Source organism: Salmo salar, chromosome 02 (genome assembly GCF_965601325.2).
Source record: "Salmo salar chromosome 02, fSalSal1, whole genome shotgun sequence".
NCBI lineage: Eukaryota > Metazoa > Chordata > Actinopteri > Salmoniformes > Salmonidae > Salmo > Salmo salar.
The window spans coordinates 27,119,004-27,262,514 of NC_138292.1; the positions used below are offsets into that span (position 1 = coordinate 27,119,004).

Below are 143,511 nucleotides of genomic sequence, written 5' to 3' on the forward strand. Positions count from 1 at the left end.
AGGTTTTTGCCTGCCATATGAGTTCTGTTATACTCACAGACACCATTCAAACAGTTTTAGAAACTTTGGAGTGTTTTCTATCCAAAGCCAATAATTATATGCATATTCTAGTTACTGGGCAGGAGTAGTAACCAGATTAAATTGGGTACATTTTTTATCCAGCCGTGAAAATACTGCCCCCTAGCCATAACAGGTTAACAATGTTAACCATGTTTCCCTGGGAGGCGGAGCCTGGTACTGTCCCAGCTGTCGACGACTGGTTTCGGCGTAGTGATCAGATATGGGAGACCGCTCACCGGCATCTGCAGGAAGCCTCTAATACCCAGAAGCGCTTTGTCGACAGACGCCGCCGACCTACGCCAATCTTTCACCACGGACAGCGTGTGGCTCTCTACCAGAGATATCCGGCTCCGTCTCCCGTGCAAAAAGTTCTGTCCTCGCTTCATTGGACCTTTCAAGAGAACCCATCGCATCAACCCTGTCACGTACCGCCTCCAGTTACCCCGTAAGTATAAAATCTTCTCATCCTTTCATGTGTCTCTGTTAAAACCGGTCACCTGCAGTCCTCTTCATCCTCCAGTCTCAACCTGCGGTGCGCCCCCACCATTGGACATCGGAGGGGAACCTGCCTACGCCATTCTGGCCATCCTTGATTCCAAATGCCTAAGAGGTCGCATATAGTGGACTGGGAAGGTTATGGGCCTGAAGACTGTTCCTGGGTCCCCGACTAGGACATCCTCGACCCAGAGATGATTCAGGCATTTCACAATAACCGTCCGGATCGTCCCGCTCACCGACCTCGGGGTCGACCCCCGAACAGACCCATTGAACATCAGCCTCGACACAAAACGTCAGGTCAGTCCACGACCTTGTCGAACCAGCCTGCCGGACCTCGCCCCCAAGGTAGACAGCCGCCTCTGCTCCCCCGCCCGCCCGCTCCACCCTCCGGTGCCATTGGGCCGACAGGAGCTTCCCTTGGGGGGTGTACTGTAAGGTTCTGTATTTATTTTCTTAGTCAACCTTGTGTTCTGTTTCTTTGTGTTCATGAACGTAGCCGTCTTTCATTTTTGTTCATTGATTTCACCTATGTAAGTTTCTCAACTGGTCTCATCAGCTCCTTATTTAGTTCAGTTCATTCTGTTTGTGCCTTTGTGAGGTATTGTTCGTTTTTGACTCTACCCTTTTCCTAGCTCGATTGTGAGAACCATTTTTAGCCTTCAGTCCTAGTTTTGATTCACCTGCCTGTTTGCCTACCTGTGTATGACAATTGCCTGCCTGTGACCACGATTCCTGCCTTCTGCAAAGGCGTAATAAACACCTGCCGCACTCTGCAAGTGAATCTACACCTTTTTCTCCTTGAGTATTCATTACACAGCAGTGCTACCAACCATCCACTACCTAGGATTCTCTCCAAGCTACTATGTGAACCTAACAATTTAGAAAAGTTATTGTTGCATGTAAACAGTCTTACAATATACAGACAACATAAAACAAATAGTGTATGCATTTGTCTATGGAACAATATAAACAGTCCCCTTCTATTCTTGTCCTATCCCATAGTCCATCACGTCAGGCCTCCATACCGCTTTTTTTCTTTAAGAGATTTCTGGCTCACAAGGGGGACTCTTTCCTTCCTCTCAAATGTATAAATATCTTACTATCTGAATATAACTTACAGTATTCGCATGAACCAAGCCAAGAATGAAGACAAAGGACTGTGAAATGTTCCTTTGTGAGTGTTACTTGTAGATTGCTGATGTGACAGAGGATGAAAGCTGTTTGCTCTATCAAGATACATTTTTAGAAATTACCTAAATTTTCCCAGTGGCAAGTCAAAGTAAGTGTAATAGTCTAGTCCAGAGAGTCTGAGAGAATACATTTCTATATGTCACTCACCCACACAAATGGCATCTAAGAATCAAGAGGAATTACGTTTTTCTTGAATTCAACAGAACAGGATTTAATTACCTTGTCTATTGTTAACAGGATTCTGGTTGGAGTTGCCAAAGCCTGTGGTCGGTCTCAGGGTTCAATCCAGTTTAGTGTTATGATGCTTGGGCTATGAAGTCATTTTCTGATGGAAAACCTTTTATACATGTTCATTCATTAACCTCGGTATTAGAGCTGTCCCTACTCGTTACATATTTCATTCTATTAGGTTCTAATTACCAGAGTAAATAACTCACGGACACTAGAGAAGCTTAACCAAGTTTAATTCTTCCCAAAGGGTCTATACAGCTGTAATTCAGACACAGACATGGCTTCCCCTGTGGTAGTATTCATACCCCACTTTGGGTGGAGTCTCCTCCTTATCGCTAAACATTGCATCATTATTGCTAAGCACGGGGCTAAGTGACATGAGCCTTCAACGGTTTCTCCCCTTATAAGTACTGCCACATGCGATCGTGTTCCCTGCACTCAGCCCCTCCCAAGCTTCATTATGGCACCCCTCATGTCTCTTTTGTAACTAATGTTCCCATACTTCTGAGTATGACAATGTTCAAAGTTTCACCCAGAATCCAACAATGCCCATGTAGGACTGTAACATACACCCTACCCTCAGCTCACCCTTTCCCCCCTGTGAATGCAAGTCAAGACACGTTATGCTACACATTTCTATAATTTTATCTGGGCGAAAGGGATCCAACAGGGCAAAACCAACGCCCTATAGCCTCCTTGGATCCTTTCAAAAATTTATTTTACATTGAAACTGTAATAGAAATCATTTCAGAGTGTATTCACAGGCTGATAGACAAGTGAGGGCAAGCAACAAGGGGGAAAAAAGAAAACTAACAGCTGTTATGTTTCTCCAGACTCTCCCAAGTTCCTTAACCCTGACTCAACTTTGTAGTTACAGAATTGTTCATAAGCAGAATTATGACTCTACATGGGAGATATCTTCCACCCCAGCCTCCAACCCCCAATCCAGTCCAGCCATCTACAAGGCAACAGGAGGGTGTGTGGCAGAAGAGGCTGGTTGGAGGAGCTATAGGAAGACAGGCTCATTTTAATGGCTGGAATGGAGTCAATGGAACAGAGTCAAACGTGGTTTCCAAATATTTAATGTGTTTGATAACGTTAAATGTATTCCATTCGAGCATTACAATGAGCCCGTCCTCCAATAGTTCCTCCCACCAGCCTCCTCTGGTGTGTAGCCCTTAAATGTCACGAGAGCCCTTTGGCGTCTGTCCCAATTTCCTGCAGTGTCTCCTCACATCTGGGGTTTCTGTTAAGAATGTGTGTGTGTGCACAGTGTACAGTATGTGGTGGTATTTGTGTTTTTATTATCTAAACCAGCGTTGCAATTCTGGCACCAAAACAACACCCCATTGTTCATCTGGCCATTGTTTGTTTACCAGTATGAGAGGAGGACAAAGAAGGGAACGGTGGCTGGTCTACACTTTGGGGACTGGCGTCATGTGGCATCCCAAAAACATGAGGGTGTGGGGTCCTTGTTTTGGGGAGTGTGCCTTGACTAGCCATTGTCACCTGAGACTGATGGTATTTGACTTATTCATCAACAAAGATCTGGACCCAAGATAATTCAGCTAAACATATTTATATATATTTGTCTTCTCAGTCAGCGCTAGTTCATATTCCTTTTCACCTAAAAGGATAGTGGTTTTGGTAGCTAGCTGCATTGCCAAACGTCCCTGTACTTCTCTGAATCAAGGGATGAACATGACAAAAAGGAGGAGTGAGAAAAGAAGAGAGGGGAGGAGGGAACAAAGATAATCACAGCTGGGACTGCCACTTTTTCCCCTTTGTGTGCCAACTTTCATAAAGAGCACGCTCCCCTATAATGAGAGGCTGTTGATAATCGCTGTGATAGGCGGCCCTGATGGAAGGGCTGTGTCTCCAATGGCTGAGTGGACCACGGTCCGGAGCCTGCGATTGATTCACTATCAGCGTCGAGGTGCTGGGAAGGGCTGGCTGGCACTGGGGCCCCATGGCTGATATGATGATATGGCTTCAGAGGTGTGGCGGCCTGGTTGAGAACACAAGTGATACTGAGCTCCTACTGGGTGGCTGGCCAGATAAAAGGAGGGTGATGATGCTGTGTATGTGTGTGTGTGTGTGTGTGTGTGTGTGTGTGTGTGTGTGTGTGTGTGTGTGTGTGTGTGTGTGTGTGTGTGTGTGTGTGTGTGTGTGTGTGTGTGTGTGTGTGTGTGTGTGTGTGTGTGTGTGTGTGTGCATGGATAACTATACTTGTGGGGACCAGATGTCCCCACAAGAATAGTAAACAAACAACAATTTGACAAAGTGGGGACATTTTGTTAGTCCTCACAAGGTCAAATGCCTACCTAGGGGGTTTGGGGTTAAGGTTAGAATTAGTGTTAGGGTTAGAATTAGGTTTAGGAGATAATGTTAGGTTTAGGAGTTAATGTTAGGCTTTCGGGTTAAGGGGTTAGGGAAAATATGAATTTAAATTGGACTGAATTGTGTGTCCCCACAAGGTTAATAGTACAAGACTGTGTGTGTGTGGTGTGTGTGCGTGCGTGCGTGCGTGCATGTGCCTGCGTGTTGCTCAGATATTGGTTGCTAAACTGTGATTACATCACCTACCACATTTTTTTTAGATAGCTTTCATGCCAGAGTGACAGGCCAATGCTTTAACCTATATGAGTATGTGAGTGTGCACCTTAAATAGACAAGTCTTGTGCCAAGATGAAAAGTATGTAGGTTTCCGGATTGGCTTGAAACTGAACTGTGTTTACATAAGATTCTGTGGAAAAATACTTAATTTGTGTCCCAAATGACCTTCATGCTCATTTTACGATAAACACCATGCCCTAGTTTCCAGGATGTTCACAATCAAAGGGGCAGATGCGGTGCCGGAGTTCGCAGATTGTTAATTTGATTGCAAGATTTATACTGAAATGTGTGTACATAATCTCCTCTTAATAACTCTACATTTGAAGTGAGGGATCCCACTGGGCACAGACGTCAGTTCAAAGTCTAGTTTTGATTTACATTTGGTTGAGTTGTCAACTAACGTGAATTCAATGTGAAATCAACAAAACATGCCACCATGTCATTGGATTTTGGTTAAAAGTTTGGTGAAAAAAAGATGAAATGCCCTCACGTTGATTACTTTTTATTTGGAAATTTAGTTGGTTTTTAACTAATTAAAAACATATTTTGCTTTTTTTACTTCATCATGAGTAAAGAAAATATATTATTGTAATGTTTCTGTATTGAAGGATGGGCACTATCAATTGTTTGACATTCCATCAATTGTTTAACTCAGCTGTTCTGGCAGAGGACCTGGTTAACGAAGCACAATATCTAATTGACTGGGTATGCCCCCGAAGAATATACCCTGATGAAGACAGGTTGTCTGTCGAAACGTTGGATATTAGGTTATTCAATTATTGCATCTGAGCTCATAGAGTGTGCGGCTCTCCTTTAATTTTTCATATGTCACCGGGGAAACCTTATTGTTGCGCACCATAAAAATAGTATAAAATATTGCCTATGGTCGATTTATCACGTCTCATACTGCATCTCTCAGCTATGTCAGAATTACTGTAGTGTGAAACGAATCTATACCTTGTGCAGCGCACAAGTAGCAGTTTCCTTTGGAGTTGGATAATTAAAATAAGTGCTCTCCATAAAATAAGTGCAACTATGTACAATCCCTGCATCTTGAATATTTTTATTCTGAGACTTTATTTTTCCATTTATGGCAGACTGTAATTTCGGCTACTTTGATTGTATTGTTTTCTCATTTTTTAACCTAGTGTTATTTATGCTGAGAACATAAATTATCAACATTTTACATGAGCTTTCCAGAGAAATCGGACACAAAGTGTGACATTTTCTACAAACAGAAATGATGGGAACAGAAAAATGTAGTCAAGAAACGAAGGCTTTACTAAATCAAGAATACATGTTTTATTTGCATAGCTTAATTTCATCACATTTTGAATTCAGATGAACTTGCTCTTTAACTAAAACTGATGGAGTCGAGTGATAAAAATATCTTCTTCCATCTCATCCCTGGGGGAGTGGGGAGTGCAGAGTTCCTTTTATCCGGTGTTTTGGAGCGGAGGCAGGGGCCTGCGGTGGCGCCTGATAGGGTAGGGAAGGCAACTTTCCAGCATTATTTTTCCCCGGTGCATGATCTGAACCGAAAATGTTAAGGGGTGTGGATTTTAGCAGGGGAGGGCGGCGTGCAGAGATTTTAGAGATTGTGGGGTCCCTGTCTGTCTCCCTGGTTCTCACCTCTTGCCTATAAAAGCATGAAACACATGTTTCCACCACTGTTGTATTTCGCGCGCAATTGCATGCAGCAGGTGTCAAGGACTACATCGATCCATTCATTGAGCATAGTGGCAACGTTGAGGTAGAAATGGCTGAATCGATGCTCATCTTGAGAATGTGTTCCATAATGCTGGTCCTTGGTTTTTCAGGTGAGAATACAAAATCCTAAACACTTCAAGGTTTGAATATTTCTGTAAATAATCAGATTAATTAGGCCTACTTTTATATTTGTTGGGAGTGGGACTATTTTTTGTTTTTAATTGTATTTATTCGATTATTTATTTGTTTAATTGTTCATTATTTGTCAATATGCATTTGCCTATAGTTTAAATAATATAGACATGTATAGACAAAAAAATGTCACTGTTGGAGTTCATTTCTTTGAATATGTGGTATGATTCAGTGTAATGACTTTCTTCATTAAAACCCTTGAAATCAGTATATCAGAGCTGGTGTAGCCTATATCTGGTGATCATATCACTGCTACAGATGTAGGATCTTAATTTGATCAACCTGTTGCAGGATAACTTTCCTGTGATGTAGGACATTTAAAACTTTGTGTGTTTAAAAAGCTTTCTGAAGTTTGTAATTTCCACTTTGACATTTCAGACTTGATTTTCCCTTAAGATACATTTATCAACCCCTACAAAAATGTAAATTCATTATAATCCACATAATAATGCACATTTCCTGTTGCTGCAGGATTATTTTTCCCTACATGTACAATATATAGCACTTTCAACACATTCCCCAAGTACATGAAAATGGTGCTACAGCTTTACAGCATCCCAAATGCAAGGACATAGGAGAGAATACTGAGTTTGGTCATCTCTTATGTTAAAAAATATATTTTCTTTATTCTATCTCTACTGAGTTCCATCAGTGTGAGGTGTACCCAGAGCAATGTCCAAGCTCATCTGTTCCTGAGGCTGAATTGTAATAGGAGATAAATGCTTTCTGAATCCACCCCAGCCCATAATTTGGCAGTGATCTTTAAAATGCCAAAAAAAAGATGCCAACTAACTACTCTTATTCTAATTCCACCACATCTAAACTCATCCTAATTAACCCAGCCGTGATTGTTAAGGCTATATCTTCCCTCTGCTGTAATTTGGTTTAGGCTCCAAGAGCCCCCTGACCTTGTTTTACAACCAAATTGATGATAGGGGAAAGGAAAGCAAAAGGTTGGAAATCTATCCAACCATTTCACCTTTCAGTGGCCAACAAAGACAAAGACAGAAAGAAAGTAAGTTATGAGGCGAAGGAGATGTGGCCATATAATAGAATTGGGACGCAGACATAGAGCCGGTCTCATCCACAGCCATAGAGCCTGTCTGAGCCGCAGCCATACAGCCATTCTCAGCCACAGCCATGCAGCCTGTCTCAGCCTCAGTACAGGAAGGAATAGTGTGCTGCTCAGGAAGTCCACCACTGCCAAGGTCCCTGCTTGTTTTTTCCTGGCCGCCTGTCAGCATGCTGCAATTAGTCCCTAGGAGCCTATTTGTAGGCCTAACTTACTATCTCCAGATTGATGGCAATCTGCAGGGCTTCAGCGTTGACAGGAGCAATTGAGACCTCTCTCCTTCTGCAGGTGTCCCAGGTCAAATCAATCAACTGATCTCTCTTGGAAATGTATAGTGTTGATGAGTGCATCGTTACAGTCTGTTGTAGAGATACAGTGTAGAAAATACATGACAGGTGTGGTTTGGTGGTATTTGATTAATCACACTAATGTATTCTTAGTCAAGTCGATAGACAGGCCCAAATGTTTGGCTCTAGGTTCTCCATTTCAATAGTTATTCCAGAATATAGAAGTTTCAAGTGGTGTTACTGTTAGGTGTCTGAAAGGTTGTTATAATATTGCTCTTCTTCCTCACTGTGTCAGAGGCCAAAATGGAAATCATCACCAGCAAGCCAGATGTGTTGCTGGGTGAGAATGTTATGCTCCTCTGCAAAGGTTGGTACAATGTTCTGGCATTTCCATAAGAGCAACATCTTACCATGGTTGAACAAATACAATATAAAGCAAAAAAATGTAAAGGGTAGAGTGTCTTCTGCATATTCTAGTACACTGGCATATGCAGTTGTATGAATTTATATATATATATATACACACACACACATGGATACAGTTGAAGTCGGAAGTTCAAATACACTTAGGTTGGAGTCATTAAAACTCATTTTTCAACCACTCCACAAATGTCTTGTTAACAAACTATAGTTTTGGCAAGTCGGTTAGGACGTCTACTTTGTGCATGACACAAGTAATTTTTCCAACAATTGTTTACAGACAGGTTATTTCACTTATAATTCACTGTATCACAATTCCAGTGGGTCAGAAGATTACATACACAGTTGACTGTGCCTTTAAACAGCTTGGAAAATTCCAGAAAATTATGTCATGGCTTTAGAAGCTTCTGATACACTAATTGACATCATTTGAGTCAGTTGGAGGTGTACCTGTGGATGTATTTCAAGGACTACCTTCAAACTCAGTGCCTCTTTGCTTGACATCTTGGGAAAAATCAAAAGAAATTAGCCAAGACCTCACACAAAAAAAAATGGTAGACCTCCACAAGTCTGGTTCATCCTTGGGAGCAATTTCCAAATGCCTGAAGGTACCACGTTCATCTGTACAAACAATAGTACGCAAGTATAACCACCATGGGACCACGCAGCCGTCATACCGCTCAGGAAGGAGACGCGTTCTGTCTCCTAAAAATGAACGTTCTTTGGTGTGAAAAGTGCAAATCAATCCCAGAACAACAGCAAAGGACCTTGTGAATATGCTGGCGGAAACAGGTAAAACGAGTCCTATATCGACATAACCTGAAAGGCCGTCCAGCAAGGAAGAAGCCACTGCTCCAAAACCACCATAAAAAAAGCAATTCCATAGAAAATTTGTGGGCAGAACTGAAAGAGCGTGTGCAAGCAAGGAGGCCTATATACCTGACTCAGTTACACCAGCTCTGTCAGGAGGAATGGGCCAAAATTCACCCAACTTATTGTGGGAAGCTTGTGGAAGGCTACCCGAAACGTTTTACTCAAGTTAAACAATTTAATGGCAATGCTACCAAAAACGAATTGAGTGTATGTAAACTTCTGACCCACTGGGAATGTGATGAAAGAAATAAAATCTGAAATAAATCATTCTCTCTACTATTATTCTGACATTACACATTCTTAAAATAAAGTGGTGATCCTAACTGACCTAAGACAGGCAATTCTTACTAGGATTAAATGTCAGGAATTGTGAAATACTGAGTTTAAATGTATTTGGCTAAGGTGTATGTAAACGTCCAACTTCAATTGTGTATATATATATATATAAATATACATCCTTAACTCATTTTTCAAATATGATACATATAATCACACATAACCCCTCTTAGCTGGTGGGGAAGGAGACATCACCTGGCAGAAAGATGGAGAGGATGCTGAAGATTACCAGGTTGAGAAAGTGGATGAGACATCGTCAAAACTGTTCATCAGAAATGCCAAGATGGAGGACGCAGGACAGTACAAATGCTTATGTGAATTTGAATCCGGTCACAGAGATGATAAATTGTATACCATCTTTGTCTACGGTAAGATGTTTAAAGTAAAACTTTTCACCTGGCTAATATGACCAAGAGTCAGTGTTGAAGGGTTTTTCTCTTATTGTTTGAGTATTGAGCTAATTAGTGTTGTCTTGCAAGATCAGATGCCACATAGCTCATATCTCTGTCACACACACACACACGTTTGTTTTAGTATCCTTGTGGGGACCAAAACATTTATTCCCATTCAAAATCCTATTTTCCCTCATCCCTAACCCTAACCTTAACCCCAAACCCCCAACTTTCTAACCCTAAACCCTAATTCGAACCCTAACCCGAAACCTAACCCCTAAGCCTAAAATAGCCTTTTTTCCTTGTGGGGAAGAGTAAAATGTTCCTTAATCCTAACCTTAGCCCCAAACCTCAAACCCCCAACCCAACTCCTAACCCTAATTCTAACCCTAAACCCTTAGCCTGAAATATCCTTTTTCCTTGTTGGGACCGGTGAAATTTTCCTTGAGGATAGTAAAACCAAAAACACACACACACACACACACACACACACACACACACACACACAATGACCCTTTCACTCTCTCCATCCCTCTCAACTTACCCAGAGCGGCCATCCTTCGGGGAAACACCGGCCTACCATGAGTTCCTGGAGGGTCAAGATGGGCTCATCACCTGCATGGTCACTGGCAAGCCGGCGGTGGAAGTCAACTGGGAGAGGGACCATGAGAAACTGCACTCTGAAGGTAGGAGGGGTACCCTGGGTTCTGATTGTTCATGTGGTATGGGGGTCTCTTAGCTTCCTAGCTCCTCGCACTAGCTGCTGCCTGCCTGCCTGCCTGCGACCGATGGAGAGGTGGCAATGGTGGACAGGCTGTTGAGGGGCAGAAGTGGTCACGTAGCTCATAGGCTAATCCGATTTGCCGTAAAAATCGAGGGATGTTTTCCGGACTCTTCCCCAAGAAACATCTGATTCAATCTGTCTTCTTTTTCCAGAGGGACAAAACACACTGAAAATAACCGTCAGACAAGCCCTGACCCTGTTTCATGTGAATGTCACCATTGACAACCTTAAAGAGAGAGCGTGATTGCTATTTGAAGCTTGGTTATATTGATGATTAAGCAGACAGAACGTGTTCCTCATGCTGAGATGGGGCTGATCTTTCTTTTCCCTGTTGCCATCTTTTGCTCCCAGCAGGTCGGATCAGAAGACTAAAAGACAACTCTCTACAGATCAACAACATCACCAGGAAGGATCACGGAACATATACCTGTGAGGCTAAAATCAAGGACCGGCCCATTTTCGAAAAGCTCAACATCTCCATCTCTGTCAACGGTGGGGTTACTGAAAGTGCAGGAGGGAATAAGGGATATTTTAGGATCTTTATTTCGTACAAACTCTGTATAGACCAGAGGATTAGGAGCGTTGTTGTTGACTATAATAAATCATGTCTCCTCTGACCCTCCTGCTGTAGTTCCTCCCACAGCGAAGCTCCATGAGGAGGTGAAGAAAGCCACGGCCGGACCAGAGACCAATGTCTCCCTCAGCTGCCTGGTCGAGGGAGTCCCCCAACCGAAAATCAACTGGACAGTGTGAGTGTGTGTGTGTGTTTCTTCACACTGATGTGCATGTGTGTAAAGCCAGAGTATCCTGCTCAAAACAGTTTGCAATAACACACAGAGAGAGAGAGAGAAAAACTAGTGTGTATTGGAAAGTGTATGTTTGGGTGAAGGCCTCCAGTGTGTCTATATTTATGTGGTCATTTATGTCTCAGTACACCACTAATGTGGCGTGCCATCCTGTCTGTGTGGTTGACTGTGTGTCTCACTTCCTGTCAACTTCCTTATCAGCAGCGTGCTAATGTTCTGTAGCACCAGGCCTCACGTCTGTCTGTCTGTCTGTCTGTCTGTCGGCGCTTCCCTCCTCAGCCCAGACTCTTCAGATAAGTCCCGCTACAAGTACAACTCAGACAAGAGTGAGCTGATTATCTCGTCCGTAGTCAGGAGCGACCACGGAGAGTACATCTGCACGGCCAAGAATAAAATCTCAGAGAGCAGTGCCATGATCATGCTGGATGTCTCAGGTGTGGTTTGTTAGAGAACATCAGGAAACACACTCCCCCTGGAAACAAACCGCTTTAGCTTCTTAAGACTAAGCTTTCTCCAAAATAACAGATAAAAAATGGCTTGTTATTTGAATACTTCCTTCCAGATGTTTACGTTCCTGATATACAGAGATATCATGGAGAATTTGATTCTATGTAAGCAACCATTTTCTGTCAGACAGTCTAGTGAGCCTGAGCCAACAGAAGCTGTTTCAGAAAACAAACCATTTGATCCCATTCAAACCCATTACCCGTGTAACATTTTCAACCAGGAAAAAGTAGCAGTGTGTGTCTCTCATCAGGGAATATATATATATATTTTTATCTTCAGGTGTTTTCAGAAAGATTGATGGAAAGAATGGGCACCTTTGAGGAAAATGGGGAAGGTTCATGCTTTTTCAATTTCTGTCAAGTTCTAGGTTTAGTGTTTTTTTTTCAAATCTAGTTCTGGGGAGGGTCATGTAATTTGTAATTGATGAAATTCCAATATTTCTTAGTGTTTTAAAATGAGTTGCTTATAAGGCTATATATCGATGTGTGCCCGATGCCGCCCCTCATCTCTGATTCTCCACTGGTCAAACAATAGGCTATTTAGTGTGGTCTCAATCAAATGATCCATAGCCTATAGGCTATAGGCTATGAAATGCATGCTTGCAGAAGCACAGAGCAAAGTTATATTTCTACGATAGAAGCTGATTAAACAGCATGATCATTAAACAGGTGCACCTTGTGCTGGGACCATAAAAGACCACTCTAAAATGTGCAGTTTTGTCACACAACACAATGCCACAGATGTCTCAAGTTTTGAGGGAGTGTACAATTGGCATGCTGACTGCAGGAATGTCCAACAGAGCTTTTGCTAGAGAATTGAATGTTAATTTCTCTACCATAAGCCGTCGTTTTAGAGAATTTGGCAGTACATCCAACCGGCCTCACAACCGCACACCATGTGTAACCACGCTAGCCCAGGACCTCCACATCCGGCTTCTTCACCTGCGAGATAGTCTGAGGAGGGGAAGGGTTGGTGCTGAGTATTTCTGTCTTTAATAAAGCCATTTTGTGGGGAAAAACTCATTCTGATTTTCTGGGTCTAGCTCCCCAGTGGGTGGACCTGGCTCCCAAGTGGGTGGGCCTATGCCCTCCCAGGCCCACCCATGGCTGCTCCCCTGCCCAGTCATGTGAAATACATAGATTAGGGCCTAATTAATTTATTTCAATTAACTGATTTCCTTCTATGAAGTATAACTTACTAAAATCTTTGAAATTGTTGCATGTTGAGTTTATATTTTTGTTCGTATAATTCTATCACTATCGATTGATTCATCTATTCATGTTCTGTGCAACAGAAGATGTTTAAACACAGACAGCTTTTAGGGAAACACTTGTGACCTTCTCTCGTTGGGTTAAGCCATTGAAGAAGAGTAGCCAGCAGTTAAAACTTACTGTTAGGGGTGTGTACAGAGGCGATGTCAGGTGCAGGAGATCAGAGTGTAGTAAACAGGCGCACTTTAATTCCGGTCCAAAAACGACAGCACATAAAAACTTAAACGTGCCAAAAACACAGAACATAACAAAAGTATAGCGCCTGAATAATATCCACATAACAATAAACAATTACACACAAAGACATGGAGGGGAAACAGAGGACTAAATACATGCAGTTGATTATTGAATAAAAACCAGGTGTGTATGGAACAAGAAAAAACTAATGGATATATGAAAAATGGAGCGGCGATGTCTAGAAAGCCGGTGACGTCGATCGCCGAACACCGCCCGAACAAGGAGAGGAGCCGACTTCGGCGGAAGTCGTGACACTTACATTTTTTCGGAGTCGGTAGTCCTACTCTGTCTGGGGTGGAAAGGTAGGCAGGCCTAACTTCAAGATTCCTCATGATGTCAGAGATATAATTATTTGCTATCTTGGACAGTTTCATTTAAAACAAGACATTTGGCATTAGAGAAATATGATAAGATGAACAAATAGGGACAACTCTCTGTCCATTCTTGGCCTGTAATTTTGGTAGTTTGTGTGTTATTAACACATATTCTGCTAATATGTAAAATGACGTAGAATTGCATAAAAGGCCATTTTTTTCTCGGACCTGCAAATACGATGATAGATTTATGCAATGCTTTTACTATAAAGGAAATCTTTCCACCCATACTCTTGTCCACGGGGGTCTGTGAACCCACAACCTTCTGGCCCCGGCCGCAGCCCTGTGCGCAATAAAAATTCCTGTGCTGTCATGTAATGCTTACAAGACAGAACAGTTTCTAAAACTTCATATCTAAGGCTCTGGTCTGTCCAAGAAGTGAGGGTAAATGGTAGACATGCTCTCTGTTATCCACTTGATGTTTGAATTATTATTTTGGGTATAGGGGACGGTCACTTTTTTCTTTCAAGCGTTCAGGCAGGGTTTAGGCCAAATATATTTTGCTGAAGGGAGGCCCATCCATTTTCATTTCAGAGAGGTCAGTTTTTCTCCATGTAACCCTTATTATAAATAACTTTCACTCCCTAACCAGATACAATACCAATATCTTTCTGGTCTTCGAAGCCATCTGAACACACAACAAAATCATTTTTCCTATTTAACAGAAGATGCACATATATTGTTAATAATTTACACATATTCTTATCTATTGTAATTTGTTTGTTATTGTCACACAAAGCACTCAGTTTGTCCTGTCTCTTGCTCTGTGCGTGTTTACAGAGCATCCTGAAGCAGTGCTGAGCCAGGAGAAGATGGAGGTGGAGCCAGGCCAGAGTATCTCAGTGTCCTGTAACGTCTCAGGACACCCTATGCCCGCGCTGCAGTGGGTCAGGAAGACCAACAATGACCACCTGCTAACAGTGGTAAGACAGACGATACATTCACACAGTGGCATTAATTACAACAAATATTGGGGGAGAATCAGGCAGAGAATACATTTTTTGTTATATTTCTCTCCTCTGAGTTCCTGTCTGGTTGTGTTTGTGTGGACACAGGATGCTGGAGGAGGTCGAGTGAGAATGGAGGATGGCTATGTCCTGGTCATTGACAATGTGACGCCCTCAGATGGAGGGCTGTACAGCTGCATGGCTATCAGTCCTGCTGGCAACGCCTCCACAGACTTCAGCCTGCAGAGTAAGGCCACTCTTGACCTTCCTACTCTGTTATGATAATACTTAGCACTAACACAACATTCCACTGGACAGAGACGTCAGTTCAATGTTAATTCAACGTGAAATCAACAAAAAATGTCACCAAGTCATTGGATTTAGGTGAAAAAAATATGAAATTCCCTTACGTTGATTACTTTTTTCAAATACAATCAGTTTTCCACGTTGATTCAACGTCCACTTTGATTCAATCAGTTTTTACCTTTCAATAAAGGGACAAGCAGCCACAAACCACTATAAAATTCTAAAATAACTGGAAACAGTGGGAGATTTTAGCTAAAGTGTAGGTACTCTAAACTCAGCAAAAAAAGAAATGTCCCTTTTTCAGGACCCTGTCTTTCAAAGGTAATTCGTAAATATCCAAATAACTTCACACATCTTCATTGTAAAGGGTTTTAACACTGTTTCCCATGCTGTTCAATGAACCATAAACAATTAATAAACATGCACCTGTGGAACGGTCGTTAAGACACTAACAGCTTACAGAAGGTAGGCAATTAAGGTCACAGTTATGAAAACTTAGGACACTAAAGAGGTCTTTCTACTGGCTCTGAAAAACACCAAAAGAAGATGCCCAGGATCCCTGCTCATCGGCATGAACTTGCCTTAGGCATGCTGCAAGGAGGCATGAGGACTGCAGATGTGGCCAGGGCAATAAATTGCAATGTCCGTACCGTGAGACGCCTAAGACAGCACTACAGGGAGACAGGACGGACAGCTGATCGTCCTCACAGTGGGAGACCACGTGTAACAACATCTGCACAGGATCGGTACATCCGAAAATCACACCTGCGGGACAGGTACAGAATGGCAACAACAACTGCCCGAGTTACACCAGGAACGCACAATCCCTCCATCAGTGCTCAGACTGTCCGCAATAGACTGAGAGAGGCTGGACTGAGGGCTTGTAGGCCTGTTGTAAGGCAGGTCCTCACCAGACATCACCGGCAACAACGTCGCCTATGGGCACAAACCCACCGTCGCTGGACCAGACAGACTGGAAAAAAGTGCCCATCACTGACGAGTCGCGGTTTTGTCTCACCAGGGGTGATGGTCGGATTCGCGTTTATCGTCGAAGGAACGAGTGTTACACCGAGGCCTGTACTCTGGAGCGGGATCGATTTGGAGGTGGAGGGTCCGTCATGGTCTGGGGCGGTGTGTCACAGCATCATCGGACTGAGCTTGTTGTCATTGCAGGCAATATCAACGCTGTGCGTTACAGGGAAGACATCCCCCTCCCTCATGTGGTACCCTTCCTGCAGGCTCATCCTGACATGACCCTCCAGCATGACAATGCCACCAGCCATACTGCTCATTCTGTGCGTGATTTCCTGCAAGACAGGAATGTCAGTGTTCTGCCATGGCCAGCGAAGAGCCCGGATCTCAATCCCATTGAGCACATCTGGGACAAGTTGAATCGGAGGGTGAGGGCTGGGCCATTCCTCCCAGAAATATCCGGGAACTTGCAGGTGCCTTGGTGGAAGAGTGGGGTAACATCTCACAGCAAGAACTGGCAAATCTGGTGCAGTCCATGAGGAGGAGATGCACTGCAGTACTTAATGCAGCTGGGGGCCACACCAGATACTGACTGTTACTTTTGACCCCCTCTTTGTTAGGGACACATTATTCCATTTCTGTTAGTCACATGTCTGTGGAACTTGTTCAGTTTATGTCTCAGTTGTTGAATCTTGTTATGTTCATACAAATATTTACACATGTTAAGTTTGCTGAAAATAAACGCAGTTGACAGTTTCTTTTTTTGGTGAGTTTATTTACATTTGCGGTGTTCACCGTTTTTTATTTCTAATGACAATGTTCTTATTATTTCATCTCTGACATGCTCATTCCCTCTTCACCTCTCTGTCTTTGAACTGCTCTGCACCTCCCTACTTTCTCCCTATTTCCCCCTCCTTCAATCCTCTCGTTCTCCATGTTTCTCTCATCTCTCCTCCCCCAGCCTGGCCAGGTAAAGCATCCCAGGTAAGTGGCACCCCAGGGCCCACATCGGTCCACTTCACCCTGGGGGCTTCCCTGGTGGACGGGGGCTCTCCCATCACCCACTTCACCCTCCAGTGGAAGACAGGACGTGAGAACAATTGGCAGGAGAAAGTCATCCAGTCCACAGGTAAACACCTGACTCTCAGTGCCCAATCTATTTCATGAAATACTGTAGATGATGTTTGAGACATTTAAGATGAAGCCAATGAATACGCTGAGGACTAGAAGTTGTATCTGAACACTGATTTCCCTAAACCAGGGGAGGCCTCTGATGACCATTTTAGTGATATGACTTGTTATGAGTAGTTTGATTAGTTTGAGTGTATACATATATAAAAGTAATATCTGTTTGTTCATGCACTCTGTTATTTGTGTGCAGACCCCCTGGTTATCACAGATCTGAACCCCTACACCACCTACTCTGTCCGGTTTGCCCCAAAGACCCACCTGGGTCAGGGAGGCTTCTCCGAAGAGCTCACCGTCCGCACACAGGGCATACGTGAGTGTCACCCTCCTCTTCCTCCTCTCTCTCTCCTCACTCCCAACCACATCATATCTAGGCAAATGCAGTATAATTATTACTAATTGTCACCAACTATCATTGTTCAAACTGCATTACTTGTGTCAAGCTACAGTATATCCATATTGCCTACTGTTTTGAGTGTCTATCTACAGTTGGAGTTTACATACACTTAGGTTGGAGTCATTAAAACTCATTTTTCAACCACTCCACAAATTTCTTGTGAACAAACTAGAGTTTGGCAAGTCGGTTAGGCCATCTACTTTGTGCATGACACAAGTAATTGTTCCAACAATTGTTTACAGACAGATTATTTCACTTATAATTCACTGTATCACAAAAGTATCTATATCCACAGTCAAACGAGTCCTATATCAACATAACCTAAAAGGCCGCTCAGCAAGGAAGAACCCACTGCTCCAAAACCGTCATAAAAAAAGCCAGCCTACGGTTTGCAACTGCACATGGGGACAAAGATCGTACTTTTCAGAGAAATGTCCTCTGGTCTGATGAAACAAAAATAGAACTGTTTGGTGATAATGACCATCGTTATGTTTGGAGGGAAAAGGGCGAGGCTTGCAAGCCGAAGAACACCATCCCAAGCGTGAAGCACGGGGGTGGCAGCATCATGTTGTGGGGGTGCTTTGCTGCAGGAGGGACTGGTGCACTTCACAAAATAGATGGATTCATAAGGAAGGAAAATTATGTGGATATATTGAAGCAACATCTCAAGACACCGGTTAGGAAGTTAAAGCTTGGTCGCAAATGGGTCTTCCACCCCAAGCATACTTCCAAAGTTGTGGTAAAATGGCTTAAGGACAACAAAGTCAAAGAGTGGCCATCACAAAGCCCTGACTTCAATCCTATAGAAAATTTGTGGGCAGAACTGAAAAAGCGTGTGCGAGCAAGGAGGCCTACAAACCTGACTCAGTTACAATACCTCTGTCAGGAGGAATGGGCCAAAATTCACCCAACTTATTGTGGGAAGCTTGTGGAAGGCTACCCGAAACGTTTGACTCAAGTTTAACAATTTAATGACAATGCTACCAAATACTAATTGAGTGTATGTAAACGTCTGACCCACTGGGAATGTGATAACAGAAATAAAAGCTGGAATGAATCATTCTCTCTACTATTATTCTGACATTTCACATTCTTAAAAGAAAGTGGTGATCCTAACTGAACTAAAACAGAGAATGTTTACTAGATTTAAATGTATTTGGCTAAGGTGTATGTAAACTTCCGACTTCAGCTGTATATTGGCTGGAAGAAATATGAATCTGCCATAATTCACTCATTCCGCTGTCACATGATCATCCACATGACATCATCACCTACTCGCTGATGGCTATTCATGCTCCATTATTGCCCCTCTCCTGATGACATCATCCCATTCCATCGGCATTCGGCCCCGCAGGAGGTAAAGTACTGATACGTGTCGAAAAACTCTGAAATGTCAATTTTTCATGGATAACCAACCTCCCTAACATGACAGTAGATTTTACTACAACATTTTCTCACACTGTGTGTAAGCTGTCTGATGCATGAACACCCCTGACCTCTGTACCTATTGTACCAACACACTGCCTCTACCTCCCTCCCACCCCAGGGGAACCAGACAGCCCGGTCCTGGTGGCCAGCGAGGGGAAGGTTGAGGGCAATATGTTCTCAATCCCTTTAATGCAGTTGGACAATGGAGACTCCCCCATTATCCACTACACTGTCCGCTACAGATTGGTGAGTATGCATGCGTTTTTGTTTTTCAGTGAAGACAAAAGATCTAGACATTACAGTGTGCAAGACCTTACACCCCCCCCCCTCTCTCTCTTAGAATAAGGTGGATGAGGACTGGAGGGAGAAGGACCTGCCATCCAACTCGACAGTGATCAACCTCCATGACCTGCAGTATAAATCAGACTACCACATGGAGGTGCTAGCCGTCAACTCCTACGGCTCCTCCAGCTCCGCCAAGCTGAACTTCAGCGTCCCACAGCCTGGTAAGCTGCTATGGCATACTGTAGTAGTGAAATAAAGCTTCAGACCTTTCGAGAGGTGGGACAAATACTGGATTGAGCAGAGTAACGCAGTGCTGCCACCACCTTCCAATAAACCGGTATGTAAGAGTGAAGGACACACCAGAACTCAAATCAAATCAAATGTATTTATATAGCCCTTCTTACATCAGCTGATATCTCAAAGTGCTGTACAAACAGCAAGCAATGCAGGTGTAGAAGCACGGTGGCTAGGAAAAACTCCCTAGAAAGGCCAAAACTTAGGAAGAAACCTAGAGAGGAACCAGGCTATGAGGGGTGGCCAGTCCTCTTCTGGCTGTGCCGGGTGGAGATTATAACAGAACATGGCCAAGATGTTCAAATGTTCATAAATGACCAGCATGGTCAAATAATAATAATCACAGTAGTTGTCGAGGGTGCAACAAGTCAGCACCTCAAGAGTAAATGTCAGTTGGCTTTCATAGCCGATCATTGAGAGTATCTCTACCGCTCCTGTTGTCTCTAGAGAGTTGAAAACAGCAGGTCTGGGACAGGTAGCACGTCCGGTGAACAGGTCAGGGTTCCATAGCCGCATGGCAGAACAGTTGAAACTGGAGCAGAAGCACGGCCAGGTGGACTGGGGACAGCAAGGAGTCATCATGACAGGTAGTCCTGAGGCATGGTCCTAGGGCTCAGGTCCTCCGAGAGAAAGAAAGAAAGAAAGAAAGAGAGAAAGAAAGAAAGAAAGAAAGAAAGAAAGAAAGAAAGAAAGAAAGAAAGAAAAAAAGAAAGAAAGAAAGAAAGAAAGAAAGAGAGAGAGAGAATTAGAGAGAGCATACTTAAATTCCCACAGGACACCGGATAAGAAAGGAGAAAAACTCCAGATATAACAGACTGACCCTAGCCCCCCGACACATAAACTACTGCAGCATAAATACTGGAGGCTGAGACAGGAGGGGTCAGGAGACACTGTGGCCCCATCTGATGATACCCCCGGACAGGGCCAAACAGGAAGGATATAACCCCACCCACTTTGCCAAAGCACAGCCCCCAGTCCACTAGAGGGATATCTTCAACCACCAACTTACCATCCTGAGACAAGGCCGAGTATAGCCCACAAAGATCTCCGCCACGGCACAACCCAAGCTGTGACTTCACAGCAGACAGGTGCTTGGACCAATTCAAACAGTCAAAAGACCCACACAATAGTGATGAAGGCACATATAGGACCCAGCCCTACAATAACTGTTCTGTCCTCCCTTCATAACCCAAACTGTAATTTAAAAAGGTACTCCTAAAAACTAAACACATTTAACAGGACTCAGCCAACAGAATAGGACACAGACATGACACTAAAAACATTTAAAACATTTAAAAACATTTAGCTTGTCTAGCTGACGAGACGCTCCCGTGGGGTCTGAGCATGTGCACCCTTGCTGAGCTGGCAGGCATGGCAAGTTGCAGGCCGACGGTAGGTACGTATCTAAGGTGCACTGAGTAGCCTTAGCCTTAAGCAACAACCCCCCAAAAAATATTTCTTATCTGGTTGCCGTCGGCAGCCCTACACAGCAGCGAATAACACCCTCCCCCCATTATAGGGTGAGTGCAATATAATTGCAAGGGCTACAGAGCCTCACGTTCATCGAAGGACCAGCTCCTCCGCTACCACCTTTCTGCGCTCTCACCTTAAAAATAGTCTTTCCAGAGTCCTGGGCAGAGCTGGCAAACAGCCACAGGTGCCAGCAATTAGTTCATTATTTGGTGATGTCATTCCTTATGAGCTGTTTCACAGCTTTACCACAGTCACATACTGGAAAACAGACTATTGCCCAAGAGAGAGGAAAATACCTCTGATATAAAACAGTTACAGAACAGAATGCCATTTCAGGATAAAATGTTTTACTGGGTTTAAATATGATTATCTCTCCCTCTCTGTGTCTTTCTCCTTCTCTCTGTCCCTTTCATCCCCTCCCTCACTCCTTCCCTCCCTTCTTCCCTTTCAGTAGCCAAGATGAATAAGGGTGGGATGGGGAAAGGGGCTGTGGCAGGCATTGTCATAGTCATCTTCTTGGTGCTACTGATCGCTGTGGACGCCACCTGTTGCTATACCAACCACTGTGGCATGCTGATGTTCCTGGCTGTCAAGCTGTTTGGGCAGAAGGTTCCTGGGATGAAGACTGTGGAGGAGGGTGACGGCACCTCTAATGGGTAACACTGTTCTCTAGCCTACTGTCTGCCTGTTCCTCAATGTAACATATTCAGAGGGTTGTAGTGTGGTTATGTGTGTTTCTCTGTATGAACCCTCCTGAGCCTCAGTTTATGTGTGTCCTTCAATGCAGAGACTTGAAGTTGAATGGGCTAGGAATACCGAGGGATAGCATCCCAAAACTGCAGACACAAAATGGGGAAAAGAATGGGTTGGAGGCGGAGGTCACGTGCGACAAAGCGCCCCTCACCAAATTCGAGTAGGTGGCCCATGATGATGTCAGAGGGTTGGACACAGCCCACCCTCACCCTAAACGGGCTGTGATCCATAAAAAATGGCAGAAAGCGGCACCTCCACACTTATAAGTCAGCAAGTGTGTTTGATCACTGACTAAATAAATTATAACTACTATACCCATGTGCAAATTGAAACTCTTAGCCATTTTTTGATACCCATGTTAATTGTTTGGTAGCCACCACCCACTTGCCACTGCTAGAGTCTTTGATAACTTGAGCTGATGAACACAGGAATGCCCTCTCAGAATTAGTAGGCACACAGTCTTATTTTCCTGTATTTGCATGTGCATATTTAGTTACTGAGCTAATGACTCATTAAATATTTGCATGGCTAGTTGTATTGAGTTGTATTTTATTTCTAACCTGACCTATCATTTCCTATCAGGAAGACGTCCCCCAATGGAGATCCTGCCACAGAGGCCTGAGTTACTGAACAGGAAGTGACATCCTAGTATCTGAAGAATGGAACCTGTAAATGTCAAAGTAGAAGGGAGGAAGTATTGTGAGTTGAGGGGTCTTAGTTAAATGTTTTTGGAGAGTTCCCAGGACAGTCCATGTTGAGAAAGGATAAGGATTAGGAAAGTCATCTGTGAACTGTAATGTCTAACATTAACAGATTGTTGTAATTTCATCCAGCCCTGTGTAATCTCATGTTAAGTGTTACATTTCCTTGCTTTTTTGTTTCAGTACATTCATGTTATATTTCAGTACATTCATGTTCTATTTCAGTACATTAAGGCTGCTCTAAATTGTCAGGGAGACCTTCGTAGTTCATTAATTGAATCATAACTCATTATTTATTGAAGTCTATATTCACTTTAATCTGCAATATAATCTGTAAGCGACATATCATTATTTAATAAGGACATTTTATCCTAACATATTAACAATATACAGCAGGACTGCCCAACCCTCTTACTGGAGATCTACTGTCCTGTAGGTTTTCAGTCCAACCCTAATTTAGCATATCTTATTCAGCTAGTTAAGGTCTTGTTGAGCAGCTAATTAGTAGAATCAGGTGTGTTAAATTAGGGTTGGACTGAAAACCCACAGGACGGTAGATCTCCAGGAAGAGGGTGGGCAGCCCTGATATACAGTATACAGCATAATCACATTAACAAATAACAACGTGTCAAAATTACATCTCTTCAAGTGTTGTAGTCATGAGGAATATACAGAGCTCATATATGACAGAGCTATATGATGTGCTTATTTTTTAATAATCTGTTGTTAAATTGTAAATTGCTCATATAATCATTTTATGTTTGTATTTGTTTAATTATCCACTTTTTTACTGTTTATTTTGTACATTGTACACTGTATATTGTTTGTACATACACATACAGTATAACAGCTATGCATTTTGCTATTTAAAAAATGTGACTTAAAAACATGCTGTTTTTCATTCACTTTTCTTGAATTTACCATACTGTAGGCCTTGTGGTCTAGATATCAAAGTTCTCTGACCACCTCAGTGTGATTGTAGTTGGCTGTAGTTAACTGCATCGTCATCCTCTGCCTTGTTATTCCGCTGCCTCCTTTTAAGGGGAACAGATTTTAGTGCAGATCTATATTTGTATTTACCTAGTAGTTATTACTATATTACAGATACTACGTAATGTAAGCCTGTTGTTGCATTGTTGGGTACATGTTTTTTTGCAAGTTATTATGCAACTGTTTTGATACACATTATTTTACTTGTGGAATTTACTGTGAGTGTCTCACTCACTCTGTGGTTATTTAACTGGGTGAAGGAGCAGGGCTGATATTGAGCTCTGCGTAGTTCATGTCATCAGGATCAGTGATCGGCTTGGCTGACCGTCTCATGTTTTGTGATATATATATATATATATAAGATTAAGAAATAAAAGTAACAAATAATTAAAGAGCAGCAGTAAGATAACAATTGCAATAGCGAGGATATATACAGGGGGCACCGGTGCAGAGTCAATGTGCGGGTGCACCGGTTAGTTGAGGTAATTGAGGTAATATGTACATGTAGATAGAGTTATTAAAGTGACTATGCATAGATAATAACAGAGAGTAGCAGCATCGTAAAATATGGGGGGGGGGCAATGCAAATAGTCTGGGTAGCCATTTGATTAGACGTTCAGGAGTCTTATGGCTTCGGGGTAGAAGCTGTTTAGAATCTTCTTGAAGTAGATTTGGCGCTCCGGTATCACTTGCCGTGCAATAGCAGAGAGCTTGGTCACAGTGATATACTGGGCCGTACGCAATACCCTCTGTAGTGCCTTGCAGTCAGAAGCCGAGCAGTTACCATACCAGGGTGGTCATGCAACCAGTCAGGATGCTCTCGATGGTGCAACTGTAGAAACCTTTGAGGATCTGAGGACCCTTGCCAAATCCTTTCACTATCCTGCGGGGGAATAGGTTTTGTTGTGCCCTCTTCACGTCTGTCTTGGTGTGCTTGAACCATGTTAGTTTGTTGGTGATGTGGACACCAAGGAACTTGAAGCTCTCAACCTGCTCCACTACAGCACCGTCGATGAGAATGGGGGCGTGCTCGGTCCTCCTTTTCCTGTAGACCACAATCATCTCCTTTGTCTTGATCACGTTGAGGGAGAGGTTGTTGTACTGGCACCACACGGCCAGGTCTCTGTCCTCCTCCGTAGTTGCTGTCTCATTGTTGTTGGTGATCAGGCCCACCACTGTTGTGTCATCGGCAAACTTAATAATTGTGTTGGACTCGTGCCTGGCCGTGCAGTTATGAGTGAACAGGGAGTACAGGAGGGGACTGAGCATGCACCCCTGAGGGGCTGCCCGTCAGGAAGTCTAGGATCCAGTTGCAGAGGGAGGTGTTTAGTCCCAGGGTCCTTAGCTTATTAATGAGCTTTGAGGTAACTATGGTGTTGAACGCTGAGCTGTACTCAATGAATGTAATTCTCACATAGGCGTTCATTTTGTCCAGTTGGGACAAGGCATTGTGGAGTTCAATAGAGATTGCATCATCTGTGGATCTGTTGGGGTGGTATGGAAATTGGAGTGGGTCTAGGGTTTCTGGGATAATGGTGTTGATGTGAGCCATGACCAGCCTTTCAAAGCACTTCATGGCTACAGACGTGAGTGCTACGAGTCAGTAGTCATTTAGGCAGGTTACCTTAGTGTTCTTGGGCACTGGGACTATGGTGGTCTGCTTGAAACATGTTGGTCTTACAGACTCAGACAGGGAGAGGTTGAAAATGTCAGGGAAGATACTTGCCAGTTGGTCAGCGCGTACTCGGAGTACACATCCTGTTAATCCGTCTGGCTCTGCGGCCTTGTGCATGTTGACCTGTTTAAAGGTCTTACTCACATCGGCTGCGGAGAGTGTGATCACACAGTTGTCCAGAACAACTGATGCTCTCATGCATGTTTCAGTGTTACTTGCCTTGAAGCGAGCATAGAAGTAATTTAACTCATCTGGTAGGCTTGTGTCACTGATCAGCTCTCAGCTGTGCTTCCCTTTGTAGTCTGTAATAGTTTTCAAGCCCTGCCACATCCGACGAGCGTCGGAGCCAGTGTAGTATGATTTAATCTTAGTCCTGTATTGATGCTTTGCCTGTTTGATGGTTTGTCGGAGGGCATAGCGGGATTTCTTATAAGCTTCCGGGTTAGAGTCCCGCTGCTTGAAAGCGGCAGCTCTAACCTTTATCTCAGTGTGGATGTTGCCTGTAATTCATGGCTTCTGGTTGGGGTATGTACGTACAGTCACTGTGGGGACGACGTCATCGATGCTCTTATTGATGAAGCCAGTGACTGATGTTGTGTACTCCTCAATGCCATCAGAAGATTCCTGGAACATTTTACAGTCTGTGCAAGAATAACAGTCCTGTAGCTTAGCAACTCTTTCATCTGACCACTTTTTATTGACCGAGTCACTGGTTCTTCCTGCTTACATTTTTTTTGTAAGCAGGAATCAGGAGGATAGATTTATGGTCAGATTTGCCAAATGGAGGGCGAGGGAGAGCTTTGTTCGTGTCTCTGTGTGTGGAGTAAAGGTGGACTTGAGTTTTTTTTCCCTCTGGTTGCACATTTAACATGCCTGTAGAAATTTGGTACAACGGATTTAAAAAGTCTCCGGCCACTAGGAGCGCCACCTCTGGATGAGCATTTTCCTGTTTACTTATGGTGGTATACATATGCGGTCTTCGTGCCAGCATTGTTCTGTGGTGGTATGTAGACAGCTATGAAAAATACAGATGAAAACTCTCTAGGTAGATAGTGTATTCTACAGCGTATCATGAGAAACTCTACCTCAGGCAAGCAAAACCTCGAGACTTCCTTAGATATCATGCACCAGCTGTTGTTTACAAATATACAAAGACCCCCACCCCTTGTCTTGCCAGTGGCTGCTGTTCTGTCCTGCCGATACAGTGTATAGCCTGCCAGCTGTGTTATTCATCTCGTCGTTCAGCCATGACTCGGTGAAACATAAGATATTACAGTTTTTAATGTCCCGTAGTTTATTAATCTTGCTCGTAGGTCATCAATTTTATTTTCCAATGATTGCACGTTGACCAGTAGAACGGATAGAAGTGGAGGTTTACTCGCTCGCCTACCAATTCTCAGATGGCAGCCTGACCTCCGCCCCCTTTTTCTCCATCTTTGCTTCACGCAAATGACAGGGATTTGGGCCTGTTCCTGGGAAAGCAGTATATCCTTCACATCGGACTCGATAAAGGAAAAAGCTTCTTCCATTTCGTGGTGAGTAAATGCTGTTCTGATGTCCAGAAGTTATTTTCGGTAATAAGAGGCAGTAGCAGCTACATTATGTACAAAATAATTTTAAAAATAAGTTACAAACAACACAAGAAAAAAAAGAAGTAACACAGTTGTTTAGGAGCATGTAAAACATTAGCCATCCTCTCCGGCTCCATTCAAGACATTACAGAGTTTGCATGTCCTTATCCCCCCTCTTTGTCTCTCTCTAAGAATAAGGCGGACGAGGACTAGAGGTAGAAGGACCTGCCGTCAAACTCGACAGTGATCAACCTCCATGACCTGCAGTATAAATCAGACTACCACATGGAGGTGCTAGCCGTCAACTCCTACGGCTCCTCCAGCCCTGCCAAGCTGAACTTCAACGTCCCACAGCCTGGTAAGCTGCTATGGCATACTGTAGTAGTGAAATAAAGCTTGAGACCTTCCAAGAGGTGGGACAAATACTGGATTGAGCAGAGTAACGTAGTGCTGCCACCACCTTAAGAATAACCGGTATGTCAGAGTGAAGGACACACCATAACTCAACAACAATATAACAAAGAATTATATACTTTATTAAAAACATTTAATTTCATAAGACAGCCTATCTCAGATAGGCGCCCTACTATATTTCTGCTGTCTATGCCACTGAGCCTGAGTAGGAAGAAGAAAACTGTGGTGTAAGGCACATGGTGGGAGGGTGTTATTCGCTGCTGTGTAAGGCTGCTGACGACAACCAGATAAGAAAGCTTTTTTGCGAGGTTGTTGATTAAGGCTAAGGCTACTCAGTGCACCTTAGATATGTACCTACCGTCGGCCTGCAACTTGCCATGCCTGCCAGCTCAGCAAGGGTGCACATGCTCAGACCCCACGGGAGCGTCTCGTCAGCTAGACAAGCTCAATGTTTTTACATTTTTTAAATGTTTTTAGTGTCATGTCTGTGTCCTATTCTGTTGGCTGAGTCCTGTTAAATGTGTTTAGTTTTTAGAAATTACAGTTTGGGTTATGAAGGGAGGACAGAACTGTAATTGTAGTGCTGGGTCCTATATGTGCCTTCATCACTATCGTGTGGGTCTTTTGACTGTATGAATTGGTCCAAGCACCTGTCTGCAATGAAGTCACATGCTTTAAGAGTATTTGATGTCCAGTTTTCTGTGTAACCACATGTTCCCACCTTTGTGTGCAATGTCACCTCCTAGTGTGTAATTAAGCTCATAGCCTATGTGTGATTATAGGGTGAGTGCAATATAATTGCAAGGGTTACAGAGCCTCACGTTCATCGAAGGACCAGCTCCCCCGTTAACACCTTTCTGCACTTTCCCCTTATAATAGGTTTTCCAGAGTCCCGGGCTAAGCTGGCAAACAGGCACAGGTGCCAGCAATTAGTTCATGATTTGGTGACGTCACATACTGGAAAACGGACTATTGTCCAATAGAGCGGAAAATATCTCTGAAATAAAAACAGTTACAGAACAGAATGCCAGGGCAGGATAAAATGTTTTGCTGATGTTATGATCAGCAAAATGTTATGATTATCTCTCCCTCTCTGTGTCTCTCTCTCCTTCTCTCCCACCCTTTCATACCCTCCCTCACTCCTTCCCTCCCTTCTTCCCTTTCAGTAGCCAAGATGAATATGGGTGTGATGGGGAAAGGGGCTGTGGCAGGCATTGTCATAGTCATCTTCTTGGTGCTACTGATCGCTGTGGACGCCACCTGTTGCTATACCAACCGCTGTGGCATGCTGATGTTCCTGGCTGTCAAGCTGTTTGGGCAGAAGGTTCCTGGGATGAAGACTGTGGAGGAGGGTGACGGCACCTCTAATGGGTAACACTGTTCTCTAGCCTACTGTCTGCCTGTTCCTCAATGTAACATATTCAGAGGGTTGTAGTGTGGTTATGTGTGTTTCTCTGTATGAACCCTCCTGAGCCTCAGTTTATGTGTGTCCTTCAATGCAGAGACTTGAAGTTGAATAGGCTTGGCATAGCAAGGGATAGCATCCCAAAATTGCAGACACAAAATGGAGCAAATAATGGGTTGCAGGCGGAGGTCATGTACGACAAAGCACCCCTCACCAAATTTTGAGTAGGCTGCCCATGATGATGTCAGAGGGGTGGACACAGCCCACCCTCGCCCTAAACGGGCTGTGATCCTTAAAAAAGGGCAAAAAGAGGCACCTCCGCACTTATAAGTCAGCAAGTGTGTTTGATCACTGACTAATTAAATTATAACTACTATACCCATGTGCAAATTGAAAATCTTAGCCATTTTTTTGATACCCATGTTAATTGTTTGGTAGCCACCACCCACTTGCCACTGCTAGAGTCTTTGATGACTTGAGCTGATGAACACGGGAATGCCCTCTCAGAATTAGTAGGCACACAGTCTTTTTTTCCTGTATTTGCATGTGCATATTGAGTTACTGAGCCAATGACTCATTAAATATTTGCATGGCTAGTTGTATTGAGTTGTATTTTATTTCTAACCTGACCTATCATTTCCTATCAGGAAAACGTCCCCCAGTGGAGATCCTGCCACAGAGGCCTGAGTTACTGAACAGGAAGTGACATCATAGTATCTGAAGAATGGAACCTATAAATGCCAAAGTAAGGAGGAAGTATTGTGAGTTGGGGGTCTTAGTTAAATGTTTTTGGAGAGTTCCCAGGACAGTCCATGTTGAGAAATGATAAGAATTAGGAAAGTTATCTGTGAACTGTAATGTCTAACATCAACAGATGGTTGTAATTTCATCCAGCCCTGTGTAATCTCATGTTAAGTGTTACATTTCCTTGCTTTTATATTTCAGTACATTCATGTTATATTTCAGTACATTAAGGCTGCTGTAAATTGTCAGGGAGACCTTCGTAGTTCATGAATTTAATCATAACTCATTATTTATTGAAGTTTATATTCACTTTAATCTGAAAAAAATCTGAAAGTGACATACCATTATTTAATAAGGACATTTTATCCTAACATATTAACATATTTCCACATTGAATGTACAGTATACAGCATAATCTCATTAACAAATAACGACGTGTCAAAATTACATGTCTTCAAGTGTTGTAATCATGAGAAATATACAGATCTCTTATATAGCACAGAGCAATATGAAATGCACATTTCTTTATAACCTGTTGTTAAATGGCATACCCTGTGTTCTCATGTAATCATTTTATGTTTGTATTTGTTTAATTATCCACTTTTTTACTGTTTATTTTGTACATTGTACACTGTACATTGTTTGTACTTACTCTGACCACCTCAGTGTGATTGTAGTTGGCTGTAGTTAACTGCATTGTCATCCTCTGCCTTGTTATTCCGCTGCCTCCTTTTAAGGGGAACAGATTTTAGTGCAGATCTATATTTGTATTTACCTAGTAGTTATTACTATATTACAGATACTACGTAATGTAAGCCTGTTGTTGCATTGTTGGGTACATGTTTTTTTGCAAGTTATTATGCAACTGTTTTGATACACATTATTTTACTTGTGGAATTTACTGTGAGTGTCTCACTCACTCTGTGGTTATTTACATGGGTGAAGGAGCAGGGCTGATATTGAGCTCTGCGTAGTTCATGTCATCAGGATCAGTGATCGGCTTGACTGACCGTCTCATGTTTTCATAGATGTCCTCTGGTGTAGACAATGTTGATTTTTGTATCTAACAGTCAGAATACAGTCAAAATACTGAGCACTGGCCCCAGACATAGAATGACTCTCTTTCTACTCTTTGGTATAGTTTAACTAACTCAAAGTTCAATGGGATTGATTTACACATTTACCATTCACTTTCATACGAGCCGGTTTTTATTATCTAAGAAAAATAGAACAATAAATTACATGTGTAAGGTTTGTTTTGCAATGACAACATAGTCCATTGCATCACTTTGAAGTGACTCTCCACAGTTACCGATTTAGTAATTTCCCTTCAGACAACAGGGCCTGGTGATCAGACTGACTGTGTTGGTGAAGGGGTAGAAGCAGACAACCACAGTAAGGCTACTGTTAGTACATTACTTTCCTCTGAACACCTACCTGGGGGACTTGTTTGGTCGGAAGCTTCTTCTCAGCCCTGTTCCAATTCTGTGGATGATAAAACAAAGAGGGAATTCAGCCATAAAGGCCAACTAAATAGCCTGTTATCCTCTCTAGGGTAGGGGGCAGTATTTGCACGGCCGGATAAAAAACGTACCCAATTTAATCTGGTTATTACTACTGCCCAGAAACTAGAATATGCATATAATTGTTTGATTTTGATAGAAAACACCCTGAGGTTTCTAAAACTGTTTGAATGGTGTCTGTGAGTATAACAGAACTCATATGGCAGGCAAAAACCTGAGAAGATTCCTTACAGGAAGTGCCCTCTCTGACCATTTCTTGGCCTTCTACACTCTCTTTATTGAAAACGGAGGATCTCTGCTGTAACGTGACACTTCCTACGGCTCCCATAGGCTCTCAGAAGGCGGCAGAACGTTGAATGATGACTTTGCAGGCCATGGCTGAAAAACAGTAGCGCATTTGGTAAGTGGTCGATCTGAGAACAATGAGACTGGGGCGCGCGTGCACGAGAAGAGTCCATTTTAGATTTTTAGTCTTTGAACGAAAACAGGGTTACCCGGTCGGAATATTATCGAAAAATCGCATAAAAAATGATTTTAAACAGCGTTTGACATGCTTCGAAGTACGGTAATGGAATATTTAGATTTTTTTTTGTCACGATACGCGCCGGAGCGTCACCCTTCGTTACCCTTCGGATAGTGTCTTGAACGCACGAACAAAACAGAGGATATTTGAACATAACTATGGATTATTTTGAACCAAACCAACATTTGTTATTGAAGTAGAAGTCCTGGGAGTGCATTCTGACGAAGAACAGCAAAGGTAATCCAATTTTTCTTATAGTAAATCTGAGTTTGGTGAGTGCCAAACTTGGTGGGTGTCAAAATAGCTAGCCCGTGATGGCGAGCTATCTACTCAGAATATTGCAAAATGTGCTTTTGCCGAAAAGCTATTTTAAAATCGGACATAGGGATTGCATAAAGGAGTTCTGTATCTATAATTCTTAAAATAATTGTTATGTTTTTTGTGAACGTTTATTGTGAGTAATTTAGTAAATTCACCGGAAGTTTGCGGTGGGTATGCTAGTTCTGAACGTCACATGCTAATGTAAAAACCTGGTTTTTGATATAAATATGAACTTGATTGAACAAAACATGCATGTATTGTATAACATAATGTCCTAGGAGTGTCATCTGATGAAGATCATCAAAGGTTAGTGCTGCATTTAGCTGTGGTTTGGGTTTATGTGACATTATATGCTAGCTTGAAAAATGGGTGTCTGATTATTTCTGGCTGGGTACTCTGCTGACATAATCTAATGTTTTGCTTTCGTTGTAAAGCCTTTTTGAAATCGGACAGTGTGGTTAGATTAACGAGAGTCTTGTCTTTAAAATGGTGTAAAATAGTCATATGTTTGAGAAATTGAAGTAATAGCATTTCTAAGGTATTTGAATATTGCGCCACGGGATTCCACTGGCTGTTGAGTAGGTGGGACGATTTCGTCCCACATACCCTAGAGAGGTTATGCTTTTTAGTAACTTTCCACTGTTGGCCAACCAAACCAACAGTTGGTGGTTGTCGATGCCAGTTTGGTATCTCTTTTGAAAGAACATTTGGAAAGAAAGAAGAAAGAAGAAGTCTCAGTTGTGACATGATTACAACATCAAGCCTGTAGACAGTGTATTTTCATTTGTATACACAGCTAAAGAGGGAGGGAAATGGAATTATGTACATTTCTAAAGAAGATAGGGGAGAGAGGGCCCTTCAGTGCACTATAATATATGTTTAGTTCTTTATTACGCATTTTCAAACCACTCACCTTTTTATGTAAATGTTGAGCACCACAATCACTGCTGTGACAAGGAAAAGAGCCCCAAATGCTGCCAGGACCATCATTAAATGGGCTGATTCTGAAAATACACTATTAGAACCGATCAGACCATGGTTTTGTATATAAAATATTTCCTCCAAGATATTCCACAGATGACATGCAACATCATATACTGTAACTTCATATCCCTGTCTGCATGCCATTGTTTTGTTGAGATACACAGGACAGATATCACAACAGCGTGACATACAAGAAGTGCAGAAGTGTTGCACAACCTTTAACTTTCACCTCCAGGTCTGTAGAGTTCTGTGATCCAAGGGCATTCTGGGCCATACAGAAGTACAGTCCACTGTCATCAGAATCTATTTCTTTGAAGGTGTGTTCTTTCCCCATCCCTAATCTTAGTGAAGTTAGCGGTCCTGACCTCTGAAACCAGATGTAGGTCTGTGCTGCAGGGTTGGCGTTATTGCTGCAGGTCATAGTCAGACGACTGCCGTTCACTACCTCGGGGCTCGGGCTGACCTTAACAGAAACGTCCCTTGGAGCATCTGGAAACAGACGTACATTGTTCTTTGTGTATTAGCTTGACTGTATGTTAATAGTACTGCGTTTATACATAAATACAGACAATGAATCAACCAAGCCAACTGAAATTTACATTGGCCACTGCGAAGAGAACGCAACAACTTGAAGATAGCTGACTACTGAAAAAATCGCTTCAAACCAACATTTATTGCTGACTTACATCTCACATCCAGCAGTATTGGTGTAGATATGCCTTGCCCCAGAGCACAGGAGTAGCACCCAGTGTCATTAGGGGAAAGTGGACCTAGAGGATACTGCCCACCAGGGACACCAGAGAGTGGGCGGCCATCTTTAAACCAGAGGAACTCCATTTGAGGAAGTTTACAGGTGGAGGTGCAGGCCAGGATGACATTATCTCTCTTCTTAACAGGGCCATTTTCATTTAACTTTAGGGATAAGACTGACATGAGGAAGAAGAAACATGTATAACAAATATAGGACATGTTGAAGGGTTAATAACTGGCCACTCTACTGTACATTAGGTAATACCTTAATTGTTTAGTATGATGACATGTACAGTTGAAGTCAGAAGTTTACATACAACTTAGCCAAATATATTTAAACTCAGTTTTTCACAATTCCTGACATTTAATCCTAGTAACAATTCTCTGTTTTAGGTCAGTAGGATCACCACTTTATTTTAAGAATGTGAAATGTCAGAATAACAGTATAGAGAGCGATTTATTTCAGCTTTAATTTCTTTCATCACATTCCCAGTGGGTCAGAAGTTTACATACACTCAATTAGTATTTGGTAGTGTTGCCTTTTAATTGTTTAACTTGGGTCAAACATTGACTTTGTTGTCCTTAAGCCATTTTGCCACAACTTTGGAAGTATGCTTGGGGTCATTGTTCACTTGGAAGACCCATTTGCGACCAATCTTTAACTTCCTGACTGATGTCTTGAGATGTTGCTTCAATATATCCACATAACTTTCCTGCCTCATGATGCCATCTATTTTGTGAAGTGCACCAGTCCCTCCTGCAGCAAAGCACTCCCGCAACATGATGCTGCCACCCCCGTGCTTCATGGTTGGGATGGTGTTCTTCGGCTTGCAAGCCTCCCCCTTTTTCCTCCAAACATAATGATGGTCATTATGGCCAAACAGTTCTATTTTTGTTTCATCAGACCAGAGGATATTTCTCCAAAAAGTACAATCTTTGTCCCCATGTGCAGTTGCAAACCGTAGTCTGCCTTTTTTTATGGCGGTTTTTGAGCAGTGGCTTTTTTCTTGCTGAGTGGCCATTCAGGTTATGTCGATATAGGACTCATTTTACTGTGGAAATAGATACTTTTGTACCTGTTTCCTCCAGCGTCTTCACAAGGTCCTTTGCTGTTGTTCTGGGATTGATTTGCACTTTACACACCAAATTAAGTTAATCTCTAGGAGACAGAACGTGTCTCCTTCCTGAGCGGTATGACGGCTATGTGGTCCCATGGTGTTTATACTTGTGTACTATTGTTTGTGTAGATGAACGTGGTACCATCAGGCATTTGGAAATTGCTCCCAAGGATGAACCAGACTTGTGGAGGTCTACAATTGTTTTTCTGAGGTCTTGGCTGATTTCTTCTGATTTTCCCATGATGTCAAGCAAAGAGGCAGTGAGTTTGAAGGTAGGCCTTGAAATACATCCACATGTACACCTCCAATTGACTCAAATGATGTCAATTAGCCTAACAGAAGCTTCTAAAGCCATGACATTTTCTGGATTTTTCCAAGATGTTTAAAGGCACAGTCAACTTCGTGTATGTAAACTTCTGACCCACTGGAATTGTGATACAGTGAATTATAAGTGAAATAATCTGTCTGTAAACAATTGTTGGAAAAATCACTTGTGTCATGCACAAAGTAGATGTCCTAAACGACTTGCCAAAACTATAGTTTGTTAACCTGACATTTGTGGAGTGGTTGAAAAACGAGTTTTAATGACTCCAACCTAGTGTATGTAAACTTCCGACTTCAACTGTACATAAGTCTAGATTTACCTGATATTTTCAGGTCCACACCCAATGATCCTGTAAATCCCTGAGGGGCGTCATTACTTGTATTTGATTAAAATCGGAAGAAAAATCGACCACTGTCATCTTCAGTCACATTGTTGAGTTTCAGTGTGCAGTTATTGTCTTGGTCATAAAACTCTGTTCTTATACTGTATCTTGTCTTAATCAGTCCAGATGTGTTAAACACTCCATCTCCTTGCTGTGAGCCGTCTAGTCTCTCGGAGTGAACCATATCCTTCTTCTAACTATCTGGGTAGCTGGGTAGCTGTATGTACAGTCAAATACCACTGATGAGCCTTTTGATGCACAGATAACGATAGTCCTGTCCCTGTCCCTGTCCCTGTACCAAACTGACCAGTTCTGGGCCAGTGTGCCTGAAAACCGCGATTTAAAACATCATTGCCCTTGTGATGAGAAAAACCACTGATAGATATAATTAACCGAAACAAAGATAAAACGTACCTTGCAGGGAGATTAGAGTTAGCAGAGATATCTGTAGAATGTATTGACAGTGCATAACAGCTTTAGCCCTGTAGGAAGGAGAGTTGTATTCCAGAAAATATGTAATTAATACAATCTTTGATCCAAGAACGTAGTACCAACAGCTCTGCTGTGTGTTATCTGACCAGCAGTGGCTGGGCAAATTATTCTTATTGAGGACTGGAGGGTTGTGTAGGAGTACTGATGTCAAAATAAAACATTGATTTCACTGAAATTACTGTCAAACTTCTGCTTTTTGGAGAGAAAAAAATTCCAACAGCCACAACAATTCCACAGCCAAACCACCAAACTGATTTGTGTTATTTTGCAATAACACCCACTGGACAAAAACTGGTTGAATCAACATTGTTTCCATGTCATTTCAACCCCCAGAAATCTATATTATGACATGAAACGTGAAAACTAATTGGATTTGCAAAAAGGCATCAATGTAAGGGGATTGTCTTTTTTTCAGTGAGCAGAGGCAGTATACAATATGGCATGACATATACTTCAAGATTAATATACTCAACAGTTTTGTTTGAATGAATTACTTGAGAGGGTATGAGTTATTACAGTTACCAAAACTGTAGTAATTCCACCATTACTACTAAATGCTGGATAAACAGATGACACAGACTCATTTTGCTGCTATATGTTTATTATTTGGCTTTTGAAAGTTGTAAAGGATAGACACAGATACATGCGTACAGAGATGATCTGAGTTTTAGTAATACACAACTCTGGGATTATATTTCAATTTGAATGAATATAGAGTTCAATAACAATTCCATGCATGAATACTCATAATCCCTCACAACATTATATGGTTCGGAATATGTTATCACATACAGAAGGTCATTTTAAGAGAATTTTTCGATTTTATGTTGAAATGCTTTAGCCTACAACCAGGACATGAAAGGGACACTTTTTAAGGATATTTTAGAGCCATGAGATCTTATTTTAAAATGTAAATGTTCTAGCCTCCAAACTTGACATGTACAGGTTTGACATATTTGTTAAGGAGTTTTTCAATCCATGACTGGTTGTTTGAATCTGGGCTACTGATAATGTAACAGCCCCTGACCCCCTTCACCACCGCACACGTGGTCTTCGGACCGCAGGGCGCCACCTCACAGGCCATCTCGCCGGAGTTACAGCTGCAGCGGTGGTGGCAGTTCTCCTCCTTATAGAAGACCTCGCCGGACACAAAGTAGCGACCCTTGTGGTGACAGCCACAGTTCTTCACATGAACACACTTGTCATCGCTCTGCAGGAAACCAGGTTTGCATTGACAGCCCTCCCCTGGAGGAGTGGTGCATCCTGGGGCGGAGGTCATGGAATAGCATGTGGCCGGGCACCCGGAGGCCGAGAGGCTGTAGACACTGTTCTCTGGACAGGGGAGGTCTGAAAACACACAGGGAGAAAGAGAGGTCTGTGGAATCAGTTATAATTTTAAAGTTTCAGGATTTCATTTAAAATGTAGGGTTTAGAATTTGCAGTCTTATTTTACTCAGATTCCTGTTTTAAAGAATTTATGAATTGCGACTCATCATAAACCTGAACATTTGTGATACAAAACCAGAGGACTTACGGCAGAAGTCTTTACTCCTCCAGGCCTCAATTTTCCCTCCCTTCTCCTGACACTCTTCTACATAGTTGGTGATGATGTCACAGGCTGCCGTCAGTAGGCCGTTGTTGAGTATCATGTCATAGATGCAGTCTTCTTTGTACTCATTAGACTCCACTCTACCAATGCAGTCTCTGAGGGGACCACTCTTATCCACAATGACATCACAGGCGCTGACATATTTGGGCTTTATAAGGGGGATGTCTACAACGGAACAATCTTTGCACTCGTGGGAGCAGCCCGGTACGTCAGCTACCCAGTAACTGTTTCCAAACTCCTTGGGACTCATGGGCTTTTTCCCGTTGGGCAGAAGCAGGTCGTCATCAGGGTTGTCATTGAGGTTGCCACAGAGACCACAGATGGCGTTGTGGTAGGTGCTCGGGACCTTCACCCTCACCTCGCTGGACCAGTCAAAGGAGACCTTGAGACCGAAATGAGTCTCCAGAACAGCAAAACGTCTGTTTCTGTAGATCTGAACCTCAGTGTTGTTGGAGTAGTATGGCAGAGATGTCAGGACATTGTTCACCTAAAATACAGTCCAGTGAAAAAAGAGAGTGGAATTCCATAAGAGTGATTTCTTTTTTCAAAACAATATATTATACAAAATAGTTAATATCAACAACTAGTGAAGGACCTGTATTACTCACCAGGACTTTGCCGTGATAATCACCTGTGAAGGTGTAACTACTTCCCAACACAATGACAGTCACCACCTTGGCGTAGGAGACTCTGGTGCTGCCTCTGTTGTTGTTCTCCAGAGTCACCTCAAAGTTCTCCAGATCAGGATCTTTGGAGCAGACGCCCGCCAGCTTGTAGATACAGTTTCCCTGGAAGTCGAAGCGCTTCCCATCAAAGGTGCGGAAGTGGGGGTCCCCCTGTGCTGAGCAGGTCTTGAAGCTGAGGGGGTAGCAGTCCTGAACCCCATTGACCACTGCACAGTGCTCACTAGCCTTGCACTTCCTGGGCATACACACCACCTTCTGTGTGGCTCCGTCACACACACACTTACTCTGACATGTGTTGCCCTCCCAGAAGGTTTCTTCGGGCAGGTAGTAGTGGTCATTGTGTGTACAGCCACACCCTGTCTCCTTGACGACACAGTGTTCACCGCTGAGCACGTAACCCTTGTCGCACTGGCAGCCCTCCACACAGACTTTGGAACAGATCTCTGGGACATTGAGATCGGCACAGGTAGCAGGGCAGGCAGTGCCACATAGCTCATAGTGGCTGTGGTATGGGCAAGCCAGGGCTGTTCGAGTTGAGAAAAAACAAACATCACAAATGTAGTCCTAATACATTCTGCAAATGCAGAATTTGGTCTATCGTGTCATTATACACATTTGAGGAGATCTGAGTTCCTAAATGTGATGTTTTGTTATAGCTGAGTACTTACGGCAGTTGGAGGCCTTTCTCCACAGTGGTGAGACTACAGCCCCAGCCTGCTGACATTCGGCCACGTAGTTAGCCAAGGCCTCACACAACACCTCCTGTCGACCCTCATTCAGACACACATCATAGAGGCAGTCTAAGGCAAACTCCTTCACCGGCACTTTCTTATGACACTGTTCAAATGGGCCCCCGCCGTCTGTCATCAAACCACAGTACTGTGGTCCAGTGTAAAGTGCCCGGTCTGCATCTGAGCACATGGGGCAGTTGCTGTTACAGACGTGCCAGCAGAATGGGTCACCGTCGGCAACACTCCAGGATGCCACCCACGCCGTGGTATTTGCTGAAAGCACACCTGTGGGAGTGGTGAAGTCATCTTCTTTGTTACCATTGTAGTTGCCACAGATGCCACCGAGGTTGTTGTAGTAACTGCTGGTGATGGTCACCATGAAGAGGCTGGTCCAGTCAAAAGTGATCTCCAGGCCAACATCTGTCTGGATTGTCCCTCGAATACCAGACTCTGTGATTCTGATGCTGCCAGACTCCAAACTCACAGGGAGGTCAGACCTAATGCCATCAATCTGAGACGATAGAGAGATGAGGATTTAAAGAGGACTTAAAGCGGATGGAGAGCATTGAGGATTCTTACATTCAATTATAACATGGAAAATCTGTATCAAGTATAACTGGAAGCCACCCACCTCCACTGTCCCTCTTTGGCCACTGAGAATGGTGATCCTGTGACCACTCAGGTCTATGATGGCTGATTTGACGAAGGAGCCCTCGGAGTTGCCGCGCAGCTCGTTCTTGGTCAGGATGCTGAACTGAGGCAGGGAGGGATCTTTGCCCGTCGTATTCACCAGAATGTAGGAGCAGGTGCCCATGAAGGAGAAGGGCTGGCCATCGAATGTGGAGTAATGAGGGTCACCGAACGCCCAGCAGTAGGCCTTGAACTGGGCCACACACACCGCCTTATTGTTCATCACCACACAGTTCTCTTTCTCACGGCACACAGAGTCCTCACAGGGGTCTGACAGAATGTGAATTAGAGATGTTAACATATCTTGCTCAAAGTAATATCAAAATAAGAACATCAACAAAGTCCATAATTCCACATCTAAATGTACTAACACAAAGCCATATCTGTTGGGTTGCATTATTATTAATGTTTTTTTACCTGTGCTGTAACAGTCCATGACTCCATTCTTCAACCCACATTTCTGACCCTCTTTGCACTGTGAGTTCTTGCAGGTGAACACTCCTGCTGCACAGCTGCAGGTCTCAGAACAGTTGCCAAGCATCACAGACTGGCCAGACTGAAAACCAGCAAAACATATCAGTGATATCATTGAGTGTTTATACTATGGTGGAAACCATAGGATGATTGTAAACAATAAATATTTACCAAGGATAGAGATTGATTATATATATTTGCATTTAGCGTAGAACAGATATAGGCCTATAATTGTAAAAATGACTTTAGGATATTATTGCATTTTTGGGATATGAAATGGCAATTTATTGTCAATAAATCAGTAATCACCTTGTAATAGTGTCCATCAACCACACAGCCACAGTTCTCCAGTTGGACACACTTGCCACCATCAAACACAAAGCCGTCGTCACACTGGCAGCCCTCCTGGCATAGTGGGCATTTGGGAGACTCACTGAGAGAGTCACAGGTGGAAGAACAGGTGTCGGCACACAACTCATAGTGACTGTTAGCTGGACACGTCAGAGCTAGAGGACAGATGGAAATGGGAGGAGATGCATGTTATCAAAAAACTTAAATCAGCTTCAGCTTCAATTGTTTTTCAGCAGAGCATTAGGTCAGAAAAATATTGCACACTAAGATAAACCAGGATAAGGTCAATTAACTTTCAATATCAAAATTCACTCACGACAAAACTGGTCAGATCTCCAGCTGCTGACAAGGCCACCGGATGCCTGACAGAAAGTCACATAGGTCTGTAAGTGGCGGCACAGGGCATCTCCACCCTCTCCCTCCTTCATGCACTCCTCAAAGTGCTCTTGTGGTGGCACAACAGCATGGCATTGGGCAAATGGACCCTTGGTTGACTTTATGATGCTACAAGCCGGCGGGGGTCCACTGGTGGGAGGACACTTCAAGCCACCGTCACATCCTGTCTGACATTTGACCCCTTCCTGAACCACTAACCACCCCGCTGCAAACTGCTCCACAGACGACTCCTGCAGCCCACTGGGCAGCAGGAAGTCATCCTCCTTCTTGTCATTATAGTTGCCACAGAGACCACCGGTAACACCTTTGTAAGTGGATGGAAGCTGTATGATGGCGCCCGCAACGGTGTCGTAGGTCACCATCAAGCCAAAGTCTGTTACCACGATGATGTTAATGCCGTTCTGGTAGGCCCTGACCTTTCCATCTCCGAGTGACAGTGGGAGATTTGTTGCAACGTCATCCACCTGTGAAAGGAGGAAAGATTGAAAACATCCGTTTTTCGAATCAAGTGTTGCTTTTTAATACTGAAATGAGTAGATCAAGACAGAAAACTACCGTTATTTCCCATATAACTCTGGGAGACATAGATATCTTGTATTTGTAGGCCTGTATTTCAACCCTCCTGGTGACCATTGCATCATCCATCTTGGTCAACTGCTGCACTGACACAACAAATGGAGCCATCGATCCGTCTTTCTCCACAACCTCCGACATTTTGTACACACAGTCCCCATGTAGGCTGAAGCAGTTGCCATCGAACGAGTGGAATCTCCTGGCCCCGCTCACATGGCAGGTGCCCGTGCTCATGGGTATACAAGCCTGCACCCCGTCTTGGACCTGGCACTTCTCATTGGGACCGCAGGCAAACTTCACATTACACTCCATGTGTCCATCCTTTTTACACACACAGCGCTCTTTGCACTGGCCGTTGGGGAAGAACACCTGGCCCATCTGGTAGTATTGGCCTTGGTGAACGCAGCCACATTCAGCCAGTGGCACACACTCACTGTCGCTCAGTATGAAGCCGTCGTCACAGACACAGCCCTCGGTGCACAGGGAGTTCTCACAGCTCTCAGGCTCATTGAGGCTGCTGCAGGTCTGGGGGCAGCCTGAGGCACACACCTCATAGTGGCTGTTGGCCTTGCAGGAAGATGCTACAACACATTAGGTCAAACATGATAGAATTTAATAATGTCGGAACCAGGAGCTGTTAGCTAGACAAGCCACTTCTGACTTATTGTAATGACCATAATTGTTACAGTTGTTGTTAGAAATACACATCTGATGAGGTGTGTCTGTGCACTACTTACGACAGAAGCTGTCCGACCTCCACTGTTCCACCTTGGCAGGGGCATCCTGGCAGGCAGTGGTGTAGGTGCTGAGGGCGTTACAGAGGGCAGAGGCATGGCCACGGTACAGACACATATCAAACACACAGTCCTCATAGTACTCTGTGGGGTCCACCTTGGCGTGGCAGTGCTTGAACGGACCGTTTTTGTCTGTGATCCTGCCGCAGTACTTCCCTGTTTGGTAATCAAGCATCAGGCTGTGGTCACAGGTGGGGCACTTCTTGCCGTTGCAGTCGCTGGAGCAGCCAGGGTCGTTCCCCACTTTCCAGCTGTCCCCAAATACTGTTGAGGAGTTGGCAGGGCTCTTGTCTGGTTTGAGGAGGTCGTCGTTCCGTTGGCCGTTCCAGTTTCCGCAGAGCCCTCCGATGAGGTCTGAGTAGGAGCTGGGGAGGGTTAGGGAGACGTGGCTGTTCCAGTTGAACTTCAGTGTCAGGCCAAATTTGGTCTTCACCACCCCGAAATACCCACTGCGGAAGATGGACAGTTGGCCATCTTCTACATCAAATGGCAAGTTCACATACTGGTTGTTGACCTGGGAAGAGAGAAAGAAACGTTAATGAAACACGAAGGACGATACTGTCCTGATATTTCCTCTTTCATTAAGTAGTATAATCATAAAAGCTCATTGACCAAGTAAACCCGGAATGCAATTGTGTCATTCATTTGGAATGGATAACATTTTAAGGTAGCTTACCAATACTTTGCCAGGGTTGTCCCTACTCATGGTGATGATGTTTTTGAAGACAATGACGGTGACTGTCTTTGTGTAAGACACTGCCGTGTTCCTCCCCCTATTCTGATTCTTTACAAGCACCTCAAAAGGCGCCAGAGACTTGTCATCTTTGCTGACCAATTTGGAGAGAACGTAAGTACACGTTCCCTGGAAGTCGAACCTCTTGCCATCAAACGTGCGGTAGTGGGGGTCGCCTGAACCTTGGCAAGTGGCATAAGATGTTGGGTAGCAATCTCTCTTACCACTCTGCTGGCCACACATCTCTGACTTCTTGCATGCTGTTGCTTTGCATTCAACCTTGGCTGTTCCTGGATTGCATTCACACTGCTTTGTGCATTTGTCATCTTCCCAGAACTTCATTCCAGACGGGTAGTATCGTCCTTCATAAGAGCAGCCACAGCTCTCCTTGGAGACGCATTTGTCTCCACTGAGGACAAAGCCCTTGTTGCATTGACAGGTCTCCACACAGGGTTCCTTGCACTTTGCTTCGGCATCTAGATCTGAACAAGAAGCAGGGCAAGCTGTGCCACATGCCTCGTAGTAGCTGTTTGACGGACATTCCAGTGCTGCAAATGTGAAATGAGAAAATAGATTTAAATAATAGTGAAAAGTGCAATCTAAAAATCTGCATGAAATGTCTGGAAAGAGGAAAACTCACAGCATCCAGTGATTGTCCTCCACTCAGGGCTAATTTTGACCCCCTCGGCCAAGCAGGCATCATTGTAGCTTTTCATGTTCTCACAGAGGAACTGATAGATGCCTTTATTGATGCAGATGTCATAGACACAGTTGTCCATGAACATGCCTGGGTCCAGGACCTTGTGGCAGCTGGCGAATGGGCCATCTTTTTTGGCCAAGAGACCACATAACTTCTCTTCCTTGTATTTCTGTTGGAGAGCCGGAGTGCAGCTAGGACATTCCCCTTGGCAGTCATCATGACAGAACAAGTCGCCGTCTTCAGTTCTCCAGCTCTGGGCAAACTTCATCACTGTGGGTTCCTTGTTACCTTTGGGGTTAGTGAACTCGTCATTGCGATCCCCGTTGTAGTTCCCACAGAGCCCACCCAGGGTGCGGAAGTAGCTGCTGGGGACAGTGACGTAGAACTTCATGTTCCAGTCGTACATAACCTTCAGGCCAAAGTTTGTCTTCAGAACAGCATAGCTGCCACTATACACCACCGTTAGGTTCCCCCTGGCTAGGGTCACAGGCAGGTAGACATTCTCACCATTCACCTAAGAAAAGATCAATAAGCATATGGAAAAACCACTCAGTTCACCTCCTGGATTGACCAAATTTACCATGGAACCAACCCCAATCCTGATCATTTCCCTCTGGTCTCTTGTTACTTACCTCAACCTTCCCTTTATGCGTGCTGATCACAACAGTCAGCCCATAGACCGTGACTGAGACTTTCCTTACGAAAGACACCCTGTTGTTCCCTCTGTGGTTGTTCTTGGTCAGGACAGTGAACGGGATGAGGCCAGGTTCAGATTTAACAACCGTGGCCATGACATAAGAGCAGGTGCCCTGGAAGTCAAATCGCTCCCCATCAAAGGTGAGGTAGTGGGGGTCGCCCACAGCCCTGCAGGTGGCCTTGGACTGGGCCACACATACCGCCTTATTGTTCTTCACCACACAGTTTTCCTTCTCACGGCACTCAGTGTCCTCACAGGGGTCTGACAAAATGGGTATTAGAGATGTTAACATAGCTTGCTCATTGCAATATCAAAATAGAAACATCAATAAAGTCCAAAATTCCACATCCAAATGTACTAACACAAAGCCATATCTGTTGGGTTGCATTATTATTAATGTTTTTTTACCTGTGCTGTAACAGTCCATGACTCCATTCTTCAACCCACATTTCTGACCCTCTTTGCACTGTGAGTTCTTGCAGGTGAACACTCCTGCTGCACAGCTGCAGGTCTCAGAACAGTTGCCAAGCATCACAGACTGGCCAGACTGAAAACCAGCAAAACATATCAGTGATATCATTGAGTGTTTATACTATGGTGGAAACCATAGGATGATTGTAAACAATAAATATTTACCAAGGATAGAGATTGATTATATATATTTGCATTTAGCGTAGAACAGATATAGGCCTATAATTGTAAAAATGACTTTAGGATATTATTGCATTTTTGGGATATGAAATGGCAATTTATTGTCAATAAATCAGTAATCACCTTGTAATAGTGTCCATCAACCACACAGCCACAGTTCTCCAGTTGGACACACTTGCCACCATCAAACACAAAGCCGTCGTCACACTGGCAGCCCTCCTGGCATAGTGGGCATTTGGGAGACTCACTGAGAGAGTCACAGGTGGAAGAACAGGTGTCGGCACACAACTCATAGTGACTGTTAGCTGGACACGTCAGAGCTAGAGGACAGATGGAAATGGGAGGAGATGCATGTTATCAAAAAACTTAAATCAGCTTCAGCTTCAATTGTTTTTCAGCAGAGCATTAGGTCAGAAAAATATTGCACACTAAGATAAACCAGGATAAGGTCAATTAACTTTCAATATCAAAATTCACTCACGACAAAACTGGTCAGATCTCCAGCTGCTGACAAGGCCACCGGATGCCTGACAGAAAGTCACATAGGTCTGTAAGTGGCGGCACAGGGCATCTCCACCCTCTCCCTCCTTCATGCACTCCTCAAAGTGCTCTTGTGGTGGCACAACAGCATGGCATTGGGCAAATGGACCCTTGGTTGACTTTATGATGCTACAAGCCGGCGGGGGTCCACTGGTGGGAGGACACTTCAAGCCACCGTCACATCCTGTCTGACATTTGACCCCTTCCTGAACCACTAACCACCCCGCTGCAAACTGCTCCACAGACGACTCCTGCAGCCCACTGGGCAGCAGGAAGTCATCCTCCTTCTTGTCATTATAGTTGCCACAGAGACCACCGGTAACACCTTTGTAAGTGGATGGAAGCTGTATGATGGCGCCCGCAACGGTGTCGTAGGTCACCATCAAGCCAAAGTCTGTTACCACGATGATGTTAATGCCGTTCTGGTAGGCCCTGACCTTTCCATCTCCGAGTGACAGTGGGAGATTTGTTGCAACGTCATCCACCTGTGAAAGGAGGAAAGATTGAAAACATCCGTTTTTCGAATCAAGTGTTGCTTTTTAATACTGAAATGAGTAGATCAAGACAGAAAACTACCGTTATTTCCCATATAACTCTGGGAGACATAGATATCTTGTATTTGTAGGCCTGTATTTCAACCCTCCTGGTGACCATTGCATCATCCATCTTGGTCAACTGCTGCACTGACACAACAAATGGAGCCATCGATCCGTCTTTCTCCACAACCTCCGACATTTTGTACACACAGTCCCCGTGTAGGCTGAAGCAGTTGCCATCGAACGAGTGGAATCTCCTGGCCCCGCTCACATGGCAGGTGCCCGTGCTCATGGGTATACAAGCCTGCACCCCGTCTTGGACCTGGCACTTCTCATTGGGACCGCAGGCAAACTTCACATTACACTCCATGTGTCCATCCTTTTTACACACACAGCGCTCTTTGCACTGGCCGTTGGGGAAGAACACCTGGCCCATCTGGTAGTATTGGCCTTGGTGAACGCAGCCACATTCAGCCAGTGGCACACACTCACTGTCGCTCAGTATGAAGCCGTCGTCACAGACACAGCCCTCGGTGCACAGGGAGTTCTCACAGCTCTCAGGCTCATTGAGGCTGCTGCAGGTCTGGGGGCAGCCTGAGGCACACACCTCATAGTGGCTGTTGGCCTTGCAGGAAGATGCTACAACACATTAGGTCAAACATGATAGAATTTAATAATGTCGGAACCAGGAGCTGTTAGCTAGACAAGCCACTTCTGACTTATTGTAATGACCATAATTGTTACAGTTGTTGTTAGAAATACACATCTGATGAGGTGTGTCTGTGCACTACTTACGACAGAAGCTGTCCGACCTCCACTGTTCCACCTTGGCAGGGGCATCCTGGCAGGCAGTGGTGTAGGTGCTGAGGGCGTTACAGAGGGCAGAGGCATGGCCACGGTACAGACACATATCAAACACACAGTCCTCATAGTACTCTGTGGGGTCCACCTTGGCGTGGCAGTGCTTGAACGGACCGTTTTTGTCTGTGATCCTGCCGCAGTACTTCCCTGTTTGGTAATCAAGCATCAGGCTGTGGTCACAGGTGGGGCACTTCTTGCCGTTGCAGTCGCTGGAGCAGCCAGGGTCGTTCCCCACTTTCCAGCTGTCCCCAAATACTGTTGAGGAGTTGGCAGGGCTCTTGTCTGGTTTGAGGAGGTCGTCGTTCCGTTGGCCGTTCCAGTTTCCGCAGAGCCCTCCGATGAGGTCTGAGTAGGAGCTGGGGAGGGTTAGGGAGACGTGGCTGTTCCAGTTGAACTTCAGTGTCAGGCCAAATTTGGTCTTCACCACCCCGAAATACCCACTGCGGAAGATGGACAGTTGGCCATCTTCTACATCAAATGGCAAGTTCACATACTGGTTGTTGACCTGGGAAGAGAGAAAGAAACGTTAATGAAACACGAAGGACGATACTGTCCTGATATTTCCTCTTTCATTAAGTAGTATAATCATAAAAGCTCATTGACCAAGTAAACCCGGAATGCAATTGTGTCATTCATTTGGAATGGATAACATTTTAAGGTAGCTTACCAATACTTTGCCAGGGTTGTCCCTACTCATGGTGATGATGTTTTTGAAGACAATGACGGTGACTGTCTTTGTGTAAGACACTGCCGTGTTCCTCCCCCTATTCTGATTCTTTACAAGCACCTCAAAAGGCGCCAGAGACTTGTCATCTTTGCTGACCAATTTGGAGAGAACGTAAGTACACGTTCCCTGGAAGTCGAACCTCTTGCCATCAAACGTGCGGTAGTGGGGGTCGCCTGAACCTTGGCAAGTGGCATAAGATGTTGGGTAGCAATCTCTCTTACCACTCTGCTGGCCACACATCTCTGACTTCTTGCATGCTGTTGCTTTGCATTCAACCTTGGCTGTTCCTGGATTGCATTCACACTGCTTTGTGCATTTGTCATCTTCCCAGAACTTCATTCCAGACGGGTAGTATCGTCCTTCATAAGAGCAGCCACAGCTCTCCTTGGAGACGCATTTGTCTCCACTGAGGACAAAGCCCTTGTTGCATTGACAGGTCTCCACACAGGGTTCCTTGCACTTTGCTTCGGCATCTAGATCTGAACAAGAGGCAGGGCAAGCTGTGCCACATGCCTCGTAGTAGCTGTTTGACGGACATTCCAGTGCTGCAAATGTGAAATGAGAAAATAGATTTAAATAATAGTGAAAAGTGCAATCTAAAAATCTGCATGAAATGTCTGGAAAGAGGAAAACTCACAGCATCCAGTGATTGTCCTCCACTCAGGGCTAATTTTGACCCCCTCGGCCAAGCAGGCATCATTGTAGCTTTTCATGTTCTCACAGAGGAACTGATAGATGCCTTTATTGATGCAGATGTCATAGACACAGTTGTCCATGAACATGCCTGGGTCCAGGACCTTGTGGCAGCTGGCGAATGGGCCATCTTTTTTGGCCAAGAGACCACATAACTTCTCTTCCTTGTATTTCTGTTGGAGAGCCGGAGTGCAGCTAGGACATTCCCCTTGGCAGTCATCATGACAGAACAAGTCGCCGTCTTCAGTTCTCCAGCTCTGGGCAAACTTCACCACTGTGGGTTCCTTGTTACCTTTGGGGTTAGTGAACTCGTCATTGCGATCCCCGTTGTAGTTCCCACAGAGCCCACCCAGGGTGCGGAAGTAGCTGCTGGGGACAGTGACGTAGAACTTCATGTTCCAGTCGTACATAACCTTCAGGCCAAAGTTTGTCTTCAGAACAGCATAGCTGCCACTATACACCACCGTTAGGTTCCCCCTGGCTAGGGTCACAGGCAGGTAGACATTCTCACCATTCACCTAAGAAAAGATCAATAAGCATATGGAAAAACCACTCAGTTCACCTCCTGGATTGACCAAATTTACCATGGAACCAACCCCAATCCTGATCATTTCCCTCTGGTCTCTTGTTACTTACCTCAACCTTCCCTTTATGCGTGCTGATCACAACAGTCAGCCCATAGACCGTGACTGAGACTTTCCTTACGAAAGACACCCTGTTGTTCCCTCTGTGGTTGTTCTTGGTCAGGACAGTGAACGGGATGAGGCCAGGTTCAGATTTAACAACCGTGGCCATGACATAAGAGCAGGTGCCCTGGAAGTCAAATCGCTCCCCATCAAAGGTGAGGTAGTGGGGGTCGCCCACAGCCCTGCAGGTGGCCTTGGACTGGGCCACACATACCGCCTTATTGTTCTTCACCACACAGTTTTCCTTCTCACGGCACTCAGTGTCCTCACAGGGGTCTGACAAAATGGGTATTAGAGATGTTAACATAGCTTGCTCATTGCAATATCAAAATAGAAACATCAACAAAGTCCAAAATTCCACATCCAAATGTACTAACACAAAGCCATATCTGTTGGGTTGCATTATTATTAATGTTTTTTTACCTGTGCTGTAACAGTCCATGACTCCATTCTTCAACCCACATTTCTGACCCTCTTTGCACTGTGAGTTCTTGCAGGTGAACACTCCTGCTGCACAGCTGCAGGTCTCAGAACAGTTGCCAAGCATCACAGACTGGCCAGACTGAAAACCAGCAAAACATATCAGTGATATCATTGAGTGTTTATACTATGGTGGAAACCATAGGATGATTGTAAACAATAAATATTTACCAAGGATAGAGATTGATTATATATATTTGCATTTAGCGTAGAACAGATATAGGCCTATAATTGTAAAAATGACTTTAGGATATTATTGCATTTTTGGGATATGAAATGGCAATTTATTGTCAATAAATCAGTAATCACCTTGTAATAGTGTCCATCAACCACACAGCCACAGTTCTCCAGTTGGACACACTTGCCACCATCAAACACAAAGCCGTCGTCACACTGGCAGCCCTCCTGGCATAGTGGGCATTTGGGAGACTCACTGAGAGAGTCACAGGTGGAAGAACAGGTGTCGGCACACAACTCATAGTGACTGTTAGCTGGACACGTCAGAGCTAGAGGACAGATGGAAATGGGAGGAGATGCATGTTATCAAAAAACTTAAATCAGCTTCAGCTTCAATTGTTTTTCAGCAGAGCATTAGGTCAGAAAAATATTGCACACTAAAATAAACCAGGATAAGGTCAATTAACTTTCAATATCAAAATTCACTCACGACAAAACTGGTCAGATCTCCAGCTGCTGACAAGGCCACCGGATGCCTGACAGAAAGTCACATAGGTCTGTAAGTGGCGGCACAGGGCATCTCCACCCTCTCCCTCCTTCATGCACTCCTCAAAGTGCTCTTGTGGTGGCACAACAGCATGGCATTGGGCAAATGGACCCTTGGTTGACTTTATGATGCTACAAGCCGGCGGGGGTCCACTGGTGGGAGGACACTTCAAGCCACCGTCACATCCTGTCTGACATTTGACCCCTTCCTGAACCACTAACCACCCCGCTGCAAACTTCTCCACAGACGACTCCTGCAGCCCACTGGGCAGCAGGAAGTCATCCTCCTTCTTGTCATTATAGTTGCCACAGAGACCACCGGTAACACCTTTGTAAGTGGATGGAAGCTGTATGATGGCGCCAGCAACGGTGTCGTAGGTCACCATCAAGCCAAAGTCTGTTACCACGATGATGTTAATGCCGTTCTGGTAGGCCCTGACCTTTCCATCTCCGAGTGACAGTGGGAGATTTGTTGCAACGTCATCCACCTGTGAAAGGAGGAAAGATTGAAAACATCCGTTTTTCGAATCAAGTGTTGCTTTTTAATACTGAAATGAGTAAATCAAGACAGAAAACTACCGTTATTTCCCATATAACTCTGGGAGACATAGATATCTTGTATTTGTAGGCCTGTATTTCAACCCTCCTGGTGACCATTGCATCATCCATCTTGGTCAACTGCTGCACTGACACAACAAATGGAGCCATCGATCCGTCTTTCTCCACAACCTCCGACATTTTGTACACACAGTCCCCATGTAGGCTGAAGCAGTTGCCATCGAACGAGTGGAATCTCCTGGCCCCGCTCACATGGCAAGTGCCCGTGCTCATGGGTATACAAGCCTGCACCCCGTCTTGGACCTGGCACTTCTCATTGGGACCGCAGGCAAACTTCACATTACACTCCATGTGTCCATCCTTTTTACACACACAGCGCTCTTTGCACTGGCCGTTGGGGAAGAACACCTGGCCCATCTGGTAGTATTGGCCTTGGTGAACGCAGCCACATTCAGCCAGTGGCACACACTCACTGTCGCTCAGTATGAAGCCGTCGTCACAGACACAGCCCTCGGTGCACAGGGAGTTCTCACAGCTCTCAGGCTCATCGAGGCTGCTGCAGGTCTGGGGGCAGCCTGAGGCACACACCTCATAGTGGCTGTTGGCCTTGCAGGAAGATGCTACAACACATTAGGTCAAACATGATAGAATTTAATAATGTCGGAACCAGGAGCTGTTAGCTAGACAAGCCACTTCTGACTTATTGTAATGACCATAATTGTTACAGTTGTTGTTAGAAATACACATCTGATGAGGTGTGTCTGTGCACTACTTACGACAGAAGCTGTCCGACCTCCACTGTTCCACCTTGGCAGGGGCATCCTGGCAGGCAGTGGTGTAGGTGCTGAGGGCGTTACAGAGGGCAGAGGCATGGCCACGGTACAGACACATATCAAACACACAGTCCTCATAGTACTCTGTGGGGTCCACCTTGGCGTGGCAGTGCTTGAACGGACCGTTTTTGTCTGTGATCCTGCCGCAGTACTTCCCTGTTTGGTAATCAAGCATCAGGCTGTGGTCACAGGTGGGGCACTTCTTGCCGTTGCAGTCGCTGGAGCAGCCAGGGTCGTTCCCCACTTTCCAGCTGTCCCCAAATACTGTTGAGGAGTTGGCAGGGCTCTTGTCTGGTTTGAGGAGGTCGTCGTTCCGTTGGCCGTTCCAGTTTCCGCAGAGCCCTCCGATGAGGTCTGAGTAGGAGCTGGGGAGGGTTAGGGAGACGTGGCTGTTCCAGTTGAACTTCAGTGTCAGGCCAAATTTGGTCTTCACCACCCCGAAATACCCACTGCGGAAGATGGACAGTTGGCCATCTTCTACATCAAATGGCAAGTTCACATACTGGTTGTTGACCTGGGAAGAGAGAAAGAAACGTTAATGAAACACGAAGGACGATACTGTCCTGATATTTCCTCTTTCATTAAGTAGTATAATCATAAAAGCTCATTGACCAAGTAAACCCGGAATGCAATTGTGTCATTCATTTGGAATGGATAACATTTTAAGGTAGCTTACCAATACTTTGCCAGGGTTGTCCCTACTCATGGTGATGATGTTTTTGAAGACAATGACGGTGACTGTCTTTGTGTAAGACACTGCCGTGTTCCTCCCCCTATTCTGATTCTTTACAAGCACCTCAAAAGGCGCCAGAGACTTGTCATCTTTGCTGACCAATTTGGAGAGAACGTAAGTACACGTTCCCTGGAAGTCGAACCTCTTGCCATCAAACGTGCGGTAGTGGGGGTCGCCTGAACCTTGGCAAGTGGCATAAGATGTTGGGTAGCAATCTCTCTTACCACTCTGCTGGCCACACATCTCTGACTTCTTGCATGCTGTTGCTTTGCATTCAACCTTGGCTGTTCCTGGATTGCATTCACACTGCTTTGTGCATTTGTCATCTTCCCAGAACTTCATTCCAGACGGGTAGTATCGTCCTTCATAAGAGCAGCCACAGCTCTCCTTGGAGACGCATTTGTCTCCACTGAGGACAAAGCCCTTGTTGCATTGACAGGTCTCCACACAGGGTTCCTTGCACTTTGCTTCGGCATCTAGATCTGAACAAGAGGCAGGGCAAGCTGTGCCACATGCCTCGTAGTAGCTGTTTGACGGACATTCCAGTGCTGCAAATGTGAAATGAGAAAATAGATTTAAATAATAGTGAAAAGTGCAATCTAAAAATCTGCATGAAATGTCTGGAAAGAGGAAAACTCACAGCATCCAGTGATTGTCCTCCACTCAGGGCTAATTTTGACCCCCTCGGCCAAGCAGGCATCATTGTAGCTTTTCATGTTCTCACAGAGGAACTGATAGATGCCTTTATTGATGCAGATGTCATAGACACAGTTGTCCATGAACATGCCTGGGTCCAGGACCTTGTGGCAGCTGGCGAATGGGCCATCTTTTTTGGCCAAGAGACCACATAACTTCTCTTCCTTGTATTTCTGTTGGAGAGCCGGAGTGCAGCTAGGACATTCCCCTTGGCAGTCATCATGACAGAACAAGTCGCCGTCTTCAGTTCTCCAGCTCTGGGCAAACTTCACCACTGTGGGTTCCTTGTTACCTTTGGGGTTAGTGAACTCGTCATTGCGATCCCCGTTGTAGTTCCCACAGAGCCCACCCAGGGTGCGGAAGTAGCTGCTGGGGACAGTGACGTAGAACTTCATGTTCCAGTCGTACATAACCTTCAGGCCAAAGTTTGTCTTCAGAACAGCATAGCTGCCACTATACACCACCGTTAGGTTCCCCCTGGCTAGGGTCACAGGCAGGTAGACATTCTCACCATTCACCTAAGAAAAGATCAATAAGCATATGGAAAAACCACTCAGTTCACCTCCTGGATTGACCAAATTTACCATGGAACCAACCCCAATCCTGATCATTTCCCTCTGGTCTCTTGTTACTTACCTCAACCTTCCCTTTATGCGTGCTGATCACAACAGTCAGCCCATAGACCGTGACTGAGACTTTCCTTACGAAAGACACCCTGTTGTTCCCTCTGTGGTTGTTCTTGGTCAGGACAGTGAACGGGATGAGGCCAGGTTCAGATTTAACAACCGTGGCCATGACATAAGAGCAGGTGCCCTGGAAGTCAAATCGCTCCCCATCAAAGGTGAGGTAGTGGGGGTCGCCCACAGCCCTGCAGGTGGCCTTGGACTGGGCCACACATACCGCCTTATTGTTCTTCACCACACAGTTTTCCTTCTCACGGCACTCAGTGTCCTCACAGGGGTCTGACAAAATGGGTATTAGAGATGTTAACATAGCTTGCTCATTGCAATATCAAAATAGAAACATCAACAAAGTCCAAAATTCCACATCCAAATGTACTAACACAAAGCCATATCTGTTGGGTTGCATTATTATTAATGTTTTTTTACCTGTGCTGTAACAGTCCATGACTCCATTCTTCAACCCACATTTCTGACCCTCTTTGCACTGTGAGTTCTTGCAGGTGAACACTCCTGCTGCACAGCTGCAGGTCTCAGAACAGTTGCCAAGCATCACAGACTGGCCAGACTGAAAACCAGCAAAACATATCAGTGATATCATTGAGTGTTTATACTATGGTGGAAACCATAGGATGATTGTAAACAATAAATATTTACCAAGGATAGAGATTGATTATATATATTTGCATTTAGCGTAGAACAGATATAGGCCTATAATTGTAAAAATGACTTTAGGATATTATTGCATTTTTGGGATATGAAATGGCAATTTATTGTCAATAAATCAGTAATCACCTTGTAATAGTGTCCATCAACCACACAGCCACAGTTCTCCAGTTGGACACACTTGCCACCATCAAACACAAAGCCGTCGTCACACTGGCAGCCCTCCTGGCATAGTGGGCATTTGGGAGACTCACTGAGAGAGTCACAGGTGGAAGAACAGGTGTCGGCACACAACTCATAGTGACTGTTAGCTGGACACGTCAGAGCTAGAGGACAGATGGAAATGGGAGGAGATGCATGTTATCAAAAAACTTAAATCAGCTTCAGCTTCAATTGTTTTTCAGCAGAGCATTAGGTCAGAAAAATATTGCACACTAAAATAAACCAGGATAAGGTCAATTAACTTTCAATATCAAAATTCACTCACGACAAAACTGGTCAGATCTCCAGCTGCTGACAAGGCCACCGGATGCCTGACAGAAAGTCACATAGGTCTGTAAGTGGCGGCACAGGGCATCTCCACCCTCTCCCTCCTTCATGCACTCCTCAAAGTGCTCTTGTGGTGGCACAACAGCATGGCATTGGGCAAATGGACCCTTGGTTGACTTTATGATGCTACAAGCCGGCGGGGGTCCACTGGTGGGAGGACACTTCAAGCCACCGTCACATCCTGTCTGACATTTGACCCCTTCCTGAACCACTAACCACCCCGCTGCAAACTTCTCCACAGACGACTCCTGCAGCCCACTGGGCAGCAGGAAGTCATCCTCCTTCTTGTCATTATAGTTGCCACAGAGACCACCGGTAACACCTTTGTAAGTGGATGGAAGCTGTATGATGGCGCCAGCAACGGTGTCGTAGGTCACCATCAAGCCAAAGTCTGTTACCACGATGATGTTAATGCCGTTCTGGTAGGCCCTGACCTTTCCATCTCCGAGTGACAGTGGGAGATTTGTTGCAACGTCATCCACCTGTGAAAGGAGGAAAGATTGAAAACATCCGTTTTTCGAATCAAGTGTTGCTTTTTAATACTGAAATGAGTAAATCAAGACAGAAAACTACCGTTATTTCCCATATAACTCTGGGAGACATAGATATCTTGTATTTGTAGGCCTGTATTTCAACCCTCCTGGTGACCATTGCATCATCCATCTTGGTCAACTGCTGCACTGACACAACAAATGGAGCCATCGATCCGTCTTTCTCCACAACCTCCGACATTTTGTACACACAGTCCCCATGTAGGCTGAAGCAGTTGCCATCGAACGAGTGGAATCTCCTGGCCCCGCTCACATGGCAAGTGCCCGTGCTCATGGGTATACAAGCCTGCACCCCGTCTTGGACCTGGCACTTCTCATTGGGACCGCAGGCAAACTTCACATTACACTCCATGTGTCCATCCTTTTTACACACACAGCGCTCTTTGCACTGGCCGTTGGGGAAGAACACCTGGCCCATCTGGTAGTATTGGCCTTGGTGAACGCAGCCACATTCAGCCAGTGGCACACACTCACTGTCGCTCAGTATGAAGCCGTCGTCACAGACACAGCCCTCGGTGCACAGGGAGTTCTCACAGCTCTCAGGCTCATCGAGGCTGCTGCAGGTCTGGGGGCAGCCTGAGGCACACACCTCATAGTGGCTGTTGGCCTTGCAGGAAGATGCTACAACACATTAGGTCAAACATGATAGAATTTAATAATGTCGGAACCAGGAGCTGTTAGCTAGACAAGCCACTTCTGACTTATTGTAATGACCATAATTGTTACAGTTGTTGTTAGAAATACACATCTGATGAGGTGTGTCTGTGCACTACTTACGACAGAAGCTGTCCGACCTCCACTGTTCCACCTTGGCAGGGGCATCCTGGCAGGCAGTGGTGTAGGTGCTGAGGGCGTTACAGAGGGCAGAGGCATGGCCACGGTACAGACACATATCAAACACACAGTCCTCATAGTACTCTGTGGGGTCCACCTTGGCGTGGCAGTGCTTGAACGGACCGTTTTTGTCTGTGATCCTGCCGCAGTACTTCCCTGTTTGGTAATCAAGCATCAGGCTGTGGTCACAGGTGGGGCACTTCTTGCCGTTGCAGTCGCTGGAGCAGCCAGGGTCGTTCCCCACTTTCCAGCTGTCCCCAAATACTGTTGAGGAGTTGGCAGGGCTCTTGTCTGGTTTGAGGAGGTCGTCGTTCCGTTGGCCGTTCCAGTTTCCGCAGAGCCCTCCGATGAGGTCTGAGTAGGAGCTGGGGAGGGTTAGGGAGACGTGGCTGTTCCAGTTGAACTTCAGTGTCAGGCCAAATTTGGTCTTCACCACCCCGAAATACCCACTGCGGAAGATGGACAGTTGGCCATCTTCTACATCAAATGGCAAGTTCACATACTGGTTGTTGACCTGGGAAGAGAGAAAGAAACGTTAATGAAACACGAAGGACGATACTGTCCTGATATTTCCTCTTTCATTAAGTAGTATAATCATAAAAGCTCATTGACCAAGTAAACCCGGAATGCAATTGTGTCATTCATTTGGAATGGATAACATTTTAAGGTAGCTTACCAATACTTTGCCAGGGTTGTCCCTACTCATGGTGATGATTTTTTTGAAGACAATGACGGTGACTGTCTTTGTGTAAGACACTGCCGTGTTCCTCCCCCTATTCTGATTCTTTACAAGCACCTCAAAAGGCGCCAGAGACTTGTCATCTTTGCTGACCAATTTGGAGAGAACGTAAGTACACGTTCCCTGGAAGTCGAACCTCTTGCCATCAAACGTGCGGTAGTGGGGGTCGCCTGAACCTTGGCAAGTGGCATAAGATGTTGGGTAGCAATCTCTCTTACCACTCTGCTGGCCACACATCTCTGACTTCTTGCATGCTGTTGCTTTGCATTCAACCTTGGCTGTTCCTGGATTGCATTCACACTGCTTTGTGCATTTGTCATCTTCCCAGAACTTCATTCCAGACGGGTAGTATCGTCCTTCATAAGAGCAGCCACAGCTCTCCTTGGAGACGCATTTGTCTCCACTGAGGACAAAGCCCTTGTTGCATTGACAGGTCTCCACACAGGGTTCCTTGCACTTTGCTTCGGCATCTAGATCTGAACAAGAGGCAGGGCAAGCTGTGCCACATGCCTCGTAGTAGCTGTTTGACGGACATTCCAGTGCTGCAAATGTGAAATGAGAAAATAGATTTAAATAATAGTGAAAAGTGCAATCTAAAAATCTGCATGAAATGTCTGGAAAGAGGAAAACTCACAGCATCCAGTGATTGTCCTCCACTCAGGGCTAATTTTGACCCCCTCGGCCAAGCAGGCATCATTGTAGCTTTTCATGTTCTCACAGAGGAACTGATAGATGCCTTTATTGATGCAGATGTCATAGACACAGTTGTCCATGAACATGCCTGGGTCCAGGACCTTGTGGCAGCTGGCGAATGGGCCATCTTTTTTGGCCAAGAGACCACATAACTTCTCTTCCTTGTATTTCTGTTGGAGAGCCGGAGTGCAGCTAGGACATTTCCCTTGGCAGTCATCATGACAGAACAAGTCGCCGTCTTCAGTTCTCCAGCTCTGGGCAAACTTCACCACTGTGGGTTCCTTGTTACCTTTGGGGTTAGTGAACTCGTCATTGCGATCCCCGTTGTAGTTCCCACAGAGCCCACCCAGGGTGCGGAAGTAGCTGCTGGGGACAGTGACGTAGAACTTCATGTTCCAGTCGTACATAACCTTCAGGCCAAAGTTTGTCTTCAGAACAGCATAGCTGCCACTATACACCACCGTTAGGTTCCCCCTGGCTAGGGTCACAGGCAGGTAGACATTCTCACCATTCACCTAAGAAAAGATCAATAAGCATATGGAAAAACCACTCAGTTCACCTCCTGGATTGACCAAATTTACCATGGAACCAACCCCAATCCTGATCATTTCCCTCTGGTCTCTTGTTACTTACCTCAACCTTCCCTTTATGCGTGCTGATCACAACAGTCAGCCCATAGACCATGACTGAGACTTTCCTTACGAAAGACACCCTGTTGTTCCCTCTGTGGTTGTTCTTGGTCAGGACAGTGAACGGGATGAGGCCAGGTTCAGATTTAACAACCGTGGCCATGACATAAGAGCAGGTGCCCTGGAAGTCAAATCGCTCCCCATCAAAGGTGAGGTAGTGGGGGTCGCCCACGGCCCTGCAGATTGCTTTGGAGATGTGGGCACAAACCCCCTTTGTACATTCTTCCTTTTCTCTGCATTTGACGTTCTCACAGGTGTCTGGGGGTGGAGTGGGTGGTGCAGTGCCTGAGGGAGTACAGAAGTAACATTCAAGACTAACACTAGTTTTCATGCAGTGCATTTTTTTGTGTTGCGATTTGTTTTATTGTGTTGCGTAGAATTGCAATGTGTTGAGTTGCATTGGGTTGTTAAAGAGTTGTACTCTTTAACAGGGGAGGTATTGAGGAGCAGTTGATAGGCCATTTAAGTGGATGTGTCTATTAAACAGCGTACCTTTGGAACATACTCCTGTTGTAGCGTAGCCGTCTCTTGGCATGCCACCATAAACGTAAACAGCCATGAGGGAGTCGCCTTTGATGGAGAAATGCTGTTGCTGCTCTCCCAATGGAATATTTACCCACATGTACTTAGGGTCTGAGTTGAATGATGTCCATTGGAGAGATTTCACACAGTTATTTTTTTCACAGACTTTAACGGTTTTGATCCCTTCCCCCTCGGAGACAATGACCAACGTGCTCTCGAATTTGCTCTGCGTGTCCACCGACCACTCATTGGCTAGATCAGACATTGGGAGGATGTTGGTGAGGAATGGATCGTAGGGCTTGTTGTTGCTGAAGTACATCACCATGACCTTCTTATCACTTTTGATGATCAGTGGATTTTTGGGTTGGACAGAAACCACATACGCCTGCCCCTCATTCAGCTGTTTAGCAGTGGATACCTTTCCCTCAAAGATCTTCACTAGAGTGTTGTCCTCTGAGGCCACAATGTTGACAAAGTCTGTTGATTGGGTCATGTGCATGGAAGGAACCAGGTAATTGGTGTAGAGGCTCTGTACTGGTAGCAGTTGTTCGTAGACGTGATTGCAGCGGCCTCCATCTGCAACACACTCATGTCCTCCCAGGACTGCCACAGGGTGCTTGGCTTTTACCCTGGTCCCAGTGAAAGTGGTGTAGCTTTGGTAGAGGTTGACCTGGTATGGGTCCATGGTAACAATCACCGCCTGTCTTTGCTTCCAGGAATCCACGCCACTGAGATTCATGTTGGAGACAGGGATGATTGTGATCTTGTTGGGCTCTTTGCCGTTGACAATAGACATAAGCTTGTGCATGTTGCTTGGACCCTGTACAGGGGTGAAGGCCACATAGTCAGTGCCCAGCTGGTCAGTCGGGAAGACCACACTGCTGTCTCCGGTCGAGAACTTGTAGTTGAAGGCCACCACCGAGATGTCAGAGTTGGAGGTGACCTGCACTGTTTTGGTGGAAGCTCCTGGACCCCCAATTTCAGCGGTTCCAGGTATGCCGATCCATTTGGTGTTCTGTTTCTCTATTTTCACTGAGGTCGAGAAGCCGATTGCATTGACCTGAATTTGAACAATGGCTGGAAAATCCTGTGTGGTTATGGCCAGTTGAAGACTCTGATCATCATGGTAGCTCTGCAAATAGTTAGGCATAAAGGCAGTAATGAACTCCCGCCCCACTGGGCATGATCCGCTGACCACTAAAACATAAAGGAAGAAAGACAATTTTACAGATGAGCACCTGCATTATTTTCGCAACCATTTGACTAATGTAATATCAGTTTAATAATGAAACATATACTATAGCTTAATTAAATACAGTACAATTGTCTTGCTCCGACTGCTCTTGCTGAATTCACTGACTGTCAAGTGTCAGTTTAGTAAGGCACAAAATAATAAGTTTTTTCTGGAATGACATGACCGTATACAAATGTTTGTGAACATAACAATACACATGCTGTCACTTCCACCTGCATAGCTGTATAACCAGTATTACATGTCTATATAGTGTGCCCTGCAGAACAAACAACATAAATGTACTATCTAATTAGAGGAGCCTAGAAAGATTTCATTTGCCAAGCTACGGTACTGTATTTGTTTCCCCATAATGTTAGATAATAACAAATGATCAACTTGTTCAATTCTGTCAGTGATTACATGACATGGAATATTGAAAGGTAAACTGTGATTCTTACCTATGAATAGGGTGACAGCCACACAAAGCAAGAAAGTTGGCCCCATGGCTGGAAACCAAAATGCACAGTCAACAAATGATATGGAAAAAATGGAAAATGGATGTAAAAACAAAATCAGTTTTGTTTAGATTAGATTATAGAGTAGCTACTGACAGGAGAGAAGACATATGTAATTAATATTAAAGGCATTTACTTTCATTAATTTATATCCATCAATAAATTACATCCACAAAAATAATGTGATTACTATGCATTAATACATTGTACATGCATCTACAAAGACAGGAAATAGTTTATTTCAATTTACTTTCATCTCCGTAATAATTTGGTCTTCAACTGATACTATTCACCAATATTTCTAATGCAAAAGACTGATCTGATGTCCATACTTTACCTGTTGGTGGGACCATGAAGGATATAACAGACAGGGAGGGATGAGAGGGTGTTTTATATTGTGAAGAGGATGGATAAAAATAACACATCCTTGACAAAATATTGAATTACCGTACTAATTAAGTCCTCATAGTGTATATATGACTGTAATGCATATATTTACAACTTCGCGTCTTTAGTTTCCATCTAACCAAAACATTTACATAGGCTTTGTCACGTCTACTCCCACTCCTCCCCTCCGGCGTTTGAAGTTGCCAGTATACTAACCACTGATCCTGGGATCCGTCATTACGCACACCTGGCATCCATCATTATGTGCACCTGCAGATCATTAGGATACTCACCTGGTCTCCATTACCTGGCATTGTTCCTGTGTTCATGCCTTATCACCACAGTTATGCTGTCTCATTTCATGTTTCTTGTTTTATTAAATGTTTCACCTGCACCTGCTTCTCGACTCACAGCGTCTACTTGGGTCGCACACACCCTGATCTGTTTCACCTGTCTTTGTCTCCACTCCCCTGCAGGGGTCACCCATCTTCCCTGTTATCCCCAGTGTATTTATACCTGTGTTGTTTGTTGCCAGTTTGTTTTGTTTCGTGAAACCTACCAGCGTTTTTTCCCCTTGATCCTGTCTGTTCTAGTTCCTGTTTTCTAGTTTTCACGGTTTTGACCTTTCTGTCTGCCCTGACCCTGAGACTGTCTGCCGTTCTGGATCTTTTGCACCCTGTCTGGATTACTGACCTCTATCTGCCCTTGACCTGTCGTTTGCTTGCCCCTGTGCTAGTAATAAACGTTTGTTTCTTCGACAATGTCTGCATCTGGATCTTACCTGAAACGTGATAGTACCAACTGGCCATAACCGACCCGGCAGACTCAGACCAGCTCCACAATACCTTCTCCCTGCAAGGAGCCACCATTGGACGACACGAGGAGTTACTGCAATGTCTTATAATGGGACTCCATACCCTGGCAGAATGCCATGACCAGGCAATCGATACTTTGCTGGAGCAATTCCACTGGTCACACCCGTAATCTCCCAGCCTACCTCAGTATCCCGCGAACCCTGCTTACCTCCTCCGGAGAACTACGCTGGATTTTCCGGAACCTGCCAGGCTTTTCTCTCCCAGTGCTCCCTCGTTTTCGAACTGCAGCCTTTCCTCGTTCCCCTCGGACCACTCGAGGATAGCGTCCATCATATCGCTAACGTCTGGGAGCGCACTCACTTGGGCTATGGTGGTGTGGGAGCAACAGTCTAGAGGAGTTTCGGAAGGTTTTTGATTCTCCATTGTCCAGGAGAGAGGCTGCTCGTAAGCTGCTCCAGCTATGTCAAGAGTCTTGTAGTGTGGCAGACTATGCAGTGGATTTTCGCACATTGGCGGCTGAGAGTGCCTGGAACCCGCAAGCATTGTTCGACATGTTCCTTCACGGATTATCGGAGGTGGTCAAAGATGAGCTTGCAGCCCGGGAGCTGCCCATGCACCTTGACTCCCTCATAGCCTTGACCATCCTGTGACCTGTCATCCTCGATTCCCACCTCGCCACCGAAGAATCCCGGAGACCCCCAAATTCTACATGTCTGAGTAAACCCAACGTCACCTGAGTTCTCTCGGGAATCACCGAGGGCTGCCGACTCGCCTCTTTCGGAGTCTAGGCACCTGGGCAGGGCGAGATTGACTCCGGCTGAGCGCATACACCGACTCAACACACAGAGCTGTCCATATTGTGGAGCTACGGGACATTTCGTAGCTACCTGCCCATTAAAAAAACACACTCATCAAGAAGGAGTGAGTACTCTGGTGGGCCTTATGGAGAACTTTTCCTCTCCCCATACTCAAAGCCCTTTCCATGCCATCCTGCTGTGGGGGAACCAGTCGAAATCTCTCCGGGTACTCATCGACTCTGGGGCCGATGAGAGTTTTTTGGACTCTACCCTGGCATCCGAGCTGGGCATCCCCACGCTGCCCTCTCCATTTCCATGGACGTTAGAGCACTGGACGGGCACTCTACAGGCCACAATACCACCCCCATCAACCTACTTGTGTCAGGGAACCACAGTGAGACTATCCAATTCCTGCTCATTAAGTTTCCTCAGGTTCCAGTGGTATTGGGATTCTCCTGGCTCCAGCGACCCAATCCCCTCATTGACTGGTCTGCTGGTGCTATCATGGGCTGGAGCCCATTCTGCCACGCCCATTGCCTGAAGTCAGCGCAGCCTGCCCCGGGACGTCTTCCTGAGGGCTCGGAAGTTGCCCCGGACCTCTCCGCCATTCCTGCGGTGTACCAGGACCTCCGGGAGGTGTTCAGAAAGGCCCTGGCCACTTTGCTTCCATCGCACCGACCATATGGCTGTGGGATTGACCTTCTCCCAGGCACCACTCAGTCCCGAGGACGACTGTACTCTCTGTCGGGTCCGGAGACAAAGGCTATGGAGACCTACATTGAAGACTCCCTAGATGCAGGGTTCATCCGTCCTTCTGCCTCCCCTACTGGTGCAGGGTTGTCAACGACATCACGGTGAAGAACCGCTACCCGCTACCCCTCATCTCCTTGGCCTTCGAGCCGCTCCAGGGGGCCACCGTGTTCTCCAAGCTGGACCTACGGAATGCCTACCACCTGGTGCAGATACGGGAAGGGGACGAGTGGAAGACTTCAACACGGCCAGCGGTCACTACGAGTATCTGGTCATGCCATTTGGCCTTACCAACGCCCCTGCTATGTTCCAGGCTCTGGTTAATGATGTTTTCCGCAACATGTTGAACCGGTTCGTCTTCATCTACCTCGATGACATCCTCATCTTCTCCCGCTCCACCCAAGAACACATGCTCTACGTCCAACAGGTTCTCCAACGCCTCCTGGAGAACCAGCTTTTTGTAAAAGCAGAGAAGCGCAAATTCCATCACTTCACCATCCCCTTTCTGGGTTACATCATCACTGCATGGAGTGTACAGATGGATCCCAGGAAGGTCAAAGCGGTGATGGATTGGCCCCAGCCTGGTCCCCAGCTGCTGACCGGGATCTCAAACACCGCTTCACCACAGCTCCCATCTTGGTTTATCCTGACCCGTCCCGCCAGTTCGTGGTGGAGGCCGATGCTTTGGATGTCGGTGTGGGGGCTGTCCTGTCCCAACGGTCTGGCCTGGACCTCAAGTTACATCCCTGTGCCTTCTTCTCCCACCGCTTCAACGCCATGGAGAGGACCTACAATGTGGGGAATTGTGAGCTTCTCGTGGTGAAGATGGCGTTGGAGGAGTGGAGGCACTGGCTGAAGGGGGCGGAACATCTGTTCATTGTGTGGACCGACCACAAGAACCTGGAATATCTCGGCACCGCCAAGCGCCTCAATTCCAGGAAAACTAGGTGGGCCCTGCTGTTCACTCGGTTCAACTTCTCCCTCTCATACCGGCCGGGATCCAAGAATGTCAAGCAGGATGCGCTGTCAAGGCTACAACCCCGGAAACCGAGACCATCCTTCCCAGCTCGTGCCGGAAGACAGCACTCAGCTGGGGAATAGGGAAGCAGGTTCGTGAGGCGCAGCGTTCCCAGCCGAACCCTGGTGGGTGCCCAGATAACCGGATGTTTGTTCCTGACACGGGCCACTCCTCGTTCCTGGAGTGGGCCCACTCCTCCAGGCTTGCTTTCTACCCGGGCTCCCGTCGGACCCTTGCCTTTGTGCGACAACACTTTTGGTGCCTACCGTGGTTCCTTACATCTCCGCATTTGTTGCCGCATGCACAATCTGTGCACAGAACAAGACTCCTCGGCAAGCTTCGGCTGGTCTCCTTCAACTTCTACCTGTCCCTCACCATCCCTGGTCTCACATATCCCTGGACTTTGTCACGTGTCTCCCCTGTCTGATGGCGACACCACCATCCTGACCTTAGTGGATCGGTTTTCCAAAGTCGCCCACTTCATTCCTCTCCCCAAGCTACCCTTCTGGAAGGCGTTCTGCTCACTCATTGGGTTGTCGGCCAGCCTGTCCTTCGGTTTCCACCCCAGTCCAACGGCAAGTCGAAGCGAGCCAACCAAGACTTGGAGACGACTCTGCTATGTCTGGTCTCCGCCAACCCCACCACCTGGAGCTAGCAACTAGTGTGGGTCGAATACACCCACAACACCCTTCCTTGCTCTGCCACGCCGCTGTTGTTGTACCTGGAAGAGAGCCCGGTCGGCCCTTCTCAAGACCACCTCCAGGTATCGATGACAAGCTGATCGCCACCGGACCCCGGCTCCCCGGGATCGTCTTGGGCAGAAGGTATGGCTGTCCATCCGGGATCTGCCCTGCAAACACTCCCCCCGGTTTATCGACCCTTTCCCCATCTCCAAGATCATTAGCCCCTCTGCTGTTCGTCTTCTGTTGCCATGTACCCTCCGTATACATTCCACTTTTCATGTGTCCAGAATTAAACCTGTGTCTCACAGCCCTTTTTCTCCTCAACCTCACCTTGGACGCACTCATTACAATGGCCATCCATCTGGATAACCTACTTCGGGAGCGCAGGTACTCTCATTGCTTCTCTCCCTCCCTCAGTGAACACTCGGAATCAGAGCCTGAACCCATGGAGGTAGGGGTCACACAGAAAGAAATATGTTCAATAGGAAACCGATTTTAGCAGATGCGTAATGTCTTCATGGCGCGTGCAAACATGAATTTCCAAGACTGTGTCCCTCTACTAAAACGGATATTTCTTATTCGTTTTTGAAGTTACAAGTCTGAAACCTTGAACATAGACTGCTGACACCCTGTGGAAGCCATAGGAATTTCATCCAGGGAGCTCATTTTCAATATGACCTTTCTCTTGCATTTTTAAGAGGATGGTCGCTCCAAAAAAACCATTCTGGTTGGTTTTTCTTTGGATTTTCTCCTACCATATCTATTGTGTTATATTCTCCTACATTACTTTAACATTTCTACAAACTTCAAAGTGTTTTCTTTCCAATGGTACCAATTATGTGCAAATCCTGGCTTCAGGGCCTGAGCTACAGGCAGTTTACTTTGGACACGTCTTTCAGACAGGAAGTGGAGAAAAAAGGGGCCTAGCCCTTCCGCTCTCCTCTCCTTTTCCGGTTCAAGCCCTTGATAGTCGGCCCTTAGGATCCGGAACCATCACCCACATCACTCAACCACTCACTGTCACTGTGGAGTCCACTCATCAGGAGAACATCCCCTTCTTCATTACCAGTGCACCAGTCCGCAAGATCATCCTCGGCCTCCCTGGCTTCAACGACATAACCCTACCATCTCATGGTCGAGGATGAAAATTACAGATTGGTCACCTGAATTCCGGAGGACCTGATTCCCTGTCCCCTGTGGTTCCACGACGGTTGAGAGGCCTGTGGTTGCCCTTCAGCTCAACATCCCGGGAGTATACCAGGAGGAGTGGAGACAATAGCTGGAGGGCGCCAAGGAGCCATTCGTCATTCTAACCGACCATCGGAACCTGGAGTACATACTGACAGTGAGGAGGCTGAATCCGCGCCAAGCTAGGTTTTCTTCATAAGGTTTGACTTCATGCTGACCTATCGCCCAGGTTCAAAGAACACCAAGGCCGATGCCCTGTCCCATCTCTACGATTCGGGAGAAGGTCCAGAACGCGCCTATAATCCATCCTCCTGAGACGTAGCTCCTGTGGTCTGGGATGTAGATGTGGACATCTGCCAGGCTCTGGAGAGGGAGCCCGCACCCACTAACTGTCTTCCCTAGCGTATTTACATTCCCACAGAGATAAGGGACCGGCTGCTGACCTGGGCGCACTCAGCTGTCGTCACTGGACATCCAGGTATTTCTCACACTACCCAATCAATCTCTGGGAAATACTGGTGGCCCACATTAACGCAGGATGTCACTCGCTACATCAACACATGTTCCGTATGTGCTGAAACCAAATCCCCCCAGAACGCTCCAGCAGGGAAGCTCCTCCCCCTTCCCGTGCCTCAGTGACCCTGGTCACATCTATCCATTGACTTTGTAACTGATCTCCCCTCCTCTGACGGTTTCACCACCATTGTGGGGGTTGCAGATAGATTTTTAAAGTCTTGTCGATTAATCCCTCTTTCTGGTCTCTCTACCGCTATCCAGGTCACTGAGGCACTCTTCAGGCAGGTCTTCCAGCATTATGGCCTTCCGGAGGACACGTTTCCGACCGTACCCCCAAATTCACATCATGGGTATGGAAGGCCTTTATGGAGAAGCTCGGGGTAACGGTCAGCCTCACTTCCGGGTACCGGCCTCAGTCCAATGGCCAGGTGAAGAGGAGCTGGACCGGCAGGGAGAGTGGGCGCAATGGGCAGAGTGCGCCCAGAACTCGCTACGTCACTCCTCCACTGGGTTGACCCCCATCCAGTGTGTTCAGAAGCTCCTGCAGTGGATGAGTGGTTCCAGCGCGCAGAAGAGGTGTGGAGCGACGCTCACGTGAGACTCCAGCACTCCGTACACCGGCAAAAGGAGCAGGCAGACCGCCACCGTAGAATGTGACCCCTGTGTTACACCCTGGAGATCACATCTGGCTTTCTACCATAAACCTCCCACTCTGCCTGCCCTGCAAGAAACTGAGTCCCCAGTTTGTGGGGCCGTTCAAGGTTCTCCGGAGGGTCAACGAGGTGACATATAGGTTACAGCTTCCCAGTCACTATTGATTCTCACCTTCTTTTCATGTCTCCCTTCTCAGGCTGGTGGTTCCTTGTCCACGAGCTGATGCTGTCCCCCACGACGCCCCCCCCCCCCCCCCCCCGAACATCGAGGGGAATCCAGCATATGCTGTCAGATCCCTACTGGACTCCCGGCATCATGGGGGTCTGCTCTAGTACCTGGTGGACTGGGAGGGGTATGGCCCAGAGGAGCGGTGTTGGGTTGCGGTGGAGGACATTCTGGATCCCAACATTATCCATGATAACCACCTTCGCCGCCCAAACCGGCCCGCTCCTCATCCACGGGGTTGTCCCATCGGCAGGTGACGTCCTGCGGCGGGAGCCGCGCGTCAGAGGGGGTGTACTGTCACGTCTACTCCCGCTCCTCCCCTCCGGCGTTCAACGTCGCCAGTATACTAACCACTGGTCCTGGGATCCTTCGTTACGTACACCTGGCATCCATCATTACGCGCACCTGCAGATCATTAGGATACTCACCTGGACTCCATTGCATTCCTGATTACCTCCCCTGTATCTGTCACTCCCTTAGGTTCCTTCCTCAGTTGGTATTGTTCATGCCTTATCGCCACTGTTTTGCTGTCTCGTTTCATGTTTGTTATTTTATTAAATGTTTCACCTGCACCTGCTTCTCAACTCATAGCATCTCAGTTACAGGATTTTTCCTTATAAACAATACTTTTAAAAGAAATTGGAAACAAACATCTGTTTCATACAATTTTACCTCAATCTACCTCAACATATATAAAATAAAACAATTTAATTGATTTATTTAACCAGGTTTGTCACTTTTAGATTTTGTATTTTTCATAGACTCATTTACTATGGCCCACTGACCAGATTTTTAAATGCTTTATTTGCAATAGAATATAACTTTTAAAAAGGTCCCACTCTATATTAAGTATCACATAATGTTAATATAGCAGCGTAGTGTAACTAGTGTGGGTAGTTGTTACATAGTACTATCAACTATTATACCTCTTATAAGGCATGTAAACCATGTAATTATTATATAGTTTTTAGCATCACTGTGTAGTGATGTAAATAATAATTTGTTCTTAATTGTCTTGGCCGGATAAATAAAGGTAAAATATAAATGAAATACAAATTAGGACCATATAAAATAACAATGTACTTTCAAATTTGTCAAAATATCGTATGTTTTTAATTTATTGTTTTATGGCATTATTTAAACATGGATTAGAAGAAGTGCTCATCACTTATACATGGGTGTTTTAAGTGTATGTCAACAGAACATGATTTAAGTGTATGTCAATAGGAGACGAGCGAGGAGAGCTTACACAAACAAAGCCAACCATGGATACCATTACAGAAACATTGATCTTGAAACAGGATATGAGAGCCACATCCCAGTTAACAAAGAAAACAATCTTTATTTACTGTCAGCCCAATCAAGAATAGGGTGACAGAGGTCTGAACAAGAATTGACTATGGACCCTTATGAGGATTTTGGGGGTGTGACGAGAGGGGTGAGGTGAGGATTTATTTGTCTTAAATACACATCATGTCATGGGCGTGTTTGTATAGTTTAAGGGGAGAGGTGAGTATGTGAAATGCATTACAGAGCTGCCAACATACTTATAATCAACACTAGGCATACATGGCACTGCAGCTCACAAACAAAACACTCCTCCTGCTTAGTTTCTTTGACACGTTGAAATGATGGGCACAGGCAGGCCTCATCCCTGTCAACAATATAAGTAAAGGGCAAATTATTAATATGCATGTATGGGTTCACAGTATAGCTCTGAGGGTGACGTGTCAGAGGGCGCCTTTTTGAACTGCTATCACTAGGGTTGTATGTCATTCTTTATCTAAGTGACAATGCAAATTCCTCACATAAAATGAAAAGTTCCTATTAGCAACCTTTTCCTGGTGGGTCAATGTATGGATTTACAAAACGATTATACTTAAGGTGGGGATGGAGGAGTAGGTGTGTTTTATTTGTATATGTACCTTCAGTGGATGGCTCACGGTTAGTCGAGCATGTCTTGTTGCAACAACTTGCAAGTCTACGTCTCTCCACATGGTGAAGTTAGAGCAGCTCTTACCATCTAAAATGTGTGACAGCGATAGTGAGAGAGTGTGGGTGTGGTGCTTAGTGCAGACAGTTATGGTAATTCCCTTGTCCCATCACACAAATCTTATCAGAAAAGTAATCCTTACAGTGGGTATTGTAAGTATTCACCCACCTTGGATTTTTTCCAATTTTGTTGCATTACAAAGTGGGATTGAAATAGATTTAATTTTAATATTTTTTCATTGATCTACACAAAATACTCCATAATGTCAAAGTGAAAAGAAAATTCAACAAATTTGTACAAATGAGAAAAACCTAAATAACAAAAGTACATACTGAACCAAAATATAAACGCAACATGCAACCATTTCAATGATTGTAGTGAGTTACAGTTCATATAAGGAAATCAGTCAATTGAAAGGAATTAATGAGGCCCTAATCTATGAATTTCACATGTCTAGGTTGCAACACCTGTCAGATGAATGGATTATCTTGACAAAGGAGAAATGTTTACTAAAAGGGATGTAAACAAATTTGCTTTTTGTGCTTATGGAAAAATTCAGGGATCTTTTATTACAGCTCAAGAAACATGGGACCAACACTTCACATGTTGTGTTGTATTTTTGTTCAGTATATTTGCTGCATAAGTATTCACCACATTTGTTTAGGAAAATTAGTTCAGGAGTAACATTTGGTTTACTAAATCAAATAAGAAGTTATATGGACTCACCAGTTCCCCTTACATACAACATCTATAAGGTCCCTTAGTCACGTATTGAATTTAAAGCACAAATTCAACTACAAAGACCAGGGAGCTTTTCCAAAGCCTCATAAAGAAGGGCAATGATTGATAGATGGGGAACAATAACAAATCAGACACTTAATATCACTTTAAGCATGGTCAAGTTAAGAATTACAGTCGTGGCCAAAAGTTTTGAGAATGACACAAATAATAATTTTCACAAAGTCTGCTGCCTCAGTGTCTTTAGATATTCTTGTCAGATGTTACTATGGAATACTGTATAATTATAATTACAAGCATTTCATAAGTGTCAAAGGCTTTTATTGACAATTACACAAAGTTGATGCAAAGAGTCAATATTTGCAGTGTTGACCCTTCTTTTTCAAGACCTCTGCAATCTGCCCTAGCATGCTGTCAATTAATTTCTGGGCCACATCCTGACTGATGGCAGCCCATTCTTGCATAATCAATGCTTGGAGTTTGTCCAAATTTGTGGGTTTTTGTTTGTCCACCCGCCTCTTGAGGATTGTCTACAAGTTCTCAATGGGATTAAGGTCTGGGGAGTTTCCTGGTCATGGACCCAGAATATTGATGTTTTGTTCCCCGAGCCACTTAGTTATCACTTTTGCCTTATGGCAAGCTGCTCCATCATGCTGGAAAAGGCATTGTTCGTCACTAAACTGTTCCTGGACGGTTGGGAGAGTTGCTCTCGGAGGATGTGTTGGTACCATTCTTTATTCATGGCTGTGTTCTTAGGCAAAATTGTGAGTGAGCCCACTCCCTTGGCTGAGAAGCAACCCCACACATGAATGGTCTCAGGATTCTTTACTGTTGGCATGACACAGGACTGATGGTAGCGCTCACCTTGTCTTCTCCAGACAAACTTTTTTCCGGATGCCCCAAACAATTGGAAAGGGGATTCATCAGAGAAAATTATTTTACCCCAGTCCTCAGCAGACCAATCCCTGTACCTTTTGCAGAATATCAGTCTGTCCCTGATGTTTTTCCTGGAGAGAAGTGTCTTCTTTGCTGCCCTTCTTGACACCCGGCCATCCTCTAAAAGTCTTCGCCTCACTGTGCGTGCAGATGCACTCACACCTGCCTGCTGCCATTCCTGAGCAAGCTCTGTACTGGTGGTGCCAGCTGAATCAACTTTAGGAGACGGTCCTGGCGCTTGCTGGACTTTCTTGGGCGCCCTGAAGCCTTCTTCACAACAATTGAACCGCTCTCCTTGAAGTTCTTGATGATCCGATAAATGGTTGATTTAGGTGCAATCTTACTGGCAGCAATATCCTTGCCTGTGAAGCCCTTTTTGTGCAAAGCAATGATGACGGCCCATGTTTCCTTGTAGGTAACCTTGGTTGACAAAGGAAGAACAATGATTCCAAGCACCACCCTCCTTTTGAAGCTTCCAGTCTGTTATTCAAACTAAATCAGCATGACAGAGTGATCTCCAGCCTTGTCCTCATCAACACTCACACCTGTGTTAACGAGAGAATCACTGACATGATGTCAGCTGGTCCTTTTGTGGCAGGGCTGAAATGCAGTGGAAATGTTTTTACCATAACATTGTTTTAGAGAATTTGGCAGTACGTCCAACTGGCCTCACATCCGCAGACTTAGTTTATGACGTTATGTGGGCGAGCAGTTTGCTGATGTCAACGTTGTGAACAGAGTGCCCCATGATGGAGGTGGGGTTACGGTATGATCAGGCATAAGCTCCGGACAATGAACACAATTGCATTTTATTGATGGCAATTTGAATACACAGAGATACCGTGACGAGATCCTGGAAGCTATCCCAGTTCTTCCATGACCAGCATACTCACCACACGTCACCCAGTGAGCATTTTTGGGATGCTCTGGATCGAGGTGTACGACAGCGTGTTCCAGTTCCTGTCAATATCCAACAACCTTGCACAGCCATTGGAGAGGAGTGGAACAACATTCCACAGGCCACGATCAACAGCCTGATCAACTTTATGCGAAGGAAATGTGTCGCACTGCATGAGGAAAATGGTGGTCACACCAGACATGAGGGGTTTTCTGAGCCACGTCCCTACCTTTTTTTTAAGGTTTCTGTGACCAACAGATGCATATCTGTATTCCCAGTCATGTGAAATCCATAGATTAGGGCCTAATGAATTAATTTCAATTAAATTATTTCCTTATATGAACTGTAACTCAGTACAATCTTTGAAATTGTTGCATGTTGCATTTATATTTTTGTTCAGTATAATTTCAGTGTCTCAGATTTACTTTTACTATGTTACGTCTAGTCTATGAGACCAGTCTGCGTGGTGGCCCAACCCCATAAGACATTTTTATATTGATGTTTCCTTTATTTCGGCAGTCACCTGTATCCAGACTTTGGGTTTTGTAACTTACCGTAATTTCCGGACTATTAAGCGCACCTGAATATAAGCCGCACCCACTGAATTAAAAAAAAAATCTTATTTTGAACATAAATAAGCCGCACATGTCTATAAGCCGCAGGTGCCTACCGGTACATTGAAACAAATAAACTTTACACAGGCTTTAACGAAACACGGCTTGTAACAAAAATAAATAGGCTTTAACGAAACACGGCTTGTAACAAAAATAAATAGGCTTTAACGAAACACGGCTTGTAACATAAATAAATAGGCTTTAACGAAACACGGCTTGTAACAAAAATAAATAGGCTTTAACGAAACATGGCTTGTAACAAAAATAAATAGGCTTTATCGAAACACGGCTTGTAACAAAAAATTAAAAATTAGCAGTAAACAGTAGCCTACCAAGAAAGTCATTGGTCACTATCTTCCTCCTCCTGTGCACTGAAACCACTGAACCACTGAACCACTCGGAGTTGAGTAGCCTCAGAATTGCTTCATCCGATATTGGATCGTTTTCATTGTCGCTCTCGTCACTTTCATCCGGAGGCAAATCCCCCGCTGAGCCCTCTTCAACACGCAGCAGTCCAGCCTTTCGAAACCCGTTGAAGATAGTGGATTTTTTGACAATGCTCCACGCTGTCAGGACCCACTGGCAGACTTGACCATAAGTTGCTCTTCGCATGCGGCCCGTTTTAGTGAAGGATTTCTCCCCACTTGTCATCCAAGCCTCCCACTGAACACGGAGCGTCACCTTAAATGCACGATTTACACTGATGTCGAGTGGCTGCAAATACTTTGTTGTACCCCCAGGAATCAGGGTGACAAAATGACTACCTTAATCAGAATGATGGGAAGTTTGAGCGCGCTCGATTTAATCTAAACAGTAAACAAAAAAAGTTGTTTGACCTTAACCCGTTCGGCAATTTCATTGGTCTAATGAAAGCTTCATGCCGCCAAAAAACTGAGCACGTCACAGAATGTGTTTTTTTTAAGAAAAAAAAAAGTGAAAGCAGGAAAAATCCATATATTAGCTGCGTCATTGTTTAAGCCGCGAGGTTCAAAGCGTGGGAAAAAAGTTGCGGCTTATAGTCCGGAAATTACGGTAGCTTTATCTTACAAATATCATCACTGAGTGCAATCAGAGCCTGCAAATTGAATTAAGAAATAATAGCATACCTTATTTAAAAAGATTTAAGATTTAATTTAAAGATGGATAGATACTAGCGTGGGTATCATCTAGCTATAATGATGTCATATGAGTTTACCTGTAACCTAAACTGCAGGGCAATAACTGGCTAACTAATAACAACAGCAAGAATCCCCAATAAAGGTGAACATGATAACGGTTTATATTTGTCATCTTAATTTGTTTCATCTGCACATAGGCTGCATTATCCTATGCACCTGTTACTGTATGCTAGTAACATTCATTTTGCAGGCTCACAGGTCGGCAAAGACTCAATTAACTAGGTGGATTATATAAAATACCAATGACAACGAGGACAGCTGATTTTCTAGAAGAACTAGTTTTGTGTTCAAATTCTTCACTGCACACTATGCTTGAGGCTAGGAACAGAGATGTCTTCATGTTCCTTGATTTGAGGGAATCCCCTCGACCAACCTGGTCTCAGATCATTTCATATTATTCTGTATGTAAATCTGTGACACTTCATTTATTATATGTTACGTTTCATATGGTATGTATTAATTTGTGGATGTCCATCACCAATTCCGTATGATATGTTACGAATTACAATTCCTATCATATGTTACAGATTTGCAAACGTACAATATGTTACGAATTTGTAAATGTACAATATGGTACAAATTTGTCAAACGTATGATATGTTATGAATTCTAGCTATGTGGCTAATATTAGCTAGCTGGATAATATAGCTAGGCTAGGGGTTAGCGTTAGGGTTAGGTTTAGCTAAAAGGGTTACGGTTAGGGTTTAGGGGAAGGGTTAGCTAAAGCGTTAAGGTTAGGGTTTAGGGGAAGGGCTAGCTAAAAGGGTTAGGATTATGGGAAGGGTTAGCTAACAAGCTAAGTCGGTGTAAAGTAGCTGAAAACTAGTAAGTACCTGAAAAGTTGCTAATTAGTTAAAATGCAAAAGTTGTCCGGGATGAGATTCTAACTCGCAACCTTTGGGTTGCTATACATTCGTATTATATGCCCACCCATCCCGACCAACCAACCTACTTTTGTTTTTGCCTTAAGTAATCATCTGTCTTTTGTAGCCATACCAAACGTAGCATATACTAATTTGGGTGGCCCGGATTTAAATTTTACTATATTACATCTAGTCTCTGAGACCAGGCTGCCTCGACATGTATGAAGCAGCTACCACTAGACCACTAGTACAGGTCACTAGTGGCTGTTCGAGCTAGGTCAGTGGTTTACAAACTAGGGGTCACGACCCCATGTGGGATCACCTGATATGAAAATTGGGTCAAGGGAGAATTTCCAAAATCCTGCAGAAAAAACACACAAAGATATACATACATTATAATAACGTCTTTGTCTCTCAAAATCATTGTATTGTGATTAACCTTAAAAATATGAATGAAAATTATTCTAATCCAAAAGTTAAATGTCAACCAGAGAGCGCCCTTAGATCATGGGAAAAGGGCACACTTGACCGTTGAACTTGAATCATTCCAATGGTGAATGGCTAAGCCTGCTACGCAATAAAAGCACACGTCATTGATATTACCGTCTTTGATATTACCGTCTGCAACTGATACACTATATGACCAAAAGTATGTGGACACCTGCTCATCGAACATCACATTCCAAAGTCATGGGCATTAATATGGAGTTGATCCCCCCTTTGCTGCTATAAAAGCCTCCACTCATCTGAAAATCTTTACCCTAGATGTTGGAACATTGCTGCGGGGACTTGCTTCCATTCAGCCACAAGAGCATTAGTGAGGTCGGTCAGTGTTCGATGGGGTTGAGGTCAGGGCTTTGTGCAGGTCAGTCAAGTTCTTCCACACGGATCTTCACAAACCATTTCTGCATGGACCTCACTTTGTACATGGGGAAATTGTCATGCTGAAACAGGAAAGGGCCATCCCCCAACTGTTGCCACAAAGTTGGAAGCACAGAATCGTCTAGAATGTCAATGTATGCTGTAGCATTAAGATTTCTCACTGGATGTAAGGGGCCTAGCCCGAACCATGAAAAACAGCCCCAGACCATTATTCCTCCTCCACCAAACTTTACAGTTGGCACTATGCATTGGGGCAAGTAGAATTCTCCTGGTTTCCGCAAAACCCAGAAAATCCAGATTCGTCCGTTGCACTGCCAGATGGTGAAGCGTGATTCATCACTCCAGAGAACGCGTTTCCACTGCTCCAGAGTCCAGTGGCGGCGAGCTTTACACCACTCCAGCCGACGCTTTGATTGCGCATGGTGATCTTAGGCTTGTGTGCGGCTGCTCAGCCATGGAAACCCATTTCATGAAACTCCCGACGAACAGTTCTTGTGCTGACATTGCTTCCAGAGGCAGTTTGGAACTTTGTAGTGAGTGTTGCAACCGAGGACAAATGACTTTTATGCACTTCAGCACTCGGCGGTCCCGTTCTGTGAGCTTGTGTGACCTACCACTTTGTGCTTCTACAGCCATTGTTGCTCCTAGATGTTTCCGTTTAACAATAACAGCACTTACAGTTGACCTGGGCAGCTCTAGCAGAACAGAAATTGACCAACTGACTTGTTGGAAGGGTGCATCCTACGACGGTGCCACGTTGAAAGTCATTGAGCTCTTCAGTAAGGCCTTTCTACTGCCAATATTTCTATGGAGATTGCATGGCTGTGTGCTCAGTTTTATACACCTGTTAGCAACGGGTGAGGCTGAAATAGCCGAATCCACTAATTTGAAGGGTGTCCACATACTTTTGTGTATATATAGTGGATTTGGGAAACTGAACGAACTGAATGCAAGTATGCCGGGGAAATACAAAAAAAAATCTACAGAAGAGTGTCCGACTCAGTGAAATCCATTTGACTGTGATCCTGGCTCAGTTGACATGCGGTAAGTGAAATCGAAAAGCTGATCGAGCTGTAATGTGACCGAATCCTGGAGAGAAGTCATTCACGGGTCACTATGGAGGAGTTTTGGTTTCTGACTCAAAGGGAATTCTGTGCCGTCTCCCTCCAAGCATTGAAACCCATGGTATGCTGATTCAGTGCTCGCGTCTGCATTAAAAACAAATATGGATCCAGGTTGGATGTGACAGGAGAGATGAGGTGCACATTGTCGACCACACCCCTGACTTTGAGAATCTCAGACCTGACATGTATCAAGCACACCCATCTCATTAGTGGTGGTGATAAGATAAATTATGTCAGACTAATTTGCAAATGTCTGTCATAGCCCCACATTAAAAGTATATTATGGTGAGTTGAGAATACAATAACGAATACTGTTAGAATGTTTTGCAATTGACTGCCATAGAACTGTTAAAAAAATAAACATTGCCTGTTAATAAAAAAAAATTACACGTTTTTTTTCACACCATTTTTCCTATTCAATAAAAACATTTTAAAATGTGTTGTAATTCTGTTAACTTTTTACTATCAGCTTTTTAAATGAAGCCCTCAATAAAATATTATGTTATAAGCAAAAAGACAACGCAATTGCTAGTTCATCTCCTTTTATAACAAAATCACACATTCAGGAATGTATTCCACATTGATTGGTACAAACATGTAACAATTTTCAGTTGATTCTCGATAGCTGCCATCATTACAACCAACCAATGAATAGATCAATAAATACATTTTATTGACAAAGCCCCGTGGGACAACAGTGGATGTAAAAAGCATATGCACACGTGAAAAAATACTGTACTATACTATCGTATAAATATTGTGGTATTACTATATTTATATACTATAGTAATCACTGTAGTGTTTTTGTGGACATTTCTGTAATACAGTGCATTTGGAAAGTATTCAGACCTCTTGACTTTTTTTTTAACATTTTGTTATTTTACAGTCTTATTCTAAAATGGATCAAATAAATAAAAATCCTAATCAAGCTACACACAATACCCCATAATGAAAAAGCAAAAACAGTTTTTTAGAAAGTTTAGCAAATTTATAACAAAAAAACTGAAATACCTTATTTAGATAAGTATTCAGACCCTTTGCTATGAAACTCAAAATTGAGCTCAGGTCATCCTGTTTCCATTTATCATCCTTGAGATGTTTCTACAAATTGATTGGAGACCACCTGTGGTAAATTCAACTGATTGTACATGATTTGGAAAGGCACACACCTGTCTATATAAGGTCCCACAGTTGACAGTGCATATCAGAGCAAAAACCAAGACATGAGGTCGAAGGAAATATCTGTAGAGCTCTGAGACAGGATTTTGTCGAGGTACAGATCTGGGAAAGGGTGCCAAAAAATGCCTGCAGCATTGAAGGTCCCCAAGAACACAGTGGCCTCCATCATTCTTAAATGGAAGAAGTTTGGAACCACCAAGACTCTTCCTAGAGCTGGCCGCCCGGCCAAACTGAGCAATCGGGGGAGAAGGGACTTGGTCAGGGAGGTGACCAAGAACCCGATGGTCACTCTGACAGAGCTCCAGAGTTCCTCTGTGGAGATTGGAGAACCTTCCAGAAGGACAACCATCTCTGCATCACTCCATCAATCAGGCCTTTATGGTAGAATATCCAGACAGAAGCCAGTCTTCAGTAAAAAGCACATGACAGCCCACTTGGATGAAACCAAGATTACATTTCTTGACCTGAATGCCAAGTGTCACGTCTGGAGGAAACCTGGCACCATCCCTACAGTGAAGCATGGTGGAGGCAGGGACTGGGAGACTAGTTAGGGAGGGAAAGATGAATGAAGCAAAGTACAGAGAGATCCTTGATGAAAACCTGCTCCAGAGCGCTCAGGACCTCAGACTGGGGCGAAGGTTCACCTTCCAACAGGACAATGACCCTAAGCACACAGCCAAGACAATGCAAGAGTGGCTTCGGGACAAGTCTCTGAATGTCCTTGAGTGGCCCAGCTAGAGCCCAGACTTGAACCCAATCGAACATCTCTGGAGAGACCTGAAAATAGCTGTGCAGCGACGCTCCCCATCCAACCTGACAGAGCTTGAGAGGATCTGCCATGAAGAATGGGAGAAACTCAACAAATACAGGTGTGGAAAGCTTTTAGCGTCATACGTAAGAAGACTTGAGGCTGTAATCGCTGTCAAATGTGCTTCAACAAAGTACTGAGAAAAGGGTCTTAATAATTATGCAAATGTAATATTTCAGTTTATTAATTTTTTTACATTTGCACAAATGTCTAAAAAACTGTTTTTGCTTTGTCATTATGGGGTATTGTTTGTAGTTTGATGAGGGGGAAAAAACGATTTAATCAATTTTAGAATAAGGCTGTAATGTAACAATATGTGGTCTATACTTGGCATGTAAGTTTCTCACTCATGGGTGGCACAAATTGGAATATTGGGGAGGGAAATGGGCAGAGTATACGCAAACAAAATATTAGTATATACATTTATGTGGGTGACCATCCAGCTAGGCCAGACAAGGTTATGTGTAGTGTGCAGCTCCCATTCCTCATATGATTTTGTGTTAGTCTGAGTCCTGTAAGGAATCAGTCAACTGTATTGTGTTGAACTTTGTGTATAATGTATTGTCCATGAAAATGGACTTTAGTGTAAAAGGCTGTCCTCACTTTATGTTTTCTCTGTAAACAAGCAATGATAGTTGCTCTGGCATAAAGCCTGTTGAGTGACCATGGACTGTGTTTTCTAATCCTTTTTGGTCTCCTGCTCAGACCTCTTCCAGCAGCATTAGCAGCAGTGGATACAGTGGGGGGGGGGGAAATATTTGATCCCCTGCTGATTTTGTACGTTTGCCCACTGACAAAGAAAGGATCCGTCTATAATTTTAATGGTAGGTTTATTTGAACAGTGAGAGACAGAATAACAACAAAAATATCCAGAAAAACGCATGTAAAAAATGTTATAAATTGATTTGCATTTTAATGAGGGAAATAAGTATTTGACCCCCTCTCAGTCAGTAAGATTTCTGGCTCCCAGGTGTCTTTTATACAGGTAACGAGCTGAGATTAGGAGCACACTCTTAAAGAGCTTGTTACCTGTAAAAAAGACACCTGTTCACAGAAGCAATCAATCAATCAGATTCCAAACTCTCCACCATGGCCAAGACCAAAGAGCTCTCCAGGGATGTCAGGGACAAGATTGTGGACCTACACAAGGCTGGAATGGGCTACAAGACCATCGCCAAGCAGCTTGGTGAGAAGGTGACAACATTTGGTGCGATTATTCGCAAATGGAAGAAACACAAAAGAACTGTCAATATCCCTCGGCCTGGGGCTCCATGCAAGATCTCACCTTGTGGAGTTGCAATGATCATGAGAACGGTGAGGAATCAGCCCAGAACTACACGGGAGGATCTTGTCAATGATCTCAAGGCAGCTGGGACCATAGTCACCAAAAAAACAATTGGCTAATACACTACGCCATGAAGGACTGAAATCCTGCAGCGCCCGCAAGGTCCCCCTGCTCAAGAATACATTTACATGCCCGTCTCAAATTTGCCAATGAACATCTGAATGATTCAGAGGACAACTGGGTGAAAGTGTTGTGGTCAGATGAGACCAAAATGGAGCTCTTTGACATCAACTCAACTCGCCGTGTATTGGAGGAGGAGTAATGCTGCCTATGACCCCAAGAACACCATCTCCACCGTCAAACATGGAGGTGGAAACATTATGCTTTGGGGGTGTTTTTCTGCTAAGGTGACAGGACAACTTCACCGCATCATTTGACGGGGCCATGTACTGTCAAATTTTGGGTGAGAACCTCCTTCCCTCAGCCAGGGCATTGAAAATGGGTCGTGGATGGGTATTCCAGCATGAGAATGACCCAAAACACACAGCCAAAGCAACAAAGGAGTGGCTCAAGAAGAAGCACATTAAGGTCCTGGAGTGGCCTAGCCAGTCTCCAGACCTTAATCCCATAGAAAATCTGTGGAGGGAGCTGAAGGTTCGAGTTGCCAAACGTCAGCCTCGAAACCTTAATGACTTGGAGAAGATCTGCAAAGAGGAGTGGGACAAAATCCCTCCTGAGATGTGTGCAAACCTGGTGGCCAACTACAAGAAAGGTCTGACCTCTGTGATTGCCAACAAGGGTTTTGCCACCAAGTACTAAGTCATGTTTTGCAGAGGGGTCGAATATTTATTTCCCTCATTAAAATGCAAATCATTTTATAACATTTTTGACATGCGTTTTTCTGGATTTTTTGTTGTTATTCTGTCTCTCACTGTTCATATAAACCAACCATTAAAATTATAGACTGATCATTTCTTTGTAAGTGGGCAAACGTACAAAATCAGCAAGGGATCAAATGCATTTTCCCCCACTGTACTGGAATTGCTTACCAAGAAGACAGTGAATGGTCCTGAGTGGCCAAGTTACAGTTTTGACGTAATCTGCTCTTATGATACTTACCCAAGAAGAGTCACAGCTGTAATGGCTGCCAAAGGTGTTTCTAACATGTAGACTCAGGGGGTGAATACTTATCTAATGAAGGTATATTACTATTCTATGTTTCATTCATCTTTAAAAAATGTTAGAATTTTCCTTTCACTTCGACAAAGCATTTTGTGTAGATCATTGACAAAAAAAGGCATTTAAATACATTTTCATTCCACTTTGTAACACATTAAAATGTGAAGAAATCCAAGGAGTGTGTAGACTTTCTATAAGCACATATGTTTACCTGGGCTTGTTAAGGCATTTATTTTTTGTTTTCATCAAACAGTGTGGAATATGTAGTACATTTTTTTTAACTTGAGGTCTGCACACTAATGCACTAATCAATGTACACCTGTGATCATTGATGAGGGATGCCATTTATTTAAAGGGTATTTGTAAACGTTTGATATAGGACCTACTACAAGTCCATACAAACCATATGATAACACTTTTTTACTTACTGATAATAAGCGGTATGGAGACCACGTGCAACCTGAAAGACAAAGACAGAGAGACATACACTCTTTGAAATCGGCTTCTAATAATCCATGGACTTTGTTAAACATTTGTGGGATCATATGTTAACACGTACCCCATCTACTGAGAACAAGGAACAAAGAAAGTACAGCAGATTGTGCTGGGAAAGTCCCACTCTCTTCTCAGTGGATTGATATTGCGGTCGTAACCAACTTAAAGGTGCGTTACTGCCACCAACTGGACTGAAGTGTGGACTAGGGTTGAATATTTTACAAATGTTCCACCCCGAGAAGAAATCACTTTTCTCCAGGTTATACAGTATTTCTCGCCAAAACCGGAAGTGTAATTCAAAAGCATATAAATAGGCCTATGTCTTGATTTGATTAGAGATTTAATCTAAAATTCAAGCCTGATGCTACCTAAGCCTGATGAGCCATACATTAAATAAGTTTTATGAGCACTAAATGAAAGACATTTTATGAGCCCAAGTTAAAAAATAACAAATGATTGTGACGTTATCCAATACTTATATGATATAAAGGCTACAGCACATTACGCACAACATAAAAATAAAAATAATGTATAAAAGGAAAAACGCTGCACACTGCTGCTCATGCTCCCAGGTGATTTTATTATAACAACCTTTTGACCCTTAGCTTGCCATCAGGCATCCACATCCCAGGTGGAGGTAGAAGGTCCTATAGGGGCAGTGACATCACTTTCTGAAACAGGAGTGTTACAAATTCAAGGAGGCTTGTTGTGCAATTAAACTGAACGTTTTTACTTCAGATCAACACGTTAACTACTCGTACAACACTCACTCATCCTATCCTCACACCTCCTTTTATGCACAACGTGCCTGATACATTTTTAAAGCAACAGTATTCAATACACAACTAGGCTACGACACCATATTACTGAACACAACAGTCAGATGGTCTGACAATCTGAAAAGCCATAGAGGCTTGTGTCTGGAACCCTGTGAGGCCAGCAGTGCTGTGAGGGCTTGATGGTCTGTACAGAGTTTGAATGGTCTGCCGTACAAGTACAAGTGCCAGTGCTCGCCATCCCACAGAGTACTTCTGTTCAGTCAGAGACAAGGCCCATGAGGCAAAAGCCACTGGCCGTTCCACGCCTCCATGCAGTTGAGACAAATCGGTCCAAGGGCGAGTGCCGAGGCATCACAGGTGACAATCATTTGTGCTGATGTGTCGAAGTGAGCCAGTGTTGGGGTCGGTGTGAGCTGCACCTTGAGCTCCTGCACAGCATCCTGGCAGTCCATCTCCATGATGCGTCTTTTTTCAGAAGCCGTCAATGAGGAGCAGTTGTCTCAGCGTAGTTTGGAAGAAACCGTAAGTAGTACGTTGCCATGCCGAGGAATGACGCTAGCTGTGCTGTGGGCTGAGGCTCAGGGAATGTGAGAATGGCATCCACATGGGACAAGATGGGGTGATGCCCTGGCTGGAGAGCCTGTATCCAAGAAACTTAACGTCTGACACCCCGAACATACACTTTTCAGTGTTGAGTCTGGCCCTGTTCTAGAAGAGCTGACGGAACATCTGCTATGTGTTATAAATGCAGTGAGATCTCGACTCTCATGTGCCAGGGGAACCTGGAGGTAGCCCTGCCTCAGGTCACGTTTGCTGAATAACATGGATCCATAAAAATTGGTTGTGAGCTCCTCAGCGGTTGGTAGCGGGTACTTGTCGGCAATAATAGCTTTGTTCACGGCCCTGAGGTCCATGTATATCTGAAGATCGCCATTTTTCTTGGGTGCAACTATCAGGTTTGAGACCCATGGCAAGGCATCGATAGGCTCGATGATGTCATCCTCCAGGAGGTTTTCAAGTCCCTTGTCAATGGGCTCCCGAAGGGTCAGTGAAACCCTCCGCAATGGCTGCATTACTGGCTTGACATCTTTGTTGACTGTAGGCCGATGGACAAAACCTCTGAGATGACCTAGCCCCTCAAACAGTTTTGAGTACTCCATAGACACTGGTGTAGGCAAGTGATGCACATGTGCACCAGTTCAATCTGACATCTTGAACCCTAGGGCAGGAAATAAGTCCAGTCCCAGGATGTTAGCGCCATCTGTTGCAATGTAGAACTGGCTGGCCGGTGTGGTTTTGTTGTTGTAACAGACTGGCAGTGAGACAGTCCCAATGATTGAGATTGGTGTGTGGTTGTAGCTGTAGAGGAATACTGCTGGTCTCTGCAGTTGCACATGTAAGAAGAATGATTCATAAGTGGCTTTGTTCAAAAGTGACACTTTCACTCCAGTGTCAATCACCAGTGAGGTTTTAATACCCTCAATGTAGCAGTCACATTTCTTGAACACAACTGAGTCATCATGTACATCTGAGTCATCATGTACATCTGAGTCATCATGTACATCTGAGTCATCTGTTATGTTTTTAAAAGTTTTTGTTTACCTTTATTTAAGCAGGTAGGCCAGTTGAGAACAAGTTCTCAACTGGCTGTTGGCTAGGGGTTCCGCAGGTGGAACGGGGTTCCGCTAGCGGAACGTCTGTCCTCAACAGGATAACAAACAAACAATTACACACAAAGACAATGGAGGGGAGCACAGGACTAAATACATGCAGTAATTATGGAATGAAAACCAGGTGTGTAATGGAACAAGACAAAACCAATGGAATATGAGAAATGGAGTGGCGATGGCTAGAAAGCCGGTGACGTCGATCGCCGAACGCCGCCCAAACAAGGAGAGGAGGCGACTTCGGTGGAAGTCGTGACAGTGCCCCCCCCCCTTGACGCGCGGCTCAGCGGTGCGCCAACACCGGCCTCGGGGACGATCCGGCCGGCGACGGTGAAACTCCCGCAGCAGTTCGGGGTCCAAAACATCCGCAACCGGAAAGCAACACCTCTCCTCCGGACCGTACCCCTCCCACTCCACGAGGTACTGAAGGCCCCCTGCTCGACAGCTCGAATCCAGGATGGAACGAATGGAGGACGCAGGGGGCCCCTTGATGTCCAGAGGGGGCGGAGGGACCTCCCACACCTCAGATTCCTGAAGCTGACCAGCCACCACAGGACTGAGAAGAGACACATGAAACGAGGGGTTAATGCGGTAATCAGAGGGAAGCTGTAATCTGTAACATACCTCGTTCACCCTCCTCAGGACTTTGAATGGCTCCACAAACCGCGGACCCATCTTCCGGCAGGGCAGGCGGAGGGGCAGGTTTCGGGTTGAGACACTGGAGGGGAGCAGGCTCTGTACGCAATGCCTGCTCAATGTCTGCGTCCAGCTCCCACACAACCGGCGCTACCAGGCAAGAGGCTGGGAGTATGGGCGTCTGATCCATGGGCCGCTCCTCTGTGTCATACAGCCGGGACAGTTCTTCTGCCTTCGTATTCTGGGAACCTGGTCTGTAGGATAGGATAAGCACAAACGGGTAAAGAACATGGCCCACCTTGCCTGACGAGGATTCAGTCTCCTCGCTGCCCGGATGTACTCCAGGTTGCAGTGGTCAGTCCAGATGAGAAAAGGGTGTTTAGCCCCCTCAAGCCAATGTCTCCACGCCTTCAACGCTTTAACCACAGCCAACAGCTCCCGGTCCCCCACATCATAGTTACGCTCCGCTGGGCTGAGCTTCTTCGAGAATGAAGCACAGGGGCGGAGTTTTGGTGGCGTACCCGAGCGCTGTGAGAGCACGGCTCCTATCCCAGCCTCGGACGCGTCCACCTCCACTATGAACGCCAAAGAAGGATCCGGATGGGCCAGCACGGGAGCCAAAGTAAACAGAGCTCTTAGCTGCCCAAAAGCCCTGTCCGCCTCAGCCGACCACTGCAACCGTATGGGACCCCCCTTCAGCAGTGAGGTAATGGGAGCAGCCACCAGACCAAAACCCCGGATAAATCTCCGGTAGTAATTGACAAACCCTAAAAATCGCTGCACCTCCTTCACCGTGGTGGGAGTTAGCCAATTACGCACAGCTGCAATGCGGTCACGCTCCATCTCCACCCCTGATGTGGAAATGCGATACCCTAGGAAGGAGACAACCTACTGAAAGAACAGGCATTTCTCGGCCTTGACGTACAGGTCATGCTCCAACAGTCATCCAAGTACCTTGCGTACCAAGGACACATGCTCGGCGCGTGTAGCGGAGACAATCAAAATGTCATCGAATATACACCACTACACCCTGCCCGTGCAGGTCCCTGAAAATGTTGTCTACAAAGGATTGGAAAACTGATGGAGCATTAATCAACCCGTACAGCATGACTGAGTACTCATAATGCCCTGAGGTGTTACTAAACACTGTCTTCCACTCCTCCCCCTCCCGGATACGCATCAGGTTATACGCACTCCTGAGATCCAGTTTCGTGAAGAAGTGCGCCCCATGCATTGATTCAATCGCCGTGGCAATAAGAGGTAACAGGTAACTGTACCTCACTGTGATTTGATTTAGACCTCTATAGTCAATGCACGGGCGTAGACCTCCATCCTTCTTCTTCACAAAAAAGAAACTCGAGGATGCGGGGGAAGTGGAGGACCGAATGTACCCCTGACGCAGGGATTCAGAGACATATGTCTCCATAGCCACCGTCTCCGCTTGCGACAGGTGATACACGTGACTCCTGGGAAGCGCAGCATCTACCAGGAGATTTATCGCATAATCCCCCCATCGATGAGGGGGTAATTGAGTCGCCTTCTTTTTACAGAAGGCTAGAGCCAAATCGGCATATTCTGGGGGGACGCGCACGGTGGAGACCTGGTCTGGACTTTCCACCGTGGTAGCACCAACGGAAACCCCTACACACCTCCCCGAGCACTCTCGCGACCTCCCCGTGAGAGCCTTCTGTTGCCAGGAGATAGTGGGGTTATGCTGAGCTAACCAGGGAACGCCTAGTACCACGGGAAACGCAGGAGAGTCAATGAGGAAGAGACTGATTCTCTCCTCGTGACCCCCCTGCGTCACCATGCCCAAGGAGATTGTGGCTTCCCTGATTAGGCCGGACCCTAATGGTCGACTATCCAGAGTGTGAAATGGGAAAGGTCTAACTACAGGAATAATGGGGATCCCTATACTAAGGGCTAACGCTCTGTCGATAAAATTCCCAGCTGCGTCTGAATCGACGAGCGCCTTATGCTGGGAATGCGGGGGAAAATCAGGGAAAAAAACAGGTATAAATAGGTGGTCAACAGAGGACTCTGGATGAGTGTGGTGCAGACTCACCTGGGGTGACGCCAGAGTGCCCTGCCTGTTGCCTCTACTCCCAGAGGAACTGACACGGCACCGACCAGCAGTGTGCCCTCTGCGGCCACAGATGGTGCACGTGATGGCTCCTCCTCCAGTCTCCCTACGCACAGCCCCTCCCAACTCCATGGGCACCGGAGCGGGGGTGCTGGAAGATGGCACCGACAGAGCTCCCTCTGGACATCCGCGGGTGACCAGCAGGTTATCCAACCGGAAGGACAAATCCACCAGTTGGTCGAAGGAGATGGTGGCATCCCTGCAGGCCAGCTCACGTTGGACATCCTCGCGCAGGCTGCACCGATAGTGGTCGATGAGGGCCCTGTCGTTCCAGCCTGCTCCGGCGGCCAAGGTCCGGAATTCCAAGGCGAATTCCATGGCGCTCCTTGTCCCCTGCCTCAAATGAAAGAGCCGTTCCCCCGCTGCTCTACCTTCGGGTGGATGGTCAAAGACGGCCCGGAAGCGACAGGTGAACTCCCCGAAGTGGTCCAATGCCGCGTCTTCTTCTCCCCACATGGCGTTTGCCCACTACAGAGCTCTCACCGAGAGGCATGAGACGAGGGCAGACACTCTCTCCCTTTCCGAGGAAGCCGGGTGCACAGTTGCCAGGTAGAGGTCCAGTTGTAGCAGGAATCCCTGGCACTGTGCTGCCGTCCCATCATACTCCCTGGGAAGGGAGAGACGCATCCCACTGGAACTGGTTCCGGACGGGACGAGTAGAGGTAACCCCGGTTGCGCTGGTCGAGGCACTGGGGAGAATTCCTTTCTCTCCCAGCGGTCCATAGTCTGGACAACACAATCCATCATGGCACCAAGATGATGTAACATAGCAGAATGTTCCTGGACGCTGTCACGTCCTGACCATTAAAGGGGTTATTTGTTATAGTAGTTTGGTCAGGACGTGGCAGGGGGTGTTTTTTTTATGTGTTTCGTTTTTTGGGGCTTAATGTTCTATGTTAGTATATTTCTATGTTCATTCTAGTTTTTCTATTTCTATGTCCTCATTGCCTCTAATTGAAGGTCCTATTTAGTAGGGGTGTTTTTCTATGGGTTTTGTGGGTAGTTGTTCCGTATGTAAGCTGTGTGCCTTACAGGACTGTTTTTCGTCGTTGTTTTTGTTTAAGTGTTTATTTTGGTTTTCTTCACAATAAAGAAGATTAGTATACACATTCCCGCTGCGCCTTGGTCTCATCTTTACGACGAACGTGACAGACGCGCTCCTCGACTCCTCTAACCGGAGTCCCTGCTCCTGCTGTAATTCTGTCAAGGGTGTGTACGGGAGGCGAAGTCAGGTGCAGGAGAGCAGAGTGTAGTGAACAGGCGCACTTTAATTCCGTTCCAAAAATGACAGCACATAAAAACAATAACGTGCCAAAAACACGGAACATAGCAACTGACAATAATCCACATTACAAACAATTACACACAAAGACAATGGAGGGGAACAGAGGACTAAATACATGCAGTAATTATGGAATGAAAAACAGGTGTGTAATGGAACAAGACAAAACCAATGGAATATGAGAAATGGAGCAGCGATGGCTAGAAAGCCGGTGACGTCGATCTCCGAACATCGCCCGAACAAGGAGAGGAGCCGACTTCGGTGGAATTCGTGACACCTGTAATAGCGTTTGAGGTAGAGATATATACAATATACAGGGGGGTACCGGTACAGAGTCAATGTGCGGGTGCACCGGTTAGTTGAGGTAATATGTACATGTAGGTAGAGTTATTAAAGTGACTATGTAAAGATGACAACAACAGAGAGTTGCATGCAGCGGTGTAAAAGAGGGGGGGGGGGGCAAATTGTCTGGGTGGACATTTGATAAGATATTCAGGAGTCTTATGGCTTGGGGCTAGAAGCTGTTTCTAAGCCTCTTGGACCTAGACTTGGTTCACCGGTACCGCTTGCTGTGCAGTAGTAGAGAGAACAGTCTATGACTAGGGTGGCTGGAGTCTTTGAGAATTTTTAGGGCCTTCCTCTGACATCGCCTGGTGTAGAGGTCCTGGATGGCAAGAAGCTTGGCTTCAGTGATGTACTGGGCCGTACGCACTACCCTCTGCAGTGCCTTAAAGTCGGATGCCGAGCAGTTGCCATACCAGACAGTGATGCAACCAGTCAGGATGCTCTCGATGGTGCTGCTGTAGAACTGTTTGAGGATCTGGGGACTCATGCCAAATATTTTCATTCTCCTGAAGGGGAATAGGTTTGGTCATGCCCTCTTCACAACTCTCTTGGTGTGCTTGGACCATGTTAGTTTGTTGTCGATGTGGATACAAAGGATCTTGAAGCTCTCAAAGTGCTCCACTACAGCCCCGTCGATGAGAATGGGGGCATGCTCGGTCCTCTTTTTCCTGTAGTCCACAATCGTCTCCTTTGTCTTGGTCACATGAGGGAGAGGTTGTTGTCCTGGCACCACACGGCCAGGTCTCTGTCCTCTTCCCTATCGGCTGTCTCGTCGTTGTCGGTGATCAAGCCTACCACTGTTGTGTCATCGGCAAACTTAATGATGGTGTTGGAATCATGCCTGGCAGTGCAGTCATGAGTGAACAGGGAGTACAGGATGGGACTGAGCCTGAACCGATTGCACTCCCAGGACTTCTACTTCCACAAGAAATGTTGTTTTTGTTCGAAATAATCCATATTTATGTCCAAATACCTCTGTTTTCTTCGTGCGTACAGAGCACTCTCCAAAGGAAAAACACGCGAGCGCGGTACCAGAGACGAAAAGTGTAAATGTTCCATTACCGTTCTTAGAAGCATGTCAAACGCTGTTTAAAATCAATATTTATGGTATTTTTAACGTAAAAATGCGATAATATTCCAACCAGACAATAGCATATTCATTCAAGAAGAAAAAGAAGGAACGGCGCACTCGCGGGATCACACATATCCAATCCCTTTGTCCCCAGGCAGTCCACTGATTGACTGAGCTACTATTCTCTGCCCAGTGACAGGAGAATGCTGAAAGAACTTTCTGAAGGCTGTTGACAGCCAACGGAAGCCTTAAGAAGTGCAACGTGACCCCACAGACACTGTAGTTTTGATAGAGATTCAAAAGAAGAACTACAATTCTCAGACTTTCCACTTTCTGGTTGGATTTTTCTCAGGTTTTTGCCTGCCATATGAATTATGTTATACACACAGACACCATTCAAACAGTTTTAGAAACTTCAGAGTGTTTTCTATCCAAATCTACTAATAATATGCATATTCTGGGACAGAGTAGTAACCAGTTTAACCTCTCTAGGGTAGGTGGCACCAAATCGTCCCACCTACGCAACAGCCAGTCTAATCCCGTGGCGCGATATTCAAATACCTTAGAAATGCTATTACTTCAATTTCTCAAACATATGACTATTTTACACCATTTTAAAGACAAGACTCTCCTTTATCTAACCACACTGTCCGATTTCAAAAAGGCTTTACAACGAAAGCAAAACATTAGATTATGTCAGCAGAGTACCCAGCCAGAAATAATCAGACACCCATTTTTCAAGCTAGCATATAATGTCACATAAACCCAAACCACAGCTAAATGTAGCACTAACCTTTGATGATCTTCATCAGATGACAACCCTAGGACATTATGTTATACAATACATGCATGTTTTGTTCAATCAAGTTCATATTTATATAAAAAAACAGCTTTTTACATTAGCATGTGACGTTCAGAACTAGAATACCCCCCGCAAACTTCCGGGGAATTTACTAACAATTTACTAAATTACTCACGATAAACGTTCACAAAAAGCATAACAATTATTTTAAGAATTATAGATACAGAACTCCTCTATGCACTCGATATGTCCGATTTTAAAATAGCTTTTTGGTGAAAGCACATTTTGCAATATTCTAAGTACATAGCCCAGCCATCACGGGCTAGCTATTTAGACACCCAGCAAGTTTAACCTTCACCAAAATCAGATTTACTATTACAAAAGTTTGATTACCTTTGATGTTCTTCGTCAAAATGCACTCCCAGGACTTCTACTTCAATAACAAATGTTGGTTTGGTCCCAAATAATCCATCGTTATATCCAAACAGCGGCGTTTTGTTTGTGTGTTCAAGAAACTATCTGAAATGGTAAATCAGGGTTACGAGCATGGCGCATTTCGTGACAAAAAATGTCTAAATATTCCATTACCGTACTTCGAAGCATGTCAACCGCTGTTTCAAATCAATTTTTATGCAATTTATCTCGTAAAAAAGCAATAATATTCCGACCGGGAATCTGCGTTTCGGTAAATAGAGGAAAAAAAAGAAAGACGGGGGCGACCAGTGCACGCGCCTAAGCCCACTGTCCCCTGATCGGCCACTTGACAAAGGCGATAATGTGTTTCAGCCTGGGGCTGGAATGACGACATTCCGCTTTTTCCAGGGCTCTGAGAGCCTATGGGAGCCGTGGGAAGTGTCACGTTACCGCAGAGATCCTTTGTTTTGGAAAGAGATGTCAAAGAAAGCCAATAAATGGTCAGACAGGCCACTTCCTGTAAAGGAATCTCTCAGGTTTTTGCCTGCCATATGAGTTCTGTTATACTCACAGACACCATTCAATCAGTTTTAGAAACTTTAGGGTGTTTTCTATCCATATCTAATAAGTATATGCATTTTCTAGTTACTGGGTAGGAGTAGTAACCAGATTAAATCGGGTACGTTTTTTATCCGGCCGTGTAAATACTGCCCCCTAGCCCTAAGAGGTTAATATGGTTACGTTTTTCATCCGGCCGTGAAAATACTGCCCCCTACACTTCAACAGGTTTTAAGGCGGTATGCAAATTGGAGTGGGTCTAGGGTTTCTGGGATAATGGTGTTGATGTGAGCCATGACCAGCCTTTCAAAGCACTTCATGGCTACAGACGTGAGTGCTACGGGTCGGTAGTCATTTAGGCAGGTTACCTTAGTGTTCTTGGGCACAGGGACAATGATGGTCTGCTTGAAACATGTTGGTATTACAGACTCGGACAGGGAGAGGTTGAAAATGCCAGTGATGACACTTTCCAGTTGGTCAGCGCATGCTAGGAGTACACATCCTGGTAATTGTGAATGTTGACCTGGTTAAAGGTCTTACTCACGTTGGCTGCGGAGAGCGTGATCACACAGTCTTCCGGAACAGCTGGTGGTCTCATGCATGTTTCAGTGTTATTTGCCTCGAAGCGAGCATAGAAGTAGTTTATCTCGTCTGGTAGGCTTGTGTCACTGGGCAGCTCTCAGCTGTGTTTCCCTTTGCAGTCTGTAATAGTTTGCAAGCCCTGCCACATCTGACGAGCGTCAGAGCTGGTGTAGTACGAGTCGATCGTATTCCTGTATTGACACTTTGCCTGTTTGACGGTTCGTCGTAGGGCATAGTGGGATTTGTTATAAGCTTCCGGGTTAGAGTCCCGCTTCTTGAAAGCTGCAGCTCTAGCCTTTAGCTCAGTGCAGATGTTGCCAGTAATCCATGGCTTCTGGTTTGGGTATGTACGTGTGGTCACTTTGGGGATGATGTCATTGATGCACTGATGTTGTGTACTCCTCAATGCCAACGGAGGAATCCCAGAACATTTTCCAGTCTGTGCTAGCAAAACAGTCCTGTTGCTTAGCATCTGCTTCATCTGACCACTTTTTTATTGATCGAGTCACTGGTGCTTCCTGCTTACATTTTTGCTTGTAAGAAGAAATCAGGAGGATAGAGTTATGGTCAGATTTGCCAAAAGGAGGGCGAGGGAGAGCTTTGTATGCGTCTCTGTGTGTGGAGTAAAGGTGGTCCAGAGTTTTTTTCCCCTGTGGTTGCACATTTAACATGCTGATAGAAATTTGATGAGATAGATTTAAGTTTCCTGCATTAAAGTCCCCGGCTACTAGGAACACCGCCTCTGGGTGAGCGGTTTTCCTGTTTTCTTATGGCGGAATACAGCTCATTCAGTGTGATCTTAGTGCCAGCATCAGTCTGTTGTGGTATGTAGAGAGCTACGAAAAATACAGATGAAAACTCTCTAGGTAGTTAGTGTGGTCTACAGCTTATCATGAGATACTCTACCTCAAGCAAGCAAAACCTAGAGACTTCCTTAGATATTGTGCACCAGCTGCCCCTTGTCTTACCAGAATCCACTGTTCTATCCTGTCGAACAGCATATAACCAGCCAGCTGTATGTTGATAATGTCGTCGTTCAGCCACGACTCCGTGAAGCATAAGATATTAAAGTTATGAATGTCTCATTGGTAGTTTAATCTTCCGCATAGGTCATCGATTTTATTTTCCAAAGATTGCATGTTTGCTAGCAGAATGGAAGGAAGTGGGGGTTTATTCAATCGCCTACGAATTCTCAGAAGGCAGCCCACCATCTGGCCCCTTTTTCTCCGCCTTCTCTTCACACAAATGATGGGGATCTGGGCCTGTTTCCGGGAGATCAGTATATCATTCACGTCGGGCTCGTCGGACTCGTTAAAGGGAAAAAAGCATTCTGCCAGTCCGTGATGAGTAATCGCAGTTCTCATGTCCCGAAGTTATTTTTTGTCATAAGAGATGGTAGCAGCAACATTATGTACAAAATAAGTTTAAAAAATAAGTTACAAACAACACAAAGAAATGTACAAAAAAACACAATTGGTTATGAATACGTAAAATGTCAGCCCTGTTATCCGGCGCCATCTTGTTTTGCTCTGACCCTTAAGTGATCCTAGCATAAATCCTCATTGAATGTTCCGTTGTACATTTGCGTTTATGCTTACATCAGCACGCATGCCAAGGGAAGAAAATCAAGTATCCTGGTAGACTACAACTTGTTCAGAATGAGTCTAAAGTAATCAGGTCATTTTCAGGTCAATGCCTGGAGGTCAGTAAGAATTGGTGTCGAGGGAGTCTGTAGTGGTTTTACTACAAGTCACTATGTCTTCCACGGAAGTACTCTATAACCACTGAACCAGTCGTACGCGGTGTGATCATGGTTCATGACTTCTAATAACTTTCCTCCGGAATGGAGGGTTATATTTATTAGTGGCATGTGTGTTAACTATATGTGTGTTTTGGAGATTCCTTTCCACGTGTTGCAATCTGAGTGACTCCTAACTACTCTGTCTCTGTTATCAAGGGCCATTTGACTTGTTAGGTCTCTATCCTTCTTACTGATTGTTGCCAGACTGACTGTGCTGGCATTGGTACTGGTACTCAAGGGGACCAGTTATCCTACCGATTTATTCAGAAATGTTATTCTACCGGAACACATGATTAGAGCATTTTACTTGATGTATTGCAGTTGAACCAACACATGGCAGGGCATGACTATTTTTGCCATTTGTTTTGGAGGTGGAAGGTCCACTGGACTTCTTTTACGACCAGTGTGGTACACCTCGGTAGCATCTTATATGTGTTCTCAGGTTATCCCCGTCTAGGGGCGTGTCTGCTCCTCACTGTCCACATAGGGGAGTTTACAACTAGATTTGTTTTCTGTTCTGGCGGCCTCGTACATTGTTCGATCCCCCCCACTGGCCTCGATGAGGCTCATCATGGGTCTGGGATAGTATTCCCCCTCCCCTTTGTGTCTCGGGACCCCCCCACCAGCGGTTGGTGTTAGTATCCGAGGCACAAAGGAAATGGTTGGACCCTATGTACGAGTTGTCAGCAGCTGCGTTGTTATGAGAATGGCTATAATCTTTCAACCAAATCTCCTGGTGTTTGTGCTTCAAAATGCTCAGTGACTGTCGAGGCTTGTCAGTAACCACAGCGTCCGCCTGTGGCAACCTCTTCAGTACCAGCAAACTGAGATGAGGATATCTGTCTGTGATATTACGAGGTGTTTCACCAGTTGGAGTCATCGGGTCAGTTGTGGGACTGACGCCATTCGATTCATTGTAAGGGGTTTCAGTGCCCCACAAAGCGGAAAATGTATCATGGGAAGCAGAGTAGACTCTGCGCGTCAATGCTTTTAATCCTGAGATGGTCGCAGTGCTTGCGGAAGTGTCCGAAGGACAAGAGAAATTAATCTCAGCAATAGTATCACATGACTCCATGGTGGAGGGAAGTTTGTCATTCACAGAGATTGCTAGCTCGAAATCATGAAAAGACTTGTCAATCAGGTTTTCGGATTGAATGTGATGAGATATCGTAATATCTCCTTGGATCAGATGCTGCACTGAGAAGTGTTGGGACATCTTTTTCAAAGGGGATTCTTTTGACAGATGGTCCTTGTGGGTGACTGTGTTGCAGTCAGCGGTAGAAGATGACATTATGGTCCATGGAGACTGCACAGTTGCCTCTGACCATACTTGGTTGGCCTTCCAATCCATCAGAGGGATCAAACGATCCATCAAGTCTGTTCCGAGTAGCAGTGGTTCAGATTCGAGCCTGGTAACATACACAGGGTGAAAAAAGCGATACGTCTTGGAAGCGTAGTTTCAGCATGAGTCGCATTGTAAGAGGCGAGGTAGCCTGAGTGAAACCTTGAAGGAAAGTATTGCATCGTTCTGTTTTCAACAAACATTTAGCTGGGTTCAAAGCCCTTTTGAGATCATCGAACAACGTTTGAGAGATGAGCGACATGGCAGCTCCTGAATCAATTAGCACATGACAGGTTAAGCAGTCCCCTAGGACTGTTTCCAGGTATGGGCGCCTTGAGTTGCGTTTTGCGGTCATATACGCCACAAAGTGGAGTGGTCGTTCGCTACGATGTGATGTGTCATTTTTGTTCAGGGTGAAGACAGATTGACTTCTCGGTTTTCAAGTGGAATTGGCTATTGCAAAGTTTTTGACCTTTTTCTTCGCAACCTTTTTATCAGAGTCTATAGACAAAGCCTGTGGGCTTGTACCTTGATCGACCAGGCCCTGAATAGGGTCTCGAGTTAGAGCCGGGGTCATTTGGTTCTTAACGTCCTTGCTAAGGGTGTTAATTCAGGCAGACCTGTTGTCCAGCAATTCCACGTCTAGTTATAGTGATTTGTCTGGTTTATACATTTTTTTCAGTTTCTTTACTTCTCTTAGCAGAGCTTTCATTGAGTATTTGCATATGTTTCGGTCATCATTGAACCCTTTGTCACCCTTGTGTTCTGACACTTCGGGTGGATGGGGTGTGGGAACATAGCGTTCCCGGTCGCTGGCGAAGTACTTTACAGTTATTTCAACCGCGATGGGTATTGGTATTGTGGTTTCGTGGTAGAAACCGTTGATGTGTGTCATCTCTCAATGCTTCAATACCTGATAATGCACGCTCTAACTGGACTGAGTGTTCCTGTTCAAACTTCAGAACTGGGATGTCAGGGATCTCAGAGCTGTGCACTTTTGATGCCTCAAAAGCTGTGCTCGCAAGCACTCTGAGTTCTAAGATTGGCAAACCAATGTGGGCTGTAGGGCCCAAGTAGGTTATGAAGTGGGGATGCATGTTCGACCGATGCCAATCTCAGATGGCAAGACATCAGGGCTAAACTGGAGAGAACCTTTACAAGGTTTGCGCCTGATTTTGGAGAGCGTTTGTCGCGATTTCTACTGTTTTTCCGCTAATGGCATAGTTAGGGTTGGTATCGCTGCTGAGGTCAGAGATCAATCCTTTTATGGGTGAGGGTTCACTAATTAGCGTGGGAGTGGGGACCACCCCCTCTGATAGCTTGCACATTATTTAAAAAATTGAGAGGAAAATGTTTATATTTTTTTCAAAGTTTGGGTGTGGAATTCGTTGTAAAGACAATTTTAATCTATTTATAGACATAATGAATCATCAGTACTGTATCAGTAATGTGGGAGTTGGATGTGAATGAATTTGCAAAAGCAAATTGAATTGGTTAATGATACATGGATAGGCTATCTGATAATTCAACTTGAATTAACCTGAGAAGTTGGTTCATCTAGGTTAATATTGGAAAGTTTAAAATGTCTCATTTAATTGGAAGAACCTGAAAAGGTACACTACCATTCAAAAGTTTCGGGTCACTTAGAAATGTCCTTGTTTTTGGAAAAGCAAAAAAAATTGTCCATTAAAATAACATAAATTTGATCAGAAATACAGTGTAGACATTGTTAATTAAATGACAATTGTAGCTGGAAACGGCTGATTTTTAATGGAATATCTACATAGGCGTACACAGGCCCATTATCAGCAACCATCACTCCTGTGTTCTAATGGCACGTTGTGTTAGCTAATCCAAGTTTATCATTTTAAAAGGCTAATTGATCATTAGAAAACCCTTTTTCAATTATGTTAAACAGACACCTCACAAGTTGATATTAATGATAAATCAAACCTGTTTATAGTATAAATCCTCTTCAGCGTCTCATCCCGTCAGCGGGATCAAAATCCAGCGAAAAATCATATCGCCAATTAGCATTAAAAAAAAATCATAATTAAAAAAATATATATATATATATATATTTTTTTTTATAGATACACCTCTCCTGAATCGACCCACGTCGTCCGATTTCAAAAAGGTTTTACAGGAAAAGCAAATCATTAGATTATGTTAGATGAGTCCATCGTAAAAAGCAGCTTCATAGCCATTTTCCGACCAACCACTTGCATCACATATAATCAAAAAACAGCTAAATGCAGCACTAACCTTTTACAAACTTCATCAGATGGCACCCCTAGGACATCATGTTATACAATGCATGCATTCTTTTGTTCAATAAAGGTCATATTTATATATAAAAACAGCATTTTACATCTCTGTCTGAGGTTGACTAAATAATAGAAAATAATAAATAATTTCCCCTCAAATGCGTCCCGGTAAACAATGCTACATTTCCCTAAATTACTATCCTATAACGATTTTTTAAATTTATATTGTCAATCTAACATTTATAGATGAATATCTCTTGAGAACACCTGTCATTCCAGATTTTAAATTAACTTTACTGGGTAATCACACTTTGCGATAAAAGGAGATGCGATACTCAGAAAATGAGCTAATATACAGAGCTCGGCACCATCTTGGAAACAATCGCATGTCACATCTCATCTTGTATAATATTGTCAATAATCGCCTACCTTTAGTTGTCTTCATCAGAAAGCATCCCAGGTCCACAACAGATGTATTTTCGGTCAAAAAGTCCATACTTCACGTTCCATTAGCCTGCTGTTGGTAGCGCGTCCTATGGCTCTCTCCAAGCGCAGGGCTGAAGTTCCGGATAAAATGAGATTCTCCCGCCTGTAGGTTCGTTCAAACATGTCAAACGTTGTAAAACATTAATCTTCAGGGCCTGTAACACCAAGAGAGCCAATAAGATTCGAGGGGGATGATTTCATGGCCTTTAAAACCGTTTCCAAAGGTGGGGGTAGACATGGCCGCCGGCGTCATAATGGTGATGGCCCATCCCCTGTGACCAATTTGCAACTCGTCTCATTCACTGAGTTTCGACCGTATAAGGCTCAAACCACTGTGAAAAGACTGGCGACATCTAGTGGAAGCAATAGGAAGTGCTCACTGAACCATTGTTAATGGTGTGATTAATAAGGAAAGATGAGAAGTCGAGTCCACAATTCAGAATTCCACTTCCTGTTTCAATCGGTCTCGGGGTTTTGACTGCCATTTGAGTTCTGTTATACTCACAGACACCATTCAAACAGTTTTAGAAACTTTAGAGTGTTTTCTATCCATATATAATAAGTATATGCATGCCCTAGCTTCTGAGTTTGATTAGTAGGCCGTTGAAAATGGGAACGATTTTTTTTCAAAATGCGCTGTGGCGCCCCCTATCCTAGGGTATCCTCAAGAGGATAAGGGAACAAGGCGAGACCCAAATGCAGACACAGGAGGCAGATGGTTGAGCTCCGATATTTATTATAACAAAAGTGGTAGGCAAAAGGCAGGTCGGGGACAGGCGAGAGTTCATATACCAGGTCAGAATCCAAACAGTACCAGGCGATAGGCAGGCTCGAGGTCAGGCCAGGCAGGGGTTCAGTGATCAGGTCTGAGTTCAAACAGTACAAGGGGATAGGCAAGGTCGAGGTCAGAACAGGCAGAGTGGTCAGGCAGGCGGGTTCGGCATCAGGACAGGCAAGGGTCAAAACCAGGAGGGCTTGGAAAAAACAGAGGCTGGGAAAAATACGATCTAGGAAAACCGCTGGTTGACTTGGCAAAACAAGACGAGCTGGCACAGAGAGACAGGAAACACAGGGATAAATACATCGGGGATAATAAGCGACACCTGGGAATGGGGTGGAGACAAGCACAAGGACATGTGAAACAGATCAGGGCGTGACAGTATTGGCTATTTGGGAATTAAACTTTAATTAACCTGAAAGCGTAGCTGTGTCAAGGTTAATGTGGAAAAGTTTAAATTGTCTCATTTGTAGAAACCAATCAATTTGGATATTATTTAAAACGTCAATTTGAAAAAGGTAAATCTGGCATTTTACCTCTTAGTTAAATTGAATGAGACATCGATATCCAATCAGTTGAGATTGGCTGGATATCATAAGTAACCACTTGTTAAACGTGATACACGTTGAGTGTAACATAAATTTAAAAAAATTGTTTTATTACTGCCGATTCTTCAGCACCTGGGGTCACTGATCGCAGAAAGCTGAAATCAAACGGAAGTAAAAAGGGCGGGACTTCCATCGCCTAAGATGGAGGAATTCCAACGTGAAACAGGAAAAACAAAATGTCTGCTCTTCCTTTGTTAGCTGTAGCATCTTGTGCAAGATAATCCTACTTTGTACACGTTCAAGCATAACACAGGATCCCCTTAAACAAAGGAATGGTTTTACTAGTAATCGTTTTACATTCAAACCTTTTCGGCATTCTTCTTTGCTAGCACTAAATTACCGGAACTCACGGTAGTTTTAGAAAAAGACATGCCAGTGGCCTACCCACGCTGTCAAACACCCTGGCGTGTGCCATCGTGCACAAGTTGACACCAAACGAGATCACGACACGCAGGTTGAAATATCAAATGAAACTCTGAACCAATTATATTAATTTGGGGACAGGTCAAAAAGCATTAAACACGTATGGCAATTTAGCTAGCTAGCTTGCAGTTGCTAGCTAATTTGTCCTATTTAGCTTCATTTTACATTTTAGTCATTTAGCAGATGCTCTTATCCAGAGCGACTTACAGTAGTGAATACATACATTTCATTTCATGCATTTTTTTTGTGTACTGGCCCCCCATGGGAATCAAACCCACAACCCTGGCATTGCACACACCATGCTGGCGTTGCAAACACCATGCTCTACCAACTGAGCCACAGGGAAGGCCAATGAGCCAATTAGCTTTCTGTTGCTAGCTAATTTGTCCTGGGATATAAATGTTGAGTTGTTATTTTACCTGAAATGCAGAAGGTCCTCTACTCCGACAATTAATCCACACATAAAACGGTCAACCGAATCATTTCTAGTCATCTCTTCTCCTTCCAGGCTTTTTCTTCTTTGGACTTTATATGGCGATTGACATCTAACTTTCATAATAACATTTATTACCACGACCGACCTCAGTTCATCTTTCAATCACCCATATGGGTATATGCTTCTAAGAGCCAATGAGGAGATGAAAGAGGCAGGACTTGCATCGCGTTCAACATCACAAACAGAAGCAACTTATATTTTAGCACCTGGCAATGCAGACGCTCGTTGGCGCACACGAGCAGTGTGGGTGCAATGATTGAAGAACATGTATGTGTAAAACAGTTTGGTCATTACAGCTGCCCGAAAACTGGGTTCCTCTGTTGCTGTCCACGGTTTCTCCTGGCAGGATGAAATGACTGAAAACGTGGTTGAGCAAAAGAACGACTGTGGTTTCCACTGTGTCATTGGTCGCGGGCAGGCACTCCACCCACTTTGTGAATGCGCAAGTCACTGTGAGGAGATACTTGTTGCCTCTGGCCGACCTGGCAACTGGGCCGACCCAGTCGATCTGGATCGGGCTCCAGGGGTAAGACACACCCTTGTGCAGGGGTGCTCTGTGAAGTGGCTTGGAGGGTTGGAACTGGCAGCAAACTAGACACCCCCTCACTTATTGTGCCACATTCAATGTGAGGCCAGTGGGCCACCTGTCACAATGTTTCACATGTAGCCTTGATCCCCCCTATAGCCTCCACATGGCTCGTCGTGGGCATGAACTATCATTATCCCCCTCTGTGTTTTAGGAACCATCCATCTTCGTGTGGCATCGGTTTCTGAAACATAAACCATTAGGTCATCTACAAGCGTGAGGTGCTGTTTAGTTGCGTACACCGAACACTGTGTGAGCGTTATGTTGTGTGAGCCTGCTAAAACCAGTTCGGACACTGGGTGATTGACAGGATCAGACAGGAAAGTCATCAAAGTGGTGAGGGACACATCTTGGTGTTGCCTTGCTACCAGGTTAGCCATTCAGGAATTAATGAGTTAGCAACACATTATGTTCATGTGAAGACGTTTCCCGTGGTGCTACATGGCTACACGTTACCCAGACACCATGACAGCCTCGGGGATCATTGCATCTTGACCATCGAACACCCAAGGGGTGCCGTGAATGGCATCAGATTTCGCCATGCTGTCGGCATGGTCGTTGCCAAGTTTGTCACGACCAGGTGATTTGGAGTGTCCCTTGATTTTCTTCCAATACACCTGTATGTCGTGTTTGTTGATGAGGTCATGGCAAGCTAGAATGAGCTCTTTGATTTTCACTTCTTTGTCACTTGAAGTAGTCATGTGTTTTTGTTTCCAAAACGGCAAGTGGCATAAGAAGGTGAGTTTGGCGTAGTTTGAGTCGGTGCAGAGCGGCAGTTCTGACAATTCGTGTTTCACCGCCATTCTGTGAACTGGCTGGTCTTGTTGCCTAGCTGAAATTGAAGCGATTTGCACAAAATGTTGTTGTGCCATACCAGTCTCAGACCAGCTTACAAGTGGTCTAGATGACGGTAAGAACAGCCATCCACAAATGCCATCGACATGCCAAGACACTTTCTCTTCAAAGTAGCGGTGGTTCGAAGGCACTGTCGGAGCTATGTCACGCGGGGGTGGTGCGAAGTCGTTTTCATCGTCACCACAGCGTTGACACACTGCCAAAGCCCCTCACTTTTGCGTAGTTGACTACTACATCATGGCTGTGCAGCGTCATAAACCAAGCCGCTATTCTGCTGTTGTGTACAGCACCCTCACGGATTCGTTGGCTTTACAGAAAAGTCACAGGCTGGTGACATGTTTCTATGATCACTTTTTGTCCACCAACATAACTGGTGAAGTGTTTGACCGCCCAGACTGTCGACAGCAGCGCTTTTTCGCAGTTTGAGTACTTGTGTTTAGCAGGATTGAGTGTTTTGCTTGCGTAAACAACCACACGTTTGTCCTGGTTGTATTTTTGGTACAACCAAGCACTAAGGCAGTGCTCTGAGAAACCGACTTCCAAAAATAATGTTTTTGTTGGGGTATACCAGGTACCAGGCTTTGTCAAGTCAACGTAGTTTTCAATTAATTGATGGGAGTAATTACATACTCCCAAGAAACTGGTGTTTTGATGTTGCGGACTGCTTGGTTCTGTTAGTCTGTGGCAAGATGCCCTCAGCACCCACCAAAAGCTCAACGTAGTTTACCTTCGTCCTGCACCATTGTCCTTTCATGATGGCCAACTTAGCCCTTGCTGCACCGAGTTTTCAACCAATGTTTTGCTGGGTCCACTGCCCTTTTGAGTTCATCCAGCAAAGTTTCAGATATGAGGGAAATTGTCGAACCCGAATCTTTCAGAGCATCACAGGTCAAACAGTACTCTAAGACTGTTTTAAGGTATGGCCTGTTCGAGTTGTTTTTTCTTGTCATATCCCCAACAAAGTGGAGTGGGTTGGAAGAACGGAGCGGTTTGTTATCTGTGTCAATTTTCAAGACAGATAACCTACCTTCGTGACCCAGTGGGTCCTCTATTAGAATGGGAGAGGAGTCATCTGTTGCAATGCTGCTTACCTTGTGCGTTTCCACATCCATATCAAAGTCTGTAGACAAAACCTGTGGGCTTGTGTCTAGAATGAGCGGTCCTGGACAGGGATTTGAGTGAGGGCGGGGGTAATGGGAATGTTGACGTCATCGCGATTGGTGTGAATTTCAGCGGACTCGGTCTCCGGCAATTGCATGCCTAGTCACAATGACTTATCCCTGTCCTCTTTCTCAAATTTCTTCTGCTGCAGTACATCTCTTATCAGAGCTTCTATATTGTTTTGGTTAACGTTTAGATTGTTGTTGAACCCTTTGTTGCACTTGTTATGCTTGTTACCCTTGTGTCCTGACCCTTTGTGAGGCCAGGTTGATCTCTACGGGACCTGTTAGGTTGGGGATATTCATCATAGCTATCTTTACTGCGGTGGTTATCGTTGTGGTGGTTACTTGGTAGCCACCCCCTTTGTGCGTCATCTTTTACCTCACCTGTCCCTGATGCCGCACCTTCCAATTTGAGTGATTGTTCCCTCCTAAGCTCGAAAACCGAGCTGTCTGAGCTCTTAGCCCACCTTGCTTTCGATGCTTCTAAATCAGTGCTCGCAAGCTCTCGGAGTGTTGAGATCAGTAGAGCCCAAGTAGTTAACCTCTCTAGGGGAGGTGGGACGAAATCGTCCCACACTATTCAACAGCCAGTGACAAATCAGAGCGCCAAATATAAAGCCACAAAATGTCATAATTCAAAGTTCTCAAACATAGGACTATTTTATACACTGCTCAAAAAAATAAAGGGAACACTTAAACAACACAATGTAACTCGAAGTCAATCACACTTCTGTGAAATCAAACTGTCCACTTAGGAAGCAACACTGATTGACAATAGATTTCACATGCTGTTATGCAAATGGAATAGACAACAGGTGGAAATTATAGGCAATTAGCAAGACACCCCCAATAAAGGAGTGGTTCGGCAGGTGGTGACCACAGACCACTTCTCAGTTCTTATGCTTCCTGGCTGATGTTTTGGTCACTTTTGAATGCTGGCGGTGCTTTCACTCTAGTGGTAGCATGAGACGGAGTCTACAACCCACACAAGTGGCTCAGGTAGTGCAGCTCATCCAGGATGGCACATCAATGCGAGCTGTGGCAAGAAGGTTTGCTGTGTCTGTCAGCGTAGTGTCCAGAGCATGGAGGCGCTACCAGGAGACAGGCCAGTACATCAGGAGACATGGAGGAGGCCGTAGGAGGGCAACAACCCAGCAGCAGGACCGCTACCTCCGCCTTTGTGCAAGGAGGAGCAGGAGGAGCACTGCCAGAGCCCTGCAAAATGACCTCCAGCAGGCCACAAATGTGCATGTGTCTGCTCAAACGGTCAGAAACAGACACCATGAGGGTGGTATGAGGGCCCGACGTCCACAGGTGGGGGTTGTTCTTACAGCCCAACACTGTGCAGGATGTTTGGCATTTGCCAGAGAACACCAAGATTGGCAAATTCGCCACTGGCGCCCTGTGCTCTTCACAGATGAAGCAGGTTCACACTGAGCACATGTGACAGACGTGACAGTCTGGAGACGCCGTGGAGAACGTTCTGCTGCCTGCAACATCCTCCAGCATGACCGGTTTGGCGGTGGGTCAGTCATGGTGTGGGGTGGCATTTTTTGGGGGGGCCGTACAGCCCTCCATGTGCTCGCCAGAGGTAGCCTGACTGCCATTAGGTACCGAGATGAGATCCTCAGACCCCTTGTGAGACCATATGCTGGTGCGGTTGGCCCTGGGTTCCTCCTAATGCAAGACAATGCTAGACCTCATGTGGCTGGAGTGTGTCAGCAGTTCCTGCAAGAGGAAGGCATTAATGCTATGGACTGGCCCGCCCGTTCCCCAGACCTGAATCCAATTGAGCACATCTGGGACATCATGTCTCGCTCCATCCACCAACGCCACGTTGCACCACAGACTGTCCAGGAGTTGGCGGATGCTTTAGTCCAGGCCTGGGAGGAGATCCCTCAGGAGACCATCCGCCACCTCATCAGGAGCATGCCCAGGCGTTGTAGGGAGGTCATACAGGCACGTGGAGGCCACACACACTACTGAGCCTCATTTTGACTTGTTTTAAGGACATTACATCAAAGTTGGATCAGCCTGTAGTGTGGTTTTCCACTTTAATTTTGAGTGTGACTCCAAATCCAGACCTCCATGGGTTGATAAATTGGATTTCCATTGATTATTTTTGTGTGATTTTGTTGTCAGCACATTCAACTATGTAAGAAAAAAGTAGTTAATAAGATTATTTCATTCATTCAGATCTAGGATGTGTTATTTTAGTGTTCCCTTTATTTTTTTGAGCAGTATACCATTTTATAGATACACTTCTCCTGAATCGAACCACGTTGTCCGATTTCCAAAAGGCTTTACAGCAAAAGCAAAACATTAGATTATGTTAGGAGAGTACATAGACACAAAAAACCACACAGCCATTTTCAAGCAACTAGCATACATCACAAATACCCAAAACACAGCTAAATGCAGCACTACCCTTTGATGATCTTCATCAGATGACACTCCTAGGAGATTATGTTATACAATACATGCATGTTTTGTTCAATCAAGTTCATATTTATATAAAAAAACAGCTTTTTACATTAGCATGTGATGTTCAGAACTAGCATACCCACCGAAAACTTCCGGTGAATTTACTAAATTACTCACGATAAACGTTGACAAAATACATAACAATTATTTTAAGAATTATAGATACAGAACTCCTTTATGCAATCGCTATGTCAGATTTTAGAATAGCTTTTCGGCGAAAGCACATTTTGCAATATTCTGAGTACATAGCTCGGCCATCACGGATAGCTAATTTGACACCCACCAAGTTTGGGACAACCTAAAAATTCAGAATTACTATTAGAAAAATTGGATTACCTTTGCTGTTCTTCGTCAGAATGCACTCCCAGGACTTCTACTTCAACAACAAATGTTGTGTTGGTTCCAAAGAATCCATAGTTATATCCAAATACCGCCGTTTTGTTCGTGCGTTCAGGTCACCATCCGAAGGTAACGCGCGAGCGCATTTCGTGACAAAAAAAAATCCAAATATTCTATTACCATACTTAGAAGCATGGCAAACGCTGTTTAAAATCTATTTTTATGCTACTTTTCTCATAAAATAGCGCTAATATTCCAACCGGGCAACGTTGTATTCATTCAGAGAGAGAAAGAAAAAAAATTAGAAATCTCGTGAACGCGCATCTCAGTCTCACTGTCCCCAGGCTGACCACTTACAAACTCTGCTGCTGTACTTTGCCCAGAGACAGCAGACACCCCATTCCACTTTCTGTCGGCTTTAGAGAGCCAATGGAAGCCTTAGAAAGTGTCACGTTACAGCACAGATGTTGTAATGTCGATAGAGATGCAACAGAAGGACAACAAATTGTCAGACACTTCCTGCATGGAATCTTCTCAGGTTTTGGCCTGCCATATGAGTTCTGTTATACTCACAGACACCATTCAAACAGTTTTAGACACTTTAGAGTGTTTTCTATCCAAATCTACTAATTATATGCATATTCTAGTTTCTGGGCAGGAGTAGTAACCAGATTAAATCGGGTAGGTTTTTTATCCGGCCGTGAAAATACTGCCCCCTATACCACAACAGGTTAACCAACAATGCAGTTAAAAAAAAAAATATATATATATATATATATATATATATATATATATATATATATATATATATATATATAAGATTAAGAAATAAAAGTAACAAATAATTAAAGAGCAGCAGTAAGATAACAATAGCAATAGCGAGGATATATACAGGGGGTACCGGTGCAGAGTCAATGTGCGGGTGCACCGGTTAGTTGAGGTAATTGAGGTAATATGTACATGTAGATAGAGTTATTAAAGTGACTATGCATAGATAATAACAGAGAGTAGCAGCATCGTAAAATATGGGGGGGGCAATGCAAATAGTCTGGGTAGCCATTTGATTAGACGTTCAGGAGTCTTATGGCTTCGGGGTAGAAGCTGTTTAGAATCTTCTTGAAGTAGATTTGGCGCTCCGGTATCACTTGCCGTGCAATAGCAGAGAGCTTGGTCACAGTGATATACTGGGCCGTACGCAATACCCTCTGTAGTGCCTTGCAGTCAGAAGCCGAGCAGTTACCATACCAGGGTGGTGATGCAACCAGTCAGGATGCTCTCGATGGTGCAACTGTAGAAACCTTTGAGGATCTGAGGACCCTTGCCAAATCCTTTCAGTATCCTGCGGGGGAATAGGTTTTGTTGTGCCCTCTTCACGTCTGTCTTGGTGTGCTTGAACCATGTTAGTTTGTTGGTGATGTGGACACCAAGGAACTTGAAGCTCTCAACCTGCTCCACTACAGCACCGTCGATGAGAATGGGGGCGTGCTCGGTCCTCCTTTTCCTGTAGACCACAATCATCTCCTTTGTCTTGATCACGTTGAGGGAGAGGTTGTTGTACTGGCACCACACGGCCAGGTCTCTGTCCTCCTCCGTAGTTGCTGTCTCATTGTTGTTGGTGATCAGGCCCACCACTGTTGTGTCATCGGCAAACTTAATAATTGTGTTGGACTCGTGCCTGGCCGTGCAGTTATGAGTGAACAGGGAGTACAGGAGGGGACTGAGCATGCACCCCTGAGGGGCTGCCCGTCAGGAAGTCTAGGATCCAGTTGCAGAGGGAGGTGTTTAGTCCCAGGGTCCTTAGCTTATTAATGAGCTTTGAGGTAACTATGGTGTTGAACGCTGAGCTGTACTCAATGAATGTAATTCTCACATAGGCGTTCATTTTGTCCAGTTGGGACAAGGCATTGTGGAGTTCAATAGAGATTGCATCATCTGTGGATCTGTTGGGGTGGTATGGAAATTGGAGTGGGTCTAGGGTTTCTGGGATAATGGTGTTGATGTGAGCCATGACCAGCCTTTCAAAGCACTTCATGGCTACAGACGTGAGTGCTACGAGTCAGTAGTCATTTAGGCAGGTTACCTTAGTGTTCTTGGGCACTGGGACTATGGTGGTCTGCTTGAAACATGTTGGTCTTACAGACTCAGACAGGGAGAGGTTGAAAATGTCAGGGAAGATACTTGCCAGTTGGTCAGCGCGTACTCGGAGTACACATCCTGTTAATCCGTCTGGCTCTGCGGCCTTGTGCATGTTGACCTGTTTAAAGGTCTTACTCACATCGGCTGCGGAGAGTGTGATCACACAGTTGTCCAGAACAACTGATGCTCTCATGCATGTTTCAGTGTTACTTGCCTTGAAGCGAGCATAGAAGTAATTTAACTCATCTGGTAGGCTTGTGTCACTGATCAGCTCTCAGCTGTGCTTCCCTTTGTAGTCTGTAATAGTTTTCAAGCCCTGCCACATCCGACGAGCGTCGGAGCCAGTGTAGTATGATTTAATCTTAGTCCTGTATTGATGCTTTGCCTGTTTGATGGTTTGTCGGAGGGCATAGCGGGATTTCTTATAAGCTTCCGGGTTAGAGTCCCGCTGCTTGAAAGCGGCAGCTCTAACCTTTATCTCAGTGTGGATGTTGCCTGTAATTCATGGCTTCTGGTTGGGGTATGTACGTACAGTCACTGTGGGGACGACGTCATCGATGCTCTTATTGATGAAGCCAGTGACTGATGTTGTGTACTCCTCAATGCCATCAGAAGATTCCTGGAACATTTTACAGTCTGTGCAAGAATAACAGTCCTGTAGCTTAGCAACTCTTTCATCTGACCACTTTTTATTGACCGAGTCACTGGTTCTTCCTGCTTACATTTTTTTTGTAAGCAGGAATCAGGAGGATAGATTTATGGTCAAATTTGCCAAATGGAGGGCGAGGGAGAGCTTTGTTCGTGTCTCTGTGTGTGGAGTAAAGGTGGACTTGAGTTTTTTTTCCCTCTGGTTGCACATTTAACATGCCTGTAGAAATTTGGTACAACGGATTTAAAAAGTCTCCGGCCACTAGGAGCGCCACCTCTGGATGAGCATTTTCCTGTTTACTTATGGTGGTATACATATGCGGTCTTCGTGCCAGCATTGTTCTGTGGTGGTATGTAGACAGCTATGAAAAATACAGATGAAAACTCTCTAGGTAGATAGTGTATTCTACAGCGTATCATGAGAAACTCTACCTCAGGCAAGCAAAACCTCGAGACTTCCTTAGATATCATGCACCAGCTGTTGTTTACAAATATACAAAGACCCCCACCCCTTGTCTTGCCAGTGGCTGCTGTTCTGTCCTGCCGATACAGTGTATAGCCTGCCAGCTGTGTTATTCATCTCGTCGTTCAGCCATGACTCGGTGAAACATAAGATATTACAGTTTTTAATGTCCCGTAGTTTATTAATCTTGCTCGTAGGTCATCAATTTTATTTTCCAATGATTGCACGTTGACCAGTAGAACGGATAGAAGTGGAGGTTTACTCGCTCGCCTACCAATTCTCAGATGGCAGCCTGACCTCCGCCCCCTTTTTCTCCATCTTTGCTTCACGCAAATGACAGGGATTTGGGCCTGTTCCCGGGAAAGCAGTATATCCTTCACATCGGACTCGATAAAGGAAAAAGCTTCTTCCATTTCGTGGTGAGTAATCGCTGTTCTGATGTCCAGAAGTTATTTTCGGTAATAAGAGGCAGTAGCAGCTACATTATGTACAAAATAATTTTAAAAATAAGTTACAAACAACACAAGAAAAAAAAGAAGTAACACAGTTGTTTAGGAGCATGTAAAACATCAGCCATCCTCTCCGGCTCCATTCAAGACATTACAGAGTTTGCATGTCCTTATCCCCCCTCTTTGTCTCTCTCTAAGAATAAGGCGGACGAGGACTAGAGGTAGAAGGACCTGCCGTCAAACTCGACAGTGATCAACCTCCATGACCTGCAGTATAAATCAGACTACCACATGGAGGTGCTAGCCGTCAACTCCTACGGCTCCTCCAGCCCTGCCAAGCTGAACTTCAACGTCCCACAGCCTGGTAAGCTGTTATGGCATACTGTAGTAGTGAAATAAAGCTTGAGACCTTCCAAGAGGTGGGACAAATACTGGATTGAGCAGAGTAACGTAGTGCTGCCACCACCTTAAGAATAACCGGTATGTCAGAGTGAAGGACACACCATAACTCAACAACAATATAACAAAGAATTATATACTTTATTAAAAACATTTAATTTCATAAGACAGCCTATCTCAGATAGGCGCCCTACTATATTTCTGCTGTCTATGCCACTGAGCCTGAGTAGGAAGAAGAAAACTGTGGTGTAAGGCACATGGTGGGAGGGTGTTATTCGCTGCTGTGTAAGGCTGCTGACGACAACCAGATAAGAAAGCTTTTTTGCGAGGTTGTTGATTAAGGCTAAGGCTACTCAGTGCACCTTAGATATGTACCTACCGTCGGCCTGCAACTTGCCATGCCTGCCAGCTCAGCAAGGGTGCACATGCTCAGACCCCACGGGAGCGTCTCGTCAGCTAGACAAGCTCAATGTTTTTACATTTTTTAAATGTTTTTAGTGTCATGTCTGTGTCCTATTCTGTTGGCTGAGTCCTGTTAAATGTGTTTAGTTTTTAGAAATTACAGTTTGGGTTATGAAGGGAGGACAGAACTGTAATTGTAGTGCTGGGTCCTATATGTGCCTTCATCACTATCGTGTGGGTCTTTTGACTGTTTGAATTGGTCCAAGCACCTGTCTGCAATGAAGTCACATGCTTTAAGAGTATTTGATGTCCAGTTTTCTGTGTAACCACATGTTCCCACCTTTGTGTGCAATGTCACCTCCTAGTGTGTAATTAAGCTCATAGCCTATGTGTGATTATAGGGTGAGTGCAATATAATTGCAAGGGTTACAGAGCCTCACGTTCATCGAAGGACCAGCTCCCCCGTTAACACCTTTCTGCACTTTCCCCTTATAATAGGTTTTCCAGAGTCCCGGGCTAAGCTGGCAAACAGGCACAGGTGCCAGCAATTAGTTCATGATTTGGTGACGTCACATACTGGAAAACGGACTATTGTCCAATAGAGCGGAAAATATCTCTGAAATAAAAACAGTTACAGAACAGAATGCCAGGGCAGGATAAAATGTTTTGCTGATGTTATGATCAGCAAAATGTTATGATTATCTCTCCCTCTCTGTGTCTCTCTCTCCTTCTCTCCCACCCTTTCATACCCTCCCTCACTCCTTCCCTCCCTTCTTCCCTTTCAGTAGCCAAGATGAATATGGGTGTGATGGGGAAAGGGGCTGTGGCAGGCATTGTCATAGTCATCTTCTTGGTGCTACTGATCGCTGTGGACGCCACCTGTTGCTATACCAACCGCTGTGGCATGCTGATGTTCCTGGCTGTCAAGCTGTTTGGGCAGAAGGTTCCTGGGATGAAGACTGTGGAGGAGGGTGACGGCACCTCTAATGGGTAACACTGTTCTCTAGCCTACTGTCTGCCTGTTCCTCAATGTAACATATTCAGAGGGTTGTAGTGTGGTTATGTGTGTTTCTCTGTATGAACCCTCCTGAGCCTCAGTTTATGTGTGTCCTTCAATGCAGAGACTTGAAGTTGAATAGGCTTGGCATAGCAAGGGATAGCATCCCAAAATTGCAGACACAAAATGGAGCAAATAATGGGTTGCAGGCGGAGGTCATGTACGACAAAGCACCCCTCACCAAATTTTGAGTAGGCTGCCCATGATGATGTCAGAGGGGTGGACACAGCCCACCCTCGCCCTAAACGGGCTGTGATCCTTAAAAAAGGGCAAAAAGAGGCACCTCCGCACTTATAAGTCAGCAAGTGTGTTTGATCACTGACTAATTAAATTATAACTACTATACCCATGTGCAAATTGAAAATCTTAGCCATTTTTTTGATACCCATGTTAATTGTTTGGTAGCCACCACCCACTTGCCACTGCTAGAGTCTTTGATGACTTGAGCTGATGAACACGGGAATGCCCTCTCAGAATTAGTAGGCACACAGTCTTTTTTTCCTGTATTTGCATGTGCATATTGAGTTACTGAGCCAATGACTCATTAAATATTTGCATGGCTAGTTGTATTGAGTTGTATTTTATTTCTAACCTGACCTATCATTTCCTATCAGGAAAACGTCCCCCAGTGGAGATCCTGCCACAGAGGCCTGAGTTACTGAACAGGAAGTGACATCATAGTATCTGAAGAATGGAACCTATAAATGCCAAAGTAAGGAGGAAGTATTGTGAGTTGGGGGTCTTAGTTAAATGTTTTTGGAGAGTTCCCAGGACAGTCCATGTTGAGAAAGGATAAGAATTAGGAAAGTTATCTGTGAACTGTAATGTCTAACATCAACAGATGGTTGTAATTTCATCCAGCCCTGTGTAATCTCATGTTAAGTGTTACATTTCCTTGCTTTTATATTTCAGTACATTCATGTTATATTTCAGTACATTAAGGCTGCTGTAAATTGTCAGGGAGACCTTCGTAGTTCATGAATTTAATCATAACTCATTATTTATTGAAGTTTATATTCACTTTAATCTGAAAAAAATCTGAAAGTGACATACCATTATTTAATAAGGACATTTTATCCTAACATATTAACATATTTCCACATTGAATGTACAGTATACAGCATAATCTCATTAACAAATAACGACGTGTCAAAATTACATGTCTTCAAGTGTTGTAATCATGAGAAATATACAGATCTCTTATATAGCACAGAGCAATATGAAATGCACATTTCTTTATAACCTGTTGTTAAATGGCATACCCTGTGTTCTCATGTAATCATTTTATGTTTGTATTTGTTTAATTATCCACTTTTTTACTGTTTATTTTGTACATTGTACACTGTACATTGTTTGTACTTACTCTGACCACCTCAGTGTGATTGTAGTTGGCTGTAGTTAACTGCATTGTCATCCTCTGCCTTGTTATTCCGCTGCCTCCTTTTAAGGGGAACAGATTTTAGTGCAGATCTATATTTGTATTTACCTAGTAGTTATTACTATATTACAGATACTACGTAATGTAAGCCTGTTGTTGCATTGTTGGGTACATGTTTTTTTGCAAGTTATTATGCAACTGTTTTGATACACATTATTTTACTTGTGGAATTTACTGTGAGTGTCTCACTCACTCTGTGGTTATTTACATGGGTGAAGGAGCAGGGCTGATATTGAGCTCTGCGTAGTTCATGTCATCAGGATCAGTGATCGGCTTGACTGACCGTCTCATGTTTTCATAGATGTCCTCTGGTGTAGACAATGTTGATTTTTGTATCTAACAGTCAGAATACAGTCAAAATACTGAGCACTGGCCCCAGACATAGAATGACTCTCTTTCTACTCTTTGGTATAGTTTAACTAACTCAAAGTTCAATGGGATTGATTTACACATTTACCATTCACTTTCATACAAGCCGGTTTTTATTATCTAAGAAAAATAGAACAATAAATTACATGTGTAAGGTTTGTTTTGCAATGACAACATAGTCCATTGCATCACTTTGAAGTGACTCTCCACAGTTACCGATTTAGTAATTTCCCTTCAGACAACAGGGCCTGGTGATCAGACTGACTGTGTTGGTGAAGGGGTAGAAGCAGACAACCACAGTAAGGCTACTGTTAGTACATTACTTTCCTCTGAACACCTACCTGGGGGACTTGTTTGGTCGGAAGCTTCTTCTCAGCCCTGTTCCAATTCTGTGGATGATAAAACAAAGAGGGAATTCAGCCATAAAGGCCAACTAAATAGCCTGTTATCCTCTCTAGGGTAGGGGGCAGTATTTGCACGGCCGGATAAAAAACGTACCCGATTTAATCTGGTTATTACTACTGCCCAGAAACTAGAATATGCATATAATTGTTTGATTTTGATAGAAAACACCCTGAGGTTTCTAAAACTGTTTGAATGGTGTCTGTGAGTATAACAGAACTCATATGGCAGGCAAAAACCTGAGAAGATTCCTTACAGGAAGTGCCCTCTCTGACCATTTCTTGGCCTTCTACACTCTCTTTATTGAAAACGGAGGATCTCTGCTGTAACGTGACACTTCCTACGGCTCCCATAGGCTCTCAGAAGGCGGCAGAACGTTGAATGATGACTTTGCAGGCCATGGCTGAAAAACAGTAGCGCATTTGGTAAGTGGTCGATCTGAGAACAATGAGACTGGCGCGCGCGTGCACGAGAAGAGTCCATTTTAGATTTTTAGTCTTTGAACGAAAACAGGGTTACCTGGTCGGAATATTATCGCTTTTTTATGCGAAAAATCGCATAAAAAATGATTTTAAACAGCGTTTGACATGCTTCGAAGTACAGTAATGGAATATTTAGAATTTTTTTGTCACGATACGCGCCGGAGCGTCACCCTTCGTTACCCTTCGGATAGTGTCTTGAACGCACGAACAAAACAGAGGATATTTGAACATAACTATGGATTATTTTGAACCAAACCAACATTTGTTATTGAAGTAGAAGTCCTGGGAGTGCATTCTGACGAAGAACAGCAAAGGTAATCCAATTTTTCTTATAGTAAATCTGAGTTTGGTGAGTGCCAAACTTGGTGGGTGTCAAAATAGCTAGCCCGTGATGGCGAGCTATCTACTCAGAATATTGCAAAATGTGCTTTTGCCGAAAAGCTATTTTAAAATCGGACATAGGGATTGCATAAAGGAGTTCTGTATCTATAATTCTTAAAATAATTGTTATGTTTTTTGTGAACGTTTATTGTGAGTAATTTAGTAAATTCACCGGAAGTTTGCGGTGGGTATGCTAGTTCTGAACGTCACATGCTAATGTAAAAACCTGGTTTTTGATATAAATATGAACTTGATTGAACAAAACATGCATGTATTGTATAACATAATGTCCTAGGAGTGTCATCTGATGAAGATCATCAAAGGTTAGTGCTGCATTTAGCTGTGGTTTGGGTTTATGTGACATTATATGCTAGCTTGAAAAATGGGTGTCTGATTATTTCTGGCTGGGTACTCTGCTGACATAATCTAATGTTTTGCTTTCGTTGTAAAGCCTTTTTGAAATCGGACAGTGTGGTTAGATTAACGAGAGTCTTGTCTTTAAAATGGTGTAAAATAGTCATATGTTTGAGAAATTGAAGTAATAGCATTTCTAAGGTATTTGAATATTGCGCCACGGGATTCCACTGGCTGTTGAGTAGGTGGGACGATTTCGTCCCACATACCCTAGAGAGGTTATGCTTTTTAGTAACTTTCCACTGTTGGCCAACCAAACCAACAGTTGGTGGTTGTCGATGCCAGTTTGGTATCTCTTTTGAAAGAACATTTGGAAAGAAAGAAGAAAGAAGAAGTCTCAGTTGTGACATGATTACAACATCAAGCCTGTAGACAGTGTATTTTCATTTGTATACACAGCTAAAGAGGGAGGGAAATGGAATTATGTACATTTCTAAAGAAGATAGGGGAGAGAGGGCCCTTCAGTGCACTATAATATATGTTTAGTTCTTTATTACGCATTTTCAAACCACTCACCTTTTTATGTAAATGTTGAGCACCACAATCACTGCTGTGACAAGGAAAAGAGCCCAAAATGCTGCCAGGACCATCATTAAATGGGCTGATTCTGAAAATACACTATTAGAACCGATCAGACCATGGTTTTGTATATAAAATATTTCCTCCAAGATATTCCACAGATGACATGCAACATCATATACTGTAACTTCATATCCCTGTCTGCATGCCATTGTTTTGTTGAGATACACAGGACAGATATCACAACAGCGTGACATACAAGAAGTGCAGAAGTGTTGCACAACCTTTAACTTTCACCTCCAGGTCTGTAGAGTTCTGTGATCCAAGGGCATTCTGGGCCATACAGAAGTACAGTCCACTGTCATCAGAATCTATTTCTTTGAAGGTGTGTTCTTTCCCCATCCCTAATCTTAGTGAAGTTAGCGGTCCTGACCTCTGAAACCAGATGTAGGTCTGTGCTGCAGGGTTGGCATTATTGCTGCAGGTCATAGTCAGACGACTGCCGTTCACTACCTCGGGGCTCGGGCTGACCTTAACAGAAACGTCCCTTGGAGCATCTGGAAACAGACGTACATTGTTCTTTGTGTATTAGCTTGACTGTATGTTAATAGTACTGCGTTTATACATAAATACAGACAATGAATCAACCAAGCCAACTGAAATTTACATTGGCCACTGCGAAGAGAACGCAACAACTTGAAGATAGCTGACTACTGAAAAAATCGCTTCAAACCAACATTTATTGCTGACTTACATCTCACATCCAGCAGTATTGGTGTAGATATGCCTTGCCCCAGAGCACAGGAGTAGCACCCAGTGTCATTAGGGGAAAGTGGACCTAGAGGATACTGCCCACCAGGGACACCAGAGAGTGGGCGGCCATCTTTAAACCAGAGGAACTCCATTTGAGGAAGTTTACAGGTGGAGGTGCAGGCCAGGATGACATTATCTCTCTTCTTAACAGGGCCATTTTCATTTAACTTTAGGGATAAGACTGACATGAGGAAGAAGAAACATGTATAACAAATATAGGACATGTTGAAGGGTTAATAACTGGCCACTCTACTGTACATTAGGTAATACCTTAATTGTTTAGTATGATGACATGTACAGTTGAAGTCAGAAGTTTACATACAACTTAGCCAAATACATTTAAACTCAGTTTTTCACAATTCCTGACATTTAATCCTAGTAACAATTCTCTGTTTTAGGTCAGTAGGATCACCACTTTATTTTAAGAATGTGAAATGTCAGAATAACAGTATAGAGAGCGATTTATTTCAGCTTTAATTTCTTTCATCACATTCCCAGTGGGTCAGAAGTTTACATACACTCAATTAGTATTTGGTAGTGTTGCCTTTTAATTGTTTAACTTGGGTCAAACATTGACTTTGTTGTCCTTAAGCCATTTTGCCACAACTTTGGAAGTATGCTTGGGGTCATTGTTCACTTGGAAGACCCATTTGCGACCAATCTTTAACTTCCTGACTGATGTCTTGAGATGTTGCTTCAATATATCCACATAATTTTCCTGCCTCATGATGCCATCTATTTTGTGAAGTGCACCAGTCCCTCCTGCAGCAAAGCACTCCCGCAACATGATGCTGCCACCCCCGTGCTTCATGGTTGGGATGGTGTTCTTCGGCTTGCAAGCCTCCCCCTTTTTCCTCCAAACATAATGATGGTCATTATGGCCAAACAGTTCTATTTTTGTTTCATCAGACCAGAGGATATTTCTCCAAAAAGTACAATCTTTGTCCCCATGTGCAGTTGCAAACCGTAGTCTGCCTTTTTTTATGGCGGTTTTTGAGCAGTGGCTTTTTTCTTGCTGAGTGGCCATTCAGGTTATGTCGATATAGGACTCATTTTACTGTGGAAATAGATACTTTTGTACCTGTTTCCTCCAGCGTCTTCACAAGGTCCTTTGCTGTTGTTCTGGGATTGATTTGCACTTTACACACCAAATTAAGTTAATCTCTAGGAGACAGAACGTGTCTCCTTCCTGAGCGGTATGACGGCTATGTGGTCCCATGGTGTTTATACTTGTGTACTATTGTTTGTGTAGATGAACGTGGTACCATCAGGCATTTGGAAATTGCTCCCAAGGATGAACCAGACTTGTGGAGGTCTACAATTGTTTTTCTGAGGTCTTGGCTGATTTCTTCTGATTTTCCCATGATGTCAAGCAAAGAGGCAGTGAGTTTGAAGGTAGGCCTTGAAATACATCCACATGTACACCTCCAATTGACTCAAATGATGTCAATTAGCCTAACAGAAGCTTCTAAAGCCATGACATTTTCTGGATTTTTCCAAGATGTTTAAAGGCACAGTCAACTTCGTGTATGTAAACTTCTGACCCACTGGAATTGTGATACAGTGAATTATAAGTGAAATAATCTGTCTGTAAACAATTGTTGGAAAAATCACTTGTGTCATGCACAAAGTAGATGTCCTAAACGACTTGCCAAAACTATAGTTTGTTAACCTGACATTTGTGGAGTGGTTGAAAAACGAGTTTTAATGACTCCAACCTAGTGTATGTAAACTTCCGACTTCAACTGTACATAAGTCTAGATTTACCTGATATTTTCAGGTCCACACCCAATGATCCTGTAAATCCCTGAGGGGCGTCATTACTTGTATTTGATTAAAATCGGAAGAAAAATCGACCACTGTCATCTTCAGTCACATTGTTGAGTTTCAGTGTGCAGTTATTGTCTTGGTCATAAAACTCTGTTCTTATACTGTATCTTGTCTTAATCAGTCCAGATGTGTTAAACACTCCATCTCCTTGCTGTGAGCCGTCTAGTCTCTCGGAGTGAACCATATCCTTCTTCTAACTATCTGGGTAGCTGGGTAGCTGTATGTACAGTCAAATACCACTGATGAGCCTTTTGATGCACAGATAACGATAGTCCTGTCCCTGTCCCTGTCCCTGTACCAAACTGACCAGTTCTGGGCCAGTGTGCCTGAAAACCGCGATATAAAACATCATTGCCCTTGTGATGAGAAAAACCACTGATAGATATAATTAACCGAAACAAAGATAAAACGTACCTGGCAGGGAGATTAGAGTTAGCAGAGATATCTGTAGAATGTATTGACAGTGCATAACAGCTTTAGCCCTGTAGGAAGGAGAGTTGTATTCCAGAAAATATGTAATTAATACAATCTTTGATCCAAGAACGTAGTACCAACAGCTCTGCTGTGTGTTATCTGACCAGCAGTGGCTGGGCAAATTATTCTTATTGAGGACTGGAGGGTTGTGTAGGAGTACTGATGTCAAAATAAAACATTGATTTCACTGAAATTACTGTCAAACTTCTGCTTTTTGGAGAGAAAAAAATTCCAACAGCCACAACAATTCCACAGCCAAACCACCAAACTGATTTGTGTTATTTTGCAATAACACCCACTGGACAAAAACTGGTTGAATCAACATTGTTTCCATGTCATTTCAACCCCCAGAAATCTATATTATGACATTGAATCAACGTGAAAACTAATTGGATTTGCAAAAAGGCATCAATGTAAGGGGATTGTCTTTTTTTCAGTGAGCAGAGGCAGTATACAATATGGCATGACATATACTTCAAGATTAATAAACTCAACAGTTTTGTTTGAATGAATTACTTGAGAGGGTATGAGTTATTACAGTTACCAAAACTGTAGTAATTCCACCATTACTACTAAATGCTGGATAAACAGATGACACAGACTCATTTTGCTGCTATATGTTTATTATTTGGCTTTTGAAAGTTGTAAAGGATAGACACAGATACATGCGTACAGAGATGATCTGAGTTTTAGTAATACACAACTCTGGGATTATATTTGAATTTGAATGAATATAGAGTTCAATAACAATTCCATGCATGAATACTCATAATCCCTCACAACATTATATGGTTCGGAATATGTTATCACATACAGAAGGTCATTTTAAGAGAATTTTTCGATTTTATGTTGAAATGCTTTAGCCTACAACCAGGACATGAAAGGGACACTTTTTAAGGATATTTTAGAGCCATGAGATCTTATTTTAAAATGTAAATGTTCTAGCCTCCAAACTTGACATGTACAGGTTTGACATATTTGTTAAGGAGTTTTTCAATCCATGACTGGTTGTTTGAATCTGGGCTACTGATAATGTAACAGCCCCTGACCCCCTTCACCACCGCACACGTGGTCTTCGGACCGCAGGGCGCCACCTCACAGGCCATCTCGCCGGAGTTACAGCTGCAGCGGTGGTGGCAGTTCTCCTCCTTATAGAAGACCTCGCCGGACACAAAGTAGCGACCCTTGTGGTGACAGCCACAGTTCTTCACATGAACACACTTGTCATCGCTCTGCAGGAAACCAGGTTTGCATTGACAGCCCTCCCCTGGAGGAGTGGTGCATCCTGGGGCGGAGGTCATGGAATAGCATGTGGCCGGGCACCCGGAGGCCGAGAGGCTGTAGACACTGTTCTCTGGACAGGGGAGGTCTGAAAACACACAGGGAGAAAGAGAGGTCTGTGGAATCAGTTATAATTTTAAAGTTTCAGGATTTCATTTAAAATGTAGGGTTTAGAATTTGCAGTCTTATTTTACTCAGATTCCTGTTTTAAAGAATTTATGAATTGCGACTCATCATAAACCTGAACATTTGTGATACAAAACCAGAGGACTTACGGCAGAAGTCTTTACTCCTCCAGGCCTCAATTTTCCCTCCCTTCTCCTGACACTCTTCTACATAGTTGGTGATGATGTCACAGGCTGCCGTCAGTAGGCCGTTGTTGAGTATCATGTCATAGATGCAGTCTTCTTTGTACTCATTAGACTCCACTCTACCAATGCAGTCTCTGAGGGGACCACTCTTATCCACAATGACATCACAGGCGCTGACATATTTGGGCTTTATAAGGGGGATGTCTACAACGGAACAATCTTTGCACTCGTGGGAGCAGCCCGGTACGTCAGCTACCCAGTAACTGTTTCCAAACTCCTTGGGACTCATGGGCTTTTTCCCGTTGGGCAGAAGCAGGTCGTCATCAGGGTTGTCATTGAGGTTGCCACAGAGACCACAGATGGCGTTGTGGTAGGTGCTCGGGACCTTCACCCTCACCTCGCTGGACCAGTCAAAGGAGACCTTGAGACCGAAATGAGTCTCCAGAACAGCAAAACGTCTGTTTCTGTAGATCTGAACCTCAGTGTTGTTGGAGTAGTATGGCAGAGATGTCAGGACATTGTTCACCTAAAATACAGTCCAGTGAAAAAAGAGAGTGGAATTCCATAAGAGTGATTTCTTTTTTCAAAACAATATATTATACAAAATAGTTAATATCAACAACTAGTGAAGGACCTGTGTTACTCACCAGGACTTTGCCGTGATAATCACCTGTGAAGGTGTAACTACTTCCCAACACAATGACAGTCACCACCTTGGCGTAGGAGACTCTGGTGCTGCCTCTGTTGTTGTTCTCCAGAGTCACCTCAAAGTTCTCCAGATCAGGATCTTTGGAGCAGACGCCCGCCAGCTTGTAGATACAGTTTCCCTGGAAGTCGAAGCGCTTCCCATCAAAGGTGCGGAAGTGGGGGTCCCCCTGTGCTGAGCAGGTCTTGAAGCTGAGGGGGTAGCAGTCCTGAACCCCATTGACCACTGCACAGTGCTCACTAGCCTTGCACTTCCTGGGCATACACACCACCTTCTGTGTGGCTCCGTCACACACACACTTACTCTGACATGTGTTGCCCTCCCAGAAGGTTTCTTCGGGCAGGTAGTAGTGGTCATTGTGTGTACAGCCACACCCTGTCTCCTTGACGACACAGTGTTCACCGCTGAGCACGTAACCCTTGTCGCACTGGCAGCCCTCCACACAGACTTTGGAACAGATCTCTGGGACATTGAGATCGGCACAGGTAGCAGGGCAGGCAGTGCCACATAGCTCATAGTGGCTGTGGTATGGGCAAGCCAGGGCTGTTCGAGTTGAGAAAAAACAAACATCACAAATGTAGTCCTAATACATTCTGCAAATGCAGAATTTGGTCTATCGTGTCATTATACACATTTGAGGAGATCTGAGTTCCTAAATGTGATGTTTTGTTATAGCTGAGTACTTACGGCAGTTGGAGGCCTTTCTCCACAGTGGTGAGACTACAGCCCCAGCCTGCTGACATTCGGCCACGTAGTTAGCCAAGGCCTCACACAACACCTCCTGTCGACCCTCATTCAGACACACATCATAGAGGCAGTCTAAGGCAAACTCCTTCACCGGCACTTTCTTATGACACTGTTCAAATGGGCCCCCGCCGTCTGTCATCAAACCACAGTACTGTGGTCCAGTGTAAAGTGCCCGGTCTGCATCTGAGCACGTGGGGCAGTTGCTGTTACAGACGTGCCAGCAGAATGGGTCACCGTCGGCAACACTCCAGGATGCCACCCACGCCGTGGTATTTGCTGAAAGCACACCTGTGGGAGTGGTGAAGTCATCTGCTTTGTTACCATTGTAGTTGCCACAGATGCCACCGAGGTTGTTGTAGTAACTGCTGGTGATGGTCACCATGAAGAGGCTGGTCCAGTCAAAAGTGATCTCCAGGCCAACATCTGTCTGGATTGTCCCTCGAATACCAGACTCTGTGATTCTGATGCTGCCAGACTCCAAACTCACAGGGAGGTCAGACCTAATGCCATCAATCTGAGACGATAGAGAGATGAGGATTTAAAGAGGACTTAAAGCGGATGGAGAGCATTGAGGATTCTTACATTCAATTATAACATGGAAAATCTGTATCAAGTATAACTGGAAGCCACCCACCTCCACTGTCCCTCTTTGGCCACTGAGAATGGTGATCCTGTGACCACTCAGGTCTATGATGGCTGATTTGACGAAGGAGCCCTCGGAGTTGCCGCGCAGCTCGTTCTTGGTCAGGATGCTGAACTGAGGCAGGGAGGGATCTTTGCCCGTCGTATTCACCAGAATGTAGGAGCAGGTGCCCATGAAGGAGAAGGGCTGGCCATCGAATGTGGAGTAATGAGGGTCACCGAACGCCCAGCAGTAGGCCTTGAACTGGGCCACACACACCGCCTTATTGTTCATCACCACACAGTTCTCTTTCTCACGGCACACAGAGTCCTCACAGGGGTCTGACAGAATGTGAATTAGAGATGTTAACATATCTTGCTCAAAGTAATATCAAAATAAGAACATCAACAAAGTCCATAATTCCACATCTAAATGTACTAACACAAGGCCATCTGTTTGTTTGCATTATTATTAATGCTTTTTTACCTGTGCTGTAACAGTCCATGACTCCATTCTTCAACCCACATTTCTGACCCTCTTTGCACTGTGAGTTCTTGCAGGTGAATACTCCTGCTGCACAGCTGCAGGTCTCAGAACAGTTGCCAAGCATCACAGACTGGCCAGACTGAAAACCAGCAAAACATGGTAACCATAGGACGATTGTAAACAATACATATTTACCAAGGACAGTGATTGATTATCTTATTTGCACTTTATATTTGCATTTAGCGTAGAACAGATACAGGCCTATAATTGTAAAAATGACTTTAGGATATTATTGCATTTTTGGGATATGAAATGGCAATTTATTGTCAATAAATCAGTAATCACCTTGTAATAGTGTCCATCAACCACACAGCCACAGTTCTCCAGTTGGACACACTTGCCACCATCAAACACAAAGCCGTCGTCACACTGGCAGCCCTCCTGGCATAGTGGGCATTTGGGAGACTCACTGAGAGAGTCACAGGTGGAAGAACAGGTGTCGGCACACAACTCATAGTGACTGTTAGCTGGACACGTCAGAGCTAGAGGACAGATGGAAATGGGAGGAGATGCATGTTATCAAAAAACTTAAATCAGCTTCAGCTTCAATTGTTTTTCAGCAGAGCATTAGGTCAGAAAAATATTGCACACTAAGATAAACCAGGATAAGGTCAATTAACTTTCAATATCAAAATTCACTCACGACAAAACTGGTCAGATCTCCAGCTGCTGACAAGGCCACCGGATGCCTGACAGAAAGTCACATAGGTCTGTAAGTGGCGGCACAGGGCATCTCCACCCTCTCCCTCCTTCATGCACTCCTCAAAGTGCTCTTGTGGTGGCACAACAGCATGGCATTGGGCAAATGGACCCTTGGTTGACTTTATGATGCTACAAGCCGGCGGGGGTCCACTGGTGGGAGGACACTTCAAGCCACCGTCACATCCTGTCTGACATTTGACCCCTTCCTGAACCACTAACCACCCCGCTGCAAACTTCTCCACAGACGACTCCTGCAGCCCACTGGGCAGCAGGAAGTCATCCTCCTTCTTGTCATTATAGTTGCCACAGAGACCACCGGTAACACCTTTGTAAGTGGATGGAAGCTGTATGATGGCGCCCGCAACGGTGTCGTAGGTCACCATCAAGCCAAAGTCTGTTACCACGATGATGTTAATGCCGTTCTGGTAGGCCCTGACCTTTCCATCTCCGAGTGACAGTGGGAGATTTGTTGCAACGTCATCCACCTGTGAAAGGAGGAAAGATTGAAAACATCCGTTTTTCGAATCAAGTGTTGCTTTTTAATACTGAAATGAGTAGATCAAGACAGAAAACTACCGTTATTTCCCATATAACTCTGGGAGACATAGATATCTTGTATTTGTAGGCCTGTATTTCAACCCTCCTGGTGACCATTGCATCATCCATCTTGGTCAACTGCTGCACTGACACAACAAATGGAGCCATCGATCCGTCTTTCTCCACAACCTCCGACATTTTGTACACACAGTCCCCGTGTAGGCTGAAGCAGTTGCCATCGAACGAGTGGAATCTCCTGGCCCCGCTCACATGGCAGGTGCCCGTGCTCATGGGTATACAAGCCTGCACCCCGTCTTGGACCTGGCACTTCTCATTGGGACCGCAGGCAAACTTCACATTACACTCCATGTGTCCATCCTTTTTACACACACAGCGCTCTTTGCACTGGCCGTTGGGGAAGAACACCTGGCCCATCTGGTAGTATTGGCCTTGGTGAACGCAGCCACATTCAGCCAGTGGCACACACTCACTGTCGCTCAGTATGAAGCCGTCGTCACAGACACAGCCCTCGGTGCACAGGGAGTTCTCACAGCTCTCAGGCTCATTGAGGCTGCTGCAGGTCTGGGGGCAGCCTGAGGCACACACCTCATAGTGGCTCTTGGCCTTGCAGGAAGATGCTACAACACATTAGGTCAAACATGATAGAATTTAATAATGTCGGAACCAGGAGCTGTTAGCTAGACAAGCCACTTCTGACTTATTGTAATGACCATAATTGTTACAGTTGTTGTTAGAAATACACATCTGATGAGGTGTGTCTGTGCACTACTTACGACAGAAGCTGTCCGACCTCCACTGTTCCACCTTGGCAGGGGCATCCTGGCAGGCAGTGGTGTAGGTGCTGAGGGCGTTACAGAGGGCAGAGGCATGGCCACGGTACAGACACATATCAAACACACAGTCCTCATAGTACTCTGTGGGGTCCACCTTGGCGTGGCAGTGCTTGAACGGACCGTTTTTGTCTGTGATCCTGCCGCAGTACTTCCCTGTTTGGTAATCAAGCATCAGGCTGTGGTCACAGGTGGGGCACTTCTTGCCGTTGCAGTCGCTGGAGCAGCCAGGGTCGTTCCCCACTTTCCAGCTGTCCCCAAATACTGTTGAGGAGTTGGCAGGGCTCTTGTCTGGTTTGAGGAGGTCGTCGTTCCGTTGGCCGTTCCAGTTTCCGCAGAGCCCTCCGATGAGGTCTGAGTAGGAGCTGGGGAGGGTTAGGGAGACGTGGCTGTTCCAGTTGAACTTCAGTGTCAGGCCAAATTTGGTCTTCACCACCCCGAAATACCCACTGCGGAAGATGGACAGTTGGCCATCTTCTACATCAAATGGCAAGTTCACATACTGGTTGTTGACCTGGGAAGAGAGAAAGAAACGTTAATGAAACACGAAGGACGATACTGTCCTGATATTTCCTCTTTCATTAAGTAGTATAATCATAAAAGCTCATTGACCAAGTAAACCCGGAATGCAATTGTGTCATTCATTTGGAATGGATAACATTTTAAGGTAGCTTACCAATACTTTGCCAGGGTTGTCCCTACTCATGGTGATGATGTTTTTGAAGACAATGACGGTGACTGTCTTTGTGTAAGACACTGCCGTGTTCCTCCCCCTATTCTGATTCTTTACAAGCACCTCAAAAGGCGCCAGAGACTTGTCATCTTTGCTGACCAATTTGGAGAGAACGTAAGTACACGTTCCCTGGAAGTCGAACCTCTTGCCATCAAACGTGCGGTAGTGGGGGTCGCCTGAACCTTGGCAAGTGGCATAAGATGTTGGGTAGCAATCTCTCTTACCACTCTGCTGGCCACACATCTCTGACTTCTTGCATGCTGTTGCTTTGCATTCAACCTTGGCTGTTCCTGGATTGCATTCACACTGCTTTGTGCATTTGTCATCTTCCCAGAACTTCATTCCAGACGGGTAGTATCGTCCTTCATAAGAGCAGCCACAGCTCTCCTTGGAGACGCATTTGTCTCCACTGAGGACAAAGCCCTTGTTGCATTGACAGGTCTCCACACAGGGTTCCTTGCACTTTGCTTCGGCATCTAGATCTGAACAAGAGGCAGGGCAAGCTGTGCCACATGCCTCGTAGTAGCTGTTTGACGGACATTCCAGTGCTGCAAATGTGAAATGAGAAAATAGATTTAAATAATAGTGAAAAGTGCAATCTAAAAATCTGCATGAAATGTCTGGAAAGAGGAAAACTCACAGCATCCAGTGATTGTCCTCCACTCAGGGCTAATTTTGACCCCCTCGGCCAAGCAGGCATCATTGTAGCTTTTCATGTTCTCACAGAGGAACTGATAGATGCCTTTATTGATGCAGATGTCATAGACACAGTTGTCCATGAACATGCCTGGGTCCAGGACCTTGTGGCAGCTGGCGAATGGGCCATCTTTTTTGGCCAAGAGACCACATAACTTCTCTTCCTTGTATTTCTGTTGGAGAGCCGGAGTGCAGCTAGGACATTCCCCTTGGCAGTCATCATGACAGAACAAGTCGCCGTCTTCAGTTCTCCAGCTCTGGGCAAACTTCACCACTGTGGGTTCCTTGTTACCTTTGGGGTTAGTGAACTCGTCATTGCGATCCCCGTTGTAGTTCCCACAGAGCCCACCCAGGGTGCGGAAGTAGCTGCTGGGGACAGTGACGTAGAACTTCATGTTCCAGTCGTACATAACCTTCAGGCCAAAGTTTGTCTTCAGAACAGCATAGCTGCCACTATACACCACCGTTAGGTTCCCCCTGGCTAGGGTCACAGGCAGGTAGACATTCTCACCATTCACCTAAGAAAAGATCAATAAGCATATGGAAAAACCACTCAGTTCACCTCCTGGATTGACCAAATTTACCATGGAACCAACCCCAATCCTGATCATTTCCCTCTGGTCTCTTGTTACTTACCTCAACCTTCCCTTTATGCGTGCTGATCACAACAGTCAGCCCATAGACCGTGACTGAGACTTTCCTTACGAAAGACACCCTGTTGTTCCCTCTGTGGTTGTTCTTGGTCAGGACAGTGAACGGGATGAGGCCAGGTTCAGATTTAACAACCGTGGCCATGACATAAGAGCAGGTGCCCTGGAAGTCAAATCGCTCCCCATCAAAGGTGAGGTAGTGGGGGTCGCCCACAGCCCTGCAGGTGGCCTTGGACTGGGCCACACATACCGCCTTATTGTTCTTCACCACACAGTTTTCCTTCTCACGGCACTCAGTGTCCTCACAGGGGTCTGACAAAATGGGTATTAGAGATGTTAACATAGCTTGCTCATTGCAATATCAAAATAGAAACATCAACAAAGTCCAAAATTCCACATCCAAATGTACTAACACAAAGCCATATCTGTTGGGTTGCATTATTATTAATGTTTTTTTACCTGTGCTGTAACAGTCCATGACTCCATTCTTCAACCCACATTTCTGACCCTCTTTGCACTGTGAGTTCTTGCAGGTGAACACTCCTGCTGCACAGCTGCAGGTCTCAGAACAGTTGCCAAGCATCACAGACTGGCCAGACTGAAAACCAGCAAAACATATCAGTGATATCATTGAGTGTTTATACTATGGTGGAAACCATAGGATGATTGTAAACAATAAATATTTACCAAGGATAGAGATTGATTATATATATTTGCATTTAGCGTAGAACAGATATAGGCCTATAATTGTAAAAATGACTTTAGGATATTATTGCATTTTTGGGATATGAAATGGCAATTTATTGTCAATAAATCAGTAATCACCTTGTAATAGTGTCCATCAACCACACAGCCACAGTTCTCCAGTTGGACACACTTGCCACCATCAAACACAAAGCCGTCGTCACACTGGCAGCCCTCCTGGCATAGTGGGCATTTGGGAGACTCACTGAGAGAGTCACAGGTGGAAGAACAGGTGTCGGCACACAACTCATAGTGACTGTTAGCTGGACACGTCAGAGCTAGAGGACAGATGGAAATGGGAGGAGATGCATGTTATCAAAAAACTTAAATCAGCTTCAGCTTCAATTGTTTTTCAGCAGAGCATTAGGTCAGAAAAATATTGCACACTAAGATAAACCAGGATAAGGTCAATTAACTTTCAATATCAAAATTCACTCACGACAAAACTGGTCAGATCTCCAGCTGCTGACAAGGCCACCGGATGCCTGACAGAAAGTCACATAGGTCTGTAAGTGGCGGCACAGGGCATCTCCACCCTCTCCCTCCTTCATGCACTCCTCAAAGTGCTCTTGTGGTGGCACAACAGCATGGCATTGGGCAAATGGACCCTTGGTTGACTTTATGATGCTACAAGCCGGCGGGGGTCCACTGGTGGGAGGACACTTCAAGCCACCGTCACATCCTGTCTGACATTTGACCCCTTCCTGAACCACTAACCACCCCGCTGCAAACTTCTCCACAGACGACTCCTGCAGCCCACTGGGCAGCAGGAAGTCATCCTCCTTCTTGTCATTATAGTTGCCACAGAGACCACCGGTAACACCTTTGTAAGTGGATGGAAGCTGTATGATGGCGCCCGCAACGGTGTCGTAGGTCACCATCAAGCCAAAGTCTGTTACCACGATGATGTTAATGCCGTTCTGGTAGGCCCTGACCTTTCCATCTCCGAGTGACAGTGGGAGATTTGTTGCAACGTCATCCACCTGTGAAAGGAGGAAAGATTGAAAACATCCGTTTTTCGAATCAAGTGTTGCTTTTTAATACTGAAATGAGTAGATCAAGACAGAAAACTACCGTTATTTCCCATATAACTCTGGGAGACATAGATATCTTGTATTTGTAGGCCTGTATTTCAACCCTCCTGGTGACCATTGCATCATCCATCTTGGTCAACTGCTGCACTGACACAACAAATGGAGCCATCGATCCGTCTTTCTCCACAACCTCCGACATTTTGTACACACAGTCCCCGTGTAGGCTGAAGCAGTTGCCATCGAACGAGTGGAATCTCCTGGCCCCGCTCACATGGCAGGTGCCCGTGCTCATGGGTATACAAGCCTGCACCCCGTCTTGGACCTGGCACTTCTCATTGGGACCGCAGGCAAACTTCACATTACACTCCATGTGTCCATCCTTTTTACACACACAGCGCTCTTTGCACTGGCCGTTGGGGAAGAACACCTGGCCCATCTGGTAGTATTGGCCTTGGTGAACGCAGCCACATTCAGCCAGTGGCACACACTCACTGTCGCTCAGTATGAAGCCGTCGTCACAGACACAGCCCTCGGTGCACAGGGAGTTCTCACAGCTCTCAGGCTCATTGAGGCTGCTGCAGGTCTGGGGGCAGCCTGAGGCACACACCTCATAGTGGCTCTTGGCCTTGCAGGAAGATGCTACAACACATTAGGTCAAACATGATAGAATTTAATAATGTCGGAACCAGGAGCTGTTAGCTAGACAAGCCACTTCTGACTTATTGTAATGACCATAATTGTTACAGTTGTTGTTAGAAATACACATCTGATGAGGTGTGTCTGTGCACTACTTACGACAGAAGCTGTCCGACCTCCACTGTTCCACCTTGGCAGGGGCATCCTGGCAGGCAGTGGTGTAGGTGCTGAGGGCGTTACAGAGGGCAGAGGCATGGCCACGGTACAGACACATATCAAACACACAGTCCTCATAGTACTCTGTGGGGTCCACCTTGGCGTGGCAGTGCTTGAACGGACCGTTTTTGTCTGTGATCCTGCCGCAGTACTTCCCTGTTTGGTAATCAAGCATCAGGCTGTGGTCACAGGTGGGGCACTTCTTGCCGTTGCAGTCGCTGGAGCAGCCAGGGTCGTTCCCCACTTTCCAGCTGTCCCCAAATACTGTTGAGGAGTTGGCAGGGCTCTTGTCTGGTTTGAGGAGGTCGTCGTTCCGTTGGCCGTTCCAGTTTCCGCAGAGCCCTCCGATGAGGTCTGAGTAGGAGCTGGGGAGGGTTAGGGAGACGTGGCTGTTCCAGTTGAACTTCAGTGTCAGGCCAAATTTGGTCTTCACCACCCCGAAATACCCACTGCGGAAGATGGACAGTTGGCCATCTTCTACATCAAATGGCAAGTTCACATACTGGTTGTTGACCTGGGAAGAGAGAAAGAAACGTTAATGAAACACGAAGGACGATACTGTCCTGATATTTCCTCTTTCATTAAGTAGTATAATCATAAAAGCTCATTGACCAAGTAAACCCGGAATGCAATTGTGTCATTCATTTGGAATGGATAACATTTTAAGGTAGCTTACCAATACTTTGCCAGGGTTGTCCCTACTCATGGTGATGATGTTTTTGAAGACAATGACGGTGACTGTCTTTGTGTAAGACACTGCCGTGTTCCTCCCCCTATTCTGATTCTTTACAAGCACCTCAAAAGGCGCCAGAGACTTGTTATCTTTGCTGACCAATTTGGAGAGAACGTAAGTACACGTTCCCTGGAAGTCGAACCTCTTGCCATCAAACGTGCGGTAGTGGGGGTCGCCTGAACCTTGGCAAGTGGCATAAGATGTTGGGTAGCAATCTCTCTTACCACTCTGCTGGCCACACATCTCTGACTTCTTGCATGCTGTTGCTTTGCATTCAACCTTGGCTGTTCCTGGATTGCATTCACACTGCTTTGTGCATTTGTCATCTTCCCAGAACTTCATTCCAGACGGGTAGTATCGTCCTTCATAAGAGCAGCCACAGCTCTCCTTGGAGACGCATTTGTCTCCACTGAGGACAAAGCCCTTGTTGCATTGACAGGTCTCCACACAGGGTTCCTTGCACTTTGCTTCGGCATCTAGATCTGAACAAGAGGCAGGGCAAGCTGTGCCACATGCCTCGTAGTAGCTGTTTGACGGACATTCCAGTGCTGCAAATGTGAAATGAGAAAATAGATTTAAATAATAGTGAAAAGTGCAATCTAAAAATCTGCATGAAATGTCTGGAAAGAGGAAAACTCACAGCATCCAGTGATTGTCCTCCACTCAGGGCTAATTTTGACCCCCTCGGCCAAGCAGGCATCATTGTAGCTTTTCATGTTCTCACAGAGGAACTGATAGATGCCTTTATTGATGCAGATGTCATAGACACAGTTGTCCATGAACATGCCTGGGTCCAGGACCTTGTGGCAGCTGGCGAATGGGCCATCTTTTTTGGCCAAGAGACCACATAACTTCTCTTCCTTGTATTTCTGTTGGAGAGCCGGAGTGCAGCTAGGACATTCCCCTTGGCAGTCATCATGACAGAACAAGTCGCCGTCTTCAGTTCTCCAGCTCTGGGCAAACTTCACCACTGTGGGTTCCTTGTTACCTTTGGGGTTAGTGAACTCGTCATTGCGATCCCCGTTGTAGTTCCCACAGAGCCCACCCAGGGTGCGGAAGTAGCTGCTGGGGACAGTGACGTAGAACTTCATGTTCCAGTCGTACATAACCTTCAGGCCAAAGTTTGTCTTCAGAACAGCATAGCTGCCACTATACACCACCGTTAGGTTCCCCCTGGCTAGGGTCACAGGCAGGTAGACATTCTCACCATTCACCTAAGAAAAGATCAATAAGCATATGGAAAAACCACTCAGTTCACCTCCTGGATTGACCAAATTTACCATGGAACCAACCCCAATCCTGATCATTTCCCTCTGGTCTCTTGTTACTTACCTCAACCTTCCCTTTATGCGTGCTGATCACAACAGTCAGCCCATAGACCGTGACTGAGACTTTCCTTACGAAAGACACCCTGTTGTTCCCTCTGTGGTTGTTCTTGGTCAGGACAGTGAACGGGATGAGGCCAGGTTCAGATTTAACAACCGTGGCCATGACATAAGAGCAGGTGCCCTGGAAGTCAAATCGCTCCCCATCAAAGGTGAGGTAGTGGGGGTCGCCCACAGCCCTGCAGGTGGCCTTGGACTGGGCCACACATACCGCCTTATTGTTCTTCACCACACAGTTTTCCTTCTCACGGCACTCAGTGTCCTCACAGGGGTCTGACAAAATGGGTATTAGAGATGTTAACATAGCTTGCTCATTACAATATCAAAATAGAAACATCAACAAAGTCCAAAATTCCACATCCAAATGTACTAACACAAAGCCATATCTGTTGGGTTGCATTATTATTAATGTTTTTTTACCTGTGCTGTAACAGTCCATGACTCCATTCTTCAACCCACATTTCTGACCCTCTTTGCACTGTGAGTTCTTGCAGGTGAACACTCCTGCTGCACAGCTGCAGGTCTCAGAACAGTTGCCAAGCATCACAGACTGGCCAGACTGAAAACCAGCAAAACATATCAGTGATATCATTGAGTGTTTATACTATGGTGGAAACCATAGGATGATTGTAAACAATAAATATTTACCAAGGATAGAGATTGATTATATATATTTGCATTTAGCGTAGAACAGATATAGGCCTATAATTGTAAAAATGACTTTAGGATATTATTGCATTTTTGGGATATGAAATGGCAATTTATTGTCAATAAATCAGTAATCACCTTGTAATAGTGTCCATCAACCACACAGCCACAGTTCTCCAGTTGGACACACTTGCCACCATCAAACACAAAGCCGTCGTCACACTGGCAGCCCTCCTGGCATAGTGGGCATTTGGGAGACTCACTGAGAGAGTCACAGGTGGAAGAACAGGTGTCGGCACACAACTCATAGTGACTGTTAGCTGGACACGTCAGAGCTAGAGGACAGATGGAAATGGGAGGAGATGCATGTTATCAAAAAACTTAAATCAGCTTCAGCTTCAATTGTTTTTCAGCAGAGCATTAGGTCAGAAAAATATTGCACACTAAGATAAACCAGGATAAGGTCAATTAACTTTCAATATCAAAATTCACTCACGACAAAACTGGTCAGATCTCCAGCTGCTGACAAGGCCACCGGATGCCTGACAGAAAGTCACATAGGTCTGTAAGTGGCGGCACAGGGCATCTCCACCCTCTCCCTCCTTCATGCACTCCTCAAAGTGCTCTTGTGGTGGCACAACAGCATGGCATTGGGCAAATGGACCCTTGGTTGACTTTATGATGCTACAAGCCGGCGGGGGTCCACTGGTGGGAGGACACTTCAAGCCACCGTCACATCCTGTCTGACATTTGACCCCTTCCTGAACCACTAACCACCCCGCTGCAAACTTCTCCACAGACGACTCCTGCAGCCCACTGGGCAGCAGGAAGTCATCCTCCTTCTTGTCATTATAGTTGCCACAGAGACCACCGGTAACACCTTTGTAAGTGGATGGAAGCTGTATGATGGCGCCCGCAACGGTGTCGTAGGTCACCATCAAGCCAAAGTCTGTTACCACGATGATGTTAATGCCGTTCTGGTAGGCCCTGACCTTTCCATCTCCGAGTGACAGTGGGAGATTTGTTGCAACGTCATCCACCTGTGAAAGGAGGAAAGATTGAAAACATCCGTTTTTCGAATCAAGTGTTGCTTTTTAATACTGAAATGAGTAGATCAAGACAGAAAACTACCGTTATTTCCCATATAACTCTGGGAGACATAGATATCTTGTATTTGTAGGCCTGTATTTCAACCCTCCTGGTGACCATTGCATCATCCATCTTGGTCAACTGCTGCACTGACACAACAAATGGAGCCATCGATCCGTCTTTCTCCACAACCTCCGACATTTTGTACACACAGTCCCCGTGTAGGCTGAAGCAGTTGCCATCGAACGAGTGGAATCTCCTGGCCCCGCTCACATGGCAGGTGCCCGTGCTCATGGGTATACAAGCCTGCACCCCGTCTTGGACCTGGCACTTCTCATTGGGACCGCAGGCAAACTTCACATTACACTCCATGTGTCCATCCTTTTTACACACACAGCGCTCTTTGCACTGGCCGTTGGGGAAGAACACCTGGCCCATCTGGTAGTATTGGCCTTGGTGAACGCAGCCACATTCAGCCAGTGGCACACACTCACTGTCGCTCAGTATGAAGCCGTCGTCACAGACACAGCCCTCGGTGCACAGGGAGTTCTCACAGCTCTCAGGCTCATTGAGGCTGCTGCAGGTCTGGGGGCAGCCTGAGGCACACACCTCATAGTGGCTCTTGGCCTTGCAGGAAGATGCTACAACACATTAGGTCAAACATGATAGAATTTAATAATGTCGGAACCAGGAGCTGTTAGCTAGACAAGCCACTTCTGACTTATTGTAATGACCATAATTGTTACAGTTGTTGTTAGAAATACACATCTGATGAGGTGTGTCTGTGCACTACTTACGACAGAAGCTGTCCGACCTCCACTGTTCCACCTTGGCAGGGGCATCCTGGCAGGCAGTGGTGTAGGTGCTGAGGGCGTTACAGAGGGCAGAGGCATGGCCACGGTACAGACACATATCAAACACACAGTCCTCATAGTACTCTGTGGGGTCCACCTTGGCGTGGCAGTGCTTGAACGGACCGTTTTTGTCTGTGATCCTGCCGCAGTACTTCCCTGTTTGGTAATCAAGCATCAGGCTGTGGTCACAGGTGGGGCACTTCTTGCCGTTGCAGTCGCTGGAGCAGCCAGGGTCGTTCCCCACTTTCCAGCTGTCCCCAAATACTGTTGAGGAGTTGGCAGGGCTCTTGTCTGGTTTGAGGAGGTCGTCGTTCCGTTGGCCGTTCCAGTTTCCGCAGAGCCCTCCGATGAGGTCTGAGTAGGAGCTGGGGAGGGTTAGGGAGACGTGGCTGTTCCAGTTGAACTTCAGTGTCAGGCCAAATTTGGTCTTCACCACCCCGAAATACCCACTGCGGAAGATGGACAGTTGGCCATCTTCTACATCAAATGGCAAGTTCACATACTGGTTGTTGACCTGGGAAGAGAGAAAGAAACGTTAATGAAACACGAAGGACGATACTGTCCTGATATTTCCTCTTTCATTAAGTAGTATAATCATAAAAGCTCATTGACCAAGTAAACCCGGAATGCAATTGTGTCATTCATTTGGAATGGATAACATTTTAAGGTAGCTTACCAATACTTTGCCAGGGTTGTCCCTACTCATGGTGATGATGTTTTTGAAGACAATGACGGTGACTGTCTTTGTGTAAGACACTGCCGTGTTCCTCCCCCTATTCTGATTCTTTACAAGCACCTCAAAAGGCGCCAGAGACTTGTTATCTTTGCTGACCAATTTGGAGAGAACGTAAGTACACGTTCCCTGGAAGTCGAACCTCTTGCCATCAAACGTGCGGTAGTGGGGGTCGCCTGAACCTTGGCAAGTGGCATAAGATGTTGGGTAGCAATCTCTCTTACCACTCTGCTGGCCACACATCTCTGACTTCTTGCATGCTGTTGCTTTGCATTCAACCTTGGCTGTTCCTGGATTGCATTCACACTGCTTTGTGCATTTGTCATCTTCCCAGAACTTCATTCCAGACGGGTAGTATCGTCCTTCATAAGAGCAGCCACAGCTCTCCTTGGAGACGCATTTGTCTCCACTGAGGACAAAGCCCTTGTTGCATTGACAGGTCTCCACACAGGGTTCCTTGCACTTTGCTTCGGCATCTAGATCTGAACAAGAGGCAGGGCAAGCTGTGCCACATGCCTCGTAGTAGCTGTTTGACGGACATTCCAGTGCTGCAAATGTGAAATGAGAAAATAGATTTAAATAATAGTGAAAAGTGCAATCTAAAAATCTGCATGAAATGTCTGGAAAGAGGAAAACTCACAGCATCCAGTGATTGTCCTCCACTCAGGGCTAATTTTGACCCCCTCGGCCAAGCAGGCATCATTGTAGCTTTTCATGTTCTCACAGAGGAACTGATAGATGCCTTTATTGATGCAGATGTCATAGACACAGTTGTCCATGAACATGCCTGGGTCCAGGACCTTGTGGCAGCTGGCGAATGGGCCATCTTTTTTGGCCAAGAGACCACATAACTTCTCTTCCTTGTATTTCTGTTGGAGAGCCGGAGTGCAGCTAGGACATTCCCCTTGGCAGTCATCATGACAGAACAAGTCGCCGTCTTCAGTTCTCCAGCTCTGGGCAAACTTCACCACTGTGGGTTCCTTGTTACCTTTGGGGTTAGTGAACTCGTCATTGCGATCCCCGTTGTAGTTCCCACAGAGCCCACCCAGGGTGCGGAAGTAGCTGCTGGGGACAGTGACGTAGAACTTCATGTTCCAGTCGTACATAACCTTCAGGCCAAAGTTTGTCTTCAGAACAGCATAGCTGCCACTATACACCACCGTTAGGTTCCCCCTGGCTAGGGTCACAGGCAGGTAGACATTCTCACCATTCACCTAAGAAAAGATCAATAAGCATATGGAAAAACCACTCAGTTCACCTCCTGGATTGACCAAATTTACCATGGAACCAACCCCAATCCTGATCATTTCCCTCTGGTCTCTTGTTACTTACCTCAACCTTCCCTTTATGCGTGCTGATCACAACAGTCAGCCCATAGACCGTGACTGAGACTTTCCTTACGAAAGACACCCTGTTGTTCCCTCTGTGGTTGTTCTTGGTCAGGACAGTGAACGGGATGAGGCCAGGTTCAGATTTAACAACCGTGGCCATGACATAAGAGCAGGTGCCCTGGAAGTCAAATCGCTCCCCATCAAAGGTGAGGTAGTGGGGGTCGCCCACAGCCCTGCAGGTGGCCTTGGACTGGGCCACACATACCGCCTTATTGTTCTTCACCACACAGTTTTCCTTCTCACGGCACTCAGTGTCCTCACAGGGGTCTGACAAAATGGGTATTAGAGATGTTAACATAGCTTGCTCATTACAATATCAAAATAGAAACATCAACAAAGTCCAAAATTCCACATCCAAATGTACTAACACAAAGCCATATCTGTTGGGTTGCATTATTATTAATGTTTTTTTACCTGTGCTGTAACAGTCCATGACTCCATTCTTCAACCCACATTTCTGACCCTCTTTGCACTGTGAGTTCTTGCAGGTGAACACTCCTGCTGCACAGCTGCAGGTCTCAGAACAGTTGCCAAGCATCACAGACTGGCCAGACTGAAAACCAGCAAAACATATCAGTGATATCATTGAGTGTTTATACTATGGTGGAAACCATAGGATGATTGTAAACAATAAATATTTACCAAGGATAGAGATTGATTATATATATTTGCATTTAGCGTAGAACAGATATAGGCCTATAATTGTAAAAATGACTTTAGGATATTATTGCATTTTTGGGATATGAAATGGCAATTTATTGTCAATAAATCAGTAATCACCTTGTAATAGTGTCCATCAACCACACAGCCACAGTTCTCCAGTTGGACACACTTGCCACCATCAAACACAAAGCCGTCGTCACACTGGCAGCCCTCCTGGCATAGTGGGCATTTGGGAGACTCACTGAGAGAGTCACAGGTGGAAGAACAGGTGTCGGCACACAACTCATAGTGACTGTTAGCTGGACACGTCAGAGCTAGAGGACAGATGGAAATGGGAGGAGATGCATGTTATCAAAAAACTTAAATCAGCTTCAGCTTCAATTGTTTTTCAGCAGAGCATTAGGTCAGAAAAATATTGCACACTAAGATAAACCAGGATAAGGTCAATTAACTTTCAATATCAAAATTCACTCACGACAAAACTGGTCAGATCTCCAGCTGCTGACAAGGCCACCGGATGCCTGACAGAAAGTCACATAGGTCTGTAAGTGGCGGCACAGGGCATCTCCACCCTCTCCCTCCTTCATGCACTCCTCAAAGTGCTCTTGTGGTGGCACAACAGCATGGCATTGGGCAAATGGACCCTTGGTTGACTTTATGATGCTACAAGCCGGCGGGGGTCCACTGGTGGGAGGACACTTCAAGCCACCGTCACATCCTGTCTGACATTTGACCCCTTCCTGAACCACTAACCACCCCGCTGCAAACTTCTCCACAGACGACTCCTGCAGCCCACTGGGCAGCAGGAAGTCATCCTCCTTCTTGTCATTATAGTTGCCACAGAGACCACCGGTAACACCTTTGTAAGTGGATGGAAGCTGTATGATGGCGCCCGCAACGGTGTCGTAGGTCACCATCAAGCCAAAGTCTGTTACCACGATGATGTTAATGCCGTTCTGGTAGGCCCTGACCTTTCCATCTCCGAGTGACAGTGGGAGATTTGTTGCAACGTCATCCACCTGTGAAAGGAGGAAAGATTGAAAACATCCGTTTTTCGAATCAAGTGTTGCTTTTTAATACTGAAATGAGTAGATCAAGACAGAAAACTACCGTTATTTCCCATATAACTCTGGGAGACATAGATATCTTGTATTTGTAGGCCTGTATTTCAACCCTCCTGGTGACCATTGCATCATCCATCTTGGTCAACTGCTGCACTGACACAACAAATGGAGCCATCGATCCGTCTTTCTCCACAACCTCCGACATTTTGTACACACAGTCCCCGTGTAGGCTGAAGCAGTTGCCATCGAACGAGTGGAATCTCCTGGCCCCGCTCACATGGCAGGTGCCCGTGCTCATGGGTATACAAGCCTGCACCCCGTCTTGGACCTGGCACTTCTCATTGGGACCGCAGGCAAACTTCACATTACACTCCATGTGTCCATCCTTTTTACACACACAGCGCTCTTTGCACTGGCCGTTGGGGAAGAACACCTGGCCCATCTGGTAGTATTGGCCTTGGTGAACGCAGCCACATTCAGCCAGTGGCACACACTCACTGTCGCTCAGTATGAAGCCGTCGTCACAGACACAGCCCTCGGTGCACAGGGAGTTCTCACAGCTCTCAGGCTCATTGAGGCTGCTGCAGGTCTGGGGGCAGCCTGAGGCACACACCTCATAGTGGCTCTTGGCCTTGCAGGAAGATGCTACAACACATTAGGTCAAACATGATAGAATTTAATAATGTCGGAACCAGGAGCTGTTAGCTAGACAAGCCACTTCTGACTTATTGTAATGACCATAATTGTTACAGTTGTTGTTAGAAATACACATCTGATGAGGTGTGTCTGTGCACTACTTACGACAGAAGCTGTCCGACCTCCACTGTTCCACCTTGGCAGGGGCATCCTGGCAGGCAGTGGTGTAGGTGCTGAGGGCGTTACAGAGGGCAGAGGCATGGCCACGGTACAGACACATATCAAACACACAGTCCTCATAGTACTCTGTGGGGTCCACCTTGGCGTGGCAGTGCTTGAACGGACCGTTTTTGTCTGTGATCCTGCCGCAGTACTTCCCTGTTTGGTAATCAAGCATCAGGCTGTGGTCACAGGTGGGGCACTTCTTGCCGTTGCAGTCGCTGGAGCAGCCAGGGTCGTTCCCCACTTTCCAGCTGTCCCCAAATACTGTTGAGGAGTTGGCAGGGCTCTTGTCTGGTTTGAGGAGGTCGTCGTTCCGTTGGCCGTTCCAGTTTCCGCAGAGCCCTCCGATGAGGTCTGAGTAGGAGCTGGGGAGGGTTAGGGAGACGTGGCTGTTCCAGTTGAACTTCAGTGTCAGGCCAAATTTGGTCTTCACCACCCCGAAATACCCACTGCGGAAGATGGACAGTTGGCCATCTTCTACATCAAATGGCAAGTTCACATACTGGTTGTTGACCTGGGAAGAGAGAAAGAAACGTTAATGAAACACGAAGGACGATACTGTCCTGATATTTCCTCTTTCATTAAGTAGTATAATCATAAAAGCTCATTGACCAAGTAAACCCGGAATGCAATTGTGTCATTCATTTGGAATGGATAACATTTTAAGGTAGCTTACCAATACTTTGCCAGGGTTGTCCCTACTCATGGTGATGATGTTTTTGAAGACAATGACGGTGACTGTCTTTGTGTAAGACACTGCCGTGTTCCTCCCCCTATTCTGATTCTTTACAAGCACCTCAAAAGGCGCCAGAGACTTGTCATCTTTGCTGACCAATTTGGAGAGAACGTAAGTACACGTTCCCTGGAAGTCGAACCTCTTGCCATCAAACGTGCGGTAGTGGGGGTCGCCTGAACCTTGGCAAGTGGCATAAGATGTTGGGTAGCAATCTCTCTTACCACTCTGCTGGCCACACATCTCTGACTTCTTGCATGCTGTTGCTTTGCATTCAACCTTGGCTGTTCCTGGATTGCATTCACACTGCTTTGTGCATTTGTCATCTTCCCAGAACTTCATTCCAGACGGGTAGTATCGTCCTTCATAAGAGCAGCCACAGCTCTCCTTGGAGACGCATTTGTCTCCACTGAGGACAAAGCCCTTGTTGCATTGACAGGTCTCCACACAGGGTTCCTTGCACTTTGCTTCGGCATCTAGATCTGAACAAGAGGCAGGGCAAGCTGTGCCACATGCCTCGTAGTAGCTGTTTGACGGACATTCCAGTGCTGCAAATGTGAAATGAGAAAATAGATTTAAATAATAGTGAAAAGTGCAATCTAAAAATCTGCATGAAATGTCTGGAAAGAGGAAAACTCACAGCATCCAGTGATTGTCCTCCACTCAGGGCTAATTTTGACCCCCTCGGCCAAGCAGGCATCATTGTAGCTTTTCATGTTCTCACAGAGGAACTGATAGATGCCTTTATTGATGCAGATGTCATAGACACAGTTGTCCATGAACATGCCTGGGTCCAGGACCTTGTGGCAGCTGGCGAATGGGCCATCTTTTTTGGCCAAGAGACCACATAACTTCTCTTCCTTGTATTTCTGTTGGAGAGCCGGAGTGCAGCTAGGACATTCCCCTTGGCAGTCATCATGACAGAACAAGTCGCCGTCTTCAGTTCTCCAGCTCTGGGCAGACTTCACCACTGTGGGTTCCTTGTTACCTTTGGGGTTAGTGAACTCGTCATTGCGATCCCCGTTGTAGTTCCCACAGAGCCCACCCAGGGTGCGGAAGTAGCTGCTGGGGACAGTGACGTAGAACTTCATGTTCCAGTCGTACATAACCTTCAGGCCAAAGTTTGTCTTCAGAACAGCATAGCTGCCACTATACACCACCGTTAGGTTCCCCCTGGCTAGGGTCACAGGCAGGTAGACATTCTCACCATTCACCTAAGAAAAGATCAATAAGCATATGGAAAAACCACTCAGTTCACCTCCTGGATTGACCAAATTTACCATGGAACCAACCCCAATCCTGATCATTTCCCTCTGGTCTCTTGTTACTTACCTCAACCTTCCCTTTATGCGTGCTGATCACAACAGTCAGCCCATAGACCGTGACTGAGACTTTCCTTACGAAAGACACCCTGTTGTTCCCTCTGTGGTTGTTCTTGGTCAGGACAGTGAACGGGATGAGGCCAGGTTCAGATTTAACAACCGTGGCCATGACATAAGAGCAGGTGCCCTGGAAGTCAAATCGCTCCCCATCAAAGGTGAGGTAGTGGGGGTCGCCCACAGCCCTGCAGGTTGCTTTGGAGATGTGGACACATACCCCCTTTGTACATTCTTCCTTTTCTCTGCATTTGACGTTCTCACAGGGGTCTGGTGGTGTAGTGGGTGGTGTAGTGCCTGAGTGAGAACAGAAGCAACATTTAAGACTAACTCTTGTTTTCATGCAGTGCATTTGTTGTGTTGTGTTGCGATTTGTTTTTTTGTGTTGCGTTGCATTGTGATGTGTTGCGTTGCATTGTATTGTTAAAGAGTTGTCCTCTTTAACAGGGAGGTATTGAGGGGCAGTTGATAGGCCATTTAAGTGGATGTGTCAATTAAACAGCGTACCTTTCGAACATACTCCTGTTGTAGCGTAGCCGTCTCTTGGCATGCCACCATAAACGTAAACAGCCATGAGGGAGTCGCCTTTTATGGAGAAATGCTGTTGCTGCTCTCCCAATGGAATATTTACCCACATGTACTTAGGGTCTGAGTTGAATGATGTCCATTGGATAGATTTCACACAATAATTTTTCTCACAGACTTTAACGGTGTTGATCCCTTCCCCCTCGGAGACAATGACCAACGTGCTCTCGAATTTGCTCTGCGTGTCCACCGACCACTCGTTGGCCAGATCAGACGTTGGGAGGATGTTGGTGAGGAACGGATCGTAAGGCTTGTTGTTGCTGAAGTACATCACCATGACCTTCTTATCACTTTTGATGATCAGTGGATTTTTGGGTTGGACAGAAACCACATACGCCTGCCCCTCATTCAGCTGTTTAGCAGTGGATACCTTTCCCTCAAAGATCTTCACTAGAGTGTTGTCCTCTGAGGCCACAATGTTGACAAAGTCTGTTGAATGGGTCATGTGCATGGAAGGAACCAGGTAATTGGTGGAGAGGCTCTGTACTGGTAGCAGTTGTTCGTAGACGTGATTGCAGCGGCCTCCATCTGCGACGCACTCGTGTCCTCCCAGGACTGCCACAGGGTGCTTGGCTTTTACCCTGGTCCCAGTGAAAGTGGTGTAGCTTTGGTAGAGGTTGACCTGGTATGGTTCCATGGTAACAATCATTGCCCTTCTTTGCTTCCAGGAATCCACGCCACTGAGATTCATGTTGGAGACAGGGATGATTGTGATCTTGTTGGGCTCTTTGCCGTTGACAATAGACATAAGCTTGTGAATGTTGCTTGGACCCTCATCGGGGGTGAAGACCACATAGTCAGTACCCAGCTGGTCAGTTGGGAAGACCACACTGCTGTCTCCAGTCGAGAACTTGTAGTTGAAGGCCACCACCGAGATGTCAGAGTTGGAGGTGACCTGCACTGTTTTGGTGGAAGCTCCTGGACCCCCAATTTCAGCGGTACCAGGTATGCCGATCCATTTGGTGTTCTGTTTCTCTATTGTCACTGAGGTGGAGAAGCCGATTGCATTGACCTGAATTTTAACAATAGCTGGATAATCCTGTGTGGTAATGGCCAGTTGAAGTCTCTGATCATTATGGTAGCTCAGCAAATAGTTAGGCATAAAGGCAGTAATGAACTCCCGCCCCACTGGGCATGATCCGCTGACCACTAAAACGTAAAGGAGAAAGACAATTTTACAGAAGAGCACCTGCATTCTTTTCGCAACAATTTGGGTACTGTAATATAAATGTAATAATGAAACATATACTGTAGCTTAAATACAGTACAATTGTCTTGCTCCGACTGCTCTTGCTGAATTCACTGACTGTCAAGTGTTAATTTAGTAAGGCACAAAATCATTTGTTTTTGCTTGAATGACATAATCGTATAGAATTTATTTTTGTGTACATAACAATACACATGCTGTCACTTCCACCTGCATAGCTTTATAACCAGTATTACATGTCTATATAGTGTGCCCTGCAGAACAAACAACATAAATGTACTATCTAATTAGAGGAGGCTAGAAAGATTTCATTTGCCAAGCTACTGTTTGTTTATGTTTACCCATAATGTTAGATAATAATAAATGATCAACTTGCTCAATTCTTGTAGTGATTACATGACATGGAATATTGAAAGGTAAACTGTGATTCTTACCTATGAATAGGGTGACAGCCACACAAAGCAGGAAAGTTGTCCCCATGGCTGGAAACTAAAATGCACAGTCAACAAATTACATGGAAAATGGATGTAAAAACTAAATCAGTTTTGTTTTAGATTAGATTATAGAGTAGCTACTGACAGGAGAGAAAACATATATAATTCATATTAAATGCATTTACTTTAATTCATTTATATCCATCAATAAATTACATAAATATTTTGTAAATATAAATGAGCTTGCATTAATACATTGTACATGCATCTACAAAGACAGGAAATAGTTTATTTCGATTCACTTTCACCTCCGTAA

General features: G+C 45.0%; 5 protein-coding genes, 1 long non-coding RNA gene and 1 other non-coding gene across 14 annotated transcripts; 3 read left to right on the forward strand and 4 right to left on the reverse strand.

Annotated features, from left to right (window-relative positions):
- The first annotated feature begins 6,255 nt into the window (after window positions 1–6,255).
- Window positions 6,256–23,490, forward strand: nca11 (Neural cell adhesion molecule 1-A). Of its 4 annotated transcripts, XM_014155907.3 has the most exons (16): window positions 6,257–6,416; window positions 8,153–8,224; window positions 9,660–9,854; window positions 10,427–10,564; window positions 11,014–11,154; window positions 11,294–11,411; window positions 11,748–11,902; window positions 14,638–14,780; window positions 14,913–15,051; window positions 17,044–17,211; window positions 17,464–17,583; window positions 19,214–19,341; window positions 19,436–19,601; window positions 21,599–21,803; window positions 21,935–22,060; window positions 22,483–23,490. In XM_014155907.3, exons 1-16 carry the CDS (start codon window positions 6,356–6,358, stop codon window positions 22,520–22,522), a joined length of 2,115 nt encoding a protein of 704 aa, XP_014011382.1. In that variant the 5' UTR covers window positions 6,257–6,355; the 3' UTR covers window positions 22,523–23,490.
- On the reverse strand, window positions 19,752–35,945 carry LOC106578359 (uncharacterized). 4 transcript variants are annotated; one of them, XR_014380527.1, is made up of 5 exons: window positions 35,741–35,945; window positions 33,438–33,677; window positions 32,681–33,240; window positions 30,321–30,885; window positions 29,933–30,129 (listed from the first exon to the last, which is right to left on the reverse strand). It is a non-coding gene; the product is annotated as an uncharacterized LOC106578359 (long non-coding RNA). The 4 variants fall into 4 exon arrangements; XR_014380529.1 differs by having other exon boundaries at window positions 32,681–32,782; window positions 33,117–33,240; window positions 33,438–35,945; XR_014380526.1 differs by having other exon boundaries at window positions 30,321–30,463; window positions 30,838–30,885; window positions 33,438–35,945.
- LOC106596181 (neural cell adhesion molecule 1-like) lies at window positions 27,068–30,499 on the forward strand. Its single transcript, XM_082961447.1, has 3 exons — window positions 27,068–27,195; window positions 28,418–28,622; window positions 29,304–30,499. The coding sequence occupies exons 1-3, from the start codon at window positions 27,123–27,125 to the stop codon at window positions 29,341–29,343; spliced, it is 318 nt and encodes a 105-aa protein (XP_082817573.1). The 5' UTR covers window positions 27,068–27,122; the 3' UTR covers window positions 29,344–30,499.
- A 456-nt stretch (window positions 35,946–36,401) lies between the features above and the next one.
- LOC106577653 (IgGFc-binding protein) lies at window positions 36,402–59,631 on the reverse strand. Its single transcript, XM_082969135.1, has 38 exons — window positions 58,863–59,631; window positions 58,315–58,655; window positions 57,623–58,196; window positions 56,926–57,530; window positions 56,193–56,763; window positions 55,438–56,036; window positions 54,803–55,346; window positions 54,445–54,641; window positions 54,079–54,217; window positions 53,606–53,931; window positions 52,914–53,487; window positions 52,217–52,821; window positions 51,484–52,054; window positions 50,729–51,327; window positions 50,094–50,637; window positions 49,736–49,932; window positions 49,370–49,508; window positions 48,897–49,222; window positions 48,205–48,778; window positions 47,508–48,112; window positions 46,775–47,345; window positions 46,020–46,618; window positions 45,385–45,928; window positions 45,027–45,223; window positions 44,661–44,799; window positions 44,188–44,513; window positions 43,496–44,069; window positions 42,799–43,403; window positions 42,066–42,636; window positions 41,311–41,909; window positions 40,676–41,219; window positions 40,318–40,514; window positions 39,952–40,090; window positions 39,476–39,804; window positions 38,782–39,355; window positions 38,036–38,637; window positions 37,353–37,914; window positions 36,402–37,165 (listed from the first exon to the last, which is right to left on the reverse strand). Exons 1-38 carry the CDS (start codon window positions 59,629–59,631, stop codon window positions 36,738–36,740), a joined length of 17,499 nt encoding a protein of 5,832 aa, XP_082825261.1. The 3' UTR covers window positions 36,402–36,737.
- Window positions 59,632–109,686: 50,055 nt separating this feature from the next.
- Window positions 109,687–113,118, forward strand: LOC106578377 (neural cell adhesion molecule 1-like). Its single transcript, XM_045701375.2, has 3 exons — window positions 109,687–109,814; window positions 111,037–111,241; window positions 111,923–113,118. Exons 1-3 carry the CDS (start codon window positions 109,742–109,744, stop codon window positions 111,960–111,962), a joined length of 318 nt encoding a protein of 105 aa, XP_045557331.1. The 5' UTR covers window positions 109,687–109,741; the 3' UTR covers window positions 111,963–113,118.
- On the reverse strand, window positions 112,552–118,579 carry LOC123723804 (uncharacterized). 2 transcript variants are annotated; one of them, XR_014380531.1, is made up of 5 exons: window positions 116,068–118,579; window positions 115,311–115,870; window positions 113,457–113,504; window positions 112,940–113,082; window positions 112,552–112,748 (listed from the first exon to the last, which is right to left on the reverse strand). It is a non-coding gene; the product is annotated as an uncharacterized LOC123723804 (transcript). The 2 variants fall into 2 exon arrangements; XR_014380532.1 differs by having other exon boundaries at window positions 112,940–113,504; window positions 116,068–116,307; window positions 118,371–118,575.
- Window positions 118,580–119,035: 456 nt separating this feature from the next.
- Window positions 119,036–143,297, reverse strand: LOC106595311 (IgGFc-binding protein). The gene is made up of 39 exons (XM_082969136.1): window positions 143,196–143,297; window positions 141,477–142,703; window positions 140,926–141,266; window positions 140,234–140,807; window positions 139,537–140,141; window positions 138,804–139,374; window positions 138,049–138,647; window positions 137,414–137,957; window positions 137,056–137,252; window positions 136,690–136,828; window positions 136,217–136,542; window positions 135,525–136,098; window positions 134,828–135,432; window positions 134,095–134,665; window positions 133,340–133,938; window positions 132,705–133,248; window positions 132,347–132,543; window positions 131,981–132,119; window positions 131,508–131,833; window positions 130,816–131,389; window positions 130,119–130,723; window positions 129,386–129,956; window positions 128,631–129,229; window positions 127,996–128,539; window positions 127,638–127,834; window positions 127,272–127,410; window positions 126,799–127,124; window positions 126,107–126,680; window positions 125,410–126,014; window positions 124,677–125,247; window positions 123,922–124,520; window positions 123,287–123,830; window positions 122,929–123,125; window positions 122,584–122,722; window positions 122,110–122,438; window positions 121,416–121,989; window positions 120,670–121,271; window positions 119,987–120,548; window positions 119,036–119,799 (listed from the first exon to the last, which is right to left on the reverse strand). The coding sequence occupies exons 1-39, from the start codon at window positions 143,239–143,241 to the stop codon at window positions 119,372–119,374; spliced, it is 18,003 nt and encodes a 6,000-aa protein (XP_082825262.1). The 5' UTR covers window positions 143,242–143,297; the 3' UTR covers window positions 119,036–119,371.
- Window positions 143,298–143,511: the final 214 nt, after the last annotated feature.

What these genes read in the sequence shown, in the direction of transcription:
- nca11 (XM_014155907.3), top strand. Translation starts at nt 6,356, where the DNA reads ATGGCTGAATCGATGCTCATCTTGAGAATGTGTTCCATAATGCTGGTC. An exon ending in GATCATGCTGGATGTCTCAG is followed by an intron (nt 11,903 to 14,637) that starts GTGTGGTTTGTT and finishes GCGTGTTTACAG; the next exon opens with AGCATCCTGAAGCAGTGCTG. An exon ending in CGTCCGCACACAGGGCATAC is followed by an intron (nt 17,584 to 19,213) that starts GTGAGTGTCACC and finishes CTCCCACCCCAG; the next exon opens with GGGAACCAGACAGCCCGGTC.
- LOC106596181 (XM_082961447.1), top strand. Translation starts at nt 27,123, where the DNA reads ATGGAGGTGCTAGCCGTCAACTCCTACGGCTCCTCCAGCCCTGCCAAG. An exon ending in CTTCAACGTCCCACAGCCTG is followed by an intron (nt 27,196 to 28,417) that starts GTAAGCTGCTAT and finishes CTTCCCTTTCAG; the next exon opens with TAGCCAAGATGAATATGGGT. An exon ending in GGTGACGGCACCTCTAATGG is followed by an intron (nt 28,623 to 29,303) that starts GTAACACTGTTC and finishes ATTTCCTATCAG; the next exon opens with GAAAACGTCCCCCAGTGGAG.
- LOC106577653 (XM_082969135.1), bottom strand. Translation starts at nt 59,631, where the DNA reads ATGAATCTCAGTGGCGTGGATTCCTGGAAGCAAAGACAGGCGGTGATT. An exon ending in TTGATGGACACTATTACAAG is followed by an intron (nt 49,509 to 49,735) that starts GTGATTACTGAT and finishes GCTGGTTTTCAG; the next exon opens with TCTGGCCAGTCTGTGATGCT. An exon ending in GAGATCTGACCAGTTTTGTC is followed by an intron (nt 40,515 to 40,675) that starts GTGAGTGAATTT and finishes TCTGTCCTCTAG; the next exon opens with CTCTGACGTGTCCAGCTAAC.
- LOC106578377 (XM_045701375.2), top strand. Translation starts at nt 109,742, where the DNA reads ATGGAGGTGCTAGCCGTCAACTCCTACGGCTCCTCCAGCCCTGCCAAG. An exon ending in CTTCAACGTCCCACAGCCTG is followed by an intron (nt 109,815 to 111,036) that starts GTAAGCTGTTAT and finishes CTTCCCTTTCAG; the next exon opens with TAGCCAAGATGAATATGGGT. An exon ending in GGTGACGGCACCTCTAATGG is followed by an intron (nt 111,242 to 111,922) that starts GTAACACTGTTC and finishes ATTTCCTATCAG; the next exon opens with GAAAACGTCCCCCAGTGGAG.
- LOC106595311 (XM_082969136.1), bottom strand. Translation starts at nt 143,241, where the DNA reads ATGGGGACAACTTTCCTGCTTTGTGTGGCTGTCACCCTATTCATAG. An exon ending in ACAACCCTGGCAAAGTATTG is followed by an intron (nt 129,957 to 130,118) that starts GTAAGCTACCTT and finishes CTCTCTTCCCAG; the next exon opens with GTCAACAACCAGTATGTGAA. An exon ending in TTGATGGACACTATTACAAG is followed by an intron (nt 122,723 to 122,928) that starts GTGATTACTGAT and finishes GCTGGTTTTCAG; the next exon opens with TCTGGCCAGTCTGTGATGCT.